Source organism: Dendropsophus ebraccatus, chromosome 4, assembly GCF_027789765.1.
Source record: "Dendropsophus ebraccatus isolate aDenEbr1 chromosome 4, aDenEbr1.pat, whole genome shotgun sequence".
Classification (NCBI taxonomy): domain Eukaryota; kingdom Metazoa; phylum Chordata; class Amphibia; order Anura; family Hylidae; genus Dendropsophus; species Dendropsophus ebraccatus.
Window position 1 is genome coordinate 65950260 of NC_091457.1, and position 128212 is coordinate 66078471.

Genomic DNA, 128212 nt, shown 5'->3' on the forward strand with positions numbered 1-128212 from the left:
GGACAGCAGGGAGAGACCTGCTTCTTGTTGCTAGCTTTTGCTACATAAGGGGAAGCCTTACATGACTTGACTACTTTTGTGGTTTTGAACCCACAGCCTGGAATCAAGTGTTCAGTGTTTTCAATGCCAAACTTGGGTATTTGACCTGCTATAACACCCCCACTTTTCTGTATGCCACTGGCTTTAACACATCCTGCACTCTATTAAGACTTAAACTTTTCATATGGACTTGTGTGTGTGTGTGTGTGTGGATCCCAGACACCATACTTCTCAATGTCCATATATTACCGACTGCCATGTGCTTATTTATGTGGATAGTGATTTTAATGCAAAAGCTTAACACAATGTACTCTAAGAACATTTCATATTACAGGCTTTGTTCTTCATTCTAAGGGTTTGTTGCATACATCATACTGTACATTATCCTCCACTTGTGTTTCAGTCCTGGGGCAATCTCCTCTGGTAGCATACCTGCTGCTCATGTCTACTTTTGTTTACATTGCTCATCCCTCAAAGTATTATGTGTGGTAGGTCTTGGTGACATCACCTGTCCATGTAAGATAAAGACTTATGTACATGGGGGACGGGGAGCATCGCTTGGGCCAAGATTTGATAGATGTTTGGAAATTATTGTAGGGTTCACAACCTAAGATTTTATTTTGTGCAGGTTTTCTTCTGTACAGGGTCAGTTCAGGAATTGTTTAATTATAACTGAATATAAGGGTGTTTGTGATCATGCTTTTTTTTTTCTTTGTTTTACTATTATATATATCATTTTTTATAAATACTCTGGAATCTGATTTGTAGCCCTGAACAGCATGTGCACCCACTGGTCAATAAAGGGAGACCCTTGGTCACAAATCCTGCTTTTGCCAATGTTTTTTGTATGTGTGTCACTGTGAGTGCCTGAAACATTAACCCGAGTATTCAAAAGACAACATGGTATTGCTAGATGGAGAAGATTTTAGCAGGTCTGGGATCTGCCCCATTATATCAAATGCCTAAAAAAGTTACACAGTCCATCACATGAAGGACACATGTATACGAAAAATGAATCCAAAAATATATATCATTATAATTCAGTTTAGCCACTTCTTAGTATTGTCTGTTATTGTAAATGTTGGGTTAGAACCACAGAGGGTATGGTTTTATGTATGTTTTGTTGTAAAACTGTTGCAGATTTTTGAGCAATGGCTTATTCGCACAATGATTTTTCCTAAGCTTTCCTGACAGTGTTGCGCACAAATTTGCAACTTTTTTACACTGGCTTTGTGGTAAAAACATCGATAAAGTCCCTCCTCTGTGCATGCACACAGAGTGCATCAGTCTTCTCCAGAGGGTTCAAGTTGTGTCGGAAAGGATAACAAGGCTCATCTCTCTGACTATCCAAAGGTACAAGCAGTCAGTGATTGTGGGTACAGAGTCGCTTTAAAGGGGTTTTCCAGGGTAAATTGATTTTTAAGCATCTTTCCAGGAACATTTCATTAATTTATACTTACCTGTCTCGCTCCCCCACCGCTGCTGCTGGATCTTGGGCTGCTCATTCTCCGCCACTGTCAGTGTTTTGGAAACACTCATTCACGTCCTACTTCCTCCAGAAATAACTGGTCAGTATATACCAGGGGTAGGGAACCTTGGCTCTCCAGCTATTGCAAAACTACAACTTCCAACATGATGGTAGTTGAAGTTTTGTAACATCTGGAGAGCCAAGGTTCCCTACCCCTGGTATAGACAGTATAGGAGCTATGCTGAGCGGACATTTCCACAGATAGCGGGATGTGACCAGATGTTTTCAAAACACTGACAGCAGGGGAAGAGGGGCGGTCCAAGATCCGGGAGTGGGATGGGTAAATATATATTACTGACAATAATTGGGCATCCTGCCCAATTATTAATTTATCATGGACAACCTCTTTAAATTTCTTGCCAACTGTTTCTTGTTGAATTACTTGTGTTCTTGCTATAGTAAAGCATCTCCAATTAAGCACCTTTTTGAGAAGACCATCCTCTTATCCAAAGCAGATTTAGTGTGACAGATTTTTAGACCACTGTACATTTATGCATAGTGGCCATTTTCTTTGTGAAGACCACCCTCATAGTGCAACAAGTAACCAAAGGGGGCTAATTAAATACCTCCTAAACCTTCGGACAACCCAACTAATTCTTATTCATAATCATAAAACTGAAAATCAATTAAGATTTAAGTGAATTAACACACTTCCAGAACTGTATCCTGCTTTTCCAGGCACCTGGAGTGGAGTTCAAAGGCAGACGGCTGACAAGCCAATGGCCAAGCATAGCGAAGTGCTTCGCTAATACTGTGGATTCGCTCATCTCTACTGAAAACTACTAATATGTAGGTCATAAATAATGCTTTATTCCATCTTCTGGGGTTTACTAGCTGGGCAGTATTTGTCTTGTTTCTATAAAAAGGGGGTTTATGTGTTTACACCCTTTTAATATCTTTCAGTTAACATAGCGCTTCTCTTATTTTTGCAAGTAAAATATATAGAGGGTTCTACCTCTCATAATTTTGGCCTTTATATTGGTAGATATGTAATAAAAAGGATCTGTCACCAGATACTATAGAGATGGTAGAAAGAGGACCTGTCGCCAGGTATGGTATAGTACACCTCTCCAGTGTATAGGGGTAAATTCCACATGTAATAAGTAGGTTTGCTGTGGACTCTGTAAGAGCCATGGTGTAAATATTCTACCACTACTGGACCTACCTTGATATTTGCTAATTATTAAATGTGCAACAAAGCAACCACTTTCATACAGTAGCTGTTGTGGTGGTCAGCTTATTGCCATGTAATAGGCTTTTCACACCCTTTATACAGATAATTTCCTTCTAGAAACATCCCTTTGCAACAACCATTGCAGGGGAAATGTGTCAATAGAAAGACTGTTCATGTAACAGCTGTTTTCATCACTCAGAGAGGGGGGTCTTTAGCAGGTAATCCCCTATGGGCATATGGGTAGAGGTTGTAGATGATGAAAGGTTATTCCCTTTTTTTTTTTTTTACCAGAGACTAATTTAGCATACATACAATTCATCATTCATCTCACCATATGCAATGGGTTTTAGAGTTTCACACATGGTGAAGGTAATCATGTAATAACAAATTGTATATGAAGGAATAGTGTTACTAAATAATATTAAGGTCTATGGCCACAGATTTTATAAGTGCAAGAAAAACAAGATGACTTAAATGGAAAAGTGACTGTTTTTTATTTGAGTTTATTGTCACAGAGAGTCCAGTAGTGAAAGTGTTGAATATGGTCTGAAGCCTGCTTCTAAAGGCCCTATTCCACCAACAGATCTGATGACAGATTATCTGCCAAAGATTTGATGCCAAACCCAGGAGTGGATTTGAAAAGAGGAGAAATCTCAGTCTTTCCTTTATGACCTGTTCTCTGATTATAGTCTGTTCCTGGGTTTGGCTTCAAATCTTTGGCAGATAATCTGTCGTCAGATCTGTTGGTGGAATAGGGCCTTAAGGCTAGGGCTACATTGAGGTGTTTCGTAATAAGGCCTTTAGTCATTAGATCAGGTCATTAGTGCAGTATGTTTAAGAGATTTCCAGGTGATTTTCTTGTATCTGAGTGGAAGAAAATAGTAGCTACAGCTTTATGAATTCATTCAATAATCCAAACATGTAGCAATTGAAAAGGAAATTGCTAGCAACTTACTGAAGAGAATTAGCATTTGTATAAACTGATATTATGGTTATTTATTTTTTTTTTTTTGCAGATAGGTGGTTTACATTTAGTCCTAGCCTAAGAGTGGCACTTAATATGTGTGATTGTATGAGTACATGAACTTTGTATAGGAAAGTCTTATTTTTACGTAGGTTTATTTGCCTAATTGGTTTGTAGCCTGGGCCCCAATTTGTTTTGGACCATTGTTCTGGGACCCTTTTGTCTGTCATTATATGAGGACAAGGCAAAGAACCCCAAAACGTATTCTTGATGAAAAGCAGAAGCCTAAATTTGACCTGTAACACCACTTAGCTAGTCACTGCTTTGATTGGTAACTTTGCCTTTTTTCTTTTCCAACGAAAAGGCTTTTTTATTCTCTGTCTTTGAGAACATGGTAGCTGTTGGCTATGGAGAAGATTCCACATTAACCATATCTCTGCCGCCTTTAGACTGTGCACCACCATTAAATCCCGGTAAAAGCAGGGATCAAATGTCTGTAAATGTGGAGCAGCTGAGGGTTTTGGAATACCAAATGTTTTAAAGCCAGCATGAAACACTGGTGTGAGGTTAATCCTTTGCAAGCACATGCCCAGAAACACATCATCTATAGGGAAAAGCTCTACTTCATTGCAAGACTTGGACAATTTTTTCATTGTAATACCTGACATTAGGAATCCTCCTCCCCCAGCATATGCTGGATACATTCCTAAGCCATACATTGTCTCTGGTATGTAGTATTTGCTATTCTTTGATCGAATTGGTTTTGCATTGTTTATAATGTCCCCAACAAACAAGTCTTCAGAAGGGTTCTGAGACTGCAGGAAATGAATAAGATTCTCTACGTTGACAAACACATCAGCATCACCCTTGAATATAAATTTGACATTACTGCAATACTGCTGTGCCCAGCTAAGAAAGTGGATCTCTTTCAAGGTTAAATTAAAGAAAGTGTCAAGAAAATCCCATAGTAAAATGTCTTTGTAGTAATGACTTTCCTGTTGCATAAGAGATTCCCACATAGACACAGCTGTTTTATTCCTGGGAGTCCCCAGAAGAAAGACTCTTCGTACCCTTGCTCCATTGATGACTCCTTCTCTTCCCCACGTCTTACGGACACTTTCACGTCTGTCAAAATCTTCCACAATGGATTTCACAGCAATAAGAAGGAAGGAATCTCCTGATGGCTTATTACATTTATTCGGCTGATTTATCAGCAGGGTGAAGTTGCGGTAATCTTTGTTCTTAAGATACTGTTGAAAGTCAAAAGGTGGCACTGTCTTCATAGAGGAAGTGGTGGGTTTGACCTCTTCACTGGCTCCCTGGGCATTGTACACATCCGAGAGTAGTTTTACTTTACTCAGGCTATTCTCAGATTCTAAGAAAGTCTTTGGCTTTACAGTCTGTAATGAGACCTTTGAAATACTTTGTTTGGCTGGAGTTGTTTTTTGTGTTGGTCTCAAGAAAGTGTAAAGTAAAGTGCACAGAGCAATCACCAGGAATAAGGTGCAGAAGACATCTCCTTTCAGCCGAACTCTCATTGTTGTCTGACCATTTAATTGTATTAGTTTCTCAGGTCATAATCTGTAATAGAAGAATACTGGTATTACCTGGAGGATACTTTTTAATGGTGAGCATAGCATTCAACAAATACATGCAGCTAGTTGTGTATTGTACTTAGAGTAGTCAATGTTAACTAGAAGTAAATTTTTACTGATGACCTAATAGACAATGGTTTAACCATGTAACCACTTTTACGTCACATTTACTACCAACTTCAGTCATTGTCAAACTACATAAATAACTTAAATGTCACTCGTATAATTGAAATCTAATATCTGGATGTTTGGGTGTCTGACAAAGGACTGCCTCCTTTTATCAGTTATGGTTGCCAGACATTTGGAGGAATAAATTATAGTGCAATTCATAACTAGGGTAACACCATAAAAATATGTGAACTATAATCCATATGCAATTGGATTGTAAGAGATGTATAGCTGGTCTTGTTTTCCCTGGAGCAGATTTTGTTTGACATCTGAAACTAGCTATAGTGATATTTAGAGAAAGTCAAAAGAAACAGTCAGGTTCCATAGAGCTCCATTATAAGTCAGACTAATCACATGAGACAGAGCCGGGAGAGGACACGCTGCAGCTTTTAACTGCAGGCTCTCTGTGAAGCGGGCTTAGGCTTATCACAGACAATGAGGACTTTCTGCTATCAGCAGCTGGGTCATCACAGTTAATGACAGGCAGCCACAATCGAGCTCCTGCCCATCACTGCCGCCAATCTCAGCACTTACAAATCAGTGTCCGAGCAGGTCCCGATTGTTTTTCCCGACTGCCAATAGTCTTATGCTTTCCTCTGTGCAGTCAAATCGGCATTTTGGCCATACAGTGTGCCTCAGGCAGACTCTAGGTGCACAGCGCTCATAACACTGATGAATGCTATGCAATGGTATTCTAATCTAATAATTGCATGTAATAGTCCCCTAGGGGGAATTAAAAAGTATAAAAAAAAAAAAGGTTTTAAAAATATGACTTAGCCCTTCCCATAATAAAAGTTTAAATCACCCCCTTTTACTAAAAAGAAATATGTAACTATAAATAAATAAACATAATATATGTTGTAGTGTGTGCAATTGTGTGATCTATTAAGCTATAACAATACTATTCCTGTACTGTGAATAACATAAACAGAAAGAATAATTTTCTAATTTATTAGTTAGAAAAAAATGTAATTATTAAAAAAAATGAAACAAAAAAACGAGCGATTGTGGCTTACAAAATGATGCCCCACCAGTCTTGTAGGTGATCAAATCAAAGGAGGGAAAATCGAAAATACAAAAATAAAAATTGTCTCTGTCATTTAAGCTGTCACTGTCGTTATAACTTTCAAGATCTAAATCAACAGTAGATGTGATATTAAGCAAGTTTGCAGTTTACATTCATTTTTTTTTTTTCAAAGAGTCTAAACACATGAAGTCCTGTGTATCCCAGGCCATCTGAGCGCTCACAGAGAGGGCAGTCATGTGACTGATGGACACATTGAACCGTGACTCTATGTACTGCCCGGGACTTCGTGTGTTTATCCTCTTTATTTCAACCAGCACAAGACTAAAAATCTGACTTCTGGAGACTGAACCTGGATACAAGTATAACTTTGTTTTACAGCAAGATAATGTAAATTGCAAACATGATTTATATTACATCCCCTGTTGATTTAGATTTTGAAAGTTATGGCGGCATCCTCAGTGCGGATTCTGCTTAAAATTCCCTGCCTAATCCGTAGTCTGAACCTACCCTGAAACCTTGCTACTTTTCCATGTGGCTTGAGGACCTGCAAAGGTGACGTGACTTGTGTCCTGCACCAGGCCTTAGGGCCCTATTACACCAACAGATTATCTGACAGATTTTTTTAAGCCAAAGAGATATCTCAGTCTTTCCTTTGTGACCTGTTCTCTGCTTATAGTCCATTTCTGGCTTTGGCTTAAAAAAAAAAGAAATTATTCCACAAAGTAATTTTGTTACCCTTTTTTTTCTATATATTTGCACCCAGATAGAGATGTTGGATTGTTACAGTATGCAGTTATACCTCAGGAGGGTATATAAATCTGGATCTAGCCACAAAGGGACAGAAAAGAGATTTTTGACTGCTAGGCATGCTTGTATGATGCACCCAAAGACAAGTTGTCCTGTTGAAAGACTTTGAGAGGGGGTGCATCAATAAGCTGAGAGAAGCAGGATGGTCATTTTGACAAGATGACCACCACCTGGGCCATTCTGACCAAGCTGTTAGAAGATGTTGGGATGTTGTGATCACAAGACGGCAAACATGGACACTTAATTGGGGTTGGACACTTAAAGGACAACTCCCGCGGGACCCCCCCCCCCCCCCAAAAAAAAATAAAAATACAGACACCATACTCACCATCCCTCCGGTGACGATCGCCACTCCATTCGCCCGCCATCTGCCTCACCGTCACCGCCGTCCAGCGATGTCTCTGACTTACGGGTCCTGGGGATGGAAAAGGCTGCCCCCCCCCCGGCTCTGACGTAGTCGTCACCAGATGCCGCCCGGGAGAAGAGGACCGTGACGATCGTAATAGGTAATGTATACATTCTTTAACTTCCAGGGGGGGTCGGGGGTCCGAAAGGGGGCCAGACCGGGTATTTAACCACATTACAAAGTTATATAACTTTGTAATGTGTGTTAAATAGGCAAAAAAAAAATTTCGGGGGAGTTGTCCTTTAATTGTAATTTTTTCCAAGTACGGTGGTGCCTTGGATTACGAGCATAATTCGTTCCGGGACCGCGCTTGTAATCCAAATCCACTCTTAAACCAAAGAAAATTTTCCCATAAGAAATCACTGATATGCAGACAATTGGTTCCACACCCTAAAAATAATGATTTATTATTCTGAATAAAATGTAAAACAAATGAAACAAACATTCAGAAACAGCAGAATATGTGATATTATAAGTTACTGTACAGTAATGGAGAGGATGGGAAACACAAGGGCTGACAGAGACTGCAGGGAGCATGAAGGAATGAGCAGGACATATGTGGGCACATACATGCAGCACTCTCTGTCCGGGGAGAGAGGGGTTACAGCTATGGAGAAATTACCTCCACAGTCCTGTCCCTAATGCAAGCCCCAGCCTGAAGTGGATCTGCTATGGTTTGGAAGGTGAGGGAGACTTCCTGGGTCAGAGTACAGTGCTGTAGACCCCGCTCTGCCTCCCACCCAGTACAGGGAGCTCTTAAACCAAAGCAATGCTCTTAAACCAAGTCACAATTTTGAAAAACTGTGAGCTCTTAAACCAAAACGCTCTTAAACCAAGGTACCACTGTAATGTATTAAAAAGTTAATGTGCTGTAATTACTTACACTTGCTGCCGCTGTGCCCTGCAGTGGTCCTATGAGAAGACATGCCTCCCTACTGTGCCATTCTGCTCAGCGCTCAGGAGGGGACACCGAGGAAGAAGCGTGCTCACAGTCTATAATACAATAGAAGGCACAGAGTGAGCAGTGTCTTGCGGTAATCCACCAAGATAACCAAGTTAAAGCTGTTTTGTGTGAAGGAACAGGCTGAAATTGCAGGACTAGCCAACAATTACCGGAGATGTTCAGATCACTGGCGGAACTACCGCCGTAGCGGCTGCTATGGGGCCCCGCCGCATCAGGGGCCCGTGACGCGGGCCCCTGGAGCTTACATATCCTGCAGCACCCAGCGGCTGAGCATGCCTCCCGGGTGCTGTAGCCGGGGGCCGGTCCCGTGCTCCTCCCGACCCGGAGACTCCTTTCCCCAACCATAGGGAAAAGGAGTCACTGGGCCAGGAGGAGCACGGGACCGGTCCACAGCGCTCCTGTCACCCCCTGTCTGATGCGCGGCTGTCGTCTGATGCCGCGTCCTAGCCCCGGCAGCGCGCGTATTATAGAGTTCTGTGTGGGCTTGTGCTGCGGTTCAACAGAGACGTGTGCCGGAAGTCGCGACCACAGGCCCACACAGAACTCTATGATAGGCGCGCTGCCGGGGCTAGGACGCGGCATCAGACGTCAGCCGCGCATCAGACAGGGGGTGACAGGAAAAAGGCTCGACGGGGGAGCGTGTTGTTAGGTGAGTTTTTTTCTTTTTTTTTAAACTTGCTTTCCTTGGAAGGGGGCATCTATAAGGAAGGGGGGGGGAGAGAAGGGGGCATCTATAAGGAAGGGGGGGGAGAGAAGGGGGCATCTATAAGGAAGGGGGTGGGGAGAGAGGGCATCTATATGGAAGAGAAGGGGGCATCTATAAGGAAGGGGGGGGGGAGAAGAGAAGGGGGCATCTATAAGGAAGGGGGGGAGAAGGGGCATCTATAAGGAAGGGGGGGAAGAAGGGGGCATCTATAAGGAAGGGGGGGCAAGAGAAGGGGGCATCTATAAGGAAGGGGGGAAGAGAAGGGGGCATCTATAAGGAATGGGGGGAGAAGAGAAGGGGGCATCTATAAGGAATGGGGGGAGAAGAGAAGGGGGCATCTATAAGGAAGGGGGGGAGAGGGGGGGCATCTATAAGGGAGGGGGGGAGAGAGGGACCATCTATAAGGAAGGGGGGGAGGGGGACATCTATAAGGGGGGGAGAGAGAGGGCCATCTATAAGGGGGGGACACCATAGGGGGAGAGCAGGCCATCTATAAGGGGAGAACATAGGGGGAGAGGGGGACATCTATAAGGGGACAATAAAGGGGGCCATCTATAAGGGGACAATATAGGGGAAGAGGGGGCCATCTATAAGGGGGACAGCGGGGGTAGCAACATAAGGAAGCTATCTATAAGGAGGGGCGACAGAGAGGAGGGCCATATACTAAAATGGGATCACATAGAGTCAGCCTACCCACTAAATGTGGGTGTAAAGGGGCCAATACAGATGTGCAGTTGGTAGAGATGAGGATGGTGACAGAGTGTGGAGCCTAATATGTCTGTCTGGCAGATTCTGTGGATTCGTGGCCCGGAAAGGTTCTCATAACGGCCCAGGGCAGATGGAAAAGAAAATGAAAAGGGAAGAACTCCGATCAGAGAAGACGTCTCCTGTAAGTCACCTGATGTAACTGTACTGTAATTTATATGGTGTACAGAACCTGTGTAGAGCTGAGTGTGTTGATGGCATAGTGGTCGATCGAGAGGGGGTGGGGCGGGGGGGCCCCAATCAAAAGTTTGCTATGGGGCCCAGCCATTTCTAGTTACGCCCCTGGTTCAGATACAGCTATTGCTGCACAGGAGAGTCATACCGGACACTGAAATATCACAGGTATGTGATATTCGATCACATACCTGTGAAGTACAACATGTTTAACTATTTTTTTATTTGAATCTCCATCTACTTTTAGGACTTGAAAATCTGATGTAGTTTAGGTTAAAATTATGCAGAAATATATAAAACTCTTAAAGGGGTTGGCCGCTTTATAGTAAAATAGTTCAGTGTACGGTATAAGTAAGTGCACTCACTGTATATACTGACCGCAGCTCCCTGTGTACCTCATAGAGCTACAATCAGACTCTCCTCCTCCAGGCAGTGCTGCCCTGTTCTGTGTTGTTTCTGTCCATAAAATGGCTGACATGGAGGAGCATGTGACCATGCCCCGCCTCCAGTGTCCTCCCTAGACATATACAAGCTCAGTGGTGGACACTGGGGGGCGGGGCATGGTCACATGCTCCTCCATGTCAGCAATCTTATGGACCAAAACACCACAGAGCAGGGCAGCACAGCCTGGTGAAGGGGAGTCTGATATTAGCTCTATGAGGTACACAGGGAGCTGCTGTCAGTATATACAGTGAGAACACTTACTAATACTGTACACTGAGCAATTTTACTATAAACTGGCCAACCCCTTTAAGGGTTTTCAGACTTTCAATTGCCATAGTTGATTATTCTTTGTCATTGTAACTGGCTGTCTATCAAAATGTGGAATATTTATTGTAAATATTCTAAACCAGATGTCAATGAAATGCTTAGAAAAATTAACAGTATCTATGAATACCACCTCCTTACCTACCTACTGTAGATTGCTCTGTAGACATTCAGTTGTCCTACTGTAGTTTTATGTTTTCATTTATAGATTAATATTGCAACATAGAGACAGTAAACCACCCTGTAATGTCTCCTATGTACAGTACCAGGCTAAACAGTTCATAAAGAGGTCAGTATATTGGTGTATTTTTAGGATAGTTTTTCAATTCTCTTGATGTGAATAAGAAAACTTGTAAAACTATCACATTGGTCCCCAGGCAGCAAAGGGTGAATGTTTTATGTGAGTCAGCCTTAAAAAGCTGCATTTTCAATTCTGGCTGAAACAGCAGGGAATTATCTCTGGAAGTGGCCTGGTTATGGAAAGTTTCTTAAACCTCTGAAAACCAACTGCCAAAGGTTCTGATTTTGGCAAAGAAAATCCAATTTCACTATGTTTAATAACTTCATACAGTGAAGCTTTCTGGAAGAATGATGCTGCTTTGATTATATGGCAGGATGGGTGCACAATGCATGATACAGAACATTAGCATAAACATGTTCAATGGAATATGACCAATGTGGAATATAAACTTTCAGATGTACAATGAGCATTTATTTTCCAGGTCTGGGGTTTAAAACAAAAGTGTGAACTTTATGAGTGTCTGAGAGTAGGAAGAGTTGGTGTCTGCCAGACTCCGCTAGTCTCTCCAGGAAAGGGATTCCCGCAGCATGGATTTACCATAAATGATTATCATTTCAGACGCATGTTTGATTTGCCCAGTGGACACTTTCCACTGGATGTGGAATAAATGTGGCTATTAGGACTGCAAAAGTGCTTTGACGAGCAGCCATATGGATTTGGTAATGGAGAAGCTCTAGCCTGTATCGCTTTTTTAAAGGGCATTTCCCCCCCCCCCACCCCCCAAATTTAAGTCCTCGAGTCCTTTTGTCAGGTTATTTGAAATCCTATTTATCTTCATACAGTACATAGCTTTAGGCCAGATTCACACGTAATGGATCCACAGTGGATCTCACCCTGTGAATTCGCAGCAAAATCTGCTGCGGATCCCTTGCCTGTCATTTTCAATCAGATTGCATACTTGCAGCAAATTGACATCCCGCTGCGAGTATGTAGGTGACAGCCCCCTTAACCCCCCAGCGGTCCAAGCATACAGTACCTGCTCCACGCCCCCTGAAGCAAGCAAGAGCGTGGAGCAGGTAATGTATGCTCCGACTGGCAGGGGCTTAAGAGAGCTTTCACTTACATACTCGCAGTGATGTCAATCTCGCCGCTAGTATGTAATCTGATTGAAAACGACAGACAATGGATCGGCAGCAGATCTTGCTGCAATTTTGCAGTGTGAGATCCGCTGCGGATCAGTTACGTGTGAAAATGTAGGTTTCCGTGACCACCAGCTTTTTGCTGACAGGTCCACTTTAAACTGCTTGGATCGGTGTATCTCAGTTCTCAGCCATTACAGAAGGAGCTGTACCTGTGTGATATGTTGTACATCTTTCATCGCTAATTAAACCCCACAGGTGACATATATGAATATAAAATAATGAATGTTTAGGGGATAATCTAGTTAACCATATCTCATTATTAAAATCACTTCCTTAACGTGACCCAGTAAAAAGATGGCCTCAATGAAAAAAAGCCTTGACTTTGGTATTGCAGAGTACAGCTTCCATACACCACAATCCCAAGGCCAATCCCTTCCAACCCCTTTCTCCAACAGCCCCCCGTCCTCTCTCCAACACCCCACCCCGAAACTACCCACCCCCACTCGTCCACCTTAAAGAATGACACACACCACCGTTTGGCTAATAATGGCCACAGCAGCCAATATTTATTAACAAATATAAACATACAAGTTATTAACAATGTAAACCGGATTAAATACTATTCAATGCTATAATCTAGCATAACCCTTGAGGGAGGTCCTTGTAGCTACATAGATCTGACACCCATACTAAAATCAGTCAACTATATATATATTGCCCCCAGCCGCCCCCCAGACTCAGGGACACCAAGCCCAAATATGGCTACCATGCCAACCACCAACTCTCAGGTTATAAGCCTTCCTTGAGAGTCCACATGCGCCAGACCACCATTTAAATTAACTTCCAGAAATGAGGAGGAGGGTCATACCCCGGATGATCCCCCCCATCCCCCCGCCAATTTACCTCCAACTACAAGGACCCCCCCCCCCGCCTGGCTGCAGTGACGCCTGCAACACCGAAACAACCTCCCAATCTGCCGTGACCCCACCACAAACCGCCAGCACTATCCAGGTAGAAAAAAGAGGGAGGGAGGGTGGGACTGCTGAGGGGACCTTCCCGCTGACTGGATTGGCGCGCAAACCGCAGGTAGTTTTATAAACTAAGCTCCGCCCCCTACGCCCTGTGTGCGCCTCCTACAAACCCCAGTCATGCGGGCCTCCTCATATGCCTGCGTCCATGCTCCGGCCCTCCTTGACTTTGGTATTGCAGAGTACGGCTTCCATACACCACAATCCCAAGGCCAATCCCTTCCAACCCCTTTCTCCAACAGCCCCCCGTACCCTCTCCAACACCCCACCCCAAAACTACCCACCCCCACTCGTCCACCTTAAAGAATGACACACACCACCGTTTGGCTAATAATGGCCACAGCAGCCAATATTTCTTAACAAATATAAACATACAAGTTATTAACAATGTAAACCGGATTAAATACTATTCAATGCTATAATCTAGCATAACCCTTGAGGGAGGTCCTTGTAGCTACATAGATCTGACGCCCATACTAAAATCAGTCAACTATATATATATTGCCCCCAGCCGCCCCCCAGACTCAGGGACACCAAGCCCAAATATGGCTACCATGCCAACCACCAACTCTCAGGTGATAAGCCTTCCTTGAGAGTCCACATGCGCCAGACCACCATTTAAATTAACTTCCAGAAATGAGGAGGAGGGTCATACCCCGGATGATCCCCCCATCCCCCCCCCCGCCAATTTACCTCCAACTACAAGGACCCCCCTGCCATCGCGAGCAGGCCTTGACCCCCTCAAGCATGCGAGTCACCCCACAAACTCAAAGCCCTCTCCACTCCCTCCTGTAAAGCCAGAGCCCACAGATCCATGCCCACTGCATTTAGATGCACACCATCCGTAATCCAGAAATCCTCCTCCCTGTTTTCCAAATCAACGTGTCTCACTGCCAATCCCCCATTCCTAATAACAAAACCAGACACGGCCCTGTTCACTTTAACCCTGGCTCTATTAAGCCTCTCCACAGAACGCGCCGTGCGCCAGGTAGACCGAGGTACGATCTCTGACCACACCGTGATCAGACCCGGATATTGGGTCCAAATTCGAAACAGGTCATTTTTTATATCCCTGATAAGCTCATGCATTGGCCGAACCCCCAAATCATTGCCCCCAACATGGAGTACCAATACGTCAGGAACTCTGTCAAGCAAGGTAAAACGCTGCAACTCCGGCAAGACCCTACTCCACACCAAACCACTGAAACCCAGCCACCTTATCACCGCAGCCTCTCTCGGGAACCCGAGCTGCCTTCCATTCGGGCGTACGTCCGCACGCCGGGCCCCTCTAACCACATAGGAATGCCCAAAGATCCACACCAGGCAAGGCGCTCTTACTGCAACGAGAAAAGAAAAAAGACACATGACAGAACCCAAACACCCCCCACACCACCCGCCTTCAAACTAGGTGCGGCCTCACATAAGATCTAAAGCGCTCAGATTCCCAACGCCCAATCCGCTTGACCACATCCGTGCCCAAACCCCAACCAGCGGCCTCCGTAGCTGCTCCTATCCTAAACGAATGAGGGGCAAAACGGGATGCATCCAACCCCAAGTCTGACAAACACCGTCTAAAAACCATTGTAAACTGGTATTGGGACATATAAGCCCCATCCGCGTGACACAACAACGGGGCTACCCCCGAAGGACGCAATCCCCAGAACCGAACTAAACAACGAATCGGACACATGTCAGAACCTGGCAGCGCACCCAAAACCACCCGACGGCCCCTGCCAACCTGATCCATCTTCGACCGACGGATCCAAAATTCTATCCTATCCTGATGCAAGACCACGTCTTCCCTCAACAAACCCCCGACCCTCTTACCGCTCGGAGGTACCAGTTCCCCAATCTGCAGTGCTCCAAAAAAGGCCAATGAGAATGCCAATCTAAAAAGTACCCCCTCATAGCTAGAACTACAAACACGACTAGTCTGCTCCCCCAAATGCTCCAACAACTGAAAACACACCGGTCTCCTAGCATCCCGAGCCACTTTACCTCTCCGAAAACCCTTAGCCGCCTGCAGTACCATAAAATCCTTAGTTACGTCCAGGTACCCACGTAACTTAAGCCCGAAAGCCAAACCCGCCAACACTCTATTCAATCTAGCCACCAACCAACCAGCAACCGACATATCCCCCACCCAACACAACAAAGCCAACTTCCTATCCTCATCCGACACAACCCCCCCCAAATCAAGACACCAATCCTCCCAGAGTTCCCAGGTGGACACATAGGACTTCCACGTACCTGGTGCCAGGGAATCTTGAATCAATTGCCCTGCCGCTCGAAGCCCAGCTCCCATAGGTGATGAGGGCACTCCAGCCCCTGGGACTCCGCCTCTGGCGCCAGCTCCCGAAATCGGTCGAACTGCGAGAGGGAGAGAGAATCAGCAATTGAGTTAAGGATTCCCGGCACATGCACAGCAACCACCCAAGCATTCAAATTCAAGCACTCCAACACCAGACACAGAAGAAGCTGAATCACCGGAGGAGAAGATGCCGTCAGGTTATTGATGGCTGATACCACCGCCATGTTGTCACAATTGAACCTAACCTTCCTATTCCTAAACTCCTCACCCCACAAAAACACAGAAACCACAATGGGGAACAGTTCTAGGAATGCCAGGTTCCGTCCCAAAGCCGAGCCAACCCATCCGGGCGGCCACCGCGCCGCGCACCATTGCCCTTGGCAATAGGCCCCAAAACCCACACTCCCCGCCGCGTCAGTAAAAAGATTGAAGTCAGCACTATCCATGACCTCTGACATCATCAGCGATCTGCCATTATACTGTTCAAGGAACGACCCCAAAACCCCCAAATCATCCCTATGTTCCCTAGTAAGGCGAACATAATGATGAGGAGCCGTTACACCGGACGTAGCAGCCGCCAACCTCCGGCAAAACACTCCCCATAGGGATGATTCTGCAGGCGAAGTTCAACCTACCTAGCAAGGCCTGTAACTCTCTTAGCTGAACTTTCTTCTGACGCGCCAGTTTATTAACGCTCTGCCGCAAGGAAAGGAGTTTGTCCTCCGGCAGCCGACACTCAAATGCCAGGGAATCTATGGTGATTCCCAAGAAGGGGAGCTCAGTAGTGGGGCCCTCCATCTTGTCCGACGCCAAAGGGACGCCAAAAGATCTGGCTACCCATTCCACAGTACCCAACAATGACCGGCAGATGCGGGAGCCAGACGGACCAATGCACAGGAAGTCATCTAAGTAGTGGATCAGCGACGCGACACCAGCCACGTCCCGCACCACCCACTCCAGGAACGAACTAAAGGCCTTGAAGTATGCACACGAGATGGAACATCCCATAGGCAGACACCGATCCACAAAGTATGCACCGTCCCAATGACACCCCAGCAGCCGAACACTCGCAGGATGCACCGGCAAGGACGGAAGGCCGCTTCCACATCTGTTTTAGCCATCAACGCCCCCCTGCCATAGAACCTGACCCATTTTAACGCTGCATCAAACGACGTATAGACCACGGAGCACAAGTTCGGGTCTATACCATCGTTCAACGAGGAACCCCTGGGGTGTGAAAGATGGTGTATAAGCCTAAATTTATTAGGCTCCTTCTTAGGCACAACTCCCAAGGGCAAAACTATCAGGCCATCTACGGGAGGTGATAAGGGCCCGACATCCGTCCAAGGGCTACCTCTTTTTCCAACTTCTCACTAACCACCCAGGGAAACTGATAAGCTGACTTAAGGTTCCTCAACGACGAGGGGACTTGATCGGAGGGGGAGGGAATTATAAAACCATCACAGAAACCAGCAATCAATAAGTCCGCCCTCTGTCTATCGGGGAATCTATTTAGATGCGGGAGCATCGCGAACAGATTCATCGGCGTCTCCCCCTTGGGTATTTGCCTGCCCAGCCCCTCTACCCCGCCCCTTCTTAAAGCATTTAGCTGACCCGTGGGTTGTACCATTACATATGGAACAGGCATGTTTGAACCGGCAACTATAACCCCATCTGCATTGGCCGTCATTAAACTGCCAGCAGACTCCTGACTTTTGGCCACCCTGCTGCCCGGACTGAGTTGACGATCCCGAACCACTCGCCTGGCCGGCATTGCCGGCCCCTCCCTGAAAGGGGTGCCCATACCGCGTCTGGGCCATAACCCTAAGCCAAAGACCAATGTCCTTGTGATCCCACCGTATGCTCGGTCTTATCGCCTTCCGCTGCTTAAATTGCTCATCATACCGGAGACAGGCCTGGCCGCCGTATGTACGATGAGCTTCTCCAATGGCGTCCATATAGCAGAAAAGCGCAGAACAGTGTTCCGGCGTCTTTTCCCCTACAACGCTTGCCAAAATGGCAAACGCCTGCAGCCAGTTACCGAATGTCTGAGGGATCAACCGCCACCTTCTCTTCTCCTCCTCCTCCTCCTTCTTGCTATCCTCCTTTTTTCCCTTATCTAGGTTAAACTACTCTAGCGGAAGGAGTGAAAATATTTCAATATATTCGTCCTTCCATATTTTCTCCCGAATGTCTTTCTTCAAATGCGACCCCAACGGTCCCTCAAAGCAGACATACACCTCACCCTTTGCTCTGTCATCCAAACGCACTTGCTCTACTTTCTCCTGCTCCGTCTGCACCGAAACTGCCACCCCACTACCGCTAGGAACCCCCACACCCTGACTAGTCACTACCGTACTAGCCCCCACCACCCCCGACGACCGCTCATTCACCCATGCCGGCACCGGGGACACCCCACTAACCTGACCAGACCCCGACTCACAGTGGGCCAGCAGCTCCCGCACACTCCCCAATAACTCACTGATACTATCTCCATACCTGCTAGCACCCTCCCCCAAACCGCTAACTGAGAAACCCGGGGAACCCAACGGGGGCCTAACCTCTGTACCCTGCGACATCAATATAGGTGGAAAAGGATGGGACAAAGACAGACACTCACCAAGTTGCATAGGTGCTGTGGGCCCACCAGCTGGCTGTGGAGAATCCAAACGCTGGTCGCTCGGTCCTGGAGCCCCTAGGGGGGCCGCCTCATCTGCCCGATTCGCAGAAAAGCTGGAGCTCCTCTGCCCAGCCGCAAGAACCTCTGCCGCCTGGGAACCATGTCCCGCTGCCCGGATTCGTTGCTGGGAGGCCCCTTGAAGATGCTGCTGAGGGGCTGCATGGAGCCACTGCAGGGAGGCCGTCTGGGAATGCAGCTGGGAGGCTGCCTGGAGCGGCACCCCGCTCACCTCTACCGTCATGGCACTGCTCCGGGTCCCCGGCCCAGAACGGGACCTGCTCAGAAAGGGGGTCAGGGAGTCAGGCGGGGTAGCCGGCGGCCCGACCGGAGCATCGCCGGGACGCGCCGCTGTGGAGGTGCTGGGTGCTGCCGTGGAAGCGGGCGCAAGCCCCGCCCCCTGCCGGGGGAGACCTGCGCCTCGCCGCGGGTCCAGGCCGCCTCTGCGGATTCCTACCGGACCGAGCCCGCCTGCCGGAGGCTGTAGGCTGCGGCACTCGGCCCGGAGGGTCCCCGGAGGGGCTCCGCCGGCACCGCCTGAGACCAAGAGCCTCCTGCTCCGGGCTAAGACGAGCAGGGGGCCGGGTGCGTCGGGCCACCCGCCGGGAGGCCTGGGCGGGGGGGGAGAGACAGGAGTGAGATATGAGTGAGGTGGAGAGGAGGGAGGGAGGGAAGTGGGAGGAAGATAGGCGGAGGGACGGGAGCCAGACCCCGACGGGACCTCATCCAACAGACCTCGCAGCCGCTCCTGCAGCCAGGCCGCATCCGTTGTGCCGGCAGCAGCCCGGAGCTGCTCCAGGAGATCCATGACGGCGGCCATTGCAGGAGAGGCAGAATGCGGGAGACCAACTGCTGAGGGGACCTTCCTGCTGACTGGATTGGCGCGCAAACCGCAGGTAGTTTTATAAACTTGAATGAATTTGAATGTTAAGTCCATCTAAAATTGTACAGAAACTAACTTTTACCTTAAAGCGTCACTGTCATTATAACTTTTTTTTAAATCTAAATCAACAGTATATGTGATATAAAGCATGTTTGCATTCATTATTTTTTTTTAGTTATCATGGAAAACACAGCACTTCCTGTTTTCTGACTTTTTTTTTTTTAAACAGGAAGTCCTGTGTATCCCATCTGAGCACTCAGAGAGAAGGCAGTCATGTGACTGATGGACACATTGAGCCGTGATGACACTTTGTATTGGCCGGAATTTCTGTGTTTAGTCTGGTTTTTCTTTCAACCAGCATAAGTCCGAAAATCTGTCTTCAGGAGACTGGACCTGGATTTCTGGTAAGTTCAGCTTTGTTTTACAGCATGATAACCAAAAAATAATGAATGGATATTACAAACTTGCTTCATTTCACATCCCCTGTTTATTTAGATTTTGGAAGTTATGACGACAGTGACACTTTAAGGTAGTGCTCTGTAACCTGTGGCTATCCTGCTGTTATAGAAATATGACTTCCAGCATACCCTGACAGCCAGGGAACACTAGGAAACAGCTGAAGTGCCGCAGGTTGTAAACTATATCCTTAAGGAATAAACCGCCAAAGACTTGAATTGGTAAGCCTGCTATTTCCTGTTGTCTCCTTTGTATAACATATTTTACTAATAAAAGCACCATCTGTCTGAGCCTATCGTCCTTAAAGCAGGTCAAGATAAAAAAAAAAAAAAAAAATGTTTGCTTGAATATTTGCTTGAGGTTAATCAAATATGCAGAAGAACAATATGTTACTGTGGAATATTCTCCTACACTAAAGTAGAAATGTCATCCTTCACATATGTTTCTGGTGCAGATTTCTATTAAAGAGAAGCAGCGACTATTGCTTTTATGTGCTGAGGTTGAAGCGCTGGGCCCCCTCTTATCCCACTGATCTGATATTTAAAGTACAGTATTTAACTGCGTATAGGACTACTTTTTAACCCAGGAAAATCTTCTCAAAAGTCAGGGGTCATCTTATATGCCAGGTGTCTTATACAGCAGGTGCTGAAAAACTTCGGAACCGGAAAATCAGCAATCACAGCATATGGTGGGAGGAGCTCAAACACGGCCACATCCCTGCCATATGCAGCGATTGTATGAAGGGAAGAGCAAGCTGCAGGCATCCAGGGTATTGAAAGTAGAGTGGCGGTGTGCCCAGAAAAAACGCACCTCTTTCACCCATCTGGCCGCCCTTGTATCCTATCGGTATTACTGTACCTCCTTCTCTGCCTCTCAGATCTCGCTGCTCTCTGATGCTTAGTAATTTTTATTTGGTGTGCGTGGGAAGAGGGGTAGTCTTATACAGCGAGTATATCCCAAACTCTGTATTTTAACTGAAAAAATTGGGGGTCATCTTACACGCCGGAAAATAAGGTAGCGGCTGAACACATTTTCCCCCATGCTAAAGAGAAAACATTAATAAATCTGTTCTGGAAAATGGATGTTCCCTGGGGAGTGAGATGTTCTACTGGCTGACAAGACAGACTGAGCTTTGGAGTAAGAGGTTCCAGAGTTGCATTATCCCCAGTTTCCTAAAGAAACATAAACATATGAAAGCTTTGATTTAACTGTTATTACACTTTTGTTTTCTTTAAAGGCCTGTTCCGGAAAAACATTTTTTCATATTTCTTTAACCCCTTCCCCCTACAGGATGTACCAGTATATCCTGGTAGCAATGCTTATCTCACTACAGGGCATACTGGTACGTTTCAGTGATAGGGTGGGACCAGAGGCAGAGCACACTTAATCAGTTGCTGCCAACCGGTGCCGCTCTCTGTAGTTTAACCCTGTAGGTGCCAAGATCAAGCCCAGCACTTACAGGATTGACAGGGAGAGAGGACTCCCCTTGTACGCCATTACCGATCATTCTAATGCTTGTCATGGCAGCTGATTTTGGTCCCTTGCCTCTAAAAAAGAGAAACAAAAATGATCAAAAGATTACATGTACAAGAAAAATAGTACCAATAAAAACTATAGCTCATCTAGTGAAAAAGTCCTCACACAACTCCACCTCCCAAAAACAAGTACAGGGCTTTCAGAAAATGGCAATGCAAAAAAAAAACATTTTATTTAAATTGATTTTAAAGATGAGTAAAAGAAAAAAAATATTATATAGATATTACATTAATAGTAATAACCCACACTATTAATATAACATCATTTATACTGCCCAGAAAAATTTAAAGAAAACTGTGAAAGAATGACTGTTTTTTCTTTATCTTACCTCCCAAAGAATGTAATCTGTGACTTAAGTTTTTTTTTTTTGCTCTGGGAGACAAATTTGGCTAATCCATCAACTCCTTCTCCCCCATATCAGCTAGTTCTGCAAGACCTCAATAGCTTTAAAAAAAAATGTCTGATTAATCTATGCAGAGCTGAGATGGAAAGAAATGGAAATTAACCATCAAAGATTTATCGGTTTATATAACTGATGTTTTGCAGTGACATCATCTCATGTCTTTCCAACTATGGAGCTAATTTGGCACAAACATCTCATCTGCAGACCAGATATTCTTTCACAATCAGGATAAATTGAATGGCCTAACATGACTAAGATGGAAATTACTTATCTGCTGCATGAGTATAATATGACTAAACACAGATCAGGATTTATACATGGGGTGTTACCAGGAGGAAGGCCGTTTAGTATGCTCCAGCAGAGTGCGTTCACACATACAGGATCTGCAGAAGATCTGCAGCAGATTTGATGGCGCAGATTTGAAGTTGCAGATTCAATGCAAAGTGACTCTGGGCCATCAAATCTGCTGCAGAATCAAATCTGTGCCATTAAATCTGCTGCAGATTCTGTACGTGTGAACCCCTAAAGTTATATTCACCAACACCAAAAGCAAAAGCTTTATTAGGGCTGCCACCTTCTAATGTCTTATACAAATGCTATATATGTATATCCTTGTTTATGGGGAGATTTTCCCTTTCAAAACACATGAACCCTTAGCTGAGTCAAGCGATAGGTAGTTAAACATGGGCCCCTGCAAACTTACATTACTGTGGGAGTCCCTTCCGCGACTATCACTCTTTTCTAAATTAAAACATTAAATCCATTCCACTCCAAGGGAGCAGGGGTCTGGAGCCTGGAGACCCAGGAGCTGTGATGCTAATCTTGCCATAAATATCATTAGTAAAAACTAATCTATATAATAAAGAGTTAAAATATATATTTTTTGACCCTTGATGGTGAACAACATAGGTAGATACCAAATTAAGAGGAAAGGATTAATATACAATTCTTATCTTCTCTGCTCCTGTTAGTGCAGCCTCTTGTTTTATGACTTTCCTCCTCTGACCTCTAACTTGTGTGTCACCTTGGCTCCTGACAGTGCTTCTGCACAGACCTGCATATACTGTTGAGTAGAGAAGAGCAAACCTAGGGCATCTACTGCTGAGCATTGGAACTGAATTTTAGCAAGTCAGGCATAAGCAGTTAACCTTAAATGGGTTATCTAGTGCTACAAAAACATGGCCACTTTTCTCCCTACTGTTGTCTCCAGTTCAGGTGCGGTTTACAATTAAGCTCCATTTACTTCAATGGAACTGAGTTTCAAAACCCCATCCTAAACTGGAGACAACAGTAGGGGGAAAGTGGCCATGTTTTTGTAGCGCTGGATAACCCCATTAATATGGTGAGTGGTGGCCTCTGGGCCTTGCCGATCGATAGGCCTGATGCGACCCTTATAGCTATGCTACTGCATTCAACTTAATCTGATTTTGGTAGGACAATTACACAAGATTGGTCGCTTGCATGGACCCATTTGGGACATATACATGCTTTCTTTTACCGCAGTGGTATATATGACAGGTTTGCTTAATCCCTGTGCTGACAAAGTATTCTCGAGGGAGTTCAGGTTCCTTTACAATAAGACCACTTATGAGAAGATCTCAAAGAAGACAACCCTATGAGAAGGTAACTAGGAGTCTGGCTGTACCTATGACTGAAAATTCAGTCCGAGGGATACAGAAGGCTGAGATATAGGGGGTTGTTTGATGTAGGATTGCTGAAGTTAGACAAAGAAATGAAGCGGTCACTTCTTTCTGTCTTGGGGGGTCTCAGGCATACACAGGGACAAATATTAACTAATTAATAAACAGAACTGTCTCACAGTAAAGCAAACAAGGAATGGCAAAATAAAATGGCTGACAAGCGATTATGTGATTTTTTTTTTTTTTAAGGGTTGAGCATACTGGTGCTAGTCTTTTTTTAAACCTACTCAACTTTACTAACTATTGTGCAGTAAAAAAAAAACAAACAGATTTACGGAAATACAGAGGCAATACGAATGCTTAATCCATCATTTTGATAGGATTGTGCGGGAGGACTCCACCGACTTGAAAACAATACTGATTGATTGTGTGAATAAGGCCTTACATTACTCAATACTGAATATTAATTTGTTTTACATTTATGTAGATTCATAGCTAATCATGTTGCTATGTTTGGGTTCTTTGTAGGTAGTAGATTTGGATGAGGCCTAATACCATATGGATATTTTATATGATCATGCTCTACAAGAAAAGGAAGATATCAAATGGATATGTGTAATATTTACAAGAAACTAGGATTGCCTCATAAAAAAATCACTAATGACTGAGAACAGTACTCACCAGTCATTAACACCTAATCCTCACAAAGGCAAGGTCCAGCTAAAGGCCGCTCTGGAATTAGGGTAGTAGTTCATGTCTGAAAGGGTTAACTATCCTTATTAAGGCCTATATCACATTGGTGCTATATTAGGAGACGTTATTGTAGGGCTAGTCAGTGACATTTCATGCTGTTATGCCTTCAATCGTTCACAGACAGTCATCTACAGTATTATTAGCTGGTATTACAATAACAGGGAGAAAAAATTCAAATATTGGGGGTAATTTATCATCAATAAAATGGACAAACTGTCTTTTACCTTTGTTAGTGTAGTCCATGACATTTATTAAATGCAGTTACACTAGCTTTTCACTTGTATGTGCTGTGCTACTCATTACAGTAATTGGGTGAGGTCAAAGGGTGCTGTCTAAGGCTACAGTATGTTCACACAATGTCAAAAATATTTAAAATAACGTCCGTTTTTTCAACGAATTAACTGACTGCAATGACAATGCATTGAAGTCAATGAGAAGACGGATGTCCAATGCACACAGTCTATTGAATAATGGATGTTTTTGCCGCAGACATCAAAATAATAACCATGATCATTATTTTCGGACGTCTTTTTCAAACAGCGAAGGTTTTCCTATTAGTTGTTCACACACAGTTTTCCTTTTGTCACTGTTCTCTCTCTGTATTTACTATTAAATTCAATGGACTTTTCAATTAAGCCACACCCAAAGTTCAATTAGTAACCCCAAATTAAAATAATGTACAAACACCAGTCAGTGCACTAAGGTTAGGCCAGGCTGCTAAATAACGTCCATTATTTTAGACTCAAAATAACGGACATCATTTTAAACGGAGCTGAAAAAGCGTTGTGTGAACATAGCCTAAGTGTGCGTTTACACAGAAAGATTTATCTGACAGATTTTTGAAGCCAAAGCCAGGAACAGACAATAAACAGAACAGGTCATAAAGGAAAGACTAAGATTTCTCCTCTTTTCAAATCCATTCCTGGCTTTGGCTTCAAAAATCTGTCAGATAATCTGTCCGTGTAAACACACCATAACAGTAGCGTATCACTGTATACCTTGATTTGTGCATTTTTAAAAATGCACAATTTTATGTGTGAACCCCAGCAGCACTAGAGAAAACTGCTGTGCCGCCCCAAATTAAGAGGGTGCCTTTTCAGTGCACGAATAATCCAACATAGCTACTACAAACACAGCAAATATAAAATATACATCTACAGCAGATCCTGTATGTGTGAATGGATCCTTAGCGAGCATTGTATCACTAACATGAGCTGCATTTTACCAACCCTAAACTAAAGTAAGAAGAGAGCAAGTAAATGTAAGCTTTTCAATGGTTTACTGTGTCAGATAAGGACATGCTCTGTTTCACTTACTAGCCACTTCCTCCTCCTCATAATTTAACATGTCTTCAGGAATATAACTTACCCCCTCATATTTCCCAGATTAGAGAGTTCTTCTGCCAAAAGCTTCATGGGCAACTAGTGAATCTCCAAGGGCTGAAATCGTATCCGACCTGCTGTGTGTTAAACAAAGTCTTGTCTGTGATGTGGCAGAGAGCACGAAGTTCTGTGCACTTTCGTTACAGAGCAGAAAGCTCCGGGGCAGCCGCTGACTGTTGCTGGATCCCCCACGATGGGCCTGATTATTTGCCAAGCTAGACATGTCAGGGGAATGAGATGATGGGGAGGAGAAGGGTACTTAAAGTGGCAGATGTCCCATTGCTGCTCCACACAGGACCCTTCTCAGGCTTTTGTTTTCTTTGTGTGGAAGCCTTATTCTCTGCACTGCCAAATAAGAACATCTGGATTTGTTTCAATCTGTACATTCCATAAGCCTCTCCTCCTGAATAAAAGCGGAGTCTGAGCCAGACGTCCAGAGGCAGGACTGGACTTGCGTCCTTCACATTTCTCTGTTCTCTTATGTGTAGTGTCAGGATATGGAATAGAGGGTCCTGGAGGTTCTATATTTACAGAAAGAAAAACTGAGCATGCGTAGCATTATCCTTCATATCCAGTGTATACAGGAAAGACTGATTCAGAGGCCTAGTTCCACGTATAGACCTATCTTTCTGGTGCCTGGGGAGTAGTGATGAACAAACAAGTTTGTAAATGTTCGCATGTTTGTACGAACATGACGCTCATTGCTCGTGTTTGCTGATCACTAACAATTTGATCGATGATCGGAATGGTTATAACTATTATTTTCAAACTTTCGAATGTACGCAACTACATAATTTACGCTTTGCGCCTGATCATCTGATTGCATGTTCGTAACACTAGACCAAAACGTACACCATCTATATGCAAAAGAATGCATATGAAATGCGTAATTTACGCCTTACACCTGTACGCATGTTCATTATTTGCTCATAAATGTTCGTTAAACACGAACCGATTATGATAAATTTTTTATGTTCATGTTCGGGATCCAAACTGAACATCGGGATGTTCGCTCATAACTACTGTCACAAATGTCTCTCTACCACATAGGATATCTGCACATAAATAGCACATTATAGGTGCACCATTACAGATTTCACACAGGGGCCTAGGAGCTTTAGGCTAAGCCTGTAATTTATCACAAAATTTTTCATTTTCTTTTGTTTGTTTAGTTGTGACATTTATTAAATGCACTTACACTAGCTTTTCGCTTATGGACAGTAATGCTTTACACTGGCCATATACATAAGATTGTGGTAAGCAGACCACTCTTTTAGCCACCTCTCCTGATTCCCCCACGCGTGCTTGGCCAAGCATGCATGTATTCTCAATGGGGACGTGGCTGAAAACATTTGCCTCTGGCGAGAGCTTATATCACAGAAGATGAAAAGTTTTGGACATTTGAAAACCAAAATTCCCCATGTTTCTGTTACCATGATATCTGCTGTTGGGGAGTGGGAGGTCACCGTATGCATTGTATGGTCAGCGGGTTTGACTAACACAAAATGTGCATAGCTAGCTTTACTCCATCTGTACCCTGTACCTGTAGGCTACAATATATCAGGAGCAAGACACCAATAGAAAGTGAGAACAAAATCCATTTTATTATAGTTTGTTTTCATAACAGATTCACTATAGGATCATTGTAAAAATGCCTGAATAAATGTAATGTTTTCTTATTACAGCACCTTTCATATACAGTACTGCTCTACATGAAAAATATGAATATAACAGTTACCTGAAGAAGCACTGTGAAAACAACAGGCTGGCCCTGAACTTTGTTACTGACAGCTGGCCATGGACATTGTCACTGACAATTTTATACATTTCTTGCCAAATGTAACTTTATTAACCATTGTCAAAAATGAATTGTCAGTAATGCATCACTCATTTCCTTCAGAATTTCCAAAAGAAGAGCAGGTAATAGCATACTGATTATACATACAATCATTACAACATACGATGCCCATTCAGAACTCCCACACAGTCATGGAAAATTCAAATCCCCAACTAGGTACCCATTAGATCTAGACTGCAAGCTACAGACCACCATTTATGGGATGCAAGTTGTAAACCAATGGTCTCTCCCATCAAACTGCATATCACCCCAACATGGTCGGAATTAGCTACCAAGGGGGCCAATATCCACTATATATTAAAGTCGGGACCTATGGCTTCTCCTATGTGCCCCTGTGCCCAAACATTAGAGCACCTACATATTGAGAACAATAAGATGATCAGTTTAAGGCAATTGTGATAGAAAAATAGAAAATTGACAGCCGAAAAAGACCTTATAACTATATTATCCCAGTGTTGTTTACATTAATTAATTGAATTCCCTAGCCATTTCACTCTGACTTCAGGGTCAGATCACTCAGATCAGCTCACTGAAGTATTAAAGCCTTATTACAAGGAAAGATTATTTGCCAAATCACCCTACTGTAAAAGAGCCAGCGATCAGGAGACCAGCCACCCGTTGGGAGACTTCTATCTTTCAAACCATCAAAAAAAATTTTATATCCTGTTTGCACAGGAAGATGTGCAGCCGATAATAATACATTTTTAAGCCTGCTCTAAAAACACATTCAGCCGTAGATTACTGTCACTTTTACATGGACCGAATTTAGGCGGCAGGAGCATTTCTACCAATACTTCTGGCTGATTTGATCATCATTATTGGCCACACATCTTTCTGTCTAAAAAGATGTGTGGCTGATAATAATGTATTTTAATATTTGCACAAACAATACAGCGATCATTTGTGCAGCCTGGCTGAGCAATTAATCGCACCTTGTTCATTTGCTCGTTTGTGCCTGTACATGACCCCATATCAGGCAGTGTAAAAGGACCTTTATTCTCTCCTGGTACATTTTGTGCTGGAGACCTTAAAGAGGTACTCCGGCGGGGGGGCTTTTTTCCAATCTGGCCGGGGAGGAGGTGGCTGAGGGCAACGAGGTCCACTCACCTTTCCGGTTCCAGCGCGGGGATCCATATCGCGGCGCTCTGGTCCCCACTGCCCGGCGGCTTCCTGGTCTCTGACGTGGGCCCAAGACATAACGTTTCAAGTCCGCTCAGCCAGTCAGTGACAGAGGTGGGATCCCGCCTCAGTCACTGACTGGCTGAGCGGACTTAAAACGTCACGTCCTGAGCCCACGTCAGAGACCAGGAAGCGGCCGGGCAGTGGGGACCGGAGCGATGCGATACGAGACCCGCCACTGGCCAGATCGGAAAAAATCCCCCCCCCCGCCAGAGTACCCCTTCAAAGGGGATTTACAGCCAAAGTTTGCTGGTTTGTGCCTGTACATGACCCCATATCGGGCTGTGTAAAAGGACCTTTATTTTCTCCTCGTAGATTTTGTGGTTTTCTAAAGTAGACTGATGAGCTATCTCCATCATCTGTCACTGATGAGTGGGGGTACTGACACCCAGCGCTCACTTCAATCGTTTAGTGCCTGTTAGAGATGAGCGAACCGGCTTCGGGTTCGAGTCCAGCCGAACCCGAACGATCGGTATTTCATTAGCGGTGGCTGCTGAACTTGGATAAAGCTCTAAGGTTGTCTGGAAAACATGGATACAGCCAATGACTATATCCATGATTTCCACATAGCCTTAGGGCTTTATCCAAGTTCAGCAGCCACCGCTAATCAAATGCTGAACGTTAGGGTTCGGATGGACTCGAGCATGCTCGAGGTTCGCTCATCTCTAGTGCCTGTACTACACATTGAGCAGGGTTGGAAGCAGTTTGTTATATTGTCACCACAAGCTTAGTTGCTGCACATTTGTTATATATCTTTATAAAACTGTGTCTTCTCTCTGCTCTAAAATCACATATTTCATTGGTGGACAGTGTTTCCTAGGCAGGGTTTTATGGCTGTTGGCCCATCTCCCTAGCCATAATGATGTAATCTTCTTGGGTCACTATGACACTAAACAGTTGCGAGTGATAAGGCACTTTGGTAGGGTTTAAAAAATGTACTTTTGATCCCTGCTTTCCTCATTCATAGAAGGCAAAAAGAACACCATCTTCTAGACCAGTGCTTCTCAATTCCAGTCCTCAGGCCTCACCAACAGGTCATGTTTTGAGGATTTCCATAGTATTTCACAGGTGATATAATTATACTCGGTGCATCAGGTATTATCACAGGTGTTCTTTGTATGGGAAATCCTCAAAACATGATCTGTTGGTGAGGCCTGAGGACTGGAATTGAGAAGCACTGCTCTAGACCAGTGTTTCTTAAGGGGAAGTCCGAAGCTGGGCCAAAATTATTTCGGGCTGGGAGGGGGAGGGTGGGGAGATAAAAAGGAGTAATTTTCACCTGCTCCAGTGTCCGCACAGAACTGCGTGCCACTTCTGGACCCCAGCTGGCTTCTTAGCTCCCTTCCGGTTACATCACAACCCAGTTGCAGGATGCCCCGCTCAGCCAGTCACTGACTGAGGCTAAATCCCAGCCACTTGTGACGTTCAACCCAGGTTGTGACATACCAGGAAACTGGGAAAAGAGGACTCCGGGCGGGGTAGGGTCTTTTTTTAATTTCCCTCAACCCCCTGTACATAATGATTTTCTCAACACCCTCCCCCCTCCCCCCTCCCCCGGACATCTCCTTTGACTCCAATCCCCAACAGGTAATATAACTATAGTTCGTATTTTAGTTTTTTTTTTTAATTTTTAAACTATAGTTAGTAGGTTAGTAATCATCACAGGTGTTCTTTGTATGGGATGTCCTCAGATCCTGACCTGTAGGGGGACCTGAATACTGAAGTTAAGAAACCCTTCTAGACTTTTCTAACCTACCTTACCTAGTTTCTTACCACCTATGTAGCAAAAGGCGATGGACCAAATGCATAAAAGTTCTGTAGTATTTAAAGCCTTTGGAGGCAGCATTTTATAGTACTATATACTTTATAGAAGTATCTATTGAAGTTAGGTGATGATACTATAATACAACTTTATCATACAAATCAATAAATAAAAAGTACAGAACACTTTAGTTCTATTCTTAGAACAAAATAGCTATTCCATCCACTATGAGGCTTCAAGAAATGTTGCAATGTTCTGCTTTCTTGTCTGTAAACCATCTTTAAAGTATACAGTGGCCCCTAGAGGCAAGATTTATAAATTTTATAACAAATCGTTGTATTGCATTTACTTTTAACAGCAGAACATCATTAGTTCACCCCTTTTATTTGTGGACATTTGAGTTTTATTTCAAATTTATCTAAGAACTTTCTTAATTTCTTACATTTATCATCTACTTTCATCTATTACACAGCCAGACAAACCTCTCAGGAGCCAGGGAGAGGAATCCAGGTTGCATGTTTTTTTTAAATTTTTTTAACAGAATGCCACTGAACCTGGTTAATAATAAAACTGTGTGAATAGATACTTATGGTTTAATACGTATATCTATATTAACTGCTGATCTATTTTGCAGTATTAACCCTTTAAGGACGGAGACAGTTTTCATTTTTGCTCTATCGTTTTTTCCTCCTCATGTTTAAAAGGCCACTGTGCTTGCATATTTTCCCCTACAGACCCACATGAGCCCTTATTTTTTGCGACATTAATTATACTTTGTGAATACAGACATAATTTTGTTTACGCCATTCGCCCTATGATAAAACTGACATGTTATCTATGTTCCTCAAGTTAGTACAATTACAACAATATGTAACTTGTATAAATTTTTTATATTATTGAATAGCTCTTAAAAAAAACTAAATGTGTTTAAAATTGCTCTATTCCCATCCTTATAACGCTTTTATTGTTTGGTCTATAGGGCTGTGTGTGGTGTCTTTTTTTGCGCCACGATCTGTTCTTTCTTTTAGTTCCTTGATTTCTTATATGCGACTTTTTGATCACTTTTTATTACATTTTGCCTGGATTTGATGTAAATAAAAATGCACAATTTTTCACTTTGGCAAGCTTTCGCGCTTACGCTAATTAGTAATTAGAAGCCCCCTGGGGGAATTCTATATAAACAGCACTGATCCCCCATTCAGATCAATGCTGTGTATATAATAGAACAATGATCCATCAGATCGGTGCTCTATTATAATGTTCTGACCATCTACATAGATTGCTAAGCCGGGATCAGCGTCATTCTGACGTTGAGCCGTGGCCGGCTCATTACAATGGTTCTCCCCTCTGCGATCGCATCGCGGGGGGGAGATTCCCCCACTAGACACCAGGGACAAGGGGCACATACACTATTCAAATGCAGCTGTCAGCTTTGCCATAGCACATAGCAACCAGGGACCGCGGGTTGCAGAGAGGGCTAACGGGTATACCCGTCATGCGTCGTTAAGGGGTTAAACAATCTAAAGCAACTTTGGGGTCTTGTATGAAAGCTACAAACCTACTGGTGAACATTATTTTTTAGGCATTTAGGGGGGCATCTATTAAGTCCGGCGTTTTTTACGCCGGACTTAAAAATGCCCCCGCAGCTCCGGCGCTACGGAGATTTATGTAGAGGCGGACTGCCTCTACATAAATCCCGTGCGCGCCAGTGCGCACCGCCGAAAAACGTTTTCGGCGTATATTTGGGCGGAACGGATGGTAAATCGCGCGGACTCTGAGTCCGCGCCCTCCGTTTCGCCCACTACACGCCCCCTTTCCTCCCCCCTGGCGTACTCGGCGGAAAGTGCCGATTTGCGAATATTTTATTCGCAGATCGGCCATTTGCGTATAAAAAAATATGCAAATCGGCACTTTCCGCCGAAAATCATCCGTTCGCAGGATGATACATGTGGCCCTTAGAGTAGATTGTGAGGCACTTTGGTGTCTTTCTTTCTATTACGATCAGGGCCGTTTATTGTGCTGGGTGGCGGCACGGGGCGCCGCCAGCCAGGGGGCGCTAGTGGCCATCCTACGGAACCTCACCCAGCGGGGTTAAATAGCGTGCCAGACTGCCCTTCCCCCCCCCCCGAGCGTCAACCTCTGCTCTAGCTGCAGCCCGCCGCAGCTCGATTTTCAACTGCATCCCCCCCTGTGCTGCGCTCATCCTCTGAGCGCACATCACCAGCTGCTGCCGCTGACCGCTATCATCTGCTGCCATCCCTTCCGCCCGCAACCCAGCTGCATCCCTCCCCAGACCGCACTCATCTTCTGATGTTAGGCCGCCCCGCTCATCTTCTGAGCTTCTGAGCTCAGGCCACCCCGCAACCTGGCTGCATCCCCTGCGCACATCACATGTCCAGGCCGCCGCCATTGGATGTCACCTCTCCCTCCAGCAGGCGCATTGATATGACATCATTGTGCCTGCTGGAGGATCTGTCCCCACGGTGACAGGCTGGAGAAGATCTGAAGATAGAGGGACCCGATCCATGCCAAGATTAGGTGAGTATAATTTTTTTTTTTTGTGCTGGCCAATGCAGAGGACAGTATAGCAATGGACATGTGTCTTTTTTCAACCGTATTAACTATGTAACTATGTAACTATAATGGGGACAGAGCACAGGGGGACAGCACAGGATAGGGGGACAATCTTAAAATTGAGACGGAGCACAGGGGGGGGGGGGGGTTATTACAATGGGGACACCACAGGGGGACAGAAGTACAATAGGGATAGCACATTACAATGGGGACAGCACAGGGGGCAGTATTATAATGGGGACAGCACACTGGGATAGTATTACGATGGGGACAGCACAGGGGACAGTATTACAATGGGAGCAGTATTACAATGGGGACAGAGCACAGAGGGGCAGTATTACAATGAGGACAGAGCACAGGGGGACAGTATTACAATAGGGACAGAGCACAGGGGGACAGTATTACAATAGGGACAGAGCACAGGGGGACAGTGTTACAATAGGGACAGAGCACAGGGGGACAGTATTACAATGAGGACAGAGCTTGGGGGAAAGTATTACAATGGAGACAGGGCTCAAGGGGCATTAATACTATATGGGGACACAGCAGGGGATCCTACATACATAAGGCAAACCAACTACCTACTGACTTTACTGCATATGACACAAAAATGTGGAAGGAAGTTGTTGTAAAAGGGTGGAGCCTAAGATGTTTGTCTGGCAGGTTCAGAAGAGATGAATTGTAGCTGCAAGAAATCATCATGGTGGTCTGGGCCGGATGGAGAGGAAAAGAAAAGTGACGTCTCAGATCAAAGAAGACGTCACCTGTGAGTCACTAAATTGGGGGGAGGGGGGGGGCGCTTCTATCAAGATTCGCTCTGTACTCAAAATTACCTATAAACTGCCCTGATTCGATAACAGTAAAGCTAGTAATAGCAGGCGGCAACATGATAGTGCCCTAAACATTGTGTAATATCAGTAAGGATTGTGCAGCTTTATTATCAAAGGGGTTGTCTGAGATTGGTAAAAGGGTCTGGATAAATGACCCTGATATGAGTTGAAAGACCATTACTCATAGTATTGACAATGGTCCTGAGCAGCAGCCAAGCCCCTTGAACACTGCTACATGAGGTATGACTTGTTACTTAACAATGGCTGAAGCCCAGACCCTGACCGCATATCACTAATTCAGATTCATTTAAAAGGTAGAAAGTACAATGAATACACATGACACAAAACCCTGCTTCAATCTCTTCCCAATGTCTTAATTCAATCCATTTTCTTGCACAGGTAGCAGTTTCTCAGCGATTCCAGTCAGTCCATTTCTTACAAGGGCATCTACAAGTCTCTGTAATGTGCCTTTCTTCCCTTCACAATCAATGAAACGTTGGAGCATTTGATAGGCTTGCTCATATAAGCTTTCTCTACCATATTCATATGCCAGGGTTTCTATGGCCGGGTCTTCTAAAGCACGACAACTTTCCATCAATGTCCTGCCCACCTTTTTCCAGGATGTTCCTACCAACTTGGCAAAGTTCTGGTGATCCTTAGCAGTCAGAGGCCTGTCAACTGAATGAGACCATTGATTAGCAACGAGAAACTGAACATAAAAGGAGTTACCTTTATTGAATCCCCTATTGAAGCCCCTATTCAATGGGGCGACTATGCGGATCAAACAAGCGCTTTTAGCGCTCGTTTGTTCCTTGTTCCCCACTCGCTGCCGCCACTATTCCGCGGGGCAGTAGCGAGCAGGTGAGTGCGGGAGGGGCCGCGGGGAGCTGCGGAGGGGGGCTGCCAGGGTGATCGCTAGATCGTCCGGGCAGCCCATAGGGGATAGTGGCGGTCTGCTGCCGCTACTCCTATTCCTCGGAGCGACCACAGCAGATTGCTGCTATCCCAGTCGTTTGGTTTTCAACATGCTTGAAAGACAAACGACGCATGAACGATGTCGGATGATCGTTGCCTTCTATTCCACGGAACGATTATCTGCCGTAACGGGTTAGGTTTAGGTACAGCAACAATTACATAAATGCTAGGAGTACATTGGCAAGAGCATCACATCACTGTTTGCTTCCTTCTCATAGTGCATCCTGATACTATGTCACACACACCTAGCTAACCTCATGATGTAAAATAAAATGTCCTTCTCCATGGTCCAGCTTGTGTGCTCACTGGAGATGATTCTAGAGGTAGGTAGGGGTCAGCATGGGCACACTGACTGGTCTGTGGTTACACAGCCTCATATGCACCAAGCTGCGGAGCATTGGGTTTTATGACACCTCTATGGCAAAATTAACCTTTTCAGCAACTTTTGCTACAATAGCCCTTCCATGGGACCGGACTACACAGCCACATGCATCGGTAAGCCTAGGACTAAGGATGGTCCGAACCTGCTGAGGTTCGGGTTCGTAAGATTCCCACTGTTCGCATCAGATTCGTACGAACCCGAAGTCTCGGCAATGATTCCCGCTCCGTGCAGTGGGTGGATACAGCGGGAGGACCGCCTGGAAAACTGGGATACAGCCTATGGCTATGGCTGTATCCCAGTTTTCCAGGCGGTCCTCCCGCTGTATCTACCCTCTCCACGGAGAGGGCAGACAGCGGGAATCATTGCCGAGACTTCGGGTTCGTATGAACCCGAACCTCGGACCTCATTGCCAGTTTACCAAATGTCATTTCTCAAAGTGATTTACTAGGTACTAGCCATTGCTTTTCATGAATAGCCCACAAGACCAGGCTTTTTGCAAATGTTCTGACCTAGTTACCTAGCTAACACAATTGGTCCCTTGTCAAAGTCTCTTGGATCCGTTTGTTTTTCTTGCTTCCAACACATAAACTTGTTCACTCGGATGCCTAATATATTCCCACCCCAACACATACTATTCTAACAACATAATCAATGTTATTTACTTCAGCCATAACATTAGGGGAGGAAGGACTGAATGGCAAAAACTCAAAACTTACTAAAATCTTGACCCTGGAATTGGAAAGTGCTTCCGTCAGATGAGACTGAGCGAAGAGTGTGTGGTGGAGATCCCAGATTGGAGTCAGGAGGAAAGGAGGAAGACGGCACGTTGCTGCTATTTGGAACTGGTAATGTCTCTAATGAGACATTCATAAAAAGTTTGTCCAGGTCGGCTAGTTCATCATCCTTCTGATAACTTGGCTATAGTTAAAGACAGACAGTATTAGCACGACTACATGTTGAATGTCTTGCTAAAGACTAAGATAGCTTGTTCCTGCTGATCTTGTTTTCTTGTCATCATCTCTCAACACACAGGAAATGTCCTCCCTACAAAACACTGTTTTGCCAGTGGTTGGCTGAGTGGGCATTTCCTTGTGTTGAGATGGGACCAGAAAGCAGAGACAAATGGGAGTCCAGTTAGCGTAGGAATGGTAGGATTGGGCATGTCAGTATTGCTTATTCTTACCCCTTTAAACAACAAAAAAAATACCACCAGACAGCTATGTTAAGGTAGTATTCCAAGGAATATATTTATTTTACTATGACTATGCACATGCTAAATATAAATACAACCTCTACTTACCTCCCCCCAGTTATCATGCAGTGCTTTTAGGTAAGGGGATGACACAAGTAAAAATGACAGCTAAGACAATCAGTGATTGAGGCAGGGCACTGTGTCCACTGATTGGCTGATCAGGCACATGACATCCCTGAACTTAGAAGTGCTCAGCAGGGGGACGAGAGCTCCAGGATAGCAGTGGTGGCAGGGGTGAAAGAAAGGTAATAATAGTTTTGTTTTTATTTAGCACCGGCCTGGGCATAGTTAAAAAAAAATCTTTAACACTTAAACCATTATCCATTATGACATATGAAAATGTGCAGCCAGCAAATGCAAGCAAGGGTATAAGTAATAGGCCCAAAGGAAATAGAGAGAAGCAAAAACTGGTCCCTCTATTCAGATTTTGAAAATGTTCCACCAAAATGAGGCACTTAGTTTTATGTTTAAAGTTTTTTCAATATAAAGACATTATAATTAGGTCCATATAAAAGTATAATAATTCCTTTAAAGGGAACCAATCACCCCGAAAATCAATGTAAAGACAAGGATATGTGCTGATAGATCACCCAGCACACTTCCCAAATATGCCCCTGTAACCTCTGTGCCCCCCTCAATGAGACAGTAATCTTACTTTGTTCTCGTCACGCGCTGTATGTAAATTTTTGCTAACTAGTCCGGGTGGGCGTATGTAGTCCTGGTGGGCGTATGTAGTCACGGTCCGTGGGCGTATCTACTCACGGTCCGGGGGCGTATGTAGTCGCGGTCTTCGGCTGTAATCACGCCCAGAGGGGTGTGATTCGGCGGCTTGCGGTCCAGTGACGTCATCCGGCGGCTTGCGTTCCGCGTCGCGGCCACCAGGACTACATACGCCCACCCGGACTAGTTAGCAAAAATTTACATACAGCGCGTGACAAGAACAAAGTAAGATTACTGTCTCATTGAGGGGGGCACAGAGGTTACAGGGGCATATTTGGGAAGTGTGCTGGGTGATCTATCAGCACATATCCTTGTCTTTACATTGATTTTCGGGGTGATTGGTTCCCTTTAAAGTTAACTTACTTTCAAAGAGGAAATATACTGTAGACATTTTTCTTCTTCATCAAGTTGGGTGTCAAGCTTGTGTGTGTCCACTTTAAGCTCCAGGAAGACTTGGAGAGACTCTATTTTTAAGCATTGGCTGAGTCTATTTTGCATGTGCTGATGCACCCTCTTCTCCCTGTACCCCTGAAGAAAACTCTCACAGGCCAATTTTCCACAAAATTTCAGGTAAAGGATCAGTTGTTGGTCACTTTTATGAATTTTGAGGATCTCAATACAGTTTGGGGACCCTCCAGAGAAATCTGAACATCATAGACAAAAATAAATGGGAAAAAAGTAGTCACCACTAGCAGATTATAACAACATACAGTCAGGTTACAAGACCAAGAAGTTATTACTGTCCAACAATCACTCTGAATCTATTTATCAAACAAGCGACCATTCATACCAAGGATTGATGGTTGGACCCCCACCGTTCAGCACATAAAGGCAAATGCTAGTGATATGCCACAACGGTCAAGAATGGAGAACCTATTAAGGCTAGGTTCACACAAAGTATTGCAGTCAAATATTTTTCAACCAAAATCTGGAGTGGAACTGACAGGGCAAAATTATAATGGAAAGATTTGCACCGTTTCTTTGTTTTCAACCCACTCCTGGTTTTGGTTGAAAAAAGACTGACTATACTATACATAGTAAAATACTATGTGTGAACCTAATTGAAACATTTTGGATGGCCCCCACAGACTTCAAAAAAGGACTATTTAAATCTCCCTAATTTCTGCAGGTGTTTATCTCTAGGACTGTGTTAAGAAGAACGGGCGATGGTTTAACTATAGGGGGCTGCAGTGGAGGATACCCTCACTACTCTAAGGGTCCTTTTACATGGGGATGTGCAAAGACACAGATGAGTGCCGATCATCGAGACATGATTAATCACGTGGCTAGGCCGCACATACTATTTCTGTATCATTCATGTGGCCATTTTAAAATACTGCCGCAACCCTGTTTACACATAAATAGGAGCCACACAAAAAGATGTGATCAGCCGACAAGTGGGCGTTTTCAGGCTCCTCGGCTGACTACTGACACTTTTACACGGGCCAGTTATTAGTCAAAAGGGCAATTCTAGCAACACTCCTTGTAGATAATCGTCCCATGTAAAAGGGGCTTAACACTCACTCTCCACTGAATAACTAGGCAGAGCACTCCTAAAATTTGTTGAAAACAGGAAGTTACAGCCAGGAAAAGAATAGAGCCGGACAGGAGAGTAACCGCTAGACCATAGGTATGCAGTATTAACCCCTTCACTGCCCTTAACAAGGGATCCTTACATTAAACCCTTCATTGTCATAGACCACCATGTAGCCTAACATTGGCACATTCTATGCACTTGACCCCCAGGTATTATTAAACCCCTCACTACCCTAGACCTCTATGTATACTGAGAGTAACCCAGTGGTATACTGGCGATAGAGGCAGGGTGTGCAGTTGCTATAGGGTCCACTGGGCCAGACAGCCCAGTCAGGGACCAAATGCCCACACCCCCTGATCCACTCGATTATTGGTATTGATTGGTTTGCACAGCCACTTGGATCCCAAGGCTCTAGGTGGTCCACAGCCATCCAAACTGCCCACTTTATAATCCACTTTGGCACTGGCCTAAATGAGCAGGTGCCACTTTCAATTCCAGGATATGAAAGTCCTGATCCTGCACAGAAAATGAGACATTGGTGCTCATTTACAGAGACTTGGCATAGCTTGAGCACCTGTTGGGGAGGGCTGCACGAGCAATTTCTGCAATCAGCCATCGGCCGCACATCACCTATGGTGTTTATGCATGTGTCGCTCCGTGGAATAGGGCCCTTAGGTTTGAACCTAAATAAACGATTAGCCGATGACACCATCATCGGCTGATCGTTGTCTCTATTCCACAGAGTGATAATAGGCTGAATCGGGCTGATCCGGCCAATTGTCGCTCCGTGGAATAGGGCTTTTAGGTTTGAACCTAAATAAACAATCAGCCGATAACACCATCATTAGCCAATCGTTATCTCTATTCCATGGAGTGATAATTGCCCGAATCGGGCCGATCTGGACGATTGTCGCTCCGTGGAATAGGACCCTTAGTTCAACACTGGTAAAGATCTATTATTAGGCCCTGTTCCCAACATGTTCATTCTTCAGCGCGCACAGAGCAGGAGCGCGCGCCTTCCATAGACTCCCATTATGAGCGGGAGGCTAACGGCATTCCGCAGCGAACAATTCCGTCGCGGAATTCCGCTACCTTTGCTCAGTGGGAACGGGGCTTTAAACCAATCAACACAAAATATTCGGCCAGTTAGGTCATTTAAAGTTTTAGTGGGCTCACCTGCTCTTCCCCTATAGTATCAACTAATGTTACATATGGGGTTTCTGGCTTTATTTCCTTGACTTGGATTTTGTTATTTAGTTGCTGCAGTCCAGTCCAGTGCAGTCTGTTGGCTACCATGACCAAAATGATATTGGCTGAATGATGATTCAGTTGGTAGGTATGCAAAGAACAGAAAATCTATTCATTTATTTTAACAAAACATACGCCTGCCAACTGCTTCACTTTTTCTGGCATTATTCCAAGAAACGATACTTAAAGGGAACCAATCACGCCGAAATTGCCCCCATTGATAAGGAAGCGTGCTGGTACATCAGCCAGCACGCTTCCCAAACATCCCCCTGTCCCCTCTGTCCCCTCTTTTGTTAGCCCGTAATCTTACTTTTGCGATGTCCCGCGCCGTATGCTAATCAGCCCTAAGTAGTCCGGGTGGGCTGAACTAGTCAAGGTGGGCTGTACTAGTCACGGGCCTGGGCGCTGTAATCACGCCCAGAGGGGCGTGATTCAAAGACCTTCGCTCCACCGACGTCATCTCTGGCCCGCGTTCACGTCGGCGGCGCGCCGCGTCTTTCGCATGCCGCGCATGCGCAGTACGGCGGGAGAAGACGCTGACGTACTGCGCGTGCGCGGCGTGCGGAAGACGTTAGCGGCGCTTGCGTTCCAACGCCGACGTCTTCCGCACGCCGCGCACGCACAGTACGTCAGCGTCTTCTCCCGCCGTACTGCGCATGCGCGGCATGCGAAAGACGCGGCGCGCCGCCGACGTGAACGCGGGCCAGAGATGACGTCGGTGGAGCGAAGGTCTTTGAATCACGCCCCTCTGGGCGTGATTACAGCGCCCAGGCCCGTGACTAGTACAGCCCACCTTGACTAGTTCAGCCCACCCGGACTACTTAGGGCTGATTAGCATACGGCGCGGGACATCACAAAAGTAAGATTACGGGCTAACAAAAGAGGGGACGGAGGGGACAGGGGGATGTTTGGGAAGCGTGCTGGCTGATGTACCAGCACGCTTCCTTATCAATGGGGGCAATTTCGGCGTGATTGGTTCCCTTTAAAATGTCTCTAGAAAATGTCGCAGAGAAAGGACAAACATTTGATCAGTCAGGTTACAGCTCCCCATTGATATCTAAAATGAGCCAGGAGAAGTGTGTGGCTATGCCCCCACTTTCTGGCTCACTGCCTTTTCTGTAGATTCATAACGAAGCTTTGTGCAGCACAGCCCCACACATTTTTCCCATTTTACCACCATTTCCCATTTTTCTAATTTTACAATACATGGGAGCTCCCTGAGTTACATGGGAACTCAGAGTTCCCTGAGGAAGCCCGGTTGAGGCGAAACGTACGTAGGGACGGCTGTGACCCTCATAGCAAGAATGGGTGAGTGCTGATAAGACTAAGGGTTTGTGGTTTGTCTTTTTTACAATATTGCTTTAATAGTAGTTCACTTTATTTAATCTATGGTAACAAATATAGTGGCATCTTACTAGACAATCCCCTGTGAGGCACCCAGTGTTAATCCATTCATTCTATGTTGTTTGCCAGTAATATATGGAATTGTATTAAGATTTGGTTGTTTTTAAATATATTTTTTAAGTGTTTTTTATACTGTTCTTATCATGTTATTAACACAATCATGGTAAATAAAAAAATTTCTGTAATGATATAGAATTTATGCCCATTATTTTATCGTGTATTAATACATTGGAGCTGTACACTCCAGATCCTGACTGATAAAAACTTTTGACATGTCTTTGCAACATTTAAAAACTTTTTTTTTTTTTTAAAGGTGACACTTTAAAGGGAGGGGCTTCTGATAATTTACTCCAAAACCAGCATTGCTGTAACAATCCTGGGCACATTATAAATGAGTAACCAATGGGGATTCAAATATTGGGGGATATGTAAACAACACGCCTGTGAGGTTCACTGCTTGCCATCTATGTAGCTGCTGACTACTCAGCTTGGTTATAGCTGGCCAAGCCCAGGTGTTGCGGACAGTTCTATTCAAAGTGTCACTGTCATTTTAAGTTTTAAAATCTAAATGAACAGGAGATTCATATATATATATATTTTTTTAGTTATCATGCTTTCAGGGGTGTGGCTAGGATTAATGGGGCCACATATGGGGCCCCATAAATTCCCTACCATACACATCCTCACCAGCGTTCCTTCTTTCTCCCAGCTCTGAAGCACATGAATGACGTCACTCGTGCACCAGGAAGCTGAAACAGAGAGTGGCCTCTTGTGGCTGGAGGTTCCATGCTGCCTCCGGTCACAAGGAGGGAGTGGCACAACAGGAAGCCAATGGCTTCTTGCTCAGTCATTTAGAGTGCTGCAGCATTTAACTGTGAGTGTACATCATCCCCTTGTGATTGGGATTTTAAAAGGTATAACAACAGCGGCACTCTAAGGACCACTGGTGTCGGACTAGAGTAGCTAAGGCCCACCAGAGGAATTCATTTTTGGGGCCCACCCTCTGCGACAGCATTGCTAGCAAAATAGTACAGTCATACAGTTATCAAATAATGTCAGTGTATAATGGACAAATAATATCACCTCTATACATATTTCCACCATGCTGTTAGTGACCAAATCTTGTATACCTAGACCAATATTACCAAGAAAACCACTATATAAGAGGCAGATATTATCACCATGCATATTACTGCTTTATGTTTAAGAACCAGATAGCTTGAAGCAAGTAGTAAGTTTATTGATGCACATCTATTTCCTAGGTCAAAAAGAGGAAAAGGGATATTGGTCTAGGTATACAAGATTTGTTCAGTAACAACATGGTGAAAATATGTATGGTGGTGATATTATTTGTCCATTGTACACACTGACATTATTTGGTAACTGTATGAACGTACTAATAAGAAGTATTTCATCTTACATAGAAAATTGTCTTAAACATATATATTTATTTTATTTTTGTGGGTGGGTGGGTGTAACAAAAAAAATTATATTAGATAGATAGATAGATAGATAGATACATATACACACACATACACACAGTGGTACCTCGGTTTAAGAGTAACTTGGATTGAGAGCTCACAGTTCTTCAAAATTCTAACTTGGTTTAAGAGCTAATGCGTTGGTTTAAAAGCTCCCTGTACTGGGTGAGAGGCAGAGTGAAGGAGGGGCATGGTCTGCATAGCGGGGTCTACAGCACTGTACTCTCACTCAGGAAGTCTCCCTAATCTTCTAAATCATAGCAGATCCACTTCAGGCTAGGGCTTACATCAGGGGACAGGACTGTGGAGGTAATCTCTCCATAGCTGTAACCCCTCTCTCCCCAGACAGAGATTGCTGCATGTATGTGTCCACTTCTGTCCTGCTCATTCCTTCATACTCCCTGCAGTCTCTGTCCGCCCTTGTGTTTCCCATCCTCTCCATTACTGTACAGTAACTTATAATATCACATATTCTGCTGTTTCTGAATGTTTGTTACCTTTGTTTTACATATTATTTAGAATAAAAAAATCATTATTTTGGGAGTGTAGAACTAATCGTCTGCATTTCAATTATTTCGTATAGGAAAATTTGCTTTGCTTTACGAGTGATTTAGATTACAAGCACGGTCCTGGAACAAATTAATCTTTCTTTCTTTCTATCTATCTATATATTTATGTGCTTTCAATCCTGTCACAAAGGGTGTAGCTTAAGGATGGACCCCAAGAATGAATTCCTCTGGTGGGCCTCAGCTACTCCAGTCCAACACTGGGCATGGGCACTCAGCAGAAAGGAGGCCCACTCTAGACTAAGGCCTTCCGGGGGATTCCCTGGTTCCCTGATGGTCCAGTCCAAGTCTGAGGACCAATTCATTTTTAATGGTATGTTTTTACTACGGGATTTTGTCTGTTTGCTAGATAGTTCCCAATTTATGTCAATCAGGCACAAAGAACTAGTGGGTGATATTACCTATTTATTTTTTATTTTATTTTCATACTTTTATTTTTCACTTTTAGCTGTGGATAATGTCTTACCTGAAATTATGTTCCTGAATACATTGTACAGCATGGATTTGTTCTGGTCATACTGTTCAGATAGAGAGGTACAGTCTGACTGGATAAAGAGGTATGCACTCCCTATCCAATCACTTGGATAGGATGTCATTTTTAAGGCCTGGAATACAAACAAGATATATTAACCTTTGGCCACCATTAAACTATTTAAATACACATATAATCTATGTAAATAGTTAGGTAAATGCATTGCTTATAATCTTGCAAAGCTGGTATTCACATTTCATCAGAGTGTTAAGTGAGAAGCACACCTCAGGTATACTGTACCTCCAAGGAGAGCTCCCATGTATTTAACAGGATAGTCATGCAGTACCATACATTGTGATTACTATACAGCTTTTCATTGATGATGGACCAATGGATTTCATAAAAATATATTATCTACTTAGTCCATGGCACTTATGGATTTTTTTTTTTACTTAAAGTGAAAAAATACTTTTAGAATTCAAATTCAAAGACCAGATCCCATTTGGAACACCAGTTGATATAACTGACTGATGCTCCAATTGGGAGGATAATTAAGTTACTATACTTTTAGTGGTACCCGGTCCCTAGTTGTATTACTCATGAAGTGTCAAAATAGAGATGTCCTATATACTTCTTGCTTCTGTCTTGCTTCAGGTGTTCCATTTCTCCTCTCTGGCCGCCTGAGATGAGAGGGGGGTGGGTGGATGTTGGAGGTGATGTTTAATAGCTGCCCTATGGGAGCATGGAGACATGGGGCAGCTATTGAACATTCTTGCCCACAAGCAATGCTCACAACATGCATCGTGTCAGAAGTACATGAATAAGACAACTAATACTGTAGTCTAAGGGTGATGTAGAAAGGTATTGTGGTACTTCTGCAGCAGCTGGAAGAATACAAGCTCTCTATTTCAGTTGCACAATGGTTGTAGACTGCTCAATCTACTTGGTCAGCAAAGGGTAAAATTTCATAATCATCTTCTGCAAACTACAGAGGTTTATTTGGTTTTGTTCTAACAAAAATGAAGTGGACAACATTTGAGGAAATATACATCCACACAGCTGACATAGCATTCTAGTATAACATGTCCTCTTCCCTGACATACACTGCAGGAATGTAAACTACCATACACAGCAGGTGTATAACAAAAAGACACTTTTTTTTGCACAAAACCAAGGCCTATGGATATCATGTCATAATTGTTCCTGCTGTTAACACAGCCTTAGGGTACTTTCTTTGTGGTAGGGTACCACATGTGCCTTTCCCAAATGTTGGGAAAACCATAGTCATTTGCAGTAAAACGTGCATTTGTCGCAACCTGGCAAGTGTAATACACCTTTAGGCTATGTTCACACTACGGAAGAGACCTGACATTCCGGGACCCCGGCCGGGTCACAGAACGGCCGGTCTCTGCCCGGATCATCCCAGCCTGTACTTAAGTACCGGCCGGATGATCTTTCCGGCCACAGAGCACCGATGCGGGCGCATCAGCGCGCGCCTGCATCAAAACTCCCCATAGCACACAGTGAAGCGAGCGGCCGGAGCCGCTCGCTTCACTGTGTGAACTGACAGGGTTTCCTACGGCCGCAATTCATTGAATTGCGGCCGCAGAAAACTGACATGTCAAGTTATTTGCGGTGCCGCACGGATCCCGGCTGGAGCGTATACGATGTGTATACGCTCCGGCCGGGATCCCATCGAAAATAATGCATTGTTCCACCTCGCAAAAAGTACGGACGTTGTTGCCGATGGCATAACGGCCGTACTTTTACATAGTGTGAACATAGCCTAAAGGGGTAGTTCCCCAAAGATTTTTTTTTTTTTCAAATCAACTGGTGCCAGAAAGTGCCAGACATTCATAATTTACTTTTATTAAAAAATTGCAAGTCTTCCCATACTTATCAGCTGCTCTATTCCCTGCAGGAAGTGGGGTATTCTTTCCAATCTGACACATTGCTCTCTGCTGCCACCTCTGTCAGTGACAGGAACTGTCCAAAGCAGTAGCAAATGTCCATAGAAAAGCCTCTCCTGCTCTCCAGACCGAAGAGAATACCACTTCCTGCAGGACATACAGAAGCTGATAAGTACTGGAAGACTTGAGATTTTTTAACAAAAGTAAATTACAAATCTCAGGCACCAGTTGATTTGAAAGATTTTTTTGTGAACTCCCCATTTAAGAATAAAATAGTCTCATGTTAGCCATTACAGGGCCCGCTGTATATGTTGTGGTATATGTATATGGTGTGTTTACCTAACAAATCTCTTTCCTTCATGGCCTGTTCTTTGTCTATAGTCGGTTCCTGGCTTTGGCTTCAAAAATTTTCCAGATAAACACACCATTACCAAGCATGACACAGGGGGATTCCTTTAGTTTAGCCATAAATCCTTCAATCACCTGATCTAACAAGTTCATAGGTCCTTATCATACTGTTAGTTCAGGGGAGACCATAATAAAGGTGCAAAAATGCTTATGTGAAATTGGCCTAACTCATCTTATCACTGACCCTGAATGGCATATTACGTTGAGCTTCCTTCCCTTCCTCTTCTTTGCTCTCCTTCTAAGGCCATCTACACACTTTTTTTCTGCCTAATTTTCTGAGGGCAGTATGGGCAAGAGAAAAAAAACTTCCTGGCCAAGGAATGAACTGATCTTTGCAATGTAATTATTTGACAAGTGACACTGAAAGAATGAAAACCCCGGGACTCAAGATTATCAATTTGATATAGGTGTGCTTCCATATAGCAGCACATTGTCTGAAAAGGAAGAGGGTAAATTAAGAGTTAATTTCAGCAGTGAGCCATCACACAAGGAAGTCTCTCCGTTTAATACCTAGAATCGGCCTGTCTCATCTCACCACTTAAGTTACCAAGTATCTTGTATTCAAAACCACAGCTACTATTCACTGCAACTACTACAGAGGACATATGAGCCTGACAGTTTCCTTGTATAGTAAACACTTCATATTAGATAACATATGTAGATGATGATAAAGAAGAACAAATATTAAGGCATGTTAGCTGTGGTTTTCAACCCAGATCAATAAAAGCATTCCTTATTGGCAGCCAGGAGAGGACAAGCCTTATCATTAAAGGACAAATCTTGTATTTCTGCGTTTAGTCTTTTTTTTTCAGCCAGAACAAGTCTAAAAATCTGCATTCCAGAGACTGGACCTGGATTTCTGGTAAGTATAGCTTTGTTTTATAGCAAAAAAAAAAAAAATGAATGTAAATTGCAAACTTGCTTAATTTGACATTTACTGTTGATTTTGAAAGTTATAAAAAATATTAATATTATTAATTAAAAATATTTTATCTTGAGACTAACACTGGAGCAGCTAATCCTGACACAGGTAAATGGTAGTTCTGAAACATATGGTACCACACTCTACTGTACGGAGGCGCTACTAGACAGCCAATCAGTGCATGTTCATTAATACAGGAGTTTTACCAGGGAAATTTCTCAGATCTTCCAGCCATTGATGCATATAAAAGATCAAGACTGCCTGTAGTATTGTTTTTTTGAGTATGGTTTCCAGTTACAATGGTCCAGAAAAACCATTGTACTGTATGTTTATAATACTGTAACCTGAAGCCATTGCATCTTAAGGGACCATTGTATTGCATAGTGGAAAGAAGACTATTTCTCTTCAGCTCTAAAAGAATTCCAATACTTTATTTGAATTTACATAAAACACTGACGGGTTTCAAACTCACAGGGTCCTTAATCATGGTTTCTTATGGTGCATTTACACAGACAGATTTATCTGACAGATTCTTGAAGCCAAAGCCAGGAATGGATTTGAAAAGAGGAGAAATACAGTCTTTCCTTTATGACCTGTTCTCTGCTTATAGTCTGTTTCTGGTTTTGGCTTCAGAAATCTGTCAGATAAATCTGTCTGTGTAAACGCAGCATAAGTTACTCTTATTATTTATCAATCCATTTGTAGTGGCTCAATATAGGGACAATGTTACATCATATCTCATATTGCAGGAGGGTATGCTGTCAGGGCGCCATACTATACATGGAGCACCTTTATAGTATTGTAACCTGAGGCCATTGGATCTTGAGGGACTACTCAATAGCCATTGCACCAGGGTAGGCCGAAATATGATACCACAATCATGTCTCTCCCCACCATCTTCCTCATCATTTCAACACATAACTTCTCCAAAGATTTGATTATTTATAATATTTATGAAGATATTTATGAAGATAAAGTTCTGTCTAGTCACTTGGAAGCGTAAGCCTGAGTCTAATCAAGGCCAGGGCCGGACTGGGACTGAAAATCAGCCCTGGCATTTCCGAACACACAGGCCCACTCGCCACGCGGTGAAAAGTTATGAAAGGATGTTGTGAGGGCAGCATGGCTATATGTCTTATCATCACGGCCATTAATGGGGTCAGAAGCTTCTGTCTCTGTACTATGCCGCGGTGCTGCAGTTACAGGTTATTACCACTACACAGTGTACAGAGACAGACTGCTTCCGGCCCCGGTCACTGTGTTGAGTTTAACACCACCACCACATACCTACTAATACAACCGCATACTGACTAATACCATCACGCATACTGACTAATACCATCACATATACTGACTAATACCACCACATACTAACTAATACCACTGCATATTGACAAATGTCACCGCATAATGACTAATACCACCACATGCTGACTAATGTCGCCACTGCTACTGAATAAAATCCACTTTAAAATGACCAATATCACCTCATACAGTTATATAGAGGTAGACCCAGTTCCACACAGGTTCTGTACTACATATACATTACAGTGCAGTTACATCAGGTGACTCACAGGAGACGTCTTCTCTGATCGGAGTTCTTCCCTTTTCATTTTCTTCTCCATCTGTCCTGGGCCGTTATGAGAACTTCTCCGAGCCACAAATCCACAGAACCTGCCAGACAGACATATTAGGCTCCTCACTCTGGCACCATCCTCATCTCTATACAAACTGCACATCTGTATTGGCCCCTTGGCCCCACATTTAGTGGGTAGGCTGACTCTGTGTGACCCCCTTATAGTATATGCCCCCCTCTATGTAGCCCTATTATCTACTCACCCCCCCCCCCGTGTAGTCCCCATAGATGCCCCCCTTTTGTTATCCCCCTTATTGATGGTCCCCCTTATAGATGGCCACATATGTTGTCCCCTTATAGATGCCCCCCATGTTGTCCCCTTATGCATACCCCCCTTAGAAGGCCGCCTGTGTTGTCCCACTTATAAATGCCCCCCCCCCCCCCTTATAGGCCCCTCTCCCCCTATGTTGTCCCCTTATAGATGGTCCCCTCTCCCCCTATGTTGTCCCCCCTTATAGATGGCCCCCTCTCCCCCCCTCCCCTTTATAGATGGCCCCCTCTCTCCCCCCCCCTTTATAGATGGTCCCCTCTTCCTCCCCCCCTTTAGATGGCCCCCTCTCCCCCCTCATAGATGGCTCCCTCTCCCTCCCTCTTATAAATGGCCCCTTCTCCCCCCCCTTAAAGATGGACCCCTCTCCCCCCCTTATAGTTTGCCCCCTCTTCCCCCCCCTTATACATGTCCCCTTCTCTCTCCCCCCTTATACATGTCCCCTTCTCCCCCCCCCCTTATACATGGACCCCCTCTCTCCCCCTTATAGTTTGCCCCCTCTTCCCCCCCTTATACATGTCCCTTCTCTCTCCCCCCCTTATACATGTCCCCTTCTCTCCCCCCCTTATACATGGACCCCCTCTATCCCCCCCTTTATAGATGGTCCCCTCTTCCCCCCCTTTATAAATGTTCCCCTGTTCCCCTCCTTTATAGATGGTGCCCCCCGCGCAAAGCAAATAAAAAAAAAAAGAAACCAACTTACCTAACATCACGCTCCTCCCTCCTCCTGGTCGGGCCCTGTATGATGCGGGGACGCCGGGGTTGTGGCGTCCTATCCCCGGGCAGTGCGTGCATCACAGAGCTGCCTGGGACTTCCGGCACAGGAGCGTCTCCACTGTGCGCTCCTGTACCGGAAGTTACAGACGCACAGGGAGCTCTATGATGTGCGCACTGCCGGGGGATAGGATGCCACAACCCTGGCAGCGGCAAATCATACAGGGACCAGACGGAGCGCTGTGGGCCGGTCACGTCTTCCTCCTGGTCCGGTGACTCCTTTTCCCTACGGTAGGAGAAAGGAGTCGCCGGGTCAGGAGGAGCACGGGACAAGCCCCAGGAGGCCATCGGCCCTTCTGGCATTTGCCTGATCAAGGCCAAAGCTGATGGACCTCAGAATGTTTTGTTTCCCCTTTGTTACAGATGTTGCTCATCCACAAATAGTCACTGAAAATATTATCTTTGTAAGAGTGGGTTCACATTGTCTTTTATGAAAAAATTAGTTTTTCCATTGACTTCTGTTACAAAAAAAAAATAAAAAAATAAAAAGGAATGCTTTTTAGCGTACACAAAAACGTGGTTGACCATTTAAAATGGATATGTTAAACGGACTGCAAAAACGCAGAGTGAACCCAGCTTAATTTTTTTTTTTAAGCATATGTATTGCAACACCTGATATCTCATGTGGAGACACCTTCACCCTGGGAGTGGTTGTCTTTCTGGGAATCCTCATGATCAGCTGTCTGCAATGGGAGGAACATTACAGGAACCCAGAAATATCTGGGAATGTCTACACAGCCTATTTCATGCATTGGGGATATGTACAGTCCTGCAGTGTAACTGTTGGCCTTTATAGAAGGTATAGTATATAGACTTAAGACAACCATGTTGTCCAACAGAATCGGGAATAAGCAAGCAATTTCTACGTAAGGGGTAATTTAATTTCGGACTGGCCCACAGACGACCGGAGAATCCTCTGGTGGGCCCCTAGCTTTAGGACCTGCACAAACACTGACTGACATGTCTTTTCTCACTGGTTCTTCATTGGTGGGCCCACAGGATCATTTCCTCTAATGTGCCCAGATACCTCAGTCCGACACTCGGGTCGTTCATACGTCCGTAGAATTCCATCTGTACACGGACAGTGTTCTGTCCCCCCAGCATCATGGTTAATTATATGCCGGGTGGCTGTGTCAGTACACTAGTGTGAACTTTTAGGGTGCCTTCACACCTACTGGATCCGCAGCAGGTCTCACTTCTGCGGATTCGTAGAGAGAACCGGTACCATTCACCCCTATGATAGCACATACTCGCAGCGGGATTGACATCCCGCTGTGAATATGTGCTTTAACCCCCCGATGTCCGCAGCCCTTCCGTCGCATCCCCCATCCCCGGCCGCATCACCCCATCCCCGGCCACATCCAGCAGCCCGCCGCCCGCATCCCCCATCCCCGGCCGCATCCTGCAGCCCCCCGCCGGGAGCATACATTACCTGCTCGGCGGCGGGCTGCAGGATGCGGCCAGGGATGGGGAATGCGGGCTGCTGGATGCAGCCGGGGATGGGCTGATGCGGCGGCGGGGCTGTGGACAGCGGGGGGTTAAAGCACATATTCACAGCGGGATGTCAATCCCGCTGCGAGTATGTGCTATCATAGGGGTGAATTGATACTGGATCCGCAGCTGATCTCACTGCGAATCTGCAGAAGTAAGATCCGCTGCGGATCCAGTAGGTGTGAAGGCACCCTTAAACAGTTTGGGAGCTCCCAACATTATAATTAATCATGATGCTGGAAGCTCCCAGGTCAAGTCTGTAAAACACCGTCCGGACAGATGTCTACGGACTTGTGAATGATCCCTAAGAGAGACAGACACCTCTGGTTCTGCTGATGTCAGCAAAAATAATAAGTTTTAACATACAAACCCTTTCTGAAAACTTTAAAGGGGTTATCCAGCGCTACAAAAACATGGCCACTTTCCCCCTACTGTGGTCTCCAGTTTGGGTGGGGTTTTGAAACTCAGTTCCATTGAAGTAAATAGAGCTTAATTGCAAACTGCACCTGAACAACAGTAGGGGGAAAAGTGGCCATGTTTTTGTAGCGCTGGATAACCCCTTTAATAAATGGTGTTTCCTGTAGCAGAGAATAAAGTCAGAAGCAGCCCATGATTACCAGCAAACCCCTTAGAATACTGGCCAAACAATCCCCAGTGCTAATGTTAAGATTAGAAAGCATTCTTTCTAAGGGTGCGTTCACACCTACAAGATCAGCAGCAGATCTGCAGCAGATTTGATGGTGCAGATTTGATGCTGTGTTCAGTTATTTAAATGAAATCTGCTGCGGATCCACAGCAGAAAATCAGCTGCGGATCCGGTAAGTGTGAACGTACCCTAAAACAGTGTCAAGCCCATCCATATGTTGAATGTTCTATTTGCTTTAATGCAGCTGAACTGCAACATACTAATGCACTAATTCAATATAACTCATGCACCCCAAAAATTCTGCTGGTTCTGGGGTTCTGCTGTTTCTGCCTCTTAAACCAGAGGGACTGTTATAATAATGGTCAGTAAAAAATACAGTATATACATTTCTGTGTGGCTTTATGTAATAATTTTTTTTCTGGGACGTTCAAATGTTACAAAGCCCGACCTAAGAGCTGCTGTGTCCTACGACAGCATTGTCCCTATGTTGATATCCCTGCCCTCCCACTTGCAGACAGGCAGGGATCAGTTCACACTACTGAGCCTGTCTGACGTCCCATGCGCTGAGACGTAAGGTGATCCCTGCCTGTCTGTCAATGAGGGGTTGTGGATCTAGGACAGAGGAGACACTAGGCCACATAATATATGTTACTACCAACGTTTCTCCAAACAAGAACCAAAAATGGAGGACAAGGCACTACTATATCAGTAAAGTGGGGTGCTCAACCCAATATGACATGAGGAAAACCATATAGATCAACAAACAAAGAAAAAGCCATGTCACACATACAAGGGTGGCACATCCCCAGAAAAAAATGATACAAATTTTATTAATACACAAGAACTACAAAGTGCAAGACATACATGATAAAATCAATTAAAACCACAACATACAAGAGGCCCATGTTAAATGAACAAGGAACCAGGACATACCGACGTGTGTAGATATAGTGAATCCCCTCTATGGCTAATAGTATTGACTCACAACAAAAAATAATAATGTAATAATGTCAGAGTATAAACAATAATGTCTGTATGAATGACTAAACTCTATGGACACAAAATAAAGGATAATAACAAAAGAATAAAGCAAAATATGAGAGCCTAATAAATAAATCAGATCTCAGCAGGGGGGGGGAGTCCATGTCGGGGTCCAAGAAACCCCACGCGTTCCGTACCTGTCACGAGACTTTCTCAAGGGTCTCAAAGACTCATTATCCTTTGTTTTGTGTCCATAGAGTTTAGTCATTCATACAGACATTATTGTTTATACTCTGACATTATTACATTATTATTTTTTGTTGTGAGTCAATACTATTAGCCATAGGGGGGATTCACTATATCTACACATGTCGGTATGTCCTGGTTCCTTGTTCATTTAACATGGGCCTCTTGTATGTTGTGGTTTTAATTGATTTTATCATGTATGTCTTGCACTTTGTAGTTCTTGTGTATTAATAAAATTTGTATCATTTTTTCAATTTCACATATAGTTTTTTCCATCATTTTTTCTGGGGATGTGCCACCCTTGTATGTGTGACATGGCTTTTTCTTTGTTTGTTGAACTACCAACATTTCTATCAGGAACTGCAAGGCTCTCTAAAAGTCCATTCAAAGAGTTGACATGGCGCGGGCTCCGCCTGAAATTCCACCACTTTTGCTCAGTGTGAACTTGCCCTTAGCCCTGCAGATCCCAATCCCGCCCAACATGATCACTGTGTGCGGCAGCCTCTGCTCATCAAGAAGTGATTACTATCACCGCTCACTCTGCTACTGAAACCGAGGGATACGATTTCCTTATACGCATAAGTTCCTGTGGCTCCACACTGGAAAGCATAGGTAAATAAAGCCAAGAAGTCACTGCCAATTCCTACCTGCAATGTCACAACTATCGACTATGTTAAAGAGACAATATGACCATACTAGGGAACTGTATGACTAATAATTCTAAAGTATAATTGGTATCATCACATTTTTTTCCCTTTCAAAGACTCTATTCTAAAAGAGTTATGCTTTAAAAAAAAACATACTTAACTGGCCCAGTCCAATACAGCTGCCATTGTGATGGCACAGTGTCCCTACTGCTTCCTCTACCATGTTGACCTTGCAGGAAATGGTGGCTTAGTCAATAACTAGCCACGGTGGTGACCCACCACAGCCAGCGACTGACTGCAAAAGTGTTTTCTGCAAGGTTAGCATGTCAGTGGAGGTGGGTACCTGTCGTCATAGGAACAACAGCTGCAGGAGGTCATGGCAGGTAAGTATGCTTGCCTTTTTAAATTTTGAAGCACCCCAAGTCCACTCTAAAAACTAAAAAAATAAACTTTTAAAAGTCTCAAAAAATTACTAGTTCTTTTCTTGCTGACCAAGACAATGTAGGTATTGCTAGTCATATACTGTGTACACATTACTGTGTGAAATGTATTGTAAGAGCCTCTGTCAGTACTGCTTACATTAGATGTAAGGGAAACATAAATGAGACATAAGAGTATGGCTATGTTTACACATTGCATTTAAAGGGCAACTCCAGGTAGAGGTAAAAAAAAAAAATAAACCTGATGCAGAAGCATATAGAATTGCTTACCTGTCTAACCCAGTTTTAAAACATCCATTTGCAGGTCTTTGTTCTGTACTTTGGGGCTGTACTTCCTGGTTGAGCAGTTGTACACAGTACTACAGGTTCCAGAATGCAATGCTTTCCCTCAGCTGTTCATCAAAGTTCCCCCCCCCCCCCCCCCAAGCTATAGCAGAACATCTAGGCTGTGTTCACACATTGCAGTTTCATTGTGTTACTAAATTAATTGTAGTACTTTATCCTTTTATTGTGGCCCCACCCACACAGCACACTGTTACTACCTGTAACACCACACAGCACATTGTATTCTCTACCTGTAACAGCACACTGTATTCTCCACCTGTAACACCACACAGCACGCTGTATTCTCTACCTGTACCACCACACAGTGCACTGTATTCTCTACCTGTAACACCACACAGCACACTGTATTCTCTACCTGTAACACCACACAGCAAGCTGTATTCTCTACCTGTAACACCACACAGCACACTGTATTCTCCACCTGTAACACCACACAGCACGCTGTATTCTCTACCTGTACCACCACACAGTGCACTGTATTCTCTACCTGTAACACCACACAGCACACTGTATTCTCTACCTGTAACACCACACAGCAAGCTGTATTCTCTGCCTGTAACACCCCACTGTATTCTCTACCTGTAACACCACACAGCATGCTGTATTCTCTACCTGTAACACCACACAGCACGCTGTATTCTCTACCTGTAACACCACACTGTATTCTCTACCTGTAACACCACACAGCACACTGTATTCAGCACACTGTATTCTCTACCTGTGACACCACACTGTATTCTCTACCTGTAACACCACACAGCACACTGTATTCTCTACCTGTAACACAACATAGCACGCTGTATTCTCTACCTGTAACACCACACAGCACGCTGTATTCTCTACCTGTAACACCACACAGCACGCTGTATTCTCTACCCGTAACACCACACAGCACGCTGTATTCTCTACCTGTAACACCACACAGCACTGTATTCTCTACCTGTAAAACCACACAGCACGCTGTATTCTCTACCCGTAACACCACACAGCACGCTGTATTCTCTACCCGTAACACCACACAGCTCGCTGTATTCTCTACCTGTAACACCACACAGCACTGTATTCTCTACCTGTAAAACCACACAGCACGCTGTATTCTCTACCCGTAACACCACACAGCACGCTGTATTCTCTGCCTGTTACACCATATATAGACATCTATATCACATAAAGGATCTGCAGCAGATTTGATGAAGCAGATTTGAAGCTGCAGATTTGCTTTGAATCTGCAACTTCAAATCTGCACCATCAAATCTTCTGTGGACCTGCTGCAGATCCTGTACATGTGAACGCACCCTTAAATGAAAAAAAGATAGATAGAAGATAGATAGAAAGATAGAATATTTAATTAGCGTTAATTAGTGCTACTTTGTCAGGAATTCGCAATTTTGCTGTAAAACAGTGATATTCTGTGTGAGGTGTCATTTTTTGCTCCATGATGCGTTCTTTCTATCGGTGCCTTGATTGCGCATATACAGTACCACTTTTTATTACATTTTTTCTGGATTTGATGCGACCAAAAATGTGCAATTTTGCACTTTGGAATTTTTTTGCGCTTGCACCGTTTACCGTGCGAGATCAGGAATGTGATTAATTAATAGTTCGGGCGATTACGCGTGCGGCGATATCAAACATGTTTGTTTATTTATTTATATTTATAAAATGGGAAAAGGGGGTGATTTGGACTTTTAATAGGGGAGGGGATTTTTTATTAATAAAAAAAAATGTTACTTTTATTTTTACTTTAACTAGACTTGTATATAAACAGCAATGATCTCTCATAGAGATCAATGCTGTGTATATACACAGCAAAGATCGATTAGATCGGTCATAGATTGCTATGGCCTGCTGCAGGCCATAGCAATCTATTGCCGAGCCGGGATCAGCGTCATTCCGACGCTGAGGCCCGGCACGGGCAGAATAACGTATCTCCCCCCCGCGATGCAATCCGTCCCACTAGACACCAGGGATGCACGGAGGAAAGCCTCTAAGTGCAGCTGTCAGGTTTGACAGCTGCACTTAGAGGATTAATTAGCCGGCGCGGCAACGGGACCCGCGCCGGCTAATAGAGGCACTGCCCGGCTGCACATGTCAGCCGGGATCAGCGCCGTTCAGAGCGGGGTCCCGGAGGAGGAGGAGTATCAGATACGTCATGGGTCGCTAAGGGGTTAAAGGAGAAGTTTGGCAAAAAATTTTATTTAAGTATTGTAAACCCCCCCAAAAGTTATACAAATCACCAATATACACGTATAACGGGAGATGCTTATAAAGTGCTTTTTTCCCTGCACTTACTACTGCATCAAGGCTTCAGTTCCTGGATAAAATGGTGATGTCACGACCTGACTCCCAGAGCTGTGCGGCTCATTGTGTTAAAGGGGAACTCCAGGCAGAGGTTAAAAAAAATGAAACTTCTGCAGAAGCATAACGCATTACTTACCTATTAGAGATGAGCGAACTTAATTCGGGTTGGAGTCCATCCGAACCCGAACGATCGCCATTTGATTAGCAGGGGCTGCTGAACTTGGATAAAGCTCTTAGGTTGTCTGAAAAACATGGATACAGCCAATGACTATATCCATGTTTTCCACATAGCCTTAGGGCTTTATCCAACTTCAGCAGCCACCGCTAATCAAATGCTGAAAGTTTGGGTTCGGATGGACTCGAGCATGCTCGAGATTTGCTCATCTCTATTACCTATTTATCCCAGTTTTGAAACTACCAAAAATCCATTTGTTTGTTTTTTTTTTGCTCTGTTTTGTGTTTCTGTTCTTTCTGGTTTGGTATTTCCCAGAATGCAATGCTTTCCCTCATGTGATCATCACAGCCACCACCCATTACAATCAGTAAAATTAGTGCAGCAGCTGCTTATGGCCGATTAGAGATGGTGAATCAGTCAGGGGATTGGGTTATCCAGCCAAGCCTTCTGTGATATCACGTCCTGCCCCCTGTCTGCATCATCAGTAAACACACACAATGTGAGACAGAGACATGGAAGATTTGTCTCCTAAGGGGGGAGAGCAGAAGGAGCAGAAGACAATGTGAATAGGCACAGGGGCCATTTTTCTTCACTTCCTGGATTTCTATCAGCTACCAGTGTGGCAGAACCACACAGATATAGTAATACATTGTATAGATACATCTATATAACTTTTAATGTACTTTTAATAGAAAACGTTTTTCTTATCCGGAGTTCCCCTTTAACACAGGAAGGATGACTGGACAGCAATTACATGATCAATTACTGCAATGAAATGCATTCACATTGCATTACTGCATGTGTGAACACAGCCTAACTGTAATAGTTCCAATAATATAGGAACAAAGGAACGAACTACTAAAATGGCAATCTATTTAGCTGTAATAATGTCCAGATAACATACATGCAGTTCCCTACTATTGGCCTGTAATGTGGCTAGCAGAGACACGCAGTGTAAAATCCATTGACATGCTCAAGGCGATAAAGAAAATGTTCAAATTGCTTCTAAATGTTGATAATATCACAATATTAAACTGTATTCAGCAAGATTTTGCCATGTAGCAAGGGGGAAATAACCAAAATCTTCCAAACAGGGCATAATTTTGACATACTGTACACCTTCACAATAGATGCCTTTGTTCTATGCAGGCCAACAATGTGGTATGGAGAATTACAGGTGTACACACCATAGAAGCAGATTCCTTTTGCTTTTGGATAAAGGGAACCTTTATACCTTTATATGACTCCCAAATCCAAAGAGATTGTATTATTAGTAGAGATGAGCGAACCGGGTTCGGGTTAGAGTCCATCCGAACCCGAACTTTCGGCATTTGATTAGCAGGGGCTGCTGAAGTTGGATAAAGCTCTAAGGTTGTCTGGAAAACATGGATACAGCCAATGACTATATCCATGTTTTCCACATAGCCTTAGGGCTTTATCCAACTTCAGCAGCCACCGCTAATCAAATGCCGAAAGTTCGGGTTCGGATGGACTCAAGCATGCTCGAGGTTCGCTCATCTCTAATTATTAGCAAAAAGGGGCTGCAGGGACTGCCCCAGGAGACATGGGGGAGAACAAACATCAGGCCCTTCTGTCTTTGGTGTCTAAACTGGGTACCTAAAAGTGTCCCAGTCATTCAACAAAATGTTTCACATTTCACAGAGAACATTTTTCAAAAGTTTTAAGTCAATCAGTCAGGGGCTGATTGTTCATGTGCTATTCACTCTGCTCTCTGAGATCTAGGTGCCCTTGAAGTGCTCCATTCTAAGAACTTATTCCCCCGTTTCGCATGGAACATGGACGTGGCAGGCCTGTCATCACAGCACGGCACATATCCATACAGTTCCCCCGCTCCCAGTTCTCCTTTAAATCTGTCAACTGCATTTTAGGCTCCAAACTGCTGACACTGTTAAATAGCTATTAGGACAAGGAGACACATGGTGCCTTTGATTTATCTGTCTGTGCTTTCAGATTGTACAAAAATGCTTCTATTTTCCTGAGCAATTGTCAGAAGCAATCCTAAGCGCCTTAACTGCTGAAAGCTTAAATGCCTCCTTGGCCCCGACTATGGGAGCACAGACAGAGATATGAATTGTACTATGTATCTCCTTGTCCTGACAGCTATCTAACAGTGTCAGCAGTTTGGAACATGAATAGCGTCTGATAGATTGCCTTTAAAGGGAATGTACCATCAGGCCTGGGCTGAAGCACTGGAAGCGGGCCGACCCACCCCCAGTTGGAGAAATACCCCATCTCTGTATGACACTGCTCTATTAGAATCAAAGGAGCTGCATCATAGAGGGGCAGGGGTTTCCTCCCACTGGGGGTGGGTCAGCCCGCTCCAGTCCAGGCCTGATGGTACATTCTCTTTAAAGGGGTTATCCAGCACTACAAAACATGGCCACATTCGCACCACCCTTGTCCCCAGTTTGGGTGGGGTTTTGAAACTCAGTTCTAATGAAGTAAATGGAGCTTAAAGGGGTTATCCAGCACTACAAAAACATGGCCACTTTTCCCCCTCTCTTGTCTCTAGTTCAGGTGTAGTTTGCAATTATCCAGTGCTACAAAAACATGGCCACTTTCTTTCAGAGACAACTCGACTCTTGTATCCAGTTCAGGTGCAGTTTGCAATTAAGCTCCATTTGCTTCAATGGAATTAAGAGGCAAAACCCCACCCAAGCTGGACACAAGAGTGGGGCTGTCTCTGGAAGAAAGGGGCCATGTTTTTGTAGTGCTGGATAACCCCTTTAGGGTATAAACATACACACACCGTATATGCAGCGTATTTACTGCTGCGATACGCAGCAAAAACGCAACAGATTAGATCTAAATAACTGAACACAGCATCAAATCTGCTGCGTATACGGTGTGTGTGTTTGTACCCTTAAAGTGACTGTACCACCAGGCCCAGGCTGAAGCACTGGAGGTGGGCCGACCCACCCTTAGTGGGAAGAAACTCCAGCCCCTCCATGAATCGACTCCATTAGAATCAATGGAACCCTATCATAGAGGGGCTGGGGTTTCCTCCCACTAAGGGTGGATCGGCCTGCTTCCAGTGCTTCAGCCTGGGCCTGGTGGTGCAGTCACTTTAAGCTCCATTTAATTCAATGAAACAGAGTTTGAAACCCCACCCAATCTGGAGACAAGAGAGGGGGAAAAGTGGCCATGTTTTTGTAGTGCTGGATAACCCCTTTAATTGCAAACCACACCTGAAATAGAGACAAGAGTAGGGGAAAAAGTGGCCATGTTTTTGTAGCCCTGGATAACCCCTTTAAAGCTCATGTAGGTGTAATGTGTAGGTGTCCTAATACTTTTGTCCATATATTATATACTGATACAGTATTGGTAAACTGCCAACCACCTAATAAGTTGTTGGAGAACATGAGATTTGGGCAGAATCCTGTGTACTATCATAGATATGGTACTAGAGCTGCTGTCTCACATCCGCTTCTTTCTCCCTATTGAAAATGATGCATCTTCTGATAAGATATCTTGTGTTTATCCAGCTTTGGACTTTAGGGCATCAGTATGTGTCGTGAAGTTTTGGGGCTCACAGCTGGTCCATCCATGCCCCTATAATAATAGCCTGGCCTGCTTATGGTGTCATGCATATAATAACACTTTCATTATGTTCTGCCCAGCCCACATTGCTTGTGCAAGTCTCTGTACTTCTAAAGCATGGCACCTGAGAATCAGAACTAGGTTTGAGGGGATCTCAGAGACAAATCATTCTCCATGTAATATATATGGGTCTTTAGCACAAGGGAATACATTACATCCTGGAGTTACGACTCCTTTTCGACATTAGGACGCCAATGTAGTCGCTAGCTTTATGTGTACAAACCGCCTAACAAGTGCTCCCTCCCTCCTTTCCAGTGTCATAGCCCCACACTATCACAACGACACACAGGCTGCCATTATTTACCTGTCTTTCCCAAATCCTCCAGACTGTAGACTCTTCCGAAATCTCATGCAGCTCACACCCCAGCCTGTGACTCCACAACTGCTCTCCACCCACTTAACACTTCAGCTGCCAAAGAGAACAGGAAACTGCATCATGCAAGAAATCTGAAAGTGACAACAATCTGTACCTGCACAGTGATCAGCGTGTAGACGCCAGGAGCTGATCCCTTACAGTATGGTTACACATACACATCTACATGAACGTAAAAACACAGAACACAAAGGGATAATACATCATGTATCCTGGGACCCAAGGAACTTGTATGGATTTACAGGCACAGTGCAGCTGTTTTGTGCATGCTAAAAACACAGTTTACGGGTAGTCAGTAATGGTGTGATTAAGGATTTTTGAAGCCAAAGCCAGGAACAGACTATAAACAGAGAACAGGTCATAAAGAAAAGACTGAGATTTCTTATTTTTTCAAATCCATTTCTGGCATTGGCTTGAAGAATCTGTCAGATAATCTCTGTGTAAACGCACCCTAAGAGATTACAAACCGCAACACCATAAAGTGTGAACACAGCCACAGCCTTGACAGAATTTAGGTGCTGCGCCCACGACCTGATTTGGCACGGATATGCCATTGCTCCTCTGGCTGAGAATGTGTCAGTGTATGGCAGTCATTTAGACAAATAGCTTTCCCATGTAATGCAGAGGGATCTCGATTCCTCCAGAACAGCCCTCCATCCTAGCTCATAGAGGTGGAATCTGAGCAAGAGATTTCCCCTTTATTACATCTATATTTGGGGTTATCCAGCGAAAAACGTTTTCTTTCAAATCACCTGGCATCAGAAAGTTATATAGATTTGTATTTTACTTCTATTAAAAAATCTCAAGTGTTCCCATACTTATTAGCTGTTGTATGTCCTGCAGAAAGTGTTGTTTTATTTTCAGTCTGACACACTGCTCTCTGCTGACATCTCTGGCCAAGACAGGAACTCTGTCTTAGTTTTTTATGAATCCCCATAGAAAACATTTCCTGCTCTGGACAGTTCCTGTCTTGGCCAGAGGTGGCAGCAGAGAGCACTGTGTCAGACTGAAAATAAAACATTTCCTGCAGGACATACAGCAGCTAATAATATGATATCAGTTGATTTGAAAGAAAAAGTTTTTCACTGATTAACCCCTTTAAACCCAGCCTTATCCATATAGCACTGATTTATCCTGCAGAGATTATGATACTGATCCCAGTCCCCACAGGTCCCCACACTCTATCCATGATAGGTGACACAATCCCTTGTGATAACTGTATTCTTACAATCATATGTGATTCCTAGCAATATGTATTATAGAAAAGAGCTATGTAAGCAGGAGGATCCCCTCCAGTCCTGTGCCCTGATGAGTATTCCTGGCCTGCTATTACCTGGGCCTCATCAGCTGATGTGCATATACAGCTCTGGCTTTTATAGCATGCATCATTTCCATCAGACAGTGAAACTCTGCTATTAAAACTACAACTCAAGAAGCCAGAAGTGTATATTCACAGCAGATGATGAGACACAGCAGGTTCTTCTTCAAGGTACAGACGCTGTGCAAACCATCTGTCACGTGTGTAGCCCTCAAGGCAGAACACTGCAGCCGCATACCCTGCAATCCAGAACTGCCTAGCAGCAATGTGTTAAACTTACGCCCCGCCCACTTTTCTTTCCTTCTCTTCTGCCAGTTATTGGTTGCTTCCTGGTACACCTGATTGGCTAGGCGGCTGTCAGTAATGAGGTCAGCTGATCCCAGCTGTCTGTGCGGCTCAGTCAGGGATTGGCTGTTGGGTGTGTGTTGTGCAGTAGGTTAGGTTGTCATGTGTTAGTGTGACCCGCTACACATAGCACATGTTCGAGAGGCCTGTGTCTGCCCTGCACCATGTACAGATGACATGGCCTCATAGCGCTCCAGGTAACCAGCGCTCATGCTGACCCCTGGAATATAGACTAGTAGGTGGTTTACATAGAAGGGGATGTATTTAGGAGCAGTGAAACTACAACTCCCAGCATGCCATGGCCGCTGTGCTGAAAGCAGGAGTTACTAACCGTGTAGATTGTGTTACCCTATGTTCTGTATGTAAATATATGGTTTAGCTGTGGGTAATGTGTCCATCTGTTGTCACTGTTAACTTCCAGCTCTCCAGCACCACACAACATAAGAGGTTACTGCTCTGTCCCTCCCCCATGCTTTACACTGCACCTCTGCTCTATTGCCTATAGGGGACACAATGATATACAATGACATCCAAAGATATAGAACTAAAACCTAAGGGGGGACTGTTTTTCCTTTGTAGGGTGATGGCGCTGGCGGCTTCCCAAGAGCAACGTGTGCTGTTGGGGTTTAAGGATGCAGTATTGGGAAGCGAGACTGCATCCTGGGATGTCAGCAAGATAGGAGGTTTACCGGTAAGATCTGCTGGTGATTTTAGTTTTAAATATTTTAAGGCGTTGTTCAGAATTAGACATACATAGTTGTTCTCTTCCTAAAACAGCACCATACCTGTCCTCAGCTTGTGTGTGGTATTATACCTTGGCTCCATTCACTTTAGTGGAACTGAGCAGCAATACCAAACAGAAACTGAGGACAAGAGTGGCGCTGCCCTTTAAAAGGACCGTGTTCTTAATAGCTTAAAGGCGTATTCCGCTCAAACATAACTTTCATATGTTGCTGCTTGGTTGCTTCTTTGTAACGATGGGAGGTTAAACTAAGGTCAAGTTGCTAATGAACTCACTGTGATTAATCCTTCCTGCATTACAAAGTTGCAGATAGGGACTTCAGAGACATCAGCTGTCTCTGAAGGGAGAGGGGAGAATGGGGAGAAAAGCCCGCACACAGATTTTAGTGCCTTCAGCAGAAAGCAGCAGCTGAAAACTGGAGGAAGGAGACTAATTAGATAATAACAGCAACATATCAGAAGTTATGTTTGAGTGCAACACCCCATTCTACTAATCCATCTAAAGATTGTCACAGTCCTGTTTTAGTGAATAGCTAAACTTATGATTGGGTTCCTTCTCTTGCAAAGGCCACACTATGAAAATTCAGCCTAGTTTTTGTATGACATAGTTCACACAATCATTATCTGCAACAATTCATTGAAATTTCTTTTGTCAGGACCAAGTGCCACCTGTGAAGCTTTCGTTTCCTTCGTGTCTTCTATGTTCATCGGCTCTCTGCCATGTTGTCCAGATATACTGCCCCCTAGAGGGCTCACAATACCATCGCGTTATCAATGTCTTCGCATGCAGTACAAAGTCATGTTGGGGGAAACCGTACAGGTAATTATTTACCCCCAATTTAACCCCAGGGGGCTCTCTTACTGCCTTCATGTTGTGCTTTTTAATAAGTGTGACTATTAATAGGTTTATAATTGTAGTATTGGGGATACTTTGGGACAACAGTGCAGAAATGCAACCTAAAAACTGCTGTCTATTGTGGATTTTACCTTATTTTGAATTTTGTAGGGGGCAATCAGTGGAGACTCTTAAAGGGGTTGTCCAGCAAAAATCTTTTTCATTCAAATCAACTGGAGTCAGAAAGTTATATAAAGTCGTAATTTACTGCTATTAAAAAATTTGAAGCCTTCCCATACTTATCAGCTGCTGTATGCCCTACAGGAAATGTTTTATTTTCAGTCTGACACACTGCTCTCTGCTGAGATCTCTGGCCCAGACAGGAACTTTGTCTTGGTTTTCTATGAATTCCCATAGAAAACCTCTCCTTCTCTGGACAGTTTCTGTCTCGGCCAGAGATGTCAGCAGAGATATCAGACTGAAAATAAAACAACATTTCTTGTAGGGCATACAGCAGCTAATAAGTATGGGAAGACTATGCGTCTGCAACTTTATTCTAATGATCGGTGGGGGGTCTTATTCGGGCTGATTGATCCAAACCTCTGACATGTCCCTATGACGTGTCAGAATTTTGTTTAAATGATAGGTACCCTTTAAGAAAGGGAAACACACAGTACCCTTCATTTAGCTGTCTCCAATATGCAGAAAATACAGTGAAGTGTGAAAGAGGCTTGGCCCAGCAGCATACTTAAGAGCCTTGGCCACATCTCTTGCAGTATGAAATAATAGGTGTAAAAACCGTTGATAAATTTTTCCCCCAATGTTTTTTTAGTTGATTCCATGGCCAAGTGGTAGAAGCTGGCAAAAACAGAAGCATCAGGCCTGTCCGTATCTGTATATATTGGAATCGCCAGCAAATTACCATAGTGGATCCAGCCTGGCTGCATCTTATCTGTAATCTTTACTATTAATCCCTTTGCATTGAATCATTTTGCTATGAACCTTTTTTTTTTTGGCTGTTACAATATACCTGTTGTAAAATAACTTTCTTTTTTGGTGTCTTATACAGTTGGGTGGCAGTAAGATCACAGTGCATCGAGACCCTCAATCCACAGGCCACCAAAGAGGTGCCAAAGCAGGTACTACAATAGATCCTTGTGTGTATGTGTGTTAATGACATTTCTATGGGTGGATTCTGTGTTCACAGAAGGCTCATTGTTTTTATACAGGAAAACAAGATGGCAGCTAGAGACTGGTGTGAAGATGCTGATGACTGGGGATTTGATGAGGATGAACCAGCACTGCCAGTCATTGAGTGTTCCACCACTAGTTGCCCAGCGGCACCCACAGACTGGACATCACAGCTCCAGAACCTCTCACTCACTGACACTTCAGAGACTTTACAGTCTTGTGACTCAGTCTTCAGATCCTATTATATAGCAGTTGCAGAGGAGGAAGATTGTGCTTGGGACATGGATCTGGATCATGCTCGCCGTCTCCTTAGGGATTATGAGAAGAACGAGGAGGCAGTAATGGAGGATCTGCAGAGGTGAAAGGAAATGCAGAACACTTCTTGTGTGAGCTACAATGTATTAGCTAGTTTAATGGCAAACAGGATCCCCTCATTGGATGGGACATTTTATTTTATTAGTATTCAGTTGTGTTCATTGATAACAGGTCTGTCTTTACAGGCTCTCCAAAGCTTGAGTGACATGAGAGCTATAATTGTGGTCATATTGGTTAGCTCGCAGTGTACCTGATAATTTCTATTGCTGTTAATACATCTTGCTATTAAAGAGTGGTTTGGGTTGGCCACCTTTTAGTTAGCTTTTTGGTAAACTTTATTAAACCAAAAAATGAGGAACTTGCGCACATGCCATATTCTGTCTGCTCCGAAGCCCCAAGCAGTGCACTGGTTGGATGGCTTACTAGTCAATAGTATAGCGTACTATAAAGGAGAATGTGATGAACAAACCACTGTGCCTTCTTCATGGTGGTACACTTTGCTCAAGCAAAAAGTGCATGCGCTATGGGGGAGGAAAAATGAGTTAGCTACATTAATGCAGGGATTGGGGTCTCAGTCAGCATACTGTATATTAAAGGGGCTATCCAGTTATTAAAGGGGCTATCCAGTTAGGTAAAATATTTTAAATTTCCCCCCTCTTGGAGACTAACAATTCATTTTATACATGTCGTCTCCTTCCCTCAGTTTTGAGCCTGCTGTTTCTGCTAAAGACATAGACTGAAGAGATCAGTTTTAGTTTTCTATCTCTGCTCTCAACTCCCTCCTACCCCCCTTTCCTTCTGATACGGTTGATGTAAACAAGTCCCTATCTGCAACTTTGTAATGTTAAGAGGGTTAATGACAGTAAGTTCATCTAAAACTTGACCTCAGATTAACCCTCCCAGCATTACAAACAAGCTACAAAGGTGCAGATAAAGCCTACCAGGGACTAAGTTATATCAGTTACATCAGAAGGGAGGGAGGGGGATGTAGAGAAAAGCTCACACAGTTTTTTTTGTCTTCAACAGAAAGCAGCATCTGAGAATTGGGGGAAGGACAATGAATAGATAATAAGTATAGAATAAATTGTTAGTCTCCTGGAGGGGGATGATATACAACATATACATTACCTAACCGGATAACCCCTTTAAGTAATTAAAGCTAACCAACTGCATTAGGGTAATTCTTATTCTTTTACAGCTGTGATGGAAAAGGAGAAGTAGAAAAATATGAAAAGTGTGATCTACAGAAACAAGACATCACATTTCACAAATTTTTGAAGAAGATCTCTCCATGCCGTCAACAGATCCTCAGGTTGGTAAACTCCTACCTGCCTGAAACCTAGCTAGTCTGGTTGTCACTTATAACCGTATCTACCAGTAGACTGAGAGTCATGTTGAGACAAGAACTTACCCAACATCTGAGGGTCTGAGCTACCCATCTATAAATATGGTGTATATTTATACAGGTCTATGAATATTCTGTCTGTACAGACAGTAGTTTGAATAGTTTTACAGAGTTCTTTTTACTGTGCTTACCTCCAAAGATACTCCTGGAATGGAAGCCCTTTGTACATGAGCCCTCCAGATGCAGCATCACTACCACCCCCCCTGTGTCCACGTTGCAGAGCCCAGAGAGTCTTTGAATTCCAGCTTATGCCAGCCCTTGTAGCAATGTTGCAAGGATCAAAACCAGGTAGGACATTCTGCTAATACCAGGCTTTGGTGTAAGCTCGCTTTTGGACTTCCTTTAATATGAGCTATCTAATGTATCTTACAGATATGCTGTTGGAGTTTGGGGCAGTTCTTATTTTCACCTGTGAGAGGAGCTGTTGGGAGGATGGTGACAAGATCCCATTACAGGAATTCTGTATTGTACAGGAGGACCCTGACCAAAGATACTTCAAATAGTGGAGCAAAACATTGTATATTTATCCCTTTTATTTATATGACCATTAAAGCGCAACTGTCATATTTTTTTTTATTGCAGAAATCAGTAGTATAAGCGATTTTAAGAAACTCTGTAATAGGTTTTATCAGCCAAAAAAAGCCTCCTCCTGTACTCAAGAAGCAATTTCCCAGCCTCCCCCCCTGACTACTTATCTGTGCATTATCAGGCAAACACGTCTTCATTACAGAGAAGCCAGTGAAGACGGGCTCTGCTCTCTCCATTGTAAGCCTATGAAGGGGGGAGGGGCCGAGGGAGATGAGTGAGCAGGAAGAGGTGACAGGAAGGTCAGCTGTTTGTAGACTCTCTGGACACCTAAACTGCAGGATTCAGGGGTCAGAAAGGTCAGTGCTTATCTATGAACTTACTGAGAGAAGATTGCAGGATGTTGTGCTGTGCAGAAATCCTCGGTGCTCAGTCACTCCTAACAGCCCCTCCCCTCTCCATAGCCACATAATGGAGACAGAAATCCTGCTTCTTCTGAAGTGAGGAGGGAGGCTGGGAGATTGCTTTTTCAGGCCAGAAGGAAACTCTTTTGGTTTATAAAACCTATTACAGAGTTTCTTAAAATTGCTTGTACTATTGATATTTAATGTTTTTAAAAAAATGACCCTGAAATGACAGTTACGCTGTAATGTTACAGTAAGATGAGGACTCTCATTCATCTGCTGGAAGGATACTTTACAGCAGCAATAAAGATATCCCATTTTAGTTTTACAATTTAAGCCTCAACTTTATTGATATTGCACTGTATGCCCAATAACAATGCTGTGACTTGCCCATCGCCCATTAAAAAATGTACATATAAGTTATGATCCAGCAGCAAGTTAAAGGGAACCAATCACCTGAAAAATCAATATGAGTCCAATAATCTGTGCGAATACATCCTCTAACACACTTTCCACACATATATCTATAGCAGCTGCCCCTGCCCCATACACCCCAAAATCTTACTTTGATCTTGTCCCGCACTGTATGCTAATTCCTCTCAAGTAGACACGTTCAGGCCAAGTAGTCACGGCCCGGGGACTGGGTTTGGCTGTAATCACGCCTCTATGGGCGTCATTCACTGCATTATCATCTGGGGGAGCGAGCCTGGGACTGTGTAACTGAGATACAGCATAGCGGCTCCCTATCCCCCTGTACTGTGTATGTGTGACCTGGCCTCTCATACAGGGGGCTTCTGCTTTACAGAGAGTCCCTGAATTAATGATTGTAACCCACCTGCAGCCATACAAACCATTCCTGTGCTGCTGGCTGCAGAAGGGTTAAAATGATTAATTCAGGGACGCTCTTATCCCCCCTCCTCCGTGTATGGCCCCCCCTCTCATGCTTCTGGTGCCCCTCTGCTCAGTCTCTGATGTTGTTGCAGAGGCAGATGGGAGATAAGGAGTGCAGCGGCCATGGCAGGAGGAGGAAAGGAGAGGAGGGAAGCCGCTGCTGTCACAGGGAGATGGAGCAGAGGAGAACATGAGGAGAGAGGAGGGGGGGATAAGAGCGTCTCTGAATGAATAATTTTAACCCTTCTGTATAAGCAGCAGCTGCCTGTATGAGAGGCTAGTTCACACATACACAGTACAGGGGGATAGGAAGCCGCTATGCTGTGTATTAAAGATGAGCCGAATTGCTTCTTTTGATCAGCGCTCCGCTTATCAAGCCGCCAGGCTTCCTGCACTGCCCCACTTCCTGCCGCACCATTTCGGGTGCCGGGGAAAAGCTTGATCCAATCCTGGGAAACTAGGAGAATTTTCCCAGGATTGAATCCAGCTTTTTCGCGCATCCTGGGAGTATTGGCAGGGAGCGGAGCAGTGCAGGAAGCCCGGCGGCGTGATCAGCAGAGCGCCAATCAAATGAAGCGATTCACTTTACTTGATGAGCGCTTCGGCTCATCTCTACTGTGTATGTCAGTGTCCCAGGCCAGCCTCCTGGATGATGATACAGTGAATGAAGCCCATAAAGGCGTGATTACAGCCATACCCAGCCCCCGGGCCGTGACTACTTGAGAGAAATTGGCATACAGCGTGGGACCAGATCAAAGTATGATTTTGGGGTGTATGGGGCAGGGGCAGCTGCTATAAAGTGTGTTAGAGGGTGTATTAGCACACATTATTGGCCTCATATCGATTTTTGATTTATTTATTTTTTTTTTTTTTTAAAGGTGATTGGTTCACTTTGAAGGGGTGATCCAGTGCTACAAAAACATGGCCACTTTCTTTCAGAGACAACACAACTCTTGTCTCCAGTTTAGGTGCAATTTACAATTAAGCTCCATTCACTTCAATGGAACTGAGCAGAAAAGCCCTACCTAAGTTGGAGACAAGAGTGGGGCTGTCTCTGAAAGACATTGGCCATGTTTTTGTAGAGCTGGATAACCACTTTAACGCAGATCACTGTGGTAATTTATACAAAGCCCACTGGTTAGAATGGTTCCCCAACAAAAAGCTCAAATGTTGTCCCTTGTGTTTAGCTGTAACCTGTGGGGAATTCCAGTGTAAGGCTTTAATTTCTCTGCAACGCCACCACAGGGGCAATAAAATATTACACAGTATCCATTTCTATTCATATCAGTGAGTTCAGTGTAATGTAGGGCAGGACAGGTCCTCAAGAGCAGGAGGTGGTTGGTATAACACCTCTCCGCTCGTGCTAAGAGATGAGGATTAAACAAAGGGCATCTTTATTAGAATAATGTATTGCACACCTATACCATAGTTTCCCAGCTACAATAGTTGCAAGAGATGATAATCCACAGTAATACAAACAATACGGGTGATTACACGTGTAGATCGGGCACAGAAAACAGGTGGTCATACAAGTAAGGCAAGAACAATATCTTTGAGCAGAAATAAAAAAAAAAAATAGTGAACTAACAAACTAAGGGGAAAAAAGTCTGGGAGGAAAAAAAATCATCTGGTACAAATGGGAGAAAACAAAATGAGAAGTGTAATAACCCAGCAGCTGGAAAGTCCAAGCAAGATAAGAAAATATTTCGTATCTTTTATCAAAGAAGTGATGGGGCATAGACCTATAGAATTAAAATGCTGCATGAGGGTTGATACCCAATAATCATGTATTTTGCTGCATTGCTCTGGCCTCATGTGAGCTTATATAGGGGCAATTTTTTATTTATTTTTTTAGTAGCTGCATTAGAGAGTTGGCTTCATGGATGGCCCAGTTCCTCCAATACCAAAAGTAGATAAACCTTGGGAAACAGTAGCAAGGCCACTATCTGTTAGACAGTGGTCTTGCTGACATACATTCTGTGCCTTAAAGGGGAACTCCAGGTAGAGGTTAAAAAAATTAAACTTCTGCAGAAGCATATAGCATTACTTACCTGTCTATCCCAGTTTTGAAACTACCAAAATCCATTTGTTTAGTGGGTTTTTGTTCTGTATTGTGTTTCTGTCCTTCCTTGTTGAGTAGTTCCCAGAATGCAATGCTTTTCCTCAGCTGATCATCAGTCCCCCACCCATCACAATCAGTAAAATGAGTGCAGCAGCTGCTTCTGGCTGGTCAGAGATGGTGAATTACTCAGGGCATTGGGGGATTCAGCCAAGCCTCCTGTGACATCACGCCCTGCCCCCTGTCTGCATCATCACCCTGCACTCAGCAAACACACACACAATGTGAGACAGAGACATGGAGTATTTGTCTCCTAAGGGGGGATAGCAGAAGGAGCAGGAGACAGTGTGAATTGGCACAGGGGCCATTTTTCTTCCTGGATTTCTATCAGCTACCAGTGTGGCAGAACCGCGCAGATACAGTAATACATTGTATAGATACATCTATATTACTTTTAATGTACTTTTAATAGAAAACATTTTTTTTCTTACCCGGAGTTCCCCTTTAATGCCTTAAGTTTTTCAGTGGTCATCCTTCCAAGCGGTGTATTTTTTTCAGGACAAGTTGTACTTTTTTTTTTTTTTTTTTTCTTTTACTGTGTAAAAGCTTCTCTGTTCCTGGTAGATACAGTGGGGGCATTTTGGGGACTCGCACTGCCTTATTCTAGGCCCCAAATAAAAAGGTGGCGGCCGACCTACAAAAGAACCTTTAACCCCTTAAGGCACCATGACGTACCTTGTACGTCATTGCACTGGTGACCCCTTATAGAGAGAGCTCACAACCTAAGCTGATCCATTCTATGGGCAGCCGAGGGCCTCTGCTAGGCTTCCATCATGCAGTGTTTCTCTCTGATTGGTCCATTTGTACCTACCCCCTTAGCTTTCTTTACTGCCCACTGCTGGTCATTACTACTTTGCACAGTAAACAAAGTTGCAACTAAAGCTGCAACTGAAGAGAGGAGCCCTGACAGAGAAGATCAATCCCTGACAATAGGAATTAGTGAAATTATTATAATATGTAGAATTCTATACCTTTTTAAAGCCTTCAAACACATCCTGGGATTGTACTCCTGCAACAGGGGTGGTGGTGGTGGGGCACACAGTGATCTGGGTGCCATAAAGTGGAAGACACTGTCATCATTCATCTGAGTGCCATCACAGTGCCACTATCCTCAGCCACACAGTGCTTAGCGGTGGCACATGGAGGACACATCAATCTGCAGCAGCGGCGGAGACTGGCAGGATGGGATTGGGCTGATGGAGTGGTATACAGCAGCGGCACCAGGGGCAACCATGCTGGGGGGTTCAAGAAGACGGGAAATGCATACACACACCGTGATCATCAGCAGCTAGGGATGTAAAGGGAGAGGAGGGGGCGGGGCCACACACAGTGATTGGCCGCTGGGGAGGGCATGTATGTAGTGGCCACAATGTTGGGGGTCACTGTGGTGATAGGAGAGATGATGGGGGCCACATGATAGGTGACTGTCATGGTAGAAGCAGCAGCTTTAGCCACGGCGGTGGGAGCAACAGCGCTGGTCGTTGTAGTAGACGAGCCCAGAGTCTTGGAAGTAGCAGTGAGGGAACCCAGAGGTTTGAAATCCAGCCAGTCCTCATCCCATTGCTCTGAGGGGGACGGCAGGAAGGGCCGTTGTACTGGATTCTTGGGCCTAGTGACAGCTGCAGCCCAGGGACCCTATGGGGACCCCACCAGGGTGTATTCTACAACTTCCCCAGAGGTAATGTTGTTCAAATAGCCCGGCTGGTACCGGTGTAGGAATCCATAATCAGGCCATACCCTCGTTGTTTGTTGAATTTGGTGACAGTCCCCCTTCTTCTCTCCAGAGGGGCTGCACCAGGCCTGGGTCTCTCTAACTTGTGGATAAGGAGCCACTCGGATGCGGCGTTAGACTCCGGGTAGGGGATATATGGATGACCCCATAGTGGAGCATAGTCAGGATAGGGCACTGATGGAGGTGGTTCCCGTGTTAGGCTGGCTTTGGCAGAGGAGACCTCACTGGCAGTGGTAGCTGCTGGGGACTTCCTGTCGGTAGTAGAGGCTGCAGGCGTAGTAGTAGCCATGGCGGACGCAGCTTTAGTGGCGGGTGGCAAGAGAGAGAAAGCCCGCTGGATATCCTCCACTAACTGCATAACTTTGGGCTCCCGGCCGAACACCCATTGTGGCAGAGGCGGGGAGTCGCGCCCAGGAGGCCGCCATAGGCCCGGAGATATAAGGCCCTTAAAGGGGTTATCCAGCGCTACAAAAACATGGCCACTTTCCCCCTTACTGTTGTCTCCAGATTGGGTGGGTTTTAAAACTCTGTTCCATTGAAGTAAATGGAGCTTGATTGCAAACTGCACCTGAACTGGAGACAACAATAGGGGGAAAAGTGGCCATGTTTTTGTAGCGCTGGATAACCCCTTTAATGAAAGTCTTTCCCCTGAGTTCAGGGTCTGGGGGCACCGGTGAGGACTCGTCTAGGATCCGGTCGTCCTCTGAGGATGAGGGGGATGGCCCAGTAGAGAAGGTAAACTTGGAGGAGCCGGAGTGGTCGGAACTCGGGGAGCCACTGAGGTCAGACGAGGTCTCCTCACCTATACCAATGGAGTTCGGAGTAAAGGCCCGGCTGTAATCCCCGTCTTCGGATCGGGCGGATCCCCAGCTGCTGTCGCTGTCAGATGGGAGCGGAGCTAGCAGGCAAGCGGGATCAAGTGCCGGTAAGTGGTCAGGCAATTCTGGAAGCATCGGGGTGGCAGCATCAAATATACGCTCCTCGTAGGCCATCATCTTGCTACGCACTGCCGGGCTTTTTAGGACCTGGAGGGAGGAGCGTGGAGACCGGAAGCCCCGACTGGTCAATCTGCCCGGCAACAGTGACGTCATCCGGCTGGAACATCCAATCAGGAGAAACAGCAGCAAAGTCTATGGCGCCGAGCGATTCCCACACTTTAGCAGCGTGGCGGTTAACCACCTCCTCTCCGGGGCATGGCGCAGCAATAAATTCACATTCACAACTCCCATGACCATTCGCCCAATTGTCAACTCTAGTAACAACCCCTGAGGCAAAGTCTTTCTGGGGTTTGTAGTACACTTTCGGGAATATCCGGAGTAGGCACACTGTATTCAGAATCCTGTTCGTGGACGCCAAAATTAGCATGTGGTGAGCCGGGGCAGCTTGTTGGGAGTAGTAGTTACTTATAGCAGGTTTAGCCCAGTTAGTCAATGGCCAGGTATTATGTCACGGTTATGACACGAGGGGAGCTGACTAACTGACGGGCATCTGTCTAAGCGGGACCCCGTTACACCACACGATTCTTCGTTGTCCTTAGTCGAGGCACCAATAACCAGACCAATCCCAGGGTTCAGAAACAATGGTAGTTGTACGTTTATTAACTCAGTGGTTACTAATAGCAACAGTCTCTCTCTCTCTGGACGCAGCCAGGATTGAAGTAAACCTAAATATAACTGATGGTAGTAGATGATGCTGCAATAGGCTGTGGTGTAGTAGCATTACTTTAAGTGAGGGACAATTAAATGATGGGCGTAGTAGTCATGCGAGTACGATGCTGGGTAAACAGGATGAGCAGGATACTTGCTGTTAACAATGATGGAGCGGCTACAACTGGAAACGATACCCAGATCTTAGATAAATATGAGAATTGAAGAGTCAGGATGATCTGGACTAGACAGGAATACTTCAGACCAACAATCGATAGGATACCGCAGGGTTGTGGCGTCTTTCCTTGAGGAGACGTAAGGAAACACGTCCTTCCCCCTTGAAGGTAGGGGGAAGTCTCTAGAAAAAGGGGTGTGCCCAACTGATCCCAGCCAGAGCTCAACGGCTGTTATGGTTACTATGGCAGCCGGGGAGATCACGTGATACCAGGCTAGTTGCATCATCACACTACTAACCAACAAATAAACCAATATGTATGAGAAATATGAGTAATACCAAACTTGAACACTGGGGGGTTGACATAACACTAACAGTTTGTAGTGGCCATTATTCCTTTCAGAACCGATACAGTCAGAATATAAATAAATACAGACTTATCATTAGGGAAAAATCTTCTGTTCTGGGCCACTACATGTACTGCTGTCAGAGAGTGAGACTGGAGATTGAGAGTGCCATCAGCAGGCACACAGTGATCATTGGTGGCATGGGGAGCGCAGGTGGAAGGAGAAAGAGGAGGGGGCCACACACAGTGATGGGGTGGGGATGGGGTTTTGCTGCTTTTAGAGAGGCAGACAGAGAGTGCCATACAGTGATCAGCAGCAGCAGCGATGTGTCACTTCAGTGGCCAGGGTTAGAAGAGATGGAGGACTTGTGATCCCCAACACAGAAGGTGGGGGCCACGAGCAGGGAGCAGTGTTGGAGAGGACTCAGTTTAGATGATTTTATGTTTCAAGAGCGGGTGAGTGCACCTTTTAAAGCAGCAAAACGGCAGAATCCATAATAGGTTGATATTAGAAAGATGAAAAGCTATTCTAATACCCCTTTAAAGTGCAGAAGTGTAGTCAAACGACTACAGGACCGAAGACCAAATCCACACCAGAAACGATGAGCGCAGGAGTATATACAGTTTACACACGGCGGTGCAACCAAAAGTTATCCAAAAGTAGATGGCGTAGTAAATCAATGTTCATTTATTGCAACGCGTTTCGGCCCTATATTATCTAACATGGGCCTTTATCAAGCATACAAAGCAGACACTGCATGAGGTATATATAGGCACAACTTGATGACATCATATGGGCATTCCGGGTCAGTGACCTCAGGAAGTCCAAAGACAAGGTAAACAAACATGAGCACATGGTAGACGAACATAAACAAATAGGTCCATGTGGCCAGGGTGGGCAGATATAAATACATGCTAAAAAACAATCAGGTAAAAGATGTGTATAAATAAATATAAACTCATAATAAATAAATAAATATCAGTCCATGGATCCATGAGATTCCCAAAGCATATCACTATAAGCTCATAGTAAAAGTACGTGAATGAGCAGGCATATGTTTTTTCACTTACATCGCGGGATTAACCAGCACATAAAAAACATTAGTCCAACTAGCTGTAGACGGTATAAAGTTACTGGGATACATGATTGGTTAGGAGAAAACATGATAGTATGAAATGAAATCCATAGTTTTACCGTGTTGGTGGCTATAACCCCCATCATAGCCAGACAGCCGGAGTCCCGATGATGTGGATGAGCGGAGTAATCTTCTCAGGCGTGTGACGTCATCCCGTCAACGCACGCTAAGTCCATATGCTAATTCAGAGAGATGGAGTGGTCCGTCGGACGTGTGACATCATCGCGTCATCGTACTCTACGTAAGTGTAGCGGTACGATATTCTTGAAAAATAGAGTAGTGTATATCAGGCACACGCTACGTTAATTTGAGAATGCAGTATTCTTAAACACTGGAGTGTAGTTGCGGTGAGTGGAAGAATCAGAGACTCTCATATATATGTTTAGGGAGCAAAGAAATATAAGGATATGTATAGATATATATTGGTGACCTCATTGTGGGATAAAAGAAAAGATGGGAATAAAATAAAGGGTAAGAATAAAAAATGAGGCTGAATAAGAAAAGACTCTCATACATATGTTTAGGGAGCAAAAAGATAAGGATATGTATAAATATATATTGGTAACTTCATTGTGGAATAAAAGAAAAGAATAGGAATAAAAGTAAGGCTGAATGATGGATAAGAAAAGGGTAATAATAATAAAATAGAATAAATCTTATAGTAAAGTGCTAGTGCCCTCTAATGGACAAAAGTGGTAGTATATAATTATATATGTTCAATGCATTCATTAAGGCCCTCGGGAATTAGTGTCTGTAATTTGTATATCCAGTATGACTCCCGTTTACATAGAGTGGACCAACGATCTGCATTTTCTTGTGGGATCTGTTCGATGGGACAAATTGAAACAATATCAAAGGAGCGATTATGGATTTCTGCTAAATGTTTAGATACGCTCTGTTTGAGAAAGCCCCTATATGTGTTGGATCTATGACCATTTATCCTTTTGTGAAAGGCTTGTTTAGTTCTTCCCACATATTGTATACCACAGGTGCAAGTTAATAAATAAATGACATAAGCGGATGAGCAATTCATGTGTTGTCTAATGGGGAATGTTTGACCAGTACTATTGGATTTAAAAGAGGTAACCCCATGTGCAATATTTTTGCAACACAGGCAGTTTGGTTTCTCGCATCTGTATACACCTTTATGTAGTGGTATTGTTTTTTCACTTTCTTTCGTTATTTTAATGTTTTTAACCCTACTTGGTGCGATTATTCCACGGATAGTTTTACCTCTGCGGTATGTGAACCTAGGTTTAGTTGGAATTAATTTCCTGAGATAAATATCTGATTGGAGAATTGGCCAATGTTTTTCAATGATAGTTTTGATGGTGGGGTTGCTGTCATTAAAATTAGTGATAAAATTGTGCTTAGTGACTTGTGTATTGTTTGTTCTTATTTTAGGTTGTACCAGATCACGTTGTCTTTGACTAGCATGTTTTCTCACTGCTTCCTTAATTAGACCACTGGGATATCCTTTTTCTAAAAATCTTTCTTCTAAAATCTTCGTTTGCTCGTTAAAATCTTTGTCCTGTGTGCAATTCTTTCTAATACGGTGAAATTGACTAAAAGGAATGTTTTGAACCCATTTTCTGTAGTGTCTGCTTTTAAAATTTAAAAAGCTGTTAGAATCTACAGTTTTAAAATTAGTTTTGGTGGAGATCTTCCCATCTTCGTGGCCAATGACCAAATCTAAAAATACTATATTAGTATCTCCAATAGATGGTACAAAAGTTAGTCCCCAATCGTTAAAATTCAAGTGGGAAATAAAATTCTGGATTGACGTGTGGTCCCCTTTCCAAATAAAAAATAAATCGTCGATATATCTTCTGTAAAAGATAATATGTTCTGTGTACCAGGGGGAGCCTGCGATGTAAAGGGACTCCCTTTACATCGCAGGCTCCCCCTGGTACACAGAACATATTATCTTTTACAGAAGATATATCGACGATTTATTTTTTATTTGGAAAGGGGACCACACGTCAATCCAGAATTTTATTTCCCACTTGAATTTTAACGATTGGGGACTAACTTTTGTACCATCTATTGGAGATACTAATATAGTATTTTTAGATTTGGTCATTGGCCACGAAGATGGGAAGATCTCCACCAAAACTAATTTTAAAACTGTAGATTCTAACAGCTTTTTAAATTTTAAAAGCAGACACTACAGAAAATGGGTTCAAAACATTCCTTTTAGTCAATTTCACCGTATTAGAAAGAATTGCACACAGGACAAAGATTTTAACGAGCAAACGAAGATTTTAGAAGAAAGATTTTTAGAAAAAGGATATCCCAGTGGTCTAATTAAGGAAGCAGTGAGAAAACATGCTAGTCAAAGACAACGTGATCTGGTACAACCTAAAATAAGAACAAACAATACACAAGTCACTAAGCACAATTTTATCACTATTTTTAATGACAGCAACCCCACCATCAAAACTATCATTGAAAAACATTGGCCAATTCTCCAATCAGATATTTATCTCAGGAAATTAATTCCAACTAAACCTAGGTTCACATACCGCAGAGGTAAAACTATCCGTGGAATAATCGCACCAAGTAGGGTTAAAAACATTAAAATAACGAAAGAAAGTGAAAAAACAATACCACTACATAAAGGTGTATACAGATGCGAGAAACCAAACTGCCTGTGTTGCAAAAATATTGCACATGGGGTTACCTCTTTTAAATCCAATAGTACTGGTCAAACATTCCCCATTAGACAACACATGAATTGCTCATCCGCTTATGTCATTTATTTATTAACTTGCACCTGTGGTATACAATATGTGGGAAGAACTAAACAAGCCTTTCACAAAAGGATAAATGGTCATAGATCCAACACATATAGGGGCTTTCTCAAACAGAGCGTATCTAAACATTTAGCAGAAATCCATAATCGCTCCTTTGATATTGTTTCAATTTGTCCCATCGAACAGATCCCACAAGAAAATGCAGATCGTTGGTCCACTCTATGTAAACGGGAGTCATACTGGATATACAAATTACAGACACTAATTCCCGAGGGCCTTAATGAATGCATTGAACATATATAATTATATACTACCACTTTTGTCCATTAGAGGGCACTAGCACTTTACTATAAGATTTATTCTATTTTATTATTATTACCCTTTTCTTATCCATCATTCAGCCTTACTTTTATTCCTATTCTTTTCTTTTATTCCACAATGAAGTTACCAATATATATTTATACATATCCTTATCTTTTTGCTCCCTAAACATATGTATGAGAGTCTTTTCTTATTCAGCCTCATTTTTTATTCTTACCCTTTATTTTATTCCCATCTTTTCTTTTATCCCACAATGAGGTTACCAATATATATCTATACATATCCTTATATTTCTTTGCTCCCTAAACATATATATGAGAGTCTCTGATTCTTCCACTCACCGCAACTACACTCCAGTGTTTAAGAATACTGCATTCTCAAATTAACGTAGCGTGTGCCTGATATACACTACTCTATTTTTCAAGAATATCGTACCGCTACACTTACGTAGAGTACGATGACGCGATGATGTCACACGTCCGACGGACCACTCCATCTCTCTGAATTAGCATATGGACTTAGCGTGCGTTGACGGGATGACGTCACACGCCTGAGAAGATTACTCCGCTCATCCACATCATCGGGACTCCGGCTGTCTGGCTATGATGGGGGTTATAGCCACCAACACGGTAAAACTATGGATTTCATTTCATACTATCATGTTTTCTCCTAACCAATCATGTATCCCAGTAACTTTATACCGTCTACAGCTAGTTGGACTAATGTTTTTTATGTGCTGGTTAATCCCGCGATGTAAGTGAAAAAACATATGCCTGCTCATTCACGTACTTTTACTATGAGCTTATAGTGATATGCTTTGGGAATCTCATGGATCCATGGACTGATATTTATTTATTTATTATGAGTTTATATTTATTTATACACATCTTTTACCTGATTGTTTTTTAGCATGTATTTATATCTGCCCACCCTGGCCACATGGACCTATTTGTTTATGTTCGTCTACCATGTGCTCATGTTTGTTTACCTTGTCTTTGGACTTCCTGAGGTCACTGACCCGGAATGCCCATATGATGTCATCAAGTTGTGCCTATATATACCTCATGCAGTGTCTGCTTTGTATGCTTGATAAAGGCCCATGTTAGATAATATAGGGCCGAAACGCGTTGCAATAAATGAACATTGATTTACTACGCCATCTACTTTTGGATAACTTTTGGTTGCACCGCCGTGTGTAAACTGTATATACTCCTGCGCTCATCGTTTCTGGTGTGGATTTGGTCTTCGGTCCTGTAGTCGTTTGACTACACTTCTGCATTTGCTTCTCCCACCGTCGGTGGTGATGTCCCCCAGTACAGCTGCGGAGTACACCCCTTTATGCTGCATTTAGAGTTGTGCCTAATATTCGCACAACCTACCCAGGTGAGTGGATCCCTGTCAGATCTTCCTTCCATCCACCTGGTCACTCTTTTCTACACAAGGAAGCGCCCCCTGTCTCCCCTCTTCTCACCCCTTTAAAGTGTCACTGTCCGTTATTATTTTTTTTTTTTTTTTGCAGAAGTCAATAGTAAAGGCGATTTTAAGAAACTTTGTTAATTAGGTTTATTAGCTGAAAAATGCATTTTTATCATGAAAAAGCAGTTTGAAGCTCTCCCCCCTGTCTTCATAGTTTTCTATGGAGAGGGGAGGGGTGGAGGGAGATGAGGCACCAAAACAGGACAACAAAGAGTTAATTTACAGCTACATCACCGGGCTATCTCCTCTGAAGTCAGCACTGATCTCTCTGACCTCTGAATATGGCTGTCACACAGCTCCCACTGTGTAATCCTTTGTTCTCTGCTGACGACTAATCTCCCTCCTCCCCTTCCCCTCTCCATAGATTACACAGGGCTCGACTGATGTAAAAGAGTCAAGATTTCCTGATAATGAGCAGTGAATGAGAGAGAGGAGGGAGGGGGGACCTGGGGAAAGTCTTTTTGAATTTCATATGCATATTTGCCTAATGAACCCAATTACAAAGTTGTTTTTTTTTTTAAATCGCCTGTACTATTGAAAAAAGACAGTGACACTTTAAGGCATCAAGGACAAATGGAGGAGTCCAGTTTATGCATTCTAAAGAAAGCTACGTTGTTGAATTATATACCTGATTGAAAAAAATTCACCTGGACAAATTGGTCCCTGGCAGATAAAAGGGCCACACATGGGTGGGGGGGGGGATTTAGCAAGGGCTTCTATGCATGTACTATGACAGTGCACCATTGCCATAAATCACACACAATATATTGGAACAAAATAAACACCAACCTACATTAGGATAGTTGCACACATTAGACTCGGCTCGATTTGATGCACAGAGGAGATGGCCATTGAGCATAGAGAGGCTTGACCAGGGGTTAGTAAGCTTTTTTTTTTTACCTTTACATTATAAGAAACGAATACAAAAAGCATACTGTACATTACACAAAATATGCCATGGAGTACATATAAAATAAGGCAACTGTTCGTATTCATTTACAAACTTAACAGTCCAGGTCAACCAAACATAATCAAAAAAGTGGGGAAGCCCACTCAGTAATCTTTATTTATAAAATTAACACGTTCCCATCACCTCCCACCCACTACCCTCCATATCCCCCTTCTTCAACCCCAGTGGACCACAAGAGGAGAAAAAAAACCCTTCATGTTAACTAGGACTCCCATCCAATCCAGCGGCGGTTAAACACCACTTCCCCTTTTATGCCACGACTCCTAAACCACACTTGTTCGTATTGTTTTTTCAGTCCGGTTAGGTCAGACCACTCCTTGACAGAGGGCGGGAGAGAAGAACCCCAATTTCTCAGTTTAACTAACCTCACCATAAATAAACACACATTTACCACTGTTTTATGCTTGCGCTCTGTCATTCCCCCCAGATCATCAAGAACCGCCAACCTCGGGTTAGTAAGCTTATTAATAAACCACTGGACCACATTAACCAACTGGCAGGGAAGTACATATATAAATATGGGTGGGGGGTAATTTATCAAGGGCCTTTTATGCATTTACTATGACAGTGCACCATTGCCATAAATTACAATATATTGGAACAAAATAAACAGTTTTATTTTATCAATCCATGATTTGATGCACAAAGGAGATAGCCATTGAGCATAGAGAGGCTTGACCAGGGGTTAGTAATCTTATTAATAAACCACTGGGCCACATTAACCAACTGGCAGGGAAGTACATATATACATTTGGAAGAGCTAGCCCATGCATTGTAACTGGAAGTAAATTCTGGTCGTCACACCTGCTCAAATAAAGGAACGAATATACCTATCCATGGCGGTAAAGAGAAAATTTGTCTTACCTGTAATTTTGCTTTCCTTTAGTCCAAAGGCAGCACAGATAGGATATTTGTCCCTATTAGGCATATAGGTATCATCTCCCACAGCTCTCACGTGTTGTTAATAAAGACGAATTACTTAAATAGTATCTTGGATGGGAATATGTGTGCTGCCTTTGGACTAGAGCAGCGTTTCCCAACCGGGGTGCCGCGGCACACTGGGGTGCCAGGAGAACCCGCCAGAGGTGCCACGGGATCCCGGTGGGAATTGTCACTGTCTCTTTAAGCATCCCGAGAAACTGCGGCCGCGGAGCTTCTCGGGATGCACAGATCGCTTTGATGTTCCGGCCGCACAGTGAGCGGGCGTAACATTAAAGTGAGCAGAATGTAGCGCAGGACCTGTCAGCCACCTGCTCCTACATTCATTCCTATAGGCTGTCGGCACTTCATACCAGCAGCCTATGGGACTCCGGGACGTGACCTCTCCGGCAGGCGTGATGATGTGACATCATCACGTCTGCCAGAGGTCCCGTCCCTGCGGCTCGCAAGATGGAGCCCAAAGAGGAGGAGAGCTGCATATTAGTTCATGGGGGCACCCCTGGGGGCATTTTAGTTCATGGGGGGCACTTCTGGGGGCATTATTAGTTCATAGGGGTACCTCTGGGGCATTATTAGTTCATGGGGACACTTCTGGGGGCATTATTAGTTCATAGGGGGCACTTCTGGGGGCATTATTAGTTCATGGGGGCACCTCTGGGGGCATTATTACTGTCTAGATACAATAATTAAAGTAAAATAAGAAATTTAGGGAAGCTTCAGTGAATTTTCTTATGACAAGAGAAAGATGCCAGGCAAAGGTCTCACTCCTTGTATCATATTTTCATCACTTTAATCAATCTGGTAGTGGCAGAATTGTAAACATCATCCATCCTACCATGACTGTGACACTTCTACATGAGGAGAGGCACTGTAAGCCTAATGGAAGTCTTTGTGCAGGAAATTAAGTGACTAGGACAGTCATGTCAAACTTTGGCCTGCAGTGCCGTTATTTTTGGCCTGCCGAGTAAATCAATAGATTTCCTAGAGCTGGTCCGCTGACAGGACATTGCAGCAGATTATAATATGGGTGGTCTTCCGGACTACCCATATTATAATCTGTTGCAATGTCCTAAGTTCTAGGCTACAGGCTCTTTCAGACCTGCCACCTAGAACGATGGATAATGTCACCACAATGCCTGTGTGTGGCAGCGTGGTAAGGTGGAGTGGAGCATTGGGAGAGAGAGCTGAGCAGGAGCTGCAGTAAAACTTGGAGTTTCTGGAGTCCACAGTGGGAGATGCCCTTACTGGCACCAGAGAAGTGCATTGAGTGACATTTTCCGGTCGGTAATTAATAGGACACTGCTGTGGGGGGAGGCTGGCTACTGTTTGGGACACTTCTAAGGCGGCTGGCTACTGTATGAGCCATTACTGTGAGGGGAGGCTGGCTACTGTATAGGACACTACTGTGTGTATGTGTGTGTGTGTGTGTGTGTGTGGGGGGGGGGCTGGCTGTTGTATGGGACACTACTATAGGGGGCTGGCTACTGTAATGGACACTACTGTGAGGGACTGGCTACTGTGTGGGACACTACTGTGGGGGGCCGGCTACTGTGTGGGACACTAGTATGGGGGTCTGGCTACTGTGTGGGACACTATTGTGGGGGTCTGGCTTCTGTGTGGGACATTATTGTGGGGGGCTGGCTACTGTATGGAACACTACTGAGGGGGGCTGGCTACTGTGAGGAACACTATTGTGGGGGGCTGTCTACTGTATAGGACACTACTGTGGGTGGCTGGCTGGCAATTGTATGAAACACTATTATAGGGGCTGTCTACTGTATGGGACACTATTAAGGGGACTGGCTACTGTATTGGACACTATTATGGGGGCTGGCTACTGTATGGGACACTACTGTGGGCGTCTGGCAACTGTATGGAACACAGTCTATAGATATAACACCACGCTTGACCACGATATGCTTTTCAAAAAAGACGTCTTTTACTAAATATAACTTTTTTTCATAGTACAATACATCCACATCAAATACAAAGTTAGTATATCACCCAAAGTGCAGAGGCGGATTCCTTTAGGATAGTAAGTCAGTCCTGCTCCTTTCGGAGTCTGTGATCATCCATTTGCATCTCCAAGGGCAGATTAGCCGTGTGACAACGCAGCTGAAATGAACGTTTCAAGAGGGATGCTCCCTTCCTCACGCATACCATAGTGCAATTCCCACCACCTCACATAATGCTTCAAGTCCCGCGAGATTTGTTACAAAAGAAAAAGCAGATAGTTTCATTTTGTTGTACACATTACAATCAATGTAATTCTCAATAAACCTTTACTAACTGCTTAACATGAAAGGAATAATATTACAACTACCTTGTTTGATTACAAGAACACGTTAAAATTACAGGTTTCGTTCATCCCATTAGGACTCTGCGTATTTAGGCGCTGTATCCAAAAAACTTCTTTTCTAAGCAGTTTTGTTCTTATCTGTTCAGGATCATCTCCCTCCACTTGTTACAAAACCATCCATTAGAGTTCGCTCTCATTACTCAATTACTTTCAAAAAATGTTTGGCCACTCCAGTTTCCCCATAATTGTTCTCTTCACATTTTTTTGCTAAATTTTTAATAGATGTTTTAATATGTAAATTACCTGTTGAGTATGTGTAAGTGTAAGTTGTATCTTGTTACCCTTCATTGAGTGTGACACCTTTAATTATAGAATTTCAATTACCACAGGATAAACATGCAAAGAATTGAGTAGAGGGAAGATGAAATGGGAAGAGGAGATAGGAGAATTAGATGAAGGTAAATGGAATATGATATTGGGAAATATTAAGAAAACCTCTAAAAATATCAATCACCGTATGATTCAATTTAACATCGTTAGAAGAGTGTACTATACACCTGAATTTTTATTCAATATAAAGAGGCGGGAGACATCGGAATGTGTGAGATGCGACAGGGCGCAGACAGGTTGGCTACACTTGATGTGGGCTTGTCCTCATCTTCAGGAATATTGGGAGAGTGTGTTTCAAAAAATAAAGGAGAATACAGGGATTAAGGGCCCTTTCTCTGCTGCGTTGTGCCTATTGGGGGAGGATACACAATATATAGGGGTTAAGAAAAGGAAAGAGATGAATATGGGTCTCTTTGTAGCAAGGTTACAAATAGTTAAAAAATGGATGTCAGTATCACCTCCAACATTTCAGGAATGGGAAAATGCAGTTAATTTGTATAAAAAAATATGTAGGTTATTTAAATAGGGTTGTTTTTTTTCCTTCCCCCCTCTTCTTTTCCGGCCCGGGAGGGGGTGGGGGAGGTATAGGTGGCTGAATAACTAGGTAACATTGGAAAGAGGGATGTTTTGGAAAAAGTAATATGACAAGTATGAATTTCTATGTAAGCATGTAACAGTGGGGTGTTCCCTCTGGGGCCCGAGCGATAATATAACTATTTTAGAAAAGGGAGTTAGGTCTAAGTTGGGTGGGGAAGGCTGGTGGAATGGTGATCCAACTGGTGGTGGACATGTGGAAAAAGAAGAAAAAGAAAGAGAAAATGAGTTTCTTTTGGTTAATGAAATATGTTGGTTTTGGCTTATAGAAAAGGAAATATGTTTTATATGAGGGAAAACTATCAGTCTAATGACAGTTCTGGGTGGAAGTGGATGGCTTATAGTGGGTAAGATGGTGAGGTCCGGCATTATAGATGTGGGACAAATCATTGGTATGTGTGTTGTTAAAACAATCTACCTCTGGGGCGGAAATGGCTATAGGGATGGCCTGGATTACCTAGAGAGGTATGGGTAATGATTACAAGAGGAAAATGGTGCAGAACTCGCTGTATACCTAAGAGGCGGAATGATAGTGGGAGACATTAAGTAGAAGGAAATAAAAGGGTAGATTGAAATAACACAGTTCTCCAGGATTAGGCGCTACTATTGGGGGGATTACCTGGATCACCAGCCTTAGGTTATATAGGGTAGATAGAGTAGAACAGATGGTTGTGTGGGGTGGTTATGGTCAAGGCTCTTTGTAAGTCTATATCTATTATTTCTTGTGTAAATGCATCCTCCACATGCATTTACACAAGAAATAATAGATATAGATTTACAAAGAGCCTTGACTAATAACTATCCTAGAGTCCCGATACTGAACCTCCTACCTAAGGTGCATAAGAGCCAGAGTTCCTCCCCGGGATGGCCCATTGTCTCTGGGGTCAACTCAGTGTTCTATTCCATTGCTGTGTATGTATATGGATATCTGCAAACAAATTGTAAGAAGATTGGAGAGATGTTTAAAAGATACTAACAATTTTTTGGATAGAATTATAAAATTGGAAGTGACAAATGATATGTTGTTGTGTACTTTGGACATCAAAAGTCTGTACACGAATATTCCAAATGAAGAAGGTGTTAGAGCTGTATGTGATCAGCTGTGTATGGATAGTACTCTTGATAACTGCCATATTGGGTTTCTTTTTAAGTCTACTTGAGATAATTCTATCTCAAAATTATTTTAGATTTGGGGAGGAGTTTTCTCTGCAGACACAGGGAACTTCAATGGGGTGTCCTGTAGCCCCAAGTTTTGCAAATATCTTTATGTCCAGATACGAAGATGAGTATGTATTTTCACATGAATTGAGCCAATGTATTAAATTATGGGTCCGTTTTGTGGACGACTTGTTTGTCCTGTGGATGGGGACTCGCCCACATGTCGAGACATGCGTCCAGTATCTGAACACCTGCCACCCTCCTATTGAATTTACCTTGGACTGTCAAGAACAGTCTATAAATTACCTTAATGTGAAGGTGAGCAAAGACAACAAAGGTGGTTTAAGTACTACAGTGTACATGCTCCCTCCACATTCAAGGGGATTCCAAAAAGCCAATTTGTAAGGGCACGTAGAATTTGTAGTGATGACCAAGAATATCATAAAACTAAAAAAAATTGTGATTTAGAAATTTGTTGCCGGAGGATATGATCGAGTGGAAGTGGAGAAAGTAGGAGAGGAGGTAGGTAAGAGATCTAGAGATAGTGTGAGACAAAAGAGAGAGGAGGTGAGTAAGAAAAAAGATGAGACCCTTATGTTTTTTTTTCCTTTTAAAAAACTTTTATCTTTCAGTTTAAAACATACCAATATAGCATGACAATAAACAATTTTCCTTATCTCATGACATTTCCCAACCATAACATTAGTAATTAGAACATTCTAATATAAAGACACTTACTTGTACAATCTTTTACCTTCCTTCAGTGGAGTGGCCCCTCCGTCACCTGGAAGTTCACATATACCTAAACTCTCAATACTATTCCCATAACCATCCCACACAACTATCTATCCTACTCTATCTACCCTATCGAACCTAAGGCTGGTGATCCAGCTAATCCCCCCAATAGTAGCGCCTAATCCTGGAGAAGTGGGTTATTCCAATCTACCCTTCTATTTCCTTCTACTTAATGTCTCCCACTCATACCGCCTCTCAGGTATACAGCCAGTTCTGCACCATTTCACTCTTCCAATCATTACCAATCATTACACATACCTCTCTAGGGAATCCAGGCCATCCCTATAGCTGTTTCCGCCCCAGAGGTAGATTGTTTCAACAACACACATACCGATGATTTGTCCTACATCTATAATGCCGGACCTCACCATCTTACAGGCTATAAGCCGTCCACTTCCACCCAGAACTGTCATTAGATAGTTTTCTCTTATATGAGACATATTTCCTTTTCCATAAGCCAAAACCAACATATTTCATATTTCGAAAGCAATACATTTTTACATTCTTTTTCTTCATTTTTCCACTTATGTTGTTTTCTTTTCAATTACACTTTCCATTACTCCTACCATATTTTATCCACATGTCCACCACTAGGGGGATCACCCTTCCACCAGCTTTCCCCACCCAACTTAGACCTAACTCCCTTTTCTAAAATAGTTCTTTTATCGCTCGGGCCCCAGAGGGAACACCTCACCAGGGCCGGCCTTAGGGGTGTGCGAGCAGTGCGGCTGCACGGGGCGCTGTGCACTCCCAGTAGGAAGGGGGCGCCACCTGCTTCCCCCTGAGGCCATATATCGCCGGCACAGCAGCCTTGCTGAGTGTCAGCAAGGAGAAGCCTTCTCTCCCCCAGACATGTGACTGCAGCCTGGCCCCCTCCCCCGCCCCCACAGCGTCTCCCGGCTCACGGATGCCCCCGCCCCCTCTCCCTCTGGACGGAGACATCCAGCAATGTGATCCTTCACTCTACCTCCTCCACCTCCTCCTCATTGGCAGAGACATCCTCCACTGATCCTTCTGTGTGAGTATATGTATCTGTGTGTATGTCTGTGTGTTAGTGGAGTGTGTATTAGTGCTCTGTGTGGTGTGTGTGCAATACAACAACAACTCCCAGCATGCTCCTGTGTGGTGTGTGTGGAATACAACTCCCAGCTTGCTCCTGTGTGGTGTGTGTGGAATACAACTCCCAGCTTGCCCCTGTGTGGTGTGTGTGGAATACAACAACTACTCCAAGCATGCTCCTGTGTGGAATACAACAACTCCCAGCATGCTCCTGTGTGGTGTGTGTGTGGAATACAACAACTCCCAGCATGCTCCTGTGTGGTGTGTGTGGAATACAACAACAACTCCCAGCATGCTCCTGTGTGGTGTGTGTGGAATACAACTCCCAGCATGCTCCTGTGTGGTGTGTGTGGAATACAACAACTCCCAGCATGCTCCTGTGTGGTGTGTGTGGAATACAACAACTACTCCCAGCATGCTCCTGTGTGGTATGTGTGGAATACAACAATTCCCAGCATGCTCTTGTGTGGTGTGTGTGGAATACAACAACAACTCCCAGCGTGCTCCTGTGTGGTGTGTGTGGAATACAACAACTCCCAGCATGCTCCTGTGTGGCTGTTTGTGTCTGTGTATAAGTGCGTCTGTATGTGTATATGTGACTGTATCTGTTTGTGTAAGCAGTATATACAGTGTGTGTCTCCAAGAGATAGGCTTGGGATGGGCTACAATCAGCCGGGGGGGGGGGGGGGGGGGGGGGCGGGGCGGTTGCGCAAAAAGAATATTCTGCACAGGGCGCCATCTACCCTAAGGCCAGCCCTGCACCCCACTGTTACATATAGAAATTCATACTTGTCATATTACTTTTTCCAAAACATCCCTCTCCAATGTTACCTAGTTATCCAACCACCTATATCGGATACAGCTCTTAAATACGCTGAGTCCTAATGGGATGAACGAGACCTGTAATTTTAACGTGTTCTTGTAATCAAAGAATGTAGTTGTAATATTATTCCTTTCATGTTAAGCAGTTAGTAAATGTTTGTTGAGAATTACATTGATTGCAATGTGTACAACAAAATAAAACTATCTGCTTTGTTTTTAGTAACAAATCTCACAGGACTTGGAGCACTATGTAAGGTGGTGGGAATTTACTACAGTATGCGTGAGGAAGGTAGCATTGCTCTTGAAATGTTCATTTCAGCTGTGTGGTCACACGCCTAATCTGCCCTCGGAGACTCCGAAAGGAGCAGGACTGACTTATTATCCTAAAGAAATCCATCTCTGCACTTTGGGTGATATACTAACTTTGTATTTGATGCCTCTATGAAATTATGTGGATGTATTCTACTATGAACAAAGTTATATTTAGTAAAAGACGTCTTTTTTGAAAAGCATATCGTGGTCAAGCGTGGTGTTATATCTATAGACTATATTACTACTGGAGTTAAGAGCCTCCATTATACCCCCACTCGGATTCCAGGTGCACTTGGCATAGCGTATTTTTTTTAAAGTGAACTGTTGTGGAGGGCTGGCTACTGTATGGAACACTGCTGTGGGGGGTCTGGCTACTGTATGGGACACAGCTGTGTGGGGGCTGGCTACTGTATGGCACACTATTATTGGGGCTAGCTACTGTATGGAAAACTATTATAGGGGCTGGCTACTCAATGTGACACTACTGTGGGAGTCTGGCTACTGTATGGGACACTACTGTGGGAGTCTGGCTACTGTATGGGACACAGCTGTGTTGGGGCTGGCTACTGTATGGGACACTATTATGGGGGCTAGCTACTGTATGGAAAACTATTATAGGGGCTGGCTACTCAATGTGACACTACTGTGGGGGTTTGGCTACTGTATGGGACACTACTGTGGGGGTTCTGGCTACTGTATGGGACACAGCTGTGGGGGGGGGCTGGCTACTGTATGGGACACTATTATGGGGGCTAGCTACTGTATGGAAAACTATTATAGGGGCTGGCTACTCAATGGGACACTACTGTGGGAGTCTGGCTACTGTATGGGACACTACTGTGGGGGTCTGGCTACTGTATGGGACACTATTGTGGGAGTCTGGCTACTGTATGGGACACTACTGTGGGGGTCTGGCTACTGTATGGGACACTACTGTGGGGGTCTGGCTACTGTATGGGACACTACTGTGGGAGTCTGGCTACTTTATGGGACACTACTGTGGCAGTCTGGCTACTGTGTGGGACACTACTGTGGGGGTCTGGCTACTGTATGGGACACTATTATAGGGGCTGGCTACTGTATGGGACACTAATGTGTGGGGCTAGCTACTGTATGGGACAGTACTATGGGGGTCTGGCTACTGTATGGGACACTACTATGAAGGTCTGGCAACTGTATGGGACACTACTTAGGCAGGCTGGCTACTGTGTAAGACACTGTGAGGAGGGGCTGGCTACTGCTTAGGGTACTACTGTTGGGGGGCTGGCTACTGTGTGGGACACTACTGTGGAGCGGCTGGCTACTATATGGTACACTCTTGTGGGGGTCTGGCTACTGTATGGTATACTACTGTGGAGAGCTGGCTACTGTATGGAACACTATTGTGGGGGGCGGGGGCTGGCCATTGTATGGGACACTACTGTTGGGGGCTGGTAACTGTATGGGACACTATTATGGGGGCTGGCTACTGTATTTGACATTATTAATGGGGCTGGCTACTGTATGGGACACTACTGTGGGGGTCTGGCAACTGTATGGTAAACTTCTATTGGGGGCTGGCTACTGTATGGTACTTTACTGTGGAGGGCTGGCTACTGTATGGGACACTATTATGGGGACTGGCTACTGTATGGGACACTACTATAGGGGCTGTTTACTGTATGGGACACTAATGTGGGAGTCTGGCTACTGTATGGTACTAATGTTCCTTCCTGTCTCATTTCTAAGCTGATACCATGTGGGCAAACTATGCAGCTGCTTCAGGGCCCATGGGAAGGGCAGAGCCAGCCCAGGATGGCCTTATAGGATGTACTACAGAAATATCTAAACTTCAAATTATTTATAGATATAAAGAGCCAGTACAGAGCTCCGCCCCTTTGCCCAACTGCATCTGGCTCTCTTCCTGCACCCTTTTCATTCCTCCTACTACAGCCAATCACTTGCATCTTGGAGTGCTCTGTGATCAGTATCAGTTCTTATTGTACCTTGTAATGACCCCCTACATTTCACCATAAAGTATACTGCAAAAACCAACAAAAGATAATAATTTGTGACATAAAACTCAAAACAACTCTCAATTTTACAAAACTGGAAGGTGGTGGTGGGCGGGGGGGGGGGGGGGGGGGGGTTAAAACTGACATGTTATCAGTATTCCTGAGGTCAGAATATTTTTTTATGGAAAGCTTCCCATTTTATATACAGATCCATGCAATCCAAGAATCAGGCTCAACCAGATTCTATTGGTAGATACACTTTGCCAGCTATGGTAGGCAAGTATAGGCTTTCAGCTGCAGTAGAAACAGAACAGCACCCCGCAATGACATTGCACAGGAGCCGCACCTGTCACTGGGACCTTTTATTGCCACAATTACTATTGGCATTTAAATGGTTAAATAACTGACACCAGTAAGACTGTTGATGTCAGTCATTAGGAGCAGACTGCCACTGTATATAGTGCAAGATAACTTTTTCAGCCAGGAAAGAATACACCACTTTCTGCAGGACATTGATTTAAAAGAAAATAAATTTTATCAGAGTACCCCTTTAACCCCTTCAAGACCGAGCCCATTGATGCCCGGATGTCCAGGTCAAATTAATGCAATGTTCCTCCCCGCTTTTATTTTTCCACCTACAGGGCTAGTTGGGGTGTCATTTTTTGCGTCATGATTTTTACTGATATATTGGTGTAACAGAAAAAGTTTGATCACTTTTTAAATTTTTTTTCTAATATATAATTGTCATGATCATGACTGATAAGGCATCAGTGCCACCCACTATGGCGAAGATTGCGCCAAAGACTGCGCTTTTGGCCATAATCCATTCCTGGTTTTACTATTTTCTTTGCTTATGTCTTCTGTAATTCGTTCCATGTTTCTTAGTTCTCCCTCCTTTGCTGTGGTCTTCTCACTGATTGTGCTGTATTCTAATGGACAGGTCTCCTCTGGCTTTCTGTGTTTCTCCTGCTTAACCTATGAGCTTTGTGTCCGGGACTTGGTTTCCCTTATAGGTGTCTCTCTCCCTTCAGTCTGGGCTCTTGATAGCTTTGTCCAGCTTGTCTGTTCAGCTTGATCCAGCGTTTTACCTTGCAATCTGTATTCCTGGTTTCCTGGCCTGTTTCTTACCAGTCTTTGTCTTTTTGTTCTGTGCCTCGCTTTGTCCTCAGTGTACCTTGCTTAGTCCTTAATTTACCTTGCTTAGTCCTCAGTTTACCTCACTTAGTCCTCAGTGTGCCATATTTCATAGGACATGGGACACAGCTGTGTGGGGGCTGGCTACTGTATGGCACACTATTATGGGGGCTAGCTACTGTATGGAAAACTATTATAGGGGCACAATATGCTTCTCAGCCAAGGGAATCAGCTCTCTCACAGTCTTGCCTAAAAACACAGCCATGAATAAAGAATGGTACCAGAATGTCCTTCAAGAGCCAAGAGTAACTTCTCCCAACCGTCCAAGAGCAGTTTGGCGATCAACAATGCCTTTTCCACCATGATGGAGCACCTTGCCACCTTGCCATAAAGCAAAGGCCATAACTAGGGATGGTCCGAACCGAATTCGTACGAACCCGGACCATCTGCAATGATTACCGCTGTCTGCCCGCTCCGTGCAGTGGGCGGATCCAGCGGGAGGAAAGCCTGGAAAACTGAGATACAGCCATAGCCATAGGCTGTATCCCAGTTTTCCAGGCGGTCCTCCCGCTGGATCCGCCCGATGCACGGAGCGGGCAGACAGCGGTAATCCGATGCCGAGCGTTCGGGTTCAGCCGAACCCGAACCTCGGCGGGTTCGGCCCATCCCTAGTGATAACTAAATGGCTCAGGGAACAAAACATAGAGATTTTGGGTCCATGGCCTGGAAACTCCCCAGATCTTAATCCCATTGAGAACTTGTGGTCAATCATCAAGAGACGGGTGGACAAACAAAAACCAACAAATTCTGACAAAATGCAAGCATTGATTGAGCAAGAATGGACTGCTATCAGTCAGGATTTGGTCCACAAGTTGATTGAGAGCATGCCAGGGAGAATTGCAGAGGTCCTGAAAAAGAAGGGTCAACACTGCAAATATTGACTTTCTGCATTAACTCATTCTGTCAATATAAGCTTTTATTACTCATAATATGATTGCAATTATATTTCTGTATGTGATAAAAACATCTGACAAACACACATAAAAACCAGAGGGCAGCAAATCATGTGAAAATATAATATTTGTGTCATTCTCAAAACTTTTGGCCATGACTATATGTGGTATTACAATTCAGCTTCATTTGTTTCAATAGAACTGAGCTGCAAAACCCTCACCCAAACTGAGGCGCTGTTTCTGGAATAAAGCGGACATTTTCCTTAGCCTGGACAACCCCTTTAAGAACAGAGCTGGTGTCCTGATAGAACGTAGGTAAACTCCTCAGATGGATATGTTACATACAATCCTTATCCCCTTCACGTCAGCCATATGTCTATATACGTTCCTGCTGCACATTCCCCGTATATAACGTATATAAACATTCTTGACTTTGAAGGGGTTTTAAAATGTGCAGAGCTGTTTCAATGCACACATTACTGTCCCCAGACCTGGTCCTGCAGCTGCCTGTCATTAACCAGCGCTACAAAAACATATCCGCTTTCTTCCAGAGACAGCATGACTCTTGTCTCCAGTTCAGGTGTGGTTTGCAATTAAGCCCCCCCCCCCCCCCGAAGCATGGCTACAGAAGTCCGGCAGGTGGGGGTCTCCGTCTTCTCGAATCTTCGATCTGTTCATAGAGTCTGCTCACAGGCAGACTCTATGTACAGATCGTTGATAATACTGGTGAATGCTATGCTGTGTGCATAGAACAGCACTGTGCACGGGAACCGGGCCGCGGTCCGAGAAACGGACCACAGCACCGGCTTCCCCGTGACGACGCCGTTCGATCCGTGGGTTCAGATTAAAGAGGATGTACCTGGTTATACATCCTCTTTAAGAATGTTATATTAGGGGAAAAAATAAAACTATCAAAAAATTTTCTTACACTAATATGATACGAATAAAAACTAGAGATCATGGCGCAAAAAATAACGCCCCAACCAACCCTGTAGGTGAAAAAATAAAAGTGCTATGGCCTAATACGGCTGAAAATCACTTGGTGTAATAAGGCCTTAACGCCTTCACAATCTGCAAAGGCACACGGCAAGGGTTTCCCTTATCACCTCTTCTCTATGTATTGGTAATGGAGCACCTATTGCAAGCAATTTGGTCCACCAATGCAATACAGGGGGTGCAGGTAAGGGACATCCATTTGAAATGTTTACCATTTGCGGATGATCTGCTCTAGTACATCACTAACCCCCAACGTTAAATGTCTCTTTGCCAAAGGACAAAGTGTCCGTCTTGAAGAGCCAATTTCCTTTACTTGGGCTAATATCTCTTTTAGGTACTTAGGAGGGAACATTGCATCAGATTTGACAAAAATGTTTTCCCTAAACTTCGGGCCCCTTTTTCTCTGCAATTAAAGCGAACCTACTTAAATGGGACCGTAAAGATTTCTCTTGTTTGCGTAGAGTGAATATTGCTGAAATGCATTTACTCCCTAGGCTCTTCTACCTCTTCCAGACAATCCCATTTATCTTACCCAGATGTTTTTTTTCTTCCCTTTCACGTATCTTCTCTTGCTAATAACTGCATGCCTTTCCATCCGTGAATAGCAAAAAAAAGATCTTGATTAGGCCTATAAGGGGAGGGGGGCTATCATTCCCATACCCTCTGTACTGCTATTTATCTGCCATATCCACTCAGATATTAGATTGCATACAGACTAAGCTTTGGGTTATTGGGGAAATGAAGGTCATTCTTGCTTCCATCCCATTATCAGTTGGGTTATGGATCTCCCCACCCCAGATGCCACATTTGGATATTGCTATCCAGCCTTTTGTCTCACAGGTTACGTTTGTAATTATTATGTTAGACTGAAAAAACTTTTGAGAGATCCTTTGACACCTGTTACCTTCAATCCAGCTTTTGCTCTTGGTCAAGTTGCTAACTGGTTCCTTCCATTTCTACAAACTAGATCTATCAGATTTTTCCATGTGGTTTCTTTTGCCTCATTGTTATCCTATAAGTCTCTGGTGCTAGAGCCTGCTCACCATCAGGTCTCTACTTTGCAGTACCTCCAACTGAAACATTTTTATGATACAGCTAAGACATGTGGTAACATGCATAGATCCCTTACCTCTTTTGAGGAGTTCCGTGTTGCTTCCGAACCATCTCAACACACAATATACATTTAGATAGGTGGGTTGGCTACTGTATGGGGCTCATTTTTGTAGTGCAAAGCATCGGGTGACACACACTGCTCTGCAGTGTGAGGAGCGCTGCTATGAAAAGGCAAGAAATGCTGCTTGAACGCTTATAGATACATTATTAGATATCAAGGATGGCCCACAATTGTGTACAAGTTTTTAATTTTGGCATAGTTAGGAGGTATATCGGCTGGCAGCAGATCAGGAGCTTGGGAAAGATAAAACAATAAGACAAGTTCAAAGGTGTCTATAACAAAATATTGTCCTTTTCCTGCAATAAAGTTTTGATACCATCTTATCTGGCCAAGCTAATGTGATATAAAACAGATATATTTACATTGAATCCAAGACGGAATGTGGCCAAGTGGAAGGTCATAGACGGGAAAGATGTCCCAATACTACTGACTCAAGACAAGACAAACAATAGAAAAAATGTATACACCTTTGTGTGACCAAAATAAAGGGCAGGCACAATTGGCAGTAATATAGTGTAAAGGTAACTGCACCCATGTATACAAGAATTGCCAGCCTTAGCTATGTGTGACCAGTGCAGTTGCACAGAGCACTATCCCTTAGGCTGCTTATGGGGAGTGATATTAGGATGGATGGATAAGCTTTTTACCCATTCATGGTGTCAGTCGCTGTTCTTTATGGGGGCCCACTCACTAGCTCTTTAAAGAGAACCAATCATGGACGAAAGTTAAAAAAATGTTATTCCCTAATTAGATGCAAATCATAATTTTATTGACATTTGCAAATATAATTAATTATTTTTATTGCCACGTTTTTGAATTATTCCCTTTTTACTTTCCTGTCTCGAGCCGACTCTTTTCAAAAGAGCCGGCGCGAGACAGGAAACTCCCATCATGCAGAGTGGCAGGAAAGGTTCCCATGATCCTTTGCCTGCCGCTCTGTTAATACACAGTGATCTCGCGCTATACAGCGCAAGATCGCTGTGTATTATCTAAAGTCCCTCTTCTCTAATCTATTTATGAAGATACAGACTGCCTCTGCAGTCTGTATCTTATACTTTACCTAATCCTCTTCTTCGGTGCAGCAAGGCCGGCGCCGCCATCTTGATTACGCCACTTGCGTTCCAGCGGTGGAACGCAAGGCCCGTACTCAAGATGGCGGCGCCCGGCCTTGCGGCACTGAAGCAGAGGATTAGGTAAAGTATAAGATACAGACTGCAAATGCAGTCTGTATCCTCATGAAGTCTATCTATGAAGATACAGACTGCCTTTGCAGTCTGTATCTTTATACTTTACCAGATCCTCTGTTCCCTGGATGTTCCGGCGGCGGCGCCATCTTGATGACGTCACGCTGGAACGCAAGGGACGTCATCAAGATGGCGGCGCCCACCGGAACAGCCAGGGAACAGAGGATCAGGTAAAGTATAAAGATACAGACTGCAAATGCAGTCTGTATCTTCATGAATAGACTTAGGGAGAGATGTACTTTCATAATAGGGACAGTTATATTTAGGTGATTGGTTCTCTTTAACTGTAAGCACTCATAATAAGCACTTACAGTTTAATGAGGTGCAATGACAGAACAAGCAGCCATTGATTTCCTGCCCTACCAGACACTCATGTGGGCATAGGGAGTGCCTGTGGTTTCAAGATGCTGCTTTCTCACCCTGAACTCCAGTGCTTAAAGTGTCACTGTCGTTTCATTTTTTTTTTTTTTGGCAGGCGAGTTTAAGAAACTTTGTAATTGGGTTCATTAGCCAAAAAATGCATTTTTATCATGAAAAAGCAGTTTAAAACTCTCCTTCCTGTCTTCATTGTTCTCTGGTAAAAGCTAGCTGACAGTTACTACCTGGGTGGACTTTCTACTCTGGGGGGAAGGGGGGATTACATACAGTCAGTAGCGTAATTTGGTGGGGGCAGAGGGGGCAGCCGCTCCCTTGCCCTTACAGGCAGAGGGCCCACTGAAGATTTGGCCAGTTAATGTTGTCTGCAAAAGCTATTACAGTACTGCAACCGCACAGCAGGTAAGTATGGCTTTTTTCCCTTAGTTTTTTAGTTAGGAGAAGACCTATGTGGGTGGGTGGGGCTAACTCCTGGGAAGGATGTTATCTATGGGGGTTGGGGTATGGGATGTGCTGGCTAACTGAAAAGGGGGTACCTAATTTGGAGGTACAGTAGTCTACTCATAGTGGTGGTGGTGTTGTCTAACCACCAGGATTACCAGGCAGATTACTGCTGGGAAAGGGGATGGCTGCATGTGGAATACATACCAGGGGGACTACCTACATGAGATGCTGCTGGAGGGAATGCCACATGGAGGATACTACCTTTTTTTTTGGGGGGGGGGGGGGGTTGCCAGCATAGAGAGGTATAAATGCTAGATAGATGCACAGAGGGGAGTCTAACTTCTATATGAGGGCATAGAAGGCCTTAACTACTACTAAGGGTGGATCAACTTTACCATAGGCCCCGGGCTGTTTACCAAACCTGGGCCCCCCAACCCTCTGTAACTATGGTAGAACTAGCATAGTGCTCATAGTACAGTACAGTTTCATGATGCCCTGAGTTGTGCAAAATTGCTGTAGAAAAGCCACAATTTCTTGCAAATCATAATAGAACTGTAGCCAGGAGACATTACACCACTAAAAGTATCAGTCTTTTTGGGTGGCCGTGGGCCCCGGGCTACCGCCCGAAGTGGACCTATTATAATCCGCTACTGACTACTACTACATGGAAACAGAGGGAAATAATTACTATATTGGGTCACCGAAGGCCTAACTACCATATGGATGCACAGAGAAGCTGAATTTCAACATGAAGGTACAGAGGGGCCTCACTACTATATGGGGGTGCACAGGGAGGGTCTATCTTCTATACGGAGGAACAAAGGGGGGTAATCAACTATGTTAGGGTATAGATGGTGGCCTTTTTACTATATGAGAGCATAAAGGGACCCTGTGAACTATATGAGGGCTAAAATTGGGTCTAAATACTACATGGAGGCATAAATTGGCTGCTCTCATATACCCTGCACACCATTATTATCGGGGCTGATTTCTCCTATTAAATGTATTGTCATGTATTGTTTCTATGGATTAATAAAGTAATTATTCCATTTAGTTATGTTGCAGTAGTCTGGCTTTTTTGTATATAGGTTATTTAGTATAGTTGCCTTGAACTCCATGAGACTATTTATTGTTATTACCCAGCATTTGTACTATACAGTTACTCTATTGGTACTGCGGGTATCCCCTTCTGGTGTTGCTAATTTGGTCTTTGACCATCAGCTATGGTGTAGTCATCATGCTGCCCAATAGATATTAGATAGATAGATATGAGATAAAGAGATAGAAGAATGGATGGATGGATGGATGGCTAATTAGGAAACAGACAGCTATGTATTTGCAAAGGTGGATAGGCCCTTTAATTTTTACATGGTTATATATGTGAAATGTAGAAAGTCTTTTCCACTGTTCTCAGTCCCTGTTCCCTGTGAATAATGTAGTAAATTATTCCCTTTATTATTTGGAAAGCATTGTCATCTAGTGAGGTTCCTTATGGGTAACATAATTGGGGGCCCACTGAGACTCACTTGCCCCCCCCCCCCCAGGCTGAACCACTAGCTACGCCCCTGCATACAGTAAATGGAGAATACCACTTACTACCTACGGGGGATGCCTACATGGAGGATACTACCTACTGGGAGGGGGGGGTAGCTACAGAGGGAAAACTACCTACTGGGGGTCTACTTACTATATGGATGCACAGGGGCTATAGCTACCATACAAGGGCATAGAAGGGCCTTATACTATATGGGAGCACAGAGGGAGCCATTACTATAACGCTTCACAGAGGGGACCTAACTATTCTATGTGGGCACTATCGAACCTAACTACTATCGGGGCACAAATGAGGCCTAATACTAAGCGTGCTGGAGCAAATAAACTAATATGTTTTTCTAGCAGATTCTACAGAGAAGAATTGAATGACTTGTTGTAAAGAAGGTTCCATAAAGGAAAGGCCTGCTGCCTATCAGTACCATCAGTGCCATCTTGAATGCTCCAGAGGACCTTGACTACTTTACTTTCTACTACCCTTGACGTAATTTGGAGGTTTTAGCAGACAAAAAGGGGTTGTCTGTTCTAGACTACCAATTTAACGGAGTCTCCTTCTGATTTGTAAGGGTGAAAAGGTACTTCCACCTAGCCATTAATAGGCTGGAAGAAATTCCAGCCAGATCTCTCTCAAATACGATGTAGTAAATTTATACTGTATTTTTGTTGTTTGGAAATCAGAAGCAATATACAAATTCTCAAACAGTGTTATATTGGTATTACCCTCTAAGCCCAGGGGAGGGGCAACTCTTCAGCCATGGCACCTTTGAGGTTTCCCCCATAGGGTTTTTTTTTCCTTGCCTGAGTGCACAGGAAGATGGTGCACTTGCAGCAGGCCCACTAGTTAAAGTCACATGACAGGGGCCCCCCTGAGCAGGCGCTCAAGTGACGACATTCAAGCACCAGTGCCAAGACCACAAGAGTGCAGAGAAAGGGAGATGCGCAGGACCCAGGTGAGTATAAATGTTTGTGTTTTTTTTGTTACATGCTATATGGAAGAGGGGCTAGCAAGAGGTGTGTACAACTAGAAGAGCTCACATTGGTCTATATACAACTGGCGGAGCACACAGAGGGTCTACTGTATATACAACTAAGGGAGCACACAGGCGGTCTATATACAACTGGGGCAGCACACAGGAGTCTATATACTACTAGAGGCAGCACTCAGGGGGTCTATATACAAATAGGGGAGCACACAGGGGGGTCTTTATACTACTGTGGGAGCACACAGAGGGTCTTAAACTGCTCTCACAGGTGGGTCAGAGGTTCCACCCCTCAGACACAAGGACCAGGGTACAATACCCCTTAGATATAGAGACACCCCCCCCTCCCCCTTTAAAATTTTACTTTTATACAGTTTACTTAATTGCCTATTTCTCCTCATGACTTTGATTAGACAACAAAACATGTAAGGAGGGTCTAATCATTGTGATTTTATTATAAGCGTTACATCCATTGTTTAGGGCCGGTTCACACTGAGCAAACACGATGCAATTCCGCAGCGTAGCTCTCCGCCGTGGAATCCCGCCGTGCTCAGTGTCCTGCTGTTAAGTGAATGGAGAGGGCGCACGCTCGTCCGCTGCCGCTGCTCGCCGCTCAAAGAATGAACATGTTCATTCTTTGAGCGGAGAGGAGAGGGAGCGGACGAGCACGCGCTCTCCCATTCACTCAAAGCAGCACACTGAGCACGGCGGGATTCCGCGGCGGAGAGCTCTGCCGTGGAATTGCGCCGTGTTTGCTCAGTGTGAACTGGCCCTTACTCAAGAAGCTCAGTACTGCAAACTCTGCTTGATACAGCAACAATTTATTTTATACCCGTATAAGGAAATATCTCAGTATAACATCTATAAATTACACTGGATGCACTGTTTAACCATTTTTCAGCCTTTATTTTCAAATAACTAACTAAAATAAGGTAACTATCACCTTTATCTGTATGTGTATATGTACTATATAGTCTATTATACTCCGATGCAGTTTGCTACTCGATGCAGTTTGCTGCGAGCGGCCGGTGGCTGAGGCTGGTGTGTGTGCTGTCATGAGTGCTGGCAGGAGAGACACATGCAGCCGCCAGAGGATGTGGTGTTTGGTGCTGACCAGAACCGGAAGACACAAAGACACAAGGGGGGGGGGGACATGGGAGCTGTCATCAGAGTCGGGAGAGACGCAAGCAGCCACTGGGGAGACTGTCAGGTGTCCTCCATCACTTCAGTGGGCAAAGTTATAATGGCTAATCCGGCCCATTGAAGAGACAGAGGATATATGATCCACGACACCAAGGGTGGGGGCCAGGAGGAAGGAGCGGTGTCGGAATGGACTCCATTGAGCTCATTTTTTGCATCCAGAGGGGGTGAGTTGGCAGAACAAGGAGCAAAAGGGTGCAGAACATATAAGTACTTGCTTTGACTAATATATTAAGCTGTGGGTGGGCTATTACATACTGTAAAAAAGATTTTTGGAGAATACCCCTTTAATGCTAATTAAACACTATTTGTGAATATAGCCTTCGCATAACATGGTAGGTGTGTCAATCTGTGCTGTCTACAATAGTGAGACTGCTGTAACCAATATAGTGACTAAGGGAACATTCACACATCCACAATATATAGTTTGTCCATGGACTATATGCGGACCTTGGAACTCCTAGTTCATATTCGTGCCACAGTACTAACATGCAGTGTCAGAACAGTAGCGCAAAGATCTGAATAGTCTCAAAGCCTCCAGCATCATAATAAATGATGATGCCAGGAGTTCCGAGGTCTGGTCTGCATTGTGTGTTCTGTGCACGGGCTGTGCAGTGTCGGACTGGGGTACCTTGGGGCCACCCTACATACATATACTGTACATAACCGATGCCAAACCTTTCATGTTAGTACAGTGTACTAATTTTTTTTTACATAAATCTGATAGTACATTCGGATTAAGGAATAATCTGACATTGTATACATGTACACATACTGAGATACACACACCTTACATACATACATCTAATCATACGAACACAGACACACAGACACTACCCAGCTCTTAAGACCCTATTGCACGACACGATTATCGGCTGTATTTGTCCGATATCGGCTGTTACGGCTGATAATCGTCTTGTGTAATAGAAGACAATGATCAGGCGACCTAAACCATGTCACCTTATCGTTGAAGTCGTTTGTCTTTCAACATGTTAAAAGACAAATGACAAATATAGCAGCGATCTGCTGCCGTTGTTCCGTGAAAAAAGAAGGCAGCAGGGCAACAGCAGACTGCTGCTATCTGCTTTGGGCTGCCCGGACGATCATCAAGCAATCACCCGGGCAGCACCCCCCCTGTACTCACCCACTCGCTGCTGACATGTGTAATAGCGCCGGCAGTGAGCAGGGAACGAGGAGCAAGCGAGCATTGAAGTTTTCAAGTTTATTATAAATGTATGCAGTGTGCAGGTAGACCCTACATAGAAGCATATAGACTAAAGAGAGAGTATACACTATCTCTATGTTTTACTAAATACAGTCTATGCTTATCTGTACAGTCTACATGCATCTATAATAAAATCTATAGAAAACTTCTAGAGAGCCTGCCATTTCTGTCTCTCTATAAACATCCATAGAACTACATTACATAATATACACTATATACATAATAGATGTGCACAGATACACACACTACACAGACACATACAGATAGCCACACTACACAGACATACACAGATAGCCACACTACACAGACACACACAGATAGCCACACTACACAGACACAGATAGCCACATTACACAGACACACACACACAAACACACACAGATAGCCACACTATAAAGACACACAGATAGCCACACTACACACACAGATAGCCACACTACACACACAGATAGCCGCATTACACAGACACACACACAGATAGCCACACTACACAGACAGACAGACACACACACAGATAGCCACATTACACAGACACACACACAGATAGCCACACTACACACACACACACACACACAGATAGCCACACACACAGATAGCCACACTACAGACACACACACAGATAGATAGCCACACTACACACACAGATAGCCAGACACACACACACAGATAGATAGCCACAAACACAGCGCCACACACACACAGACACACACACACACAGATAGATAGCCACACTACACACACAGATAGCCACACTACACAGACACACACACAGATAGCCACACTACACACACAGATAGCCACACTACACAGACACACACACACAGATAGATAGCCACACTACACACACAGATAGCCACACTACACAGACACACACACAGATTGATAGCCACACTACATACAAACAGATAGCCACACACACACACAGCCACACTACACGCACAAATAGACACACACACACACACACACAGCCACACTACACAGACACACACACAGATAGATAGCCACACTACACACACACAGCCACTCACACACACACAGCCACACTACACACACAGATAGCCACACTACACAGACACACACACAGATAGCCACACTACACAGACACAAACAGATAACAAGGATACACAAATATACAGAAACTCACACTGACTATATGCAGGAAGCTCCAGGCCTCCATTAGTCTCCATCTCCACCTTCTTCTGTGCAGCCTGCAGCCTCTCCCCCTTCTCCCCCGACAGCACACAGAGCAGCAGGAGGGGGGAGACATGACTGCAGGGGGGAGACATGACTGCAGGGGTGATGGAGGGGGCCTGCTACTGCTTTTCTGTGCAGCTTTCTGCCTCTTCCTGCTGCCACACATGAGGGTTTGTTTACAGTGAGGACAGAGGGAGCCTCTAGTGACAGGCAGGAAGAGAGCCAATCCGGGAGCTGATTAGGACGGACCATACCACTTACAGTGCAGGGGGAGGGGGGCCCATGACTTTACAGTAGTGGAATGAAAGAAGGGGCCCTGCTGCCGTTCTTTTATCACTAGAGGACCATGGAAAGCAGCTGAGGGCCCCTTGATCTCCCGATCATAGGGAGAGGCTTAACAGGAGGCCCACCTCCAGCACAGGGCCCTTCAAAGGGGGGGGGGGCGCATCGGGGGATCCCCCGGCTACCCGGTGGCCCAGTCCGAGCCTGGGGCTGTGTATTGCAGATGGCCCCTTAGGGTTACGATACTATTCGATTATTGATTGCGCAACTAGGAACCACTGTCTTATACTAACTGTTAAACAACTCCATCACTTTTACTGGATGGATTTCTTGCGACTGCTGGGTGGCCTTTTCACTCATGAGCCACCCCATTCCCGCAGCTGCTGTGTTGTGGATGCAGACAATTGTGGTTTACTTGTATGAGTGATTGAGTCGCATGACAGGCAGTACAACACAGTGATTTTAACCTTTAAACAGAGATCTACATCAGGAGGATTTCCAGATATAGTCCACTGTATAGGTATGTGTTTTTCAACAAGTAAAGTCAGTGTAGTCAGCACTACAGCTAGGGCCGCTTTTGCCATGAGGCAGAATGGCATAATCTTCCTCGCTGCTGTCACTTTAGTTATGTTTAACTTAACAAAAATGACAGCAGCCACGGCTCCGGTTGCCAGGTGTTCACCTCTATCCCCAATGTCCCGGAGCCCACGCTCACCTCTGTCCCTATGTCCCACTGGGCACAGTCCATGACGTCACCCGGCAGTTCTCATCACCTACTGTACCTCTGCAGTAAAATGTAATATACTGAGAGGTTGTTGCTGGGTGGTGTAGTGCAACCTTAGGGCTCACCTTCTGTAACCTTCCTGTCACGGTGGGGTCAGAAGGTGCCAGGGCCCTTCTCCTCTCAGCATATACACAGGGGAATATCTTTAATAAAAGTCTTTACATAATAGCGGTGCAAGTATGGAAACTTTACCTGAAGAATAACTATATACAATCCAATACAGGGGCATCTGATGATGAATATATGTTGGCTTGATCAGAGTCCTTAGCTCCAGGAGGGGGTTACCTTGGTTATTATAACTTGGACTTGGTAGATAGATTGCAGGAATAGCGTAGACAGACCTGTTCCAGGGACTTTGCTGTTTCCAGCCTTTATAAGTTACGTGTGAATAGATACTTGAAGTTACTGACTTGAAAGAAATGACGCTGTCAACGCTCACTAGCAAGCAGGAGGAAGACGCATGAACACACTGACTTGAGAGCCAGGAAGATATGGACAGTGAATGGGAGACCCTCTAACACTTCACCAATCCGACAGCAGGCACTAATAAATACAGAGAATGTCCTACTGAGACTTTGACGACACGTATTAATCCTTATACTTGCCTGGAAACAGGTTAGGAGACTGAACCTCAAGCCTGACAGGATTACTGAGGTGATGCAGGGAGGTTAGATGTGACTCTGGCCAAGCCAGACTACCAACTGTCAACTGTCAAGACCTGCACAGCCCTCTGGGTAGAAGGGGGGGGCAGATGAGGTTTTGTGATGGGGCAGCCGTATGAGGTTTGCCTCAGGCGGCAGAAACCCTAGACTCAGCCCTGACTTCACTAATAAGCATCAGGTGTGTACCTGACTTGTTGGGAAAGCTGGGTGGTGCTAGCTAAATCTTCAGTGAGAAGGCAACAAATGTAATAAAGAAACTGTAGCTGCACTCACCCTTTTGATGCCTTCCCTGGCTCTTTATTTTTTTCAAACCAGCACAAATAAGGTGCGAATAGCTGTGGGTAGACGTCAAACAGGGTAAAAGATATGTCTGTTTGGCTTATAATTCTACAGACCACTGTAGTCCATAGACTGTGATGAGTAGAAGCACAAGCCAGTGCCAAACAGACCAATACTATGTTCACCAAGGCTATGTTCACACTATGTAAAACTACGGCCATAGTTTTGCGGGGTGGGACATAGCTTTATTTTTAATGAATTCAGTGAATTCCAGCCGCAGAAAGACCTGTCAGTTCACACAGTGAAGCAAGCGGCTCCGGACGCTCACTTCACTGTATGCTAGGGGAAGCACTGATGGGGGCGCACGCTGATGCGCCCGCATCAGAGCTCCGCGGTCGGAAAGATCACCTGGACGGTATTTAAGTACCGGCCGAGATAATCCGGCCAGAGACCGGCCGTTCTCTAACGTAGTGTGAACATAGCCTTACCCTGTTTGGCATCTGCCCACATGTACCAGCACCTTATTTGTGTTGGTTTTCACGAAATAAAGAGTCAGTGAAGACATGAAAAGGGTGAGTGCAGCTACTGTTTTTTTTTTTATTAGGATTTTTTTTCTATGCAGTTGGAAAAAATAGGTATACCAGACTACGTGGTTTCACATATGGCATTTTTTTAGGGAGTGCATGGTGTTTTTTTTTTTTTGCTACAGCCAGATGTTAGCTGAGAGTTAATAGAGAGATATACAATGTTTTAATGTTTGTGAACCTTTTTTTTTTTGTCTGTGACAGTTTTCGCAGCTATGGTGTTTTTTCACCTGGTTTGAAGCATTCTTTGTCTCATAGACCTGCTGTAAATGCATGTGTAAATGTGTCTTAGCATTTGTGGTTTTTTACCCACATTCTTTAAAAGAAATTATGACTTTGTAATGCGAAAATTTCAGCTAAAAAAATTAACTGTGTTTGTCCATAGCAGGATGTGCACCAAGGTTTGATGTACTTTTAAACTTTAATCTAATCCACTCTGCAGATGTACCAAGAAAAGTCAGAATAGACATCGCTGTTGTACAAGTAAAGTACTTTCTGAATCTGTGTCTGCTCACACTCCTGGCTGTTCTCACTATTGGCTGCTTGGGTCATCTGACAGCAATCCACCAATGCTAGCTGACGGGAAGAATGCAGCTCTTGATTCAGGAAGTGTCAGTTTTGCACGCTGGTGAGTATTATGGGTGTGTAACGACTGCAATACATAAGGAATTGTACTGATCTCATTATTGTGTGCAGATCAGATTTGACACTGCAGTTATGTGACCTTCTGTGTAGTAACCATATACCTCATGTGGTGTGTGCTCTGATTTAGTAACCCATTGACATATAAAGATATATATTGCTACCATCAAGCTTCATTAACCTCTTCAGCAAATGCTGCAGAAGACACGTGGCACACACCATTTCTTTTTATGATAATGGAAACTATTTATGAATAGTATCAAGTATCAGAATTATTTGCAGTATTGTATTTTAGGCACAAACTTGGGATACCAGGGATATTTTTTGTGTTTTTTTCTAGCAGATTTTCAAGCTTTTTCTCAGTTCAGCGTAACTTACCATAAATGTTTTATCTGGTGTTTTATCCTATGCGTTTTTTTAGTCCAAGTGTAAAGTCTCATATAAGTCATTCTTTATGATACGATTGCAGGATTTCTATTGAACAATTGGGGAAAAACACCTGAAAAAAATGCCAATATGCATATAGAAATTACATTGTTTTGTGTTTTTACCGCTCTATTGAAGTCTTAAGTGCTGAAAGCAGGCCCTGCTGGGATTAAAAAAAAGCAAATGCACAGATTACACAAAACTACCCTACAAAAAAAAACAAAAAACACCATAGCAAAAAACATCATGTAGGTATTGCATGTATTTTTTCCCAGCTAGCATCTGTGTTCATCCTAAATTGATTAGGCTTATTGTGTTACAATTTATAACACCCCATTTCCCCCCAGATTCCATATTGTTCATATGGTTTCCCATCATAGGCCACACCTGCACAGTCTGTTCTTGCCAGTGTATAGCATGGGAATTAGAGCACACATATTGCAAACTGACAAAGAAAAGTACAAACTTTTGCAAAAATGTCTGGATGCAAACTGTTTCCATCACAGGAGTCTGCTATCTACGTGCTAAGTGCACAACACCTTCAAGTGAGCCTTAGGCCTTATTCACACGTCCCGTAATTTACGGATCCGTATTTCCGTATTAGTGCACATTGATGTCTATTGGGCTATTCATCAGTAGATGAAACGGATGAAAATATTACTGAACGTGTGCACAGGGCCGTTTCTAGGTAATTTGGACTACAGGGCAAATCTTGCTAAAAGCGCCCCCCCCCCCCCCCCCTCCAAAAAAAAAGTAATTCCGTGACTCACAGGTGACGTCTTCTTTAATCTGAGGCGTCACTTCTCTTTTCCTCTCCTTTTGGCCCAGACCGCCATGATGATTTCCTGCAATTCATCTTTTCTGAACCTGCCAGACAGACATCTTAGGCTCCGCACTTTTACAACAACTTCCACTTTTTTGTGTCATGTGCAGTGAAGTAAGTAGCTATGTGGATTGCCCCCTGTATGTAGGATCCCCTGCTGTGCCCTTATTTAGTAATAATCCCCCCTGTGCTTCCCCTCATAGTAATAATCCCCCCCCTGTCCTCCCTCCCATAGTAATAATCCCCCCCTGTGCTTCCTCCCATAGTAATAATCCCCCCTGTGCCCCCCCATATTAATAATCCCCCTGTGCTCCCCCCATACTCTATCCCCATAGTAATAATCCCCCTGTGCTCCCCTCCATAGTAATAATCCCCCTGTGCTCTATCCCCATAGTAATAATCCCCCCTGTGCTCTGCCCCATAGTTATAACCCCCGCTGTGCAGTCCCAAAAGTAATAATCCCACGTTTGCTTCCCCCCCATAGTAATAATCCCCCCTGTGCAGTCCCAATAGAAATAATCCCCCTGTGCTCTATCCCCATAGTAATAATCCCCCTGTGCTCTCCCCATAGTAATAATCTCCCTGTGCTCCGCTCCATAGTAATAATCTCCCTGTGCTCCCCCCAATAGTAATAATCCCCCTGTGCTCTATCCCCATAGTTATAATCCCCCTGTGCTCCCCCCATAGTTATAATCCCCCTGTGCTCCACTCCATAGTAATATTCCCTCCTGTGCTTCCCTCATAGTAATAATCCCCCTTGTGCTCCCCCCATAGTAATAATCCCCCCTGTGCTCCCCCCATAGTAATAATCCCCCCTGTGCTCCCCCCATAGTGATAACCCCCCTGTGCTTCCCTCCATAGTAATAATCCCACCTGTGCTTCCCCCCATAGTAATAATCCCCTCTTTGCCCCCCATAGTAATAATCCCTCCTGTTCCCCCTATAGTAACAATCCCCCCTGTGCTCCCCCTCATAGTAATAATCCCCCCAGTGCTCCCCCTTATAGTAATAATCCCCCTGTGCTTCCCCCTTATAGTAATAATCCCCCTGTGCAGTCCAGATAGTAATAGCCCCATATAGGATAGCCCTCCCCCTGTGTAGCCCCCCATAGTATAGACCCCCTGTGTAGCCCCCCATAGCAAGGCCCTCTCCTCGTGTAGACCCCCAAAGTATATCCCTCCCCCCGAGTAGCCCCCCATAGTATAGCCCTCCCCCCGAGTAGCCCCCCATAGTATAGCCCTCCCCCATGTAGCCCCCCATCTGAATAGCCCCCCATAGTATAGCCCTCCCCTTATGTAGCCTTCCATAGTATTGGCCCCTTTGTAGCCCCCACATTACAGCAATTATGAGCGGGGAAAAAATACACTCACCTCTCCTGGATCCTGCAGCAGCGTCCCCTTCTGTCTGGCAGCTGATCCTGCAAGCACAGTGAGCTTCCGGCACAGGAAGTCTGCCACACACCGGCCCGGAAGCTCACCGCTGTAGCCCCTCGACTTCTCTCCTCAGCTGCGGACATGTGACGTCATCACGTCACATGTCCACCACCAAACAGGAGAGGAGAAGTCCGGGCACGGCGGGGCTACAGCGGTGAGATTCCGGGCCGGTGTGTGGCAGGCTGCCTGTGCCGGAAGCTCAGTGTACTTGCAGGAGATCCGGCTACCTGGAGGGACCCTGCCGGGCGGGGTGGCGGCTATCTGGGCAGATGATGGGGCGGGTGGCTGGGCGGCCAGCGCCCCCTAGCTTTTGCCGCCCCGTGCAGTTGACCGGCCACTAGAAAAGGCCCTGCGTGTGCATAAGGGCTTACTAGGTTACCCCCCCCCTCCCATTACCAAAAGGGAATAACGACACCTGAAGCACCTTGTGTTTTCTTTGCACTCTGTTTATGGGAAGTGTAGGCAGCATTAGGAAATCATCTCAGTGTGGAAATAGAAATCAGTGCAGCTGAAAACCCATACCTGCCATTTTAGCCCAAACTGGTAACTGAGCACAGTTGCAGCCGGACATTACTGTTCTATGGCCAAATCTACTTATGCACACTCACTTTATTATAAAATTACATTAACACTATGTTTTGACCCTATGTCACAAGTAACCTGACATATACCACAAGGTTTAATGGGCTGAATGCAGTTATATATTGACGGCATTAGGTTCATTTCTTGAGTGTATACTTTGGGCAGGACTCAAGCTAGGTTTGTTGCACTTGTTAGTCCTGCACTGACAATGTACATGTTTGTATTAGATGTTTACCCTATTAAAGGGGTTATCCAGCGCTACAAAAACATGGCCACTTTCTTCCAGAGACAGCCCCACTCTTGTCTCCAGCTTGGGTGGGATTTTGCTGCTCAGTTTCTTGAAGTGAATGGAGCTTCATTTCAAGCCGCACCTGAACTGGAGACAAGAGTCGTTTTTTCTCTGAAAGAAAGTGGCCATGTTTTTGTAGCACTGGATAAACCTTTTAAAGGCGATCGGCCCACACTATATGTGAGGTATATTTTTTGACCGGTTGCCAATATATACCTGCACAGTCTGACCAAAACATAGAATTGATGGCCTCTAAGAAATGCTTTAACTGACTCTATATAAACTGGGGGATCAAGCTGTCTCTATCTACTACTCCTGAGCTATTCCACACAATAAGGAAAGCACCTATAGGGTTAGACACACCTGCTCACAAGCAGCCTGTCCACTGTTAAGTAAGTTATTCATAGATCTGACATGTGAAACCACTCCTTAAATGGCAGGCTCTGCTTACGCCTCACCTTTTACCTTTTAAGAGCTGTAGGCTTGTTTAATCAATGCTTCAGGAGATGGAAGTACAGGAAGGCTGTGCCTTGTTTTGCAATATCCGGTACATGGAGTACTTATTATCTAACATTTACTTTACAGGTTTTACTACACAGGTTCACCAGTAACTGTCACAATGTCACCACAATGGAACTACATGCCGCAGGAGATTCTTGCAGAAATATTTTACTACTTACCTCTTACAGATCGCCGCTCTGTTTCCAAGGTGTGCCAGTCCTGGGCCATGGCAGTGGCATCAAACTCTGTCTGGCACTATACAGAAATCAGGTAGGTAATGAGTTAAATTAAAGTAATAGCTTGAAAAATCAATCTCATAGTATATTAATGGTAAAGCTCCTGGGAACGCACAGAAAACCTGCTATAATGCAACTTGATATCTAAATATCTAGACCTAAACCTTTATACCCACTGTAGTTACAGCCCTGTATTGCAGTTACACCCCAGATTTTTTCATTTTTAATATCTAGAATACAGGTTTATTAAATGGCATTTAAATCTCTATGGGGTTACTGTTCACCATTGTTATATCTTTACACAATAACTTTCATTACAATAGCATGCAGCTTACAAAAAAAGAATGATTATTGTATTAAGGATTTCCCTGGGTTAGTTGGAGTAAATCCATCCTTTTAATGTACAGTATACACATCCCAGCACTTGCCTTAACTCATTGTTCCATACATGGCGACTCCTACGTGCAGTGGGGGGCATTTTTCCTAACCCCTCTTTCACTAGCAGCGTTTCTTTCTTAACTATGGTACTTCCTATAGAAACCCTCTTTACCATTAACTGCACTATTTGGAACTCTCTGTCTGTAACAAACTCACTCATGACATATTTATTTCTAAATTTTTCCACCTGCTGCCTCTCACAGAAATATAGTCTCACCTGTCGCTCTGACCTATGAAGGCTTACACCTCACATATACTTATAGACTGGAGAATAGACAAGGTGGAGGAGTGAGTGTACTTCTCTCTCAATTTTCTCTTTTATCTAATGCCCCCACTTGCTCACCTCATCAGTTTCTCGATCATTTCTCTACCTGGCTTCCTTAGTTTCTGTCTTCTGATATTCCTGCTCTTATCAAATTCTCATCCTCCTCTTGACATCCTAACCTCACTTACATACAGAAACCTTTGTGTCATAAACACCCAACAACTCTTATATGCTGTACTGTCATCACTGCCTCCTATCTCTACCCTTTCCTGTAATAATTTGGCTGCCAAACACTACCATGACACGCTCAAACCCACCTGGACAAAGTTGCACCACCCATACCCCAAACAGCCTGAAACAGATGGGCACAGCCCTGACACACATTTAGAACTAGTTTTATCTACAATGCTCTAGGTGTGCCGAACATTTATGGAGGAAATAAAAAATTGCAGCGGTCTTTCTCTGCTCTTCACTGTGCCAAGCAATCCTACTATACCACTCTCTTCTCTGTCCCATAACCCAAAAAGACTCTTTGATACCCTTAACTCTTTCCTCAAACCCAAATTACAGACACCCATTACTAACCTCTGTGCTGAAGACTTGGCCTCCTACTTCAGATAGATACCATCTGTCAGGAAATTATCTCCCAGTCCCCAAGTAGTGTTGTTCCTCATTCCTCTCATTTTGTCATTTATGATATGCCTTACACACAGCGTTTTTTTGGTGTGGCGTTTTTCTCTCCTTTCTCGTGTTTTTGAGGCTCTGTGGCAGTTTTTCCAAAATGCAACATGCTAAGGATTTTGTTTCCTTTGCAAACTGGGGCGTTTTTCTCCTATAGACTTTAATGGACGTCTTCTGCTTCACTAAAAAACACCATAGCCTATGTGTAGGGCATTTTTAGTGGTGTTTTTTAGCCAGAAAAAAGTCAATCTGGCTCCCAGGGGGTAAGTTAACCCCCTGTGGGCCAGATTGTGCTCATTGGGAGATGAGGTGGGGTGGCAAGAGGTGACAGTCTGGTCTCCAGGGGGTTAAATTTACCCCCCTGTTGGCCAGACTCTGCGCAATTGGGGGGGCATGGGGTGATAATTTGGTCCCCAGTGGCTAAATTATTATATGGTTAAATTATAATTTTTTTTAACCTGGCTGCTTAACATGGGGGAAGCCTACATGCTTTTTTAAAAATAAATATATATTTTTTAAAAAGCATGTAGGATCCCCGCCATGTTCATAACCAGCCAGGGGTTGGAAAACCAAACAGCAGCAGCCTAGCAGTACCAGGGTGGGAAGGGCCATTTATTTTGACCCTCCCAGACTAATAATACCATTCAGAAAAAAACACTCCTACACGCCTCGTTGACAATTTGTATTGAATCCTCACTTAACCCTTTGGGGACCAGACTGAACAATGTGAACCTAGCCTGAAAGGTAGCAAGGAGAAAACAAAAGTCAAAAAATGAAAATTGGAATGTGGTGGGAAACCAGCCTAACAGTCATTGAAATTGTCAAACATTTTGTTTTCACATTCTTTTTATTAAAGATTTTTTTCATGACAAAAAGTTAAAATTTGACATTGCCATTTCTCAACTCCCAAACCCCACCCCGATCCCATAACAATCGTAACTTTTACGAAACAATACCACAGAAGTATTCAGATACAAAGCACTTTACTACATGGCAGGCGGAGGGTACAACATCTTAAAGCTCTACAATCAACCCTTGTAAGTAGTCGTACATAAGGTACCAATGCTGGAAAAAGAATATGTAGCCCAGCCATGAAATACTTAGGAGAACCAATTGATCCCACTCCACTGCGTCTGCTACTTAATCAACATTACTAGAGCCTACTTCCCTGCACCCTCCCTCTTCCAACTTGTCCTATAGCAACCCTACTGCCTCAAATTAGGTCATGGCTTTGTGTTTGTTATAGATGCCGTTTTCTAGCTTTATAATATCATCCAGCCTAGCCGTCAACTCATATAATATTTTATATGAATTGATGGTTCCTGTCCAAAGCTGGTGAGGTTTTCTATGGGGATTTGCTACTATATTGGACAATTCCTGTCACAACTAGAGGTGGCAGCAGAGAGCACTGTGTAAGACCGGAAAGAATACACCACTTCCTGCAGGACATACAGCAGCTGATAAGCACTAGAAAACTGGAGATTTGTAAGTGAAAGTAAATTAAAATCTGTATAACTTTCTGACATCAGCTGATTTGAAAGAAAACATTTTTAGCAGAGTTCCCCTTTAATCCAGGGAACCCTATCATCCCAAATCGCATCCCCATAAAGAGATTGTATTCTTCAAAACTGTTTTTCTAGAACCCACACTGGCGCATTGTGTAAAACATAAAGGAACTGGGAATGATTTTAGTCAGGTTGACCCTCCCAACTAAAGAGATGGGGAGCTTATGCCAAATCTTTACTTTATCCATGGACCTGGCTAAAATAGGTGTCAGTCTCAGAGCAAGATACTTAAAGTGACACTGTCACCTCCTTTTTGCATTCTGACATCTCTACACAGGTGTAAAGGGTAAATTTAGCGGTTTTCATACCCTATTTTATATCATACCTCATGGTGCTTGTTCAAGTAAAAAGTCATCTTTTATCAACTGCAGATTGAGTTAAGTGGGCAGGGCCTCGTGGCATTAGCGCCACTTAGCCCCGCCCACAACACCACAGTTGCCCCGCCCCCTCGCTGGCCATTGAAACAGGCTGGCCGAAAGGTCTAGACCCCACCCCCTTCACGTCGGCCAACCAATGGGTGTCAAGGGGGCGGGCCAATGTACCGTTGTGGCGCTAAGTGGCGCTGGCGCTTGTGGGCTAAGTGGCGCTAATGACGCGAGGTCACACCCACTTAATACAATCTGCAGTTGATAAAAGGACACTTTTTACTTGAACAAGCACCATGACGTATGATATAAAATAAGGTATGAAAAACGCTAAATTTACCCTTTACACCTGTGTAGAGATGTCAGAATGCACAAAGGAGGTGACAGTGTCACTTTAATATCTGGGTCAATTTGGATTCCCAAGTATCTAAACTGAGTAACTATGAGGACACCCAGCTCATCTACTTCTGAACGTGAGGGAAGTGGATCAAGGGGTAGTAACGCTGACTTGTCCCAGTGAATTATTAGAATACGTAATTATACTTTCACTTTGTTGAAAAACATTATGGTTAGCCCCATCCATAAATGGCTGATAACAGAGGACAAAGACTGCATTACAAGCAGAAATTAGTAGGTGAAACAAATGCATTTAGGGTCCATTTACACAGAAAGATTTTCTGCCAAAGATTTGAAGCCAAAGCCATGAATGGGTTTGAAAATAGGAGAAATCTCAGGCTTTCATATATGACCTGATCTCTGTTTATAGTCTGTTCCTGGCTTTGGCTTCAAATCTTTAGCAGATAATCTGTCAGATAAGCTTTCTGTGTAAATGGACCCTTAGTGGTGTGTATATAAAGCAATTTATTTTAAATTTATTTGAGGTAGTCCCACCTCAGTGCACCAAATTGCCTAATTAACATATTCATTACAATCGAGTTTTAATAAGACAGTGCTGAGGATGAGAATTACCTTAATTACATTCTGTTCAGTGTTCAGTGTGCTGTGGGAACATAACAGCAGGTTAGAGTCTTCCCTGTACACAAAGGGGTTTTATATAGGTTTATGCTTTGGGACCAGCTGAATCAGCTCGGCATCTCTGTGTCTCCCACTGAGGTTACACATGACAACTGGGACAATCCAAGGGTTGGAGTTACAACACAGCCCAACCACCTCTCTTAGAGCTGAGAGCTGTGGTTGGGGACCTAGGCAGTGAGCTCTCAACACTGCAGAGAAAGGAGCCAAATTACAAAAGCAAGCAATTTTGCTAATGCAAATGTAAGACAGTACATATATACAGTACATATATACATACAATGTAAGACAGTACATATATAGTATATTCATATAATGCCTATATAGGGCCAGGCAGTTCCCAAATATAACCCAGACCATCAACTTGGTTAAAGGTGAGATGACCAGCTAATGAGGAATTTTAGAGTAGATTGTATGACGGGGCTGGTGGAGGTTCTGAAATGGTGGGACCTATGGTGTTTGAGTCTGTTCCCCATAATTACTAGCTAACAATCTCCATTGCCTCTTGTAACTTTATGAATGAAGACCAAAAAATGTTTTCTTCTATATGCCTACAAGACTGAAGAGCTGACAAGCGGGTTCCAATCTTCTTTTCTAACTGTTAGTGAATCATGAGTTTAAGGGAAAACTCTGACTGGGAAAAAGTTTGGTGAAATAGCTGTAGATAAGTGGTTAGCACTTTTATGACTGTGATTATCACATCATATGCATGGAATCTGTAATCCATATAATCTATATGAATGAGTATTATTTTTACTAACAGCACACATTTCCATTCTTTTTTAGTTGGGTATCAGATGAAGAACTTCTATCAATAGATGGTCTACAGGATTTTCTTGGACAGATAAAGCAACTGAAGATTGTCTTTGACCAATCAAAAGAAGCAACACGGAAAAATGTCACACAAATTCTGAATTGTTTGGCCAAAGAAAGCAAAAAGTTGGAGAGTTTGAATATTGCATGTTGTGGAGAGAATCCATATTTCTACTCAGGACTTGAGATTTTGGACAGCATCATGGAGCTGTGTCGCAAAGAAAGTCAAATAGACCTTCACCACATTGACTTAAGGAAACTGCCCTTTACTCTTAGTGATGGCTTTACAAGACTCATAGCTACTGGGAGCCCCAACCTGTGTAGTTTGTACATCAACAATAGAACGTTAGTTTGTAAAGTAACTCCTGACACTCTGATAGAGGTTTTAAGAGTATGTCCTAAACTGACCACTCTTGGTGCCTTCTGTTCCAGTCTGTCTGAAGATGTATTTCAAGAACTGATGAAACCAGAAAGACCACCCTTTCGACAGCTGGATATTTTGTGTGAGCGTCTAGACAAATACACTCTTGCTATTTCTGATGAAGTTTGGGGAGCCCTCCATCAACGTCACCCCTCTCTCTCTGTGGATCTAGAGTTTGACCACACAGTCCCAGCCTGGAAAATTCCAAGAATCTTAAAGCCAAATATCCCAGTGGCCACATTACAGCTGAACACTTACAATGAAATGACTAATCAGCTAAAATTTATCAGTACTCATTATACTGGTTGCCTGCGAAAACTTGTCATACAGACAACCTCCTCAAGCGCTCTCAACTCATATCTTATTGACTTAGCTGGGAAATGTACTAAGTTGGAGGAAATTCATTGCTATTGTGTGGTGGACCCAGATGTTATTCAAGCCTTTCTGAAGAACTGCCCACATTTGAAGAAGTATACACTTAAAGTTGTTAAAGAGAAACATCCTTGGAAGGCAACCTATCACCAACCAGCATCTGAAACACCTTCGACTTAAGTCGTCTATATTATCACAACAAGCTGATACCAAACATATTTATGCCTGCAAAGTAATCTCACTGACAACAGTCTATATAGTGCAAAACATCCACCAAAGAGGACCAATAAATGGATTTGTAGGACCAAAGTAACATCAATGGCCCAGATTGACCAAACTGTACAATAGAGACTGGTGTAGAACTGCCTATAGCAGATAATCACAGCTCAGTTTTCATTCAATTCTGGTAAAATAAAAGTTGAGCTGTGACTAAAATGGTAGGTTTACATTATTCTCTTATTTTACAAGGTTTGATAAATCTCGGACTATGACTTACAGGGCCCCAAACTTTCTATGCATTAACATAGGACACAGAGTTGTGGCCCACGAAACCCAGTTGCATTTAATTCTCCAATGATAGGACTAGTTCACACTGAGTAAATTCAGCAAAATTCCGCGGCGGAGCCCTCCCACTGCCGGTGACCCACATTGTCTGTATAGGAGGGTGCGTGCGAGCCCTCCCATAGAGATGCCGTTTGACACTGAGGCCGGCGGGATTCCCCGGCGCAGAGCTCCGCCGCAAAATTCCACCTCATTTATTCAGTGTGAACTGGCCCAAAGAATGAAAATAAAATCTGTGATCTCCTGTTTGTATAATTTTAATAAATGAGCCCCAACTCATTGCTACTCAATGCAACTGAAATTCATTGGATGAGAAAAGTCAATGGTAACTGACAATAGGCAGGCAACTTAAACAACAAACTGTTGAGGTTGAGTATGGATTCACACAAAGTTCATCTTGCCATAAACCATGATAGATTATACCACTACCTGGTAGCACTATTGTGACATTTAGCTAGAATTGTTTACAGGGGCATTATTGCTTATGTCTATTATTGCACTATTGAGCAGGGTATTTTGATGGTACTATTAACAAGGCATCCTGGCTGGTTTTATATTATTGTGTTATTAGTATACTTTGTAGGGTAATTATTTATTAATTATAGAAGCACTGTTTGGCAACATTATCTACTTACTCTTTATAGTGAAATGATTTACATATTAAAGAGAGCACTGACTGTCGTGTGCAAATATATGTATGTGTGCTCACTGTATAACCTTACCTATAAATCATGTGAAAATAATCCAGAGTAAACCCCTGGTTAATGACTAAATGACAGGGGCCTGCTCTGTGTCTTGCTGCGTTTAGAAGGCACACATAGGGAGCAATAATATGACAGAAAGGTAATGATACATGTTCAGGATGTATGATAATGCTATACTGCTGCCCTGTGTCTAATGCTCCTGCAGCTTTTATTAAAGTTTATGTCTGAATACCCAAATACTCCTTTATGCCCTAGATGTTTTTTAAAGTAATGTACAATTATGAAATAAGACTTTTTTTATGTTTCGAATTTATTAAGTATGCCACCTCATTTCTGTGCCTTATAACCTGTTAACATATACCAAATGCCATGATATTAAATAAAATCTTAATTTGATTTAACATGAATTTGTTTGTTAATAGTAACAAATACTATTGGAAGCATTTTAAAGAAAACCTGTCACCTGGCAGTGCATTCTATTTTAAGACCACTGTAAGATGTAAGAGTAGGGGAGCGCTCACACACAAACATTTGTAAAATAGTTGAGTAGTCAGAAAGAAGACTAGAAATGATTAAGCTGTACTAGATAAAAGACTGGAAACTGCAGTTCAGTTTTTCCAAATATAAAATAATGCACTTGTGTGAAAGGAATGCTCTAAATTGTAATGAAAGTTCAGTCTTAGCATAGACTTTAGAAGAGAAGGACTTAGGGGTAGTGGTAAATCTGTAAAGTCTGCTGTAAAGAAGGGAAAGAGGGGGCATGGTCGAAACCTTTATGTAAAAGGGCTAAATAAGGTTCAGAAGGTTTTTTTTTGGTTTTTCATTTTTTGCTGGGTGATGTCAGCCACAACTTTTATTATATCGCAACCACATAACTCGAACAAACTGGCATGCACGATACCTAAACCACATGTTGCAAAAGCGAACAGTGTGCACTCCCATTTTACATGTCCGAGATGCTACCAAGTGCCTTTTTTAATTATTACATTTATAATTCTTCAGTATATAATTATTTGTAAATAAACTTTTTCTCATTATATATCTTTATCTCATATGGAAAAGGAAATCCAGCACCAGACCAGCAGGATACGTAAATTAGTATTTCTTTATTATAAATCTTCACGTCGGGAACAGTATATACAAAAGTTGACGCGTTTCAGCGCTTCTCGCGCCTTGTTCACAACTATGCATGATAAATGTAGACCCCCATTACTTTTTATAGGGTAATTTCATACATCACGTGTTCAACAAACAATTAAAAAAACACATAACACATGTTAAAAGAACACACAAGCTTGGTAGCTATTCATTGACCCTATGAGTACTAGACACAGAATGCAAAGTCGAATCATATACTGTCAGTCTACGTCAATGCACTGCCAGCATATATATTATAGTTTATAGCGAAAAAGTATCATATCCTATACAATATACATAGATTTTACATATAACCTTTTAACGGCGGTCACTAATGGGCTTTATTTCCGATGCGTACGCCTTTTAACGACGTACGCATCGGAACGAATAGCCGCCCGGCGGCGGCTGCAGAGCGGGTGATCAGCAGTCAGTGTGACCGCTGACACCCTTCTGTAACTGCCCGGAGCGGAGGATTCTCCGCTCCGGGCAGTTGAACCCGTTAAATGCCGCTGTCAAACCATGACAGCGGCATCTAACGGGTCCACGGCGCCGCGGGACATCGCGATCACGTAAGTGGACCTGCGGCGCCGTCTGGTCCTCCGATGTCTCCATGGTGATCCCGGGGTCCTAATGAAGGTCCCCGGGGTCACCATGGAGATGCCTCATGCTGACAGGGGTGGCTGTGGCTATAGCCTGTCAGCATGAGGCATGCTACAATACATTGCAGTACATCAGGTATCTAAGTATTTTACACTAGTGTACAGTAATGTACACTAGTGTAAAAGTTAAAAAAAGTTAAAAAAAATGTGCACCAAACACAACACAGCCCCCCCCAGCCCCCCCAATAATAAAGATGCATTACATTCCCTATACCCAATAAAACGTCACATAAAAGTGATCAAAAACACAAATCCTATACATATTTGGTATCGTTACGTCCGTAACGACCCAATCTATAAAATTATATCAATAATTATATCGCACGACACACGCTGTAAAAAAAAAAAAAAAAAAACAGTACCAGAATAGCTGTATTTTATCAATCCACTTTAGAAAATTCGTCATAAAAGAGATCAACAAGTCATATACATATAAAACTTGGTATCAATAGAAACTACAGATCTTCCCGCAAAAAATAAGCCCCAAACCAGCTCTATCGCGCGAAAGATAACGCTATGGATCTTGCAATGCGGCAACAGTTTTTGTGGGTTTTTGCTAGGAAGATAGTTTCTATTGCTCCAAAGTGATAATAGTTAAAAAAACCTACACAAATGTGGTATCGCCGTAACCGTAGCAACCAAGAGAATACATGTATTATGTTATTAGTGACCGCCGATACGGATTTTTACGGCGATCACTAATGGGCTTTATTCTGCTGCCATCAGCTCTTTTTGGCGATGGTGCAGAATAGTGCAGCGGCGCCGGTAATGCCCGCAGCCCCCTCCTCTCAGCTATCGGAGGTAGCTGAGGGGTTGGGGTAGAATGGGGGGTCAGTCCCGGCCAGTCCCCTCACCAGCGATCGCCGTTATTATCAGTATAACGGCGGCCACCGGTAACAGACATTGCCAGCGCAGCTAAACGCTTTCATCTCTTCTCACTGTGAATCCACGGTGAGAGGAGATGAGAACATGTCCCCCCCTGTCCCCAGAATTAACCCTAGTGACCTGGTCACTGACCCTCCCCTTCCAGGGCGGCCATCTGATCCAAGATGGCCGCCGCCATCTCTGTGAACAGACTCTGTTCACAGTGATAGATTCCTAAAAATGATCAAAGCTTCATTCTCTCCACCACCGGAGGTGACGGAGAGCATGGGGCAATGATTGGTGACCACCCGGTGTGGTCCCAGTACAAGTGATCAGCGGTATATACTATATACCACTGATCGCTTGTTCCAAATGGTGCCGGCACTTTTTTACGCCTGTCACCAAAGTCAAGTGCCCTGGATTACCCGTAACCACCCCGGATTACTTGTAACCACCCCAGATAACCTGTAACCACCCCAGATTACCTGTAACCACCCCAGATTGCCCGTCACCACCCTAGATTTCCTGTAATCTCCCCAGATTGTCCGTAATCTCCCCAGATTGCCCGTAACCACCCCAGATTGCCTGTAATCTCCCCAGATTGTCCGTAATCTCCCCAGATTGCCCGTATCCACCCCAGATTGCCCGTATCCACCCCAGATTGCCCGTATCCACCCCAAATAGCCCATAACCATCCCAGACAGCCCATAACCACCCCAGATTGCCCGTCACCACCCCAGATTGCCTGTCACTACCTCAGATTGCCTGTCACTACCCCAGATTGCCCGTAATCTCCCCAGATTGCCCGTATCCCCCCCAGATAGCCCATAACCATTCCAGACAGCCCGTAACCACCACAGATTGCCCGTAACCACCCCAGATTGCCACAAATTTTGGGGTGCTTTTTCTCCCCTGTTCCTAGTGAAATTGAGAAATTTCAAACTAAACAAACATGTTATTGGAAAAATTCTATTTTTTCATTTTTTCTGTCTTCTTTTGAATACTTTCCTCTAATACCTGTGGGGTCAAAATGGTCACCACACCCTAAGATGTATTCTTTGAGGGGTGCACTTTCCTAAATGGGGTGACTTTTGGAGGGGGGTTATTCTGCTGATACTACAGGGGCACTGCAAACGCACCTGGCGCTCAGAAACTTCTTTAGCAAAATCTGAACTGGAAAAGCTCCTTCCATTCTGAGCCCCGCTGTGTGCTCATACAGTGGTTTACGCCCACATATGGGGTACCATTGTACTCAGGAGAACCTGCGTTACAAAATTTGGGGTGCATTTTCTCTCATGTTTATTATGAAAATGAGATACTTTAATCTTAACAAATATATTATTGGAAAATTTCTATTTTCCATTTTTTTCTGGCCTAATTGTGAATACTTTCCTCCAGCCCCTGTAGGGTTAAAATGCTCATTATACCCCTAGATTAATTCTTTAAGGTGTCTAGTTTCCAAAATGTCACTTATGGGGGTTTCCAGTATACAAGCCTCCTAAATCAACTTAAAAAAAGAACTGGTCCCTAAAAAAATCAGTTTTGGAAATTTCATGAAAATTTGATAATTTGCTGATACATTTCTAAGCCCCGTAACACCCTAAAAAAGTGAAATATGTTTACGAAATGAAGTCAGAATAAAGAGGACATATTGATAATGTGACTTACTATCTAATTTTTGTCATGTGACTTTCTTTTTTTAAAAGCAAAGAATTTCAAAGTTCGTAAAGTGCAAAATTTTCGAATTTTTCATTATATTTTGATGTTTTTCACAAAAAACACACAAGACAGTGACCAATTTTTGCCACTAACATAAAGTACTATATGTTACGAAAAAACAATCTCAGAATCGCTAGCATACGTTAAAGCATCACTGAGCTATAAGAGCATAAAGTGAGACAGGTCAGATTTTTAACAATGAGCCTGGTCATTAAGGACCAAACAGGCTTGGTCCCTCAGGGGTTAACATATAGCTAGACTATGACTGAAATAATGAGAGTGCATAAACCCAAGAGACATCTCTTTTATATATTAGTAGGTTAATATCAGATCATGTCTTGAATTGAGTCCTTCTGGAGCTCTTGTTTCCAATCTAAATATCCAAAAGGATTCTCTGTTCAACAATTTGCGACGTAGTGACCCTCCTCTTTTTGGTGGATAGATTTTTTTTTATACCCATAATTTTCAAGGATTGTACATTTCCCACATGTATTTCTCTAAAGTGTCCAGTTAGGGATGAAACATTCACCGCCTCATTTCTGCAGTCAGATATATGTTTTCTGATCCTCATTTTGAGGCTGGACTGTAGTGGGTATATTAGTGGCACATGTGGTATGTAATTGGTATTCAAGTGGAATGTGCTGTATGTAGTGGGTATGTTAGTGCCACATGTGGTATGTAATGGGTATGTTAGTGGCACGTGTGGTATGTTGTGGGTATGGTAGTGGCACATGCGGTAAGTAGTGGGTATGTTAGAAGCACATGCTGTATGTAGTGGATATGTTAGTGGCACATGCGGTATGTAGTGGATAACTTAGTGGTAAATGTGGTATGTAGTGGTTATGCTAGTGACACATGCATATGTAGTGGGTATATTAGTGGCACATGTGTTATGTAGTCGATAACTTAGTGGTAAATGTGGTATGTAGTGGTTATGCTAGTGGCACATGCGTATGTAGCTGGTATACTAGTGGCACATGCGTTATGTAGTGGATAACTTAGTGGTAAATGTGGTATGTGGTGGTTTTGCTACTGGCACATGCGGTATGTAGCTGGTATATTAGTGGCACATACGTTATGTAGTGGATAACTTAGTGGTAAATGTGGTACGTAGTGGTTATGCTAGTGGCACATGCGTATGTAGCTGGTATACTAGTGGCACATGCGTTATGTAGTGGATAACTTAGTGGTAAATGTGGTATGTGGTGGTTTTGCTAGTGGAACGTGCGGTATGTAGCTGGTATACTAGTAGCACATGCGTTATGTAGTGGATAACTTAGTGGTAAATGTGGTATGTAGTGGTTATGCTAGTGGCACATGCGGTATGTAGCTGGTATATTAGTGGCACATACGTTATGTAGTGGATAATGGTATGTAGTGGTTATGTTAGTGGCACTTGCGATATGTAGGGAGTATATTAGTGGCACATGTGTTATAACTTAGTGGTAGATGTGGTATGTAGTGGTTACGTTAGTGGCACATGTGGTATGTAATAAGTATGTTAGTGCACATATGGTATGTTAGTGGCACATGCAGTGTATGTCCATTGTGTGAATAGGATTGCGCAGGGACCTTTCTACTTACCTCACAGTGTCCCTATTGCACAGGTTTTTCCAGTTCCTGCCCACTATGTGCATTGGTGTACCCTCTGCCAAAACTCTTCACAGGGCCCGGGCTCCTCCACCAGGCTGTAAAGTTACGGCAGTAGGGGGCTGCGAGTCCACATGAAAGGAAATGACAGTTTTGCTTCAGACAGCGCTGCTCCCAGCCTGCAGGGGGCGGCAGTCTGAGCATCTCCTGTGAAGCTGGGGAGCCAGCAGTGACAGAAAAGCGGGTGAGTGTATTGTCACTGATCTGTGTACTGTAATGTGAGGTGGAGCAGGAGTGCAGGGCAGCTGTAATGAGTGCTATACAGCTGCTCCCCAGTCCTGTTCTCCTGAGATCAGGGATGTCCTCCCCTCCCCTCTTCTGTCATATGTTGCTCTGGCCTCCATAATATCAGTCTTGTGTGGCTGCAGAGGTCAAGTCAGAGGGGAGCAAGTTTGACTTCTTGCACCAGGACCCATGAGACATTAGCTATGATGTCAGAAAATATAAACAAAAGATTATATGTGCTATATTCCCTTTAATATACAGAAAGCTGTCAATCTGCTTGGAGGGTACTCTGATTTAATAAAAAATAAAATATAAATAAAATATATACTGATGTATACCAGCCCAATAAGGGCTGAAATTAGCTTTTTTGGAAGAAAGGGAGCCTCTGAATTCATTTGACGTAGCATGTATAACATTAAGGGAATCCCAACATGAGTGGCTTAGGATAATATCTGCTCAGAGAGAAAAAAAGAGTTCCTGTCCTGTGTACTCTCAGGTTCTGTGTGGCATCATGGTGATTATGATTTAGAATAGTTTCACAGTAATTATGTCAATTGACCAGACTTCTTTTGTAGGATTTCTTTCCTTTATTTTAAAAGTATCTACTCAATTTAAACTGTTATCATTAGAGATGAGTGAACCTCGAGCATGCTCAAGTCCATCCGAACCCCATCATTCGGCATTTGATTAGCGGTGGCTGCTGAAGTTGGATAAAGCTCTAAGGTTGTCTGGAAAACATGGATATAGTCAATGACTATATGTTTTCTACATAGCCTTAGGGCTTTATCCAACTTCAGCAGCCGCCGCTAATCAAATGCCGAACGATCGGGTTCGGATGGACTCGAGTATGCTTGAGGTTCGCTCATCTCTAGTTATCATTTCTATGGGTAAAACTGCTAGTTCTTTCTGATGTCCACTAGATGGCAGTGTGCACAGTCTGATATGTGGGGCTAGTACTGATTCTGGCAATATCCGCCACAGTTCACATTCCAAGAAATCCAAACAAAAGCTTTAGACATCTGCAAATGTTAATCCTTTATCACCATTACTAATATACTGTATTCTGGGCTGAGTGGTGACTCAAGTGTGGATTTAATCCTTTCTATATAGTTTGTAGCTGACTACACAGCTAGTTGACTAACCATCACCCACTGATATAACCTAAAAAGGCTGATGGTGCTAAAAACAGTAGAGCTTTCCTCTGTCACTGCCCTTTCCTCCTCCTTACTTACAGTATGTTACATCAAGTAAACCTTGGTTGTCTCCCAGCTTTGAAAAAATAATAGCCGAATACAATAGTAATTAGAAAGGGGATGACTGCAGAACCTATATTTGTGGTCTTAAGGAAACCAGGTATTGCTCACAACAAATTCTGCAGCTATTATTTTCTACGGCAGGCTAATTCATTGCGATTTTCAACCCCGTCACTGTTCTCTTTGCAGTTGATTTTAGATACGGTATCTTTCATAATGTTCTTGACACTTCATCAAGAGTGACTTACAGTATCTATTTCTAGGGTCCATGATGCATAGATATTCTCCACCAGTCCCATGAAGCATGTGTTTGCTCTTTATAATGACTGAACAACCCAGCCCGTTTTCTTATTGTAGCATAAAACCTCCTCAGCTTTCTGCAGTGAACAGAGCTATACCTACCATAAGTGAGACACATGCTATAATACGTCATTATGGAAACATAGGTGGCTGCTATCTGTGGGATACAGGTGGTACTGCAGTAAAGGGCACAGACACTTACCTTCTTAAAGGGGTATTCCTATCTTAACTAAAGGGGTTATCCAGCACTACAAAAACATGGCCACTTTCTCCCCTACTGTTGTCTCCAGTTCAGGTGCAGTTTGCAATTAAGCTCCATTTACTTCAATGGAACTGAGTTTCAAAACCCCACCCAAACTGGAGACAACAGTAGGGGGAAAGTGGCCATGTTTTTGTAGCGCTGGATAACCCCTTAACATTGTTAAAAGGATTATCCAGTGCTACAAAAACATGGTTACTTTTCCCCCTCTCTTGTCTCCAGATTGGGTGAAGTTTCAGACTCAGTTCCATTGAAGTAAATAGAGCTTAATTGCAAACCACACCTGAACTAGAGACAAGAGAAGAGAAGTGGCCATGTTTTGTAGCGCTGGATAACCTCTTTAAACTTGTAATGTCTAACCTGCTGATAGTTTCTATTTATGGTTCAATATGTTTTATTAAGATTTTTTCATAAAACACAAATGCAAGATACAAGTAAACAAATGCAACATGGTTATGATAGTTTCCATTTCAAGTGTCCAGACCAGTACTGATTTTGAGAACGGGAGAGGACTGCACTGCAGCAAGGTCCACTCCCTGCTCTGTATCAATGTAGAGTTGGGCTCCATAGATTAGGGTTAGGAGCCTGACTCACCACGTGATACAGAGCAAGGAGAGGATCGCGCTTAGGCTCGTTCTCACAGTCAGTACGGGTCTTAGTATTCAGACCCATACCAATTGAGAGAACGAGCCGGGAGAAGAGTTTTGACATGTCACTTTAAGTAAAGCTATCTAACTCCAATAATGATGAGAGCCACACTTTTCCCATTACAATGACAGCCACAGTGGCCCATGAATAAAGAAACCCTTTCTTATACAATCCTACATTGATCTTTTCTAATACAACAGAGACCAACATGTTACATGCTACATTTCCTCCTTGTTGTGATTTTGTGCTTTTCTTATTATTTATTTTGTGATTTTGTGATAATTCATCCCACTGGGCTGTTTACAACTGTTTCCTCACC

The 128212-nt window shown here is 43.9% G+C and overlaps 4 protein-coding genes across 8 annotated transcripts; 2 read left to right on the plus strand and 2 right to left on the minus strand.

Moving 5' to 3' along the window:
* Nucleotides 1-3218: 3218 nt before the first annotated feature.
* Nucleotides 3219-26005, minus strand: B3GNT9 (UDP-GlcNAc:betaGal beta-1,3-N-acetylglucosaminyltransferase 9). Of its 2 annotated transcripts, none has more exons than XM_069968470.1 (2): nucleotides 25524-26005; nucleotides 3219-5286 (listed from the first exon to the last, which is right to left on the minus strand). In XM_069968470.1, the coding sequence occupies exon 2, from the start codon at nucleotides 5241-5243 to the stop codon at nucleotides 4014-4016; it is 1230 nt and encodes a 409-aa protein (XP_069824571.1). In that variant the 5' UTR covers nucleotides 5244-5286; nucleotides 25524-26005; the 3' UTR covers nucleotides 3219-4013. The 2 variants fall into 2 exon arrangements, with proteins under 2 accessions (XP_069824571.1, XP_069824572.1); XM_069968471.1 differs by lacking the exon at nucleotides 25524-26005 and adding an exon at nucleotides 8592-8697.
* A 4610-nt stretch (nucleotides 26006-30615) lies between these two features.
* On the minus strand, nucleotides 30616-111983 carry TRADD (TNFRSF1A associated via death domain). Of its 4 annotated transcripts, XM_069965972.1 has the most exons (6): nucleotides 111906-111983; nucleotides 60893-60997; nucleotides 43772-43910; nucleotides 37433-37713; nucleotides 35814-36015; nucleotides 30616-34418 (listed from the first exon to the last, which is right to left on the minus strand). In XM_069965972.1, exons 3-6 carry the CDS (start codon nucleotides 43899-43901, stop codon nucleotides 34114-34116), a joined length of 918 nt encoding a protein of 305 aa, XP_069822073.1. In that variant the 5' UTR covers nucleotides 43902-43910; nucleotides 60893-60997; nucleotides 111906-111983; the 3' UTR covers nucleotides 30616-34113. The 4 variants fall into 4 exon arrangements, with proteins under 4 accessions (XP_069822073.1, XP_069822074.1, XP_069822076.1 ...); XM_069965973.1 differs by lacking the exon at nucleotides 60893-60997 and having other exon boundaries at nucleotides 111906-111972; XM_069965975.1 differs by lacking the exons at nucleotides 60893-60997; nucleotides 111906-111983 and adding an exon at nucleotides 62560-62580.
* Nucleotides 62729-68371, plus strand: PDCD2L (programmed cell death 2 like). The gene is made up of 8 exons (XM_069968472.1): nucleotides 62729-62821; nucleotides 63204-63315; nucleotides 64022-64185; nucleotides 65270-65339; nucleotides 65430-65749; nucleotides 66905-67018; nucleotides 67251-67399; nucleotides 67484-68371. The coding sequence occupies exons 2-8, from the start codon at nucleotides 63208-63210 to the stop codon at nucleotides 67612-67614; spliced, it is 1056 nt and encodes a 351-aa protein (XP_069824573.1). The 5' UTR covers nucleotides 62729-62821; nucleotides 63204-63207; the 3' UTR covers nucleotides 67615-68371.
* Nucleotides 106223-119580, plus strand: FBXL8 (F-box and leucine rich repeat protein 8). The gene is made up of 4 exons (XM_069965971.1): nucleotides 106223-106346; nucleotides 107474-107659; nucleotides 111811-111996; nucleotides 117095-119580. The coding sequence occupies exons 2-4, from the start codon at nucleotides 107601-107603 to the stop codon at nucleotides 118092-118094; spliced, it is 1245 nt and encodes a 414-aa protein (XP_069822072.1). The 5' UTR covers nucleotides 106223-106346; nucleotides 107474-107600; the 3' UTR covers nucleotides 118095-119580.
* Nucleotides 119581-128212: the final 8632 nt, after the last annotated feature.

Coding starts and splice junctions, on each gene's coding strand:
- TRADD (XM_069965972.1), bottom strand. CDS start 43,901: ATGACATCCTATCCAAGTGATTGGATAGGGAGTGCATACCTCTTTATC. Junction 37,714..43,771: donor ATTCAGGAACATAATTTCAG/GTAAGACATTAT, acceptor TATGATGTTCAG/ATTTCTCTGGAGGGTCCCCA. Junction 36,016..37,432: donor AGTATATTTCCTCTTTGAAA/GTAAGTTAACTT, acceptor CTTTAACTATAG/CCAAGTTATCAGAAGGATGA.
- PDCD2L (XM_069968472.1), top strand. CDS start 63,208: ATGGCGCTGGCGGCTTCCCAAGAGCAACGTGTGCTGTTGGGGTTTAAG. Junction 65,340..65,429: donor CCAAAGAGGTGCCAAAGCAG/GTACTACAATAG, acceptor GTTTTTATACAG/GAAAACAAGATGGCAGCTAG. Junction 67,400..67,483: donor GTTGCAAGGATCAAAACCAG/GTAGGACATTCT, acceptor TGTATCTTACAG/ATATGCTGTTGGAGTTTGGG.
- FBXL8 (XM_069965971.1), top strand. CDS start 107,601: ATGCTAGCTGACGGGAAGAATGCAGCTCTTGATTCAGGAAGTGTCAGT. Junction 107,660..111,810: donor AGTGTCAGTTTTGCACGCTG/GTGAGTATTATG, acceptor TTTACTTTACAG/GTTTTACTACACAGGTTCAC. Junction 111,997..117,094: donor TGGCACTATACAGAAATCAG/GTAGGTAATGAG, acceptor ATTCTTTTTTAG/TTGGGTATCAGATGAAGAAC.
- B3GNT9 (XM_069968470.1), bottom strand. CDS start 5,243: ATGAGAGTTCGGCTGAAAGGAGATGTCTTCTGCACCTTATTCCTGGTG.